At 39.7% G+C, this 144,179-nt stretch overlaps 1 protein-coding gene and 1 long non-coding RNA gene across 2 annotated transcripts; both read left to right on the top strand.

Moving 5' to 3' along the window:
• Positions 1-70,879: 70,879 nt before the first annotated feature.
• On the top strand, positions 70,880-139,921 carry LOC148035173 (uncharacterized). Its single transcript, XM_087680147.1, has 7 exons — positions 70,880-71,339; positions 72,371-72,506; positions 77,838-77,919; positions 137,327-137,502; positions 138,729-138,866; positions 138,992-139,128; positions 139,223-139,921. Exons 1-7 carry the CDS (start codon positions 71,222-71,224, stop codon positions 139,468-139,470), a joined length of 1,035 nt encoding a protein of 344 aa, XP_087536273.1. The 5' UTR covers positions 70,880-71,221; the 3' UTR covers positions 139,471-139,921.
• On the top strand, positions 134,724-137,319 carry LOC148035174 (uncharacterized). Its single transcript, XR_015691163.1, has 3 exons — positions 134,724-135,619; positions 135,915-136,001; positions 136,105-137,319. It is a non-coding gene; the product is annotated as an uncharacterized LOC148035174 (long non-coding RNA).
• Positions 139,922-144,179: the final 4,258 nt, after the last annotated feature.

Here is a 144,179-nt window from a genome sequence, read left to right as displayed (position 1 = left end):
GGGGTAATGTTAACCTCAACACAAGAAGAAAGCAGAAAAAATGGAAAAGCACAAGTTGAGACCTAAAAGAGGTGGCCTAGAAGGAAATCGGACACAACGAAAGAAGTAGGAAGGGAAATGGCCGAAAGCGCAAGGGCGGCCTCAAAAGCTAATTCCAAGGAAAAAACACATTTTTAAATGCAAGTTGCCCCTGAAACTCTTTGTAAAAGAGCTCCAGGCTCCCTCCTATACAAATTGTAAAGGCCGATGGGCGGTGGGAAGGAAGCTAGGAAGACAATGGGAAAGAGGGCCTAGGCCACGGCTGGCCATGTAAAAAGGGGATGACCACCTAAGGGGGATTTAGGGTTTTGTATATAAATTTGAAAAGTGAATGAGGAGCTCATTTTTTAGTGTGTGGCAAAGTGGACTCATCTTCTTCTCTCCTTCTTGCTTGCTTGTGTGTTCTTGAGAGAAGGAGTGTGAGAGTGTGAGGGAGTGAGTGTGTGAGGGTGAGGGATTAAGGAGAGGAAGCTCTCCATCATCTCCTCTCTTCTTCTCTTCTCTTGTCTCACGCACGGCTATTATGGAGGTTGGGAGCTTGAAGGTGGAGGCTTGAGGTTGCTTGAGCTCATATCACGAATCATGGAGCTACCAGTGTGCTTAAGGGAGGAGGCAACTCGTTTGGGCATCAAGGTAAGCTCACTACAGCCTGATAGAATCAAAGGTGCATCGGCTAGGTGAGAGATAGCCATAGGTACTCGCTTGAAACACTTGAAAGAATAAGTAATTCATGGGTCTTGGTGGTTGAGCTTGAGCACCTCTACCAATGTAATGAAGGTTGCCTCTTCAATGGAAATTTTACACAAAGACTAATAAGAAATGTTGGTAACCATAGCTTGCCATTTCTTATTTCAAGATGTCTTACAGCCAAGAATTACAAGAGATGTTGAAGCCATGGAAGCTTGAGAATCATTTGATGATAGCTACTGCAAGGTATTGGGAAAGAAAATGATGGTTGTATGTATGCCCATAGATACTGGATGTGTGCCCAAAATAGGCTTGCCCATAAGTGGCTTTGTATGGAAGATGTGAGAAAAGATGTATGCTCTAGAAGCTCTATGAGAGTTGCTCGGAATCCCATAAGCACAGTAAGGAGGAGTGGTAATGTCCAAAAAGCTATATAAGCATGTACTTGACACTCATTTCAATAAGCAATAGAACTATCAGTTTGTGTTACTATCCATGTCATCATGAATAGTGTTTTCATCTTTCATCCAACATAGCTAGCTAGCTCTAGATCTATGTTTATCAACATGGTATCAGAGCCATGGCCGAGCTAGTTGGGTAGTGTGTGTACACTTTCCCAATCTTCCTCTCTCTCATTCTCTATATCTCTCAAAGTCATCCAATGTTTTCTCTTCATTTCAAGATTAGGAGGTTCAAGTATTGAGGTTTGCCAAGTTTTTGGAAGTGCTGCAGTCTAAGAAATCGTGGAGAAGAATCAAAGCTTATTACAAAGGGTCATCATCTTTGAAGCGTAGCTCTTCAATGTGACTGTTACCATTTTCAATCTCATTTCATTGTCAAGAGAAAGTGATAAAGAAGAGAATATTTGTTTCTACATTGGAGGAGGCCTATGCCTTATACTCTGCCCTACTCAAAACCTGTGCCTCTTCTTTAAGTTTGGAACTCATCATTAACACCTTCCAGATCACCATCAAGTCCGCCACATCTTGTACTTGTTTGGTTGTTGCATACATATAGCTGATTAATCTTCACAATGGCCACTCCAAAAAAGAAGTGCAGACAAGGCAAAAGAGAGCCATAAGGAGCTTCAGTGACCTGGCAACTTAATCTGACCGAGCAATTACTGTATCTCAGTGTTGTTTGTGGCACACCACACTATCCGAGAACCTTCTAAGCTATAATAAAGTCGACCAGGCTATGGAACTCCCAAGCGAGGATAAACAAGGCCACCTACACTGATTTGACGCATTCACTGCATATGCTATCGGTTCATCTTGCTGAAGGAGGAGGAGAAGAAGATGAAAAGTATTTGCATCAATCTAGGCGACAACAGGTCAGAAGATTCAAAGGTTGGTTTTTGTTCATGACCCTACCTATCATTACTCTAGCTATCATCGAGCCTTATCCTCTTATCATTAAGGTTGAAAATCTCGTATTAAGGCTCTTTTTCACACTTGGAATTTTTTTTTGGGTGTGCATTCACACTATTGAAGCCTCCTCTTACAAACCCTTCTTCACACTGTCTCCTCCAAACCAGTTCAAATAAAAACCTAAATCCTTGTTCGCATTATCTTGTCCATTCTTACATTGTACAAAGGATAGACATTGCCCGAGTTACTTGTGGTAAGACCTCCTTGCATTAATGGTAGACCTTCCCAAAGAAGAGATGATCTATTTGCAACATGCACACATATCAAACCTTGGAAGAAAATCCAATGTTAATGTGCTGTCAAGCCACGTATTCCAAGCTTGAGAGCTATTCAAAAGGAAATGTATTCATCTTATATGCCTAAAGCATTGCAATACCCATGATGACTCAAAAGCTATGTATCCTAAGATCCATGAAAATTCAAAATCCAAGTCTGTGTATCCTAAAATCAATGCCATGTATGTCAAAGAAATCCTGACAAGACAAGGCCATGTACTCATCAACAAAAAATAGAAAGAATGTGTCAAGAACACTGGAGTAAAAAGCATGTATCACACATCAACAAAAGGGATAAGGAGCACAACAAAATCCAAGCATGACGATAAAGAAGTCCAAGAAGACAAAGAAGATCAAAGATTGGAGCAAAAGACCAAGAAGAAGTTGAAAGGTTGCTAAAGAAGCAACAAAAAGATGAAGAAAATAATCTCCACTGCTACAAACCAACAAAATGACTTCCCATCATGCATCGAGTTTTTTCCCATAGTGGATCCTTAGTTTCCATAAGTGGATCTTTTTTCCCATAGTGGATGTAAAAACCCTACCAAGATGTAAAGTTTCAAGCCTTAACTTGACTAGGCTACCAAAGAGCTAGTCTCCTAGTCCATGCTTACATGTAGGGGGGCAAAAGCTAACAAGGGTAGGAACTCATCATTGGGGGGGGGTGGGGGGGTATTGAGAAAGCAAATGATGGTTGTATGTATGCCCATAGAGGCTAGATGTGTGCCCAAAAGAGGCTTGCCCATAAGTGACTTTGTATGGAAGATGTGAGAAAAGATGTATGCTCTAGAAGCTTTATGAGAGTTGCTCAGAATCCCATAAGCATAGTAAGGAAGAGTGGTACTATCCAAAAAACTATATAAGCATGTACTTGATACTCATTTTAATAAGCAATAGAACTATTAGTTTGTGTTATTTTCCATGTCATCATGAATAGTGTTTTCATCTTTCATCCACCATAGCTAGCTAGCTCTAGATCTCTGTTTATCAACACAAGCAACTCACCCCTTACAATGGTGGGGAAGGAATTACCTTCAATCTCCAAGAAGTGGAGATGTGAAAAATCATCAACAAACATGCTTTACATTGGCATCCTCTTGCCTTTTATACTCCAATCTAAACTAGGCTAATTTCCTAACTAAGGTAGCATGAAAATTGCTTTATTACAACCAATCCCTGCCCAAAAGTTTTGTCCTCAAAACTTTGAAGATTGAAGGGAAAAGTGAATGGTAAATGTTAAGAAGTGAGAGGCCAATGCTGAATATCCTTGTTGAAGTTTTCCATTGAAGAGGATAATCTTCCATTGAAAAGAATCTCCAAAATAAGCTCAAAATAGTGGAAATTCAAAATGATGTCCTGAACAGGGTAGTGATAGTAAATGACCCATAACTTTGGATAGAAATGTCGAAATAACACATATGAGATATAGAAATTAATTATACTTCAAGGTATCCATCCATATCATCAAAATCCAATTTTGATGTCGATAGGTCAATTATTTTCATGACAGAAAATTATAACAATAAGATGTCCACTGTGCAATGAACCAGTTATCTTCTTGAAGAAGTCATGGATACTAATCTAAATATGAAGCATGTTGCCAAGATGATTCTTCCATAGGCAATCCTTTCCACTTGATAAGATATTCCATAACAATATAGTTTCTTAGAACCTTCTCTATCTTGCCAATAATCCTTTCGAGCTCATAGATGATTAAGCCATCTTCATCAAGAGGAGGTAGCTCTTCAAGAACTTGTATGTCAGGGCCAATGTATTTCTTGAGTTGAGACATATGAAAAACATTGTGAATGCATGTGTTTGAAGGAAAATCAAGTTGGTAAGCAAGATCTCCAACCTTTGTTGTGATTTGATATGGACCATAATAGCGATGAGCAAGCTTATTGAGAGAAGCATAACGAGACTTAGGTGCTTTCAAAAATACCCATTCTCCTTCTTCAAAATCAACATGCCTTCTTTTATCATCCGCATATAATTTCATTGTCTCTTGTGCCTTCCTGATGTTTTCTTTGCATTGCTTCATTAAGGCTTCCATCTTTTCCAACTCTTCTCAAGAAAGAGGATTCACTTCATCATGAAACAATGCTGAAGGTACTTGGACTTTATATCCATACAATGCCTCAAATGGTGACATACCAATACTCATGTGATGAGTATTATTGTAATAGAACTCCATGAGATGAATCCAATGATCCCATGCATTCTATGTATCATGGCAAAAGTGTCTAAGGTAGATTTCTAACCATTTATTGACCCTTTCAAATTGGCCATCTGTGGATGGTAAGCAGGACTTGGAGTTAGTTTAGTACCCATGGAAGTAAAAAGGCTTTTCCAAAAATTCCCCATGAACTTGGAATCCCTATCAGAAATAATCTTCATAGGTTATCCATGAAGTCTCAAAATCTCTTCCATGAACTGATCTGCCACCTATTTGGCTGAATATTGAACTTTGGTAGGTAAGAAGTGGAATGATTTTGTAAGACGATCAACCACAATAAAAATGCTATTCCATCACTGCTTAGTGGTAGGAAGTCTTGTAATAAAATTCATGCTGATATTAGTCCATTTACCATGTGGGATAGGCAAAGGCTAAAGTAGACCACTAGGCAATAAATTTGAACCTTTATTCTATTGACATGGTAAGCACTGCATCACATACTCCTTGACATCTTTCCAAAGTCCCTTCCAATAGAAACATTTATGGATGTTGTCAAAGGTTTTAAGCAATCCAATATGTCCTGCCAAAGGAGAAGAATGCTTCTCCTGTAAAAATTTTAGACCTAAATGATGACTGACGAGTCAAGTATACTCTCCCTTTAAACCAAAAGAGTCTATTTTGCCATTTGAAATTGGGAACTTCAAATTGGGAACCCCAGCTCCAAGAGGATAATTGTTCAACGTCCACAGTTAATTGTGGCCCAAAATATGTGCCTCCCTCTACTAACTCCGTATCTCTCGCCCAGTCTAGCACTTTTCTTTGACACTCCTGGGGCAGATTAGGAAAATAGTCCCTTAGAAAAGAGACTGCGTATTCACTCATAAATAACACTTAGGATCTAAAATACCCTCGGAAGATTTATCACTCGTTCAAGCGCACTTGTCTCCCGGCAAACGCACCAAAAATGGCTGGCCAAAGACCAAGCCACTTTTACCCAGGTTAACAAGCCAACTCCTAAGAGTTGTTGCACTAAACAAGTGATTATTTCACTAATTGTTTTAATTTGACTCAACTTAGCCTTCCCTAAAATCTACAACGTTGTTTGTAGTAGTCCAACTGCAAAGATTCTAAACTTTAATAAATTATACTGGGCACTAAATTGCTAAACCTAAGATAACTATGGTTTCTCCTCATCTCTCAGAGGCAGCTCCTCATCATGTTCTCCTGCCATGCTAGTGGCGGTTTATCCAGGAAATGTTTTTAATGTTTGACTTTGGAAAGGTTGTTTCAAGGATATAGATCTCTTGGATCTATTTGTATATCTCCATTTAAAATTCCTTTTTATGTTTCTCTCCACCTGATTAAAATTAATTCTTTTTATTTGTTTAATTTTAAACAAACATTCAAATCAAATTTTTTGACATACCATAAACCCCTAAATTTTAATCTCCCTTGGTAGACATTCCCCACTCCGTATATTAATTTCTCTTATCAAAACTAAAACACCATATCTTTATACAAGCATTTCTTAAGTAAAATATTATTAAATCATTATTTCTTTTCTTTAACCCTTACAACATAAATGCACTAACAAATCAAAGATTTTGTTTCCAATACTTCACTAAGAATCCATAGTTTATATCAATAAATAACACATTTTACATAAAGGAAAACTATGCTTTTTCCCTAAATATAACTCTTTTCTAATTTTTAAATATAACAAAACATCTTTAAAAAACTTAATAGAAATTCAGTAAATTTCCTGACTCATAAGCTTTATAGGAAAAATATCAAAACTTATAAATTTTCAATCAATAATTTTATAAAATTTTATTTAAGATAATTTTGAGTCATTTTTTAGTGTTTTCGACTATTTTTGATTTTTAATAAATAAAAACCAGTTTAGATAAATACAGACAACCATGTAGCATAAGAAAACAGGTTTAAAGACATGTTTTAAAAATATCAAACTAAAGAAATTATCATGCCATATCGTTTACTTTAGATAAATCAATTAGACACTTACTTGCAAAACCCGCAGGTCGTCGTCACGTCCTTGGAGACCGTGTCCTCTTTCTATCTAGCCACTATCCAGCCATTGTCTGTCTTCTAGCCAGTCGTTTTGATTGTGAGCTCATCAATTTTCTTTTGCTTCCCCACAGTTTCCCCAGATGCTTCTACCTGCCTGTAGTCTCATTTTGGTTGGGTACATTGAAGCTCTGATTTGATGTTGAGGAGGAAAGCATAGTGATGATCTTCAATGACAAGCATTGGCTTCAATTTTCCTCTCTCACTCTTGTTAATTTAATTTTTTTTTTATCAATTTCTTGGCTGTGTTAGTGTTTTGCAAACCTCCTCTCTCTCTTCTCCATGGCACACAGCAAGAGGACGTTTCCTCTCTTTATAATTTGTTCCACAACCTCATTTGTAGCACCTCCTACTCCGGCGAGAGAAAGCCTCTCCAACGTCTTCATTTGTAGAACCATCAAGTATGAGTCATTCCAAGGTATCTCCTCTCTAATATCACTAAACACATTGACGAATCTCTCTCTTCCTAGAGTAGCACGTGTGATTACAAATCAAGTGGTGGGATTGGCAAATCCGAAGGAGCAGCTGGCATTGGCAAATCATTGATGATCACGTTCACTTCATGACGTTGCAGCTTCACAATCTGCGTTCGTGCGTCCCGACGAAGAGAAAGAAAAGAGGCATGGCATTAGAATTTCGGTGCGGCTGCTGCTGTGATTGCTATAACGTTCAGTAGATGGAGATAGCCCACGCCCTCGGCAAGCTCAACCCGAAGATAGTGATTGTCAAAATTATAACCATCACGACCTCTGATTATTCTTGTCTTCGCGTACCCGGATGTAAGAATGTGAATATCTGTTGCGAAACTCTGAATCATCCAATTTGTGGACTACATACTTCATGTCCTCATAATTTGTATAATCCACTATACCCATTGTGCCTCCTGGCTCTCGAAATACTCTGTAATCTGCACGTTGAGAAACACCAGAGCGGCCACTGTTATGAAGGTCAACTCCTTCCTCCACCAAGGGCATGTGCGTCTCCTCTCTCTCTTCTCCCAGTGTCGTACTCCTCCGCCATTACCCATGCTTGTGCTTCTTGTAGATTGGCATAGCAGCCCCAACAGGCCGCAGTATGGAGTACTCTTTGAGGGGGTTCATGCTCTTCAATCCGTGACAAGGAACCTCCTGCATGTATCTATACTCGGTATAGATGGGGTGGCCATAACGGCCATTGCAGACCAGTACTCTCTCTCTTTCTTCGCTGATAGCCTTCTTCCCCTCCTTTTCATCAACCGGCGCATCCTTCAAGAATCCCATGCCCCCTCCTTTTACCACGACATGTCTGTAACGGTTTCCCTCTTCCATGCCAGTCGTTTTTTTCCTCTCTTTTTCACTAAAGTTACTTCTATTAAGGTTTCTTCCTATTTAAGTTCCTTCCCATTTAACTAGATATTACACTTGACCCTTATGCACTCGCTTCTTCTTAATCCATTCCACTTTGTAAAATCCTTCTGAAAGCGTCTCACCACCTCCATCTTCCCTTCTTTCCTTCAACACACACCACCCCTAAGGCAAAGTCAAGACCCCATCCATCTTCTTTTGCAAATAAACGACTCCTCCCAGTTGTGGCTTGGAATAGGAGTTTTTTAGAATCTCCTCAAGCATACTCACATTTACGATAAGACCAACATTGAAACCTTTTCAATTCAGGTCGATTGCAAAGCCGAGGGATAGTGCACACATTATTAAGTTTATAATAATAATTTCATGTTGGCATTGGATTCATTATAGCAGATTAGAACTTTCAGCTCTCTATTGCATTTTCTTATGCACTACTCCTCAATTTCATTGATGCAGTGGCACTCATCTTCAGTTGAAATAAACTGTGTTTGTAATCATTCGATGTTGGCATTGTGAGTCGTTATAACTGCCCTCCATGACCTAAACCATAACCTAAAACTACATAATCTGCCATGAATAACACGATTTCTAGTAACTCTAAGAATATGGATTGCATAAGCTCAAAGGACTTCATTTTTCCAAAGTCCTACAGTCTCTAAGTCTTGGTCTCAATAGCCTATGCCTTACAAATGAGATATAGGAGTTTCTTGTGGTTGTACACAGACCAAAAGATTGAATTTTGTACCGACATTTCTTGGCCAGACTGCAAGGACACGGTCTCCAAAGACAGCAACAACGAACACCGCATCTGCATTGAATTCATGTAAAAATTTAGTAATAAGGTGTCAATTGTATACAGTTTTGCCAAAAAATTGTTGCAATAAATGGCATGTTTTTAGGTGTTGTCATTCTCCCCCACTGAAATGCGAAGCGTCCTCGCGAGCACAGCTACATCACGAACATCCAGCATCACGAACATTGCTACCACGAGCATTGCTACGCAACTTTGAAAGAAAAATATACTCTCCTCCACTTAATTGCGAAGCATCCTCGCGAGCACAGCTACATCACCTGTATAACCACACATGGACAACTAGTAGACACTGGAAAAGTAGAAAACAATACTTATTTGTATCATATTAAAGTGCAAACAATATAAATGCTTCAATGAAAAGATGTAAAAACTTGTACAAACTAACATTCTCCCTTACTCACTCTCTACACTGAAATGCATAACAGAGCTTCATCCATTGCATAGAATATACCAACTAGGAAACTGTCTAAAGCCGCTAAACAACAATAATCCCTCTAGGCAATAAATTGCCACACTACTATCCTACTAAAAATATTGCTTCTGAAATAGCATCACTGATAAGATCGTTACTTAACAAAGAACCCAAACAAGGGAAACTAATACTACAACACTAAATAGGACTCCTAGGGTTTAGCTGCTAACCATCCATGTTCTACTAGAACAACCAGCCAATGGTTCGTAACTTCTAATTGTCCAAGGCTTTTCTTTTAAGTTTATGTTTAATGGTTTTTTTTTTTTAATGTCAAAAGAGTATATACATTGATTCTCTTTCCCAAAAGGTCCCACCCCAAAGAGATACAAGGCATCGGACACAGGGCACCCGTCAAGGAAATCCCTACAGCCTACCAGGACCTCAGAGGCGATGGTTATCTTCTTTTGGTTGTTTTTTTTCTTTTTTCTTTCAAACCCTGCAGTCTCAGGGTGTTTTTTTTTCTTCTTCTTTTCTTTTTCTTTTTCCTTTCTTTCTTTAAAAGAATAAATATATAGACTCTTCCGAACTTTTAATATGTGGATTGGATTTTAAGGATTGTTTTGTTGTTGTTTGTTTTTTTTTTTTAAGAATCAACTAAGAAGCTAAGAAGACATCACTTAATTGAACGGTCAAACATTTCAGCTCAACAACTTTGCTCGAGGAATCTAATCTAACGCATAATACTAGTCACTCTGCCTAGGCAAATGATAAGCAAAGAATACTCACCAGCTCAGCATCTTTCTTCCACGCTACTCCTAGTCAAAATTTCGTGGAGAGAACCTTGTTATTCAGCTATCCCACACATCGCTAGAAAAGCGACCAAAAGATAAGGGAAAACTCTATAGGATTCCTAATCGGACACCCATACAATGAAATTCACTATGTTATGCACACATGTCACCCCTTTCTTTCTTTTTTTTCACTCCCTAATGCTAAGTCCCATCCCTTGTGAGTGGACTTCATATAGAGAATTGTGTATATATATCATTCATATTTGTTTAAAATATTTATTTATAATTCCTCTGTAATTTACTTAAGTGTTTTTTTCTTTTTATTTTCTTCTTCTTCGACATCTCTAATTTCATTCCATCAATTTTTTTATCCATGTATTTTTCAAAATGAATATGAAATAAAAAGTTTAGGTATGAAACAACCTTGTATGTTCGTGGATATTGCAACTCCAAGAATCAACAACAAAAGCATACAACAGTGTGTAACGCAAAATCATAGTCAAATCTGCACATGAAACATACACTAGCCAGTACAATGTTAAAGGGTTAGATAAATAATAAAACTTCTTCATGTATCAAAAAATTATCAAATACTCATGTCACAACCTCGATCAACTAGACTGTCATAACGCTCCCACTGCTTGGTTGTTTAAGAAGCAGTATATTTCTCCACTTAATAACCATTCTTGCATATAGAACTGTCCATCTTACTAACTTAAATATCCCAAACTCCAGCACTGAAAGGAATATCCTGACCGTGCGTGCAACTAACTACCTAACTACGTGGAAAATAAAACTAAAGTGCATGAAAACCTACAGGATATCAATAACTCAAAGCATTGTATGTTTTTTTTTAAACGATATATATCTGTTTGTTTGGTTGTTTGTTTTTTTTTTAATGTAGAACAAAAGAAAAAACATAAAAAACTAAGAAAACAAAATATCTAGACTAAAATCTTCAAAGTCTCTGAGATCTTCTAGTAAAAACAATAATCCTAATCCGAAATCATCAACTCCATCTAAGTCAAACCTATTAACTAAACTATCATCTATAGGATGCTCAAGAATAGCCTCTAGCGTAGACATATCAGAAGTCACAGATCCGCTATCAGGTGCATCGCTAAGAACCTCCATCACATCATGGAGCGAAGCCGAAGCTGCATCATCATAGTAGGGCATAGGGGCCACTGGTAAAGCATCTAAGGAATGCCCCTCGGTCGCATCCATGTACCAACAAATATAATCCCAGCATGGGCAGGGAACACTAGTCTGTAAATCATGGTAAGATGGAGTAAGACGGTAGACAGTGGAACGATATCTCGCAAATTCTGCTTGCTCTCGGCCTACCCTAGACTGACCAGCGCCGCGCTCAGGAGAAAAAACACTATTATAATCATGACGCTGGTAGGTATAACCAATCATTTCCTGCATGGCAGTGGTACCATAGCGTCGAAAGTATGTGCGACACTGCCAACACAAGAGCTGAGCACGCACAAATAAATGCCGCTGACAGGACCTACAACCAAAAGGTGGATGATACTGTAAACAAAAAATAATCACAAAGGAAGAACCACAACAGGCCTCCCCTCTCGGTGCATATAAAAACCTGTCATGCGTCTGAAAACGCGGAATATCGTAAGGTCCAGCATGAACAGGATCAGTACTATCGGCATCAATACGAGGGTAAAGCGCATCCATCCACAAAAAGGCCATACCTGCATCCCATTAAAAAAAACCCCCAAGAAAGAAAAGACATCCAAGAGTGGATTAGACAAAATATTATTTTAACTACTAACCTAACTATACCTAGCTAGCCTAAGTCACAAAATGTTTAAGGCGCAGGCCATTAACCCTAAATATCTCATTTTCAGCATTAATATCCTGCACATCAAGAGAACCATTATCATAAACATTAATCACCTTAAAAGGTCCCAACCAACGAATTTTAAGCTTCCCAGGAAATTTATAATAACGACTGTCATAAAGTAAAACTAAATCGCCTTCTTTAAACTCCCGTACTTTAATATTCTGATCGTGCCATGCTTTACGACGTTTTTGCATTGCTTCTAGACTTTGTAGAGCTAATAATCTTTCCTCATCCAACTTTACCAATTGTAAAATCCGTTGTTTCAAAGATTCAACCTCACCTAGTCGTAATGATAGAGCTACTCGTAAAGTGGGCAACTCTTGCTCAATAGGGAATATAGCATTAGTGCCATAAACTAAATTGAAGGGTGTATTTTGCACTGTCACCTTATAAGTAGTTCTATAGGCCCATAACGCTTCATATAAACGTTCATCCCAATCTCGCCTGTGGGAAGCAACCGTTTTAGTTAAAATCCCACATATAATGCGATTGGTTACTTCAACCTGACCGTTAGCTCTGGGATAATAAGGTGTTGATTTGCGATGTTTAATTTTATAGATTTCCATTAACTCGCTGATAAAACCATTCAAGAAATGGGAACCTCGGTCACTTACTAATTCCAGTGGGCAACCAAAACGTGTAATAATATTCTCATACATAAACTTAGCCACATCAATGGCTTTATCCGTTTTAAGCGCTTTCGCTTCCACCCACTTCGTAATATAGTCAGTACAGACTAAGATATAACGATTCGATCGATATCTAGTAGGCGGATCAATTGGGCCTACAAAATCAATTCCCCATTTCTCAAAAGGTTCTAATGCTAATATAGGTGTCAAAGGCGTAGCAAAACTCTTAGAAGGACGACCAGTCCTTTGACATACATCGCACTTGCGACAATAATAATAAGTATCTTTAAATAGAGTAGGCCACCAATAACCAGCTAATAGAACTTTTCTTGCAGTCAATTCACCGGCAAAATGGCCACCACACGGCTCATCATGCAATGCCTTAAGAACCGCTGGTACTTCATCTTCCCTTACACAACGTCGATAGATACCTTCGCGTGGAAAAAATTTATAAAGGTAACCCCCTAATAATCCGTAGGAGCGTGATTGCATTAATATTTGACGTTTCCTGCGCTTATCGGCATCAGGTGGATATCGAGCAGTACTAAGAAAATTCGCAATATCAGCATACCATGGAACTTGTGTCTCCACAGTAAAAAGTGATGCATCCGCAAATCATCTTCCACACCTTCCTCCTTGTCTGATGTTAATAATCGTGATAGATGATCTGCTAGAACATGAGCTCTACCAGGATGAGTAACTATTTGAAAATCAAACTCTTGGAATAACAACATCCAACGAATCACACGTCCTGAAAGTTCTGCTTTATTAAGCAAATACTTTAACGCCTCATGATCAACATATATAGTAAACTTATTCCCTAATAAATAATGACGAAATTTCTCCACCGCAAATACCATTGATAGGCATTCTTTCTCAGTGGTGGTATAATTCCTTTCTGCATCACTTAAATTTCGACTCGCATAATAAATTGGATGATCCACCTTATTATCATCTGCTTGGCGCAAAACAGCTCCTACAGCATACATAGATGCATCAGCATGAATATGGAATTCTTTTGTCCAATCTGGGGGTGCGAGTACTGGTCCTTCAATTAACTTATGTTTAAGAAATTCAAATGCTTTCTGGCAAACACCATCCCAAATAAAAGGAGTATCCTTTCGTAGTAGATTTGTCAAAGGTGATGCCACCTTTGCAAAATCGGAAATAAATCTCCGATAATAATTTAGATGTCCTAAAAATCCACGCAATTGCTTAAGATTTGTTGGAGGTGGAAGTGCAGAAATTTTAATAATTTTAGCTGGATCCATTGCAATACCTTCTTTAGAAACAATATGCCCCAATAAGGTTCCTTTTGGTACTCCAAAAACACATTTATCAGGATTCAAAGATATACCTACTTCATCACTACGTTCAAATACTTGCGTTAGTAACTCAGGCATTTCTTTTGCCGTACCATAGACACAAAAGTCATCTAAGAAAACTTCCATCCATTGACGTAAAAAATCTTGATAAGCTGCAATCATAACTCTCTGAAATGTTGCGGGTGCATTGCACAAACCAAAAGGCATTACTCTATAAGCAAATGTACCCCATTCAGTAGTAAATGTAGTTTTAGATTGATCTTCAGGATGAATTAGTACTTGGTTGTAACCGCTAAATCCATCCATGAAAGAATACAGCTCATGACCAGCAACCTTATCAAGTACCTGATCAGTAAATGGCAAAGGAAAATGATCTTTACGTGTTTTGCTATTCAGCTTTCTATAATCGACACAAATGCGAATCTTCTTACTATTCTTCTTGGGTACTACCACAATAGGAGATACCCATTCACTGTATGCAACAGGATAAATAAATCCAGCATCTAAAAGCTTAGTAATTTCAGCTTTCACTAACTCTGCATACACAGGGTTTGTTCGTCGTTGACGTTGACATACAGGTTTTGTGCCTGGTTCTAGATCAATGAAATGCTGACATAATTCAGCTTTGATACCCTTAAGGTCCCTATATGACCAAGCAAAAGCGTCAACATGCACTCGTAAGACTTCTTCGAATCTTTCACGATGTGGCGACTCCAATTGGTCTCCTAAATTTAAATATTTTCCTTCTGCCATTTTAAGCTTAACTACTTCAACTTCAGGCTCTTCAATAAATAGAGAGTCTATTCTTCGTGGCTTAATTGTGGGCACATCTTCGGATATCTGCATCAATACATTTCCAAGCAGGTTATTCTTAGTACTTGATTCCAGTGCTTCTTCTCCCACATTCACAGAATTTACTAAGGGTAAAGCCCTATAAGGAATAATAGCCAGGTTATCTTGCGTAGCACCATCAACTTCTACTCCATAAACATTTACCAACTCAGGAAAGGATTTTTCAGTATATCTCTTCCCATATTTATCTAAATCGCCATTATTGACATTTACATTTTTACGAGATTTCATGGTAAATGAGGTTCTTACAAAGTCAATTACGCTAGGTATCTGCTCTGAAGTACATGGATATTGAGCATGTAACCTACGGCGATATCGACGTAAAATTTCGTTATTCTTTTCTAAACATTCCTGATCATCTAAACTCCAAAACCATTGATTATCTTTAAGCTTGAGAATTAATAAATGTAGATTCTCATCCTCCTCGCCCTGAATTCGACAGCCCAAATAATGTATAACTTGTTTCAGTTCCACAAAATTTCTAGGTACTGCAGGTTCAAACCATCTAAGTTGTGGCTCTTGCCCATCCCCATAAATAGTAAAATCCATTACTCTTTCTTTTGGATGAGGCAACACCACCGCTTGCATATTGTGCAATTTAACCTTAGTAGGTTCAGATTGGACTCGTTGATAACCAATTATCGGTCCCCTAGAACAGCAATGAATCTTCTGTGCAATTCCGGTCGAACGCCTAAAAGAATGACACAACCAGGGAACATTTGTAGGGTTTTTCTCTTGAGTCTCTGGTTCAAAAGTATTCTTAGATTTATGTTTTTCCAAAAACCTATCAGTGTTTTCATGCTCTTCCCAATAATTTGTGTCCATAGATAACGCTTGGTCCATCTGTAACTCACCCCTACTGAATTTAGATTTCTCTTCTTCTAAATAAAATTCTAAAAGCGAGATTTCATCTAGATATCGCCTTTCTCTAAAGTGAAACTCTGCCTTTTCCTTTTGCAACTCAGTAATCTTCTTCATTGCTTCATTTACAGCAGTCAACGCTGCCTCACGCTCTACTTCCAATGCCTCTTCCAATTCTCTAATAATCCTAGCGTAATTATCATGATGTTCACAAGAAGTCTGTGAAAACCTGTTAAAAGCCGAAGCTGAATCATCCTCATCCTCACGAGATAGTGGTCTTTGTAAGGGTTTGCACCTATGCCTACTTCTCCTTTCTCTTTCCTTCGCTTCTAGCTGGTAGTAATAAATCCTTTTAGCTCTATCTGGCAATTGTCCAAATCCAAAGGGTAAAGCATTTTCCCCATAAGGAAGAGCTTCTAAAATCCTACTCTCAAGCATACTATTATGATTATCAGTAACACCATCTTCTCCCATACCTTCTGAAGAGGTTATGGAAATGTCAGCCACATCAGATATCATTAACTCAGGCATTTCTTCCTCCTCTAATTCATCCATAGAAATCACTTCCGACCTGTTGTAAGCAAAAAATACATCTTCTTGATCATTTCCTTCTTGATTTGTAGATAATTGAAAACATGTTTCAAGCGAATCATCAGGATACTTTGCTTCCTCTGCTGAAAGCATTAAGCAGTCGAGGGTTGTATCTTCGGATGTAGATAACCATTGAGTAATATCGCTATCCGAATCATTGTCAGATGAAAACGCTACAGCATACTCACCAATACCCATCTGTTCTACCTTGTGAGGCTGATATACTATATTGACCTCTACTTTCTCTGCTCCTGTTAGGTGTGGTGTCTTAAATAACCAAGCATAAGGCCCTTCATGATCAGTCCTCTCCATTTCTGAATCATAAAACTCACTGTTGGATTTCTCATCCATTTCACTAACTGCTTCATCTCCTGAATCTTTCAAAAATCCTTTTGAAATAACTTGTATCTTAACCCTATCGTCTCTAGGACCAATCACAATTGAACCTTTATACCAGTCCTGAATGCATCTTGCTTGGTATAACCAAGGTCTTCCCAACAGAACAGAATATGATGAAATATTTGTTTGCGAACGAACGATCAAATAGTTCACATGAAATTCTAATCCGGCTACTACAGATTTCACATTCCGCAGTAACCCCAAAGGAGTTACTTTCCTTTGATCAGCCACACGTAAAACAATATGAGTAGGTTCTAGATCCTTCAACCCTAATTCTTGCATAGCTTGTTCTGTCATCAAATTAACTGCTGAGCCACCATCTAACTGCACTTCATGTAGCAAGTGGCCATTAATAGTAGTATCGATAACTGGAGCTCCTGGGTCCACAAATAAATCTACTATTTTTACATCCTTAGTTGTTTTTCCTTTGGAAGAATTTTCACGGACTTTAGAAGCGTTTATTTCAATCCTCTTCCTTCGACGCCGAACTAATTTATGGTAAAGTTGTTTCCGACAAACAGGCGCTATTTCTAGCAATTGCCGAAGGTTAATAGTCAATGATATTTCTTCTAATGCAGCCCAAAGATCATAGGTCTTATTTAGGGATTCTACATAATCTTTACTCCCTTCCTTAGGAGGAACCAATCTTTCGGGAAAAGGAGCTACTCCCACTTGAATCTTAGGATTTACTAAAGGCACAGGTAATAATGGATGGTCAGAAGAATGCTGCGGAGAATCCGATTCAGGTAGTTCTATATTAGGATCTATGTCCTTAGACTTATCCTTCACTGCTCCGTTTAATTGTGAACTCTTTTCCTCTAAACCTTGCTCCTTCTGTTGTTGCTTTTGTGCCCGAGTAATAACACCAATCATAGGATCAGCCCTAAAGGTCACCTTACGAGGTATAAATTTTGACTTAACTCCAATATCTTTCCTTATTGTTTCTACTTCAACTAAATTTGCAGCAGACGTTGAAGGTTCGTTAGAGGTTTGTTTCCCTTTGTCAGTCATTTTATTATCCTCTCGCTTAGGACAATTCTCTTCATAGTGTCCTTCACCACTGCACCTCCTGCAAAGAGGAGTATAGTCTTGATTTTTACGCGCATTTGGACAATATGTGGCTATGTGACCTTCTTGTTGGCATCGATAACAAATTACTGGTCCCCTAGGTCTTTGTTGACCACCTTGTCCCATTGAATTACGAAAATTTCCATTATTTCTTCTAAAAGGAGAATTTCTCCCTCGATTGCCATCACTGTTGTAATTGTTTCGAGGCACTGGGGGTCTACCCTGAGTGGGCAATCCTCGTGGCCTAAAAGGTTGATTGGGTGGTCCAATCTCATAGGTCCTATTATTACGATCCATGTAATTGTAATTCGTTTGCATTGAACGAGCTTGTTGTTGCTCTTAACCTAATTTATGCCAACAATTTGTATCTAAATGACCAGTCTTGTGGCAAAAAGAGCAAAACGGTGGATGATCGGGCATTAACCTTGAAGGCGTCGGACACTCCGTAGCCACATGGCCATAACCATGACACTTGCCACACCAGATATTAGATCGAGGTGGGTTTGAAGTCGAATTTCCCGACGATTGTTGAGCACTAGATCCTTGTGTCGTTATCGAATAAATTTCCTTCAAAGGTGCTTGTACTGCAGTCATAATTTCCTCCTTTAATTTTCCTAGAGATTTCGCAATAATATCTGCTACTTTTGCTTCATCCAGAGGAGATTGAGATTGCGGCATAGAAGGCATTCCTGTCTGCATCATATAGGCTGGAATTGAAGTGTACGGATTTAGAGGTACACTCGACATGTTTGAGCTTGCGGTTACCGAGGGATTTAAAGGAACGGTCACATAAGACACGTTCTTAGGTACCCCACCTGAAGTGCTTGGGTATTCTGTCCGAGATTCTTTGAATAGATCTCTCCGTCGTTGTTGACTAAGCTGCACTTCTTCCCACCATCTAGCATGTGTTTTAGCATCTGCCAACGTAGCTGGCCGTTGTAAACTAACATGCTGATGAACTTCAGGATTAAGTCCATCAATAAACTTACGTTTTTGCGTGGGATCGTCAGGAGCAGGATTCATCTTACGAATGATCGTCTCCATGCGCTCAATATAATGTTCAACACTTTCAGTTGCTCCTTGGGACAGATAATCCAATTGAAGAGCCAATCTATCTTGAAAACCTTGTCGTCTAAATTTTTCTAGAAAAGCTCTTGATAAGGCATCATAGGTCCCTTTATGTTGAGCATCTAAATTCCCATACCATTTTGCTGCTTCATCTTTTAATGTTGCAGGGAAGATATGAAGCTTTTGGTCGTCATCTATTATCTCATTGGCGACGCAAGTCACCTCAAATCTTTGCGAATGGGCATCGGGATCTTCGTCCCATAATCCCCCGAATTGCGTGAAATCAGCTAATCTGACTGGGTTGCGAGCCATTGTTTCTCTAAATAGTAGCCCTAACCCTAAATCGTTGATAGTGTCAAACCACGAAGGTTCCTGAGGTTCCTTAAATAATTGACGCAATCCAAAATTTGACTCTAAATCCCAGTCAAAGAGCAGTTCAATACTCCCGACTGTAGCATTAGCTTCACTCTCCCTAGTTTCACTATTTTGCCTACCTCTTTCCCCAGTGACACTGCTAGTACTGGAGATAACTTGATCCCATTGATATGAAGCTGCTTCACTTTCTTTCAATGGTATTCTATCAGTTGATAAGTTAGGCTGAAGAGGTTCTACCGTTGAGTTAGACACAGCGTCTACTCCCAAATTCAGCAATGCGTTGACCCTCTCTAGCCTTTCTAATAGCCAAGCCTCTTGTCGCACTGCTCGTTCTCTAACTCGCTGATCCCTAGCTTCGTTTTGCTGCTTCCGTCTCTCTTCTGAATTCATCCACGAGTACTAAACTAGCTTTTACTGTCATACTCCAAAATTACGCTCGTTCTATTTGAAGCTATAAAATTAGGTTGTCGCTTGTATGCGCACTTAGAAGTTTCAAAATAGTCGGCAGCTCTGGGTCTATCTCCCCAAAAGGTAACTTTTCTTCTTGCTCGGGGATTAAACCTAGAATTTCAGCAACCTCTCTCACGTCTTTCGTGTCGAAAGAAATTTTTAAACCTCTGGATACACGTATCCAAGGCAACACATCATCCCACACTACTCTTCTAAACGTCCGATAAGCTGTGCGGTAATACCAATCAAAGTGGTACGCTACACTGATTGTATTTATCTCTACCGCGTCTATTAACCCAAAGTGTGTCGCTAGTAGAACTATAGTTTGCGCACAGTCGTTAAAACCCCAGCTCCAAGAGGATAATTGTTCAACGTCCACAGTTAATTGTGGCCCAAAATATGTGCCTCCCTCTACTAACTCCGTATCTCTCGCCCAGTCTAGCACTTTTCTTTGACACTCCTGGGGCAGATTAGGAAAATAGTCCCTTAGAAAAGAGACTGCGTATTCACTCATAAATAACACTTAGGATCTAAAATACCCTCGGAAGATTTATCACTCGTTCAAGCGCACTTGTCTCCCGGCAAACGCACCAAAAATGGCTGGCCAAAGACCAAGCCACTTTTACCCAGGTTAACAAGCCAACTCCTAAGAGTTGTTGCACTAAACAAGTGATTATTTCACTAATTGTTTTAATTTGACTCAACTTAGCCTTCCCTAAAATCTACAACGTTGTTTGTAGTAGTCCAACTGCAAAGATTCTAAACTTTAATAAATTATACTGGGCACTAAATTGCTAAACCTAAGATAACTATGGTTTCTCCTCATCTCTCAGAGGCAGCTCCTCATCATGTTCTCCTGCCATGCTAGTGGCGGTTTATCCAGGAAATGTTTTTAATGTTTGACTTTGGAAAGGTTGTTTCAAGGATATAGATCTCTTGGATCTATTTGTATATCTCCATTTAAAATTCCTTTTTATGTTTCTCTCCACCTGATTAAAATTAATTCTTTTTATTTGTTTAATTTTAAACAAACATTCAAATCAAATTTTCTGACATACCATAAACCCCTAAATTTTAATCTCCCTTGGTAGACATTCCCCACTCCGTATATTAATTTCTCTTATCAAAACTAAAACACCATATCTTTATACAAGCATTTCTTAAGTAAAATATTATTAAATCATTATTTCTTTTCTTTAACCCTTACAACATAAATGCACTAACAAATCAAAGATTTTGTTTCCAATACTTCACTAAGAATCCATAGTTTATATCAATAAATAACACATTTTACATAAAGGAAAACTATGCTTTTTCCCTAAATATAACTCTTTTCTAATTTTTAAATATAACAAAACATCTTTAAAAATCTTAATAGAAATTTAGTAAATTTCCTGACTCATAAGCTTTATAGGAAAAATATCAAAACTTATAAATTTTCAATCAATAATTTTATAAAATTTTATTTAAGATAATTTTGAGTCATTTTTTAGTGTTTTCGACTATTTTTGATTTTTAATAAATAAAAACCAGTTTAGATAAATACAGACAACCATGTAGCATAAGAAAACAGGTTTAAAGACATGTTTTAAAAATATCAAACTAAAGAAATTATCATGCCATATCGTTTACTTTAGATAAATCAATTAGACACTTACTTGCAAAACCCGCAGGTCGTCGTCACGTCCTTGGAGACCGTGTCCTCTTTCTATCTAGCCACTATCCAGCCATTGTCTGTCTTCTAGCCAGTCGTTTTGATTGTGAGCTCATCAATTTTCTTTTGCTTCCCCACAGTTTCCCCAGATGCTTCTACCTGCCTGTAGTCTCATTTTGGTTGGGTACATTGAAGCTCTGATTTGATGTTGAGGAGGAAAGCATAGTGATGATCTTCAATGACAAGCATTGGCTTCAATTTTCCTCTCTCACTCTTGTTAATTTATTTATTTTTTTATCAATTTCTTGGCTGTGTTAGTGTTTTGCAAACCTCCTCTCTCTCTTCTCCATGGCACACAGCAAGAGGACGTTTCCTCTCTTTATAATTTGTTCCACAACCTCATTTGTAGCACCTCCTACTCCGGCGAGAGAAAGCCTCTCCAACGTCTTCATTTGTAGAACCATCAAGTATGAGTCATTCCAAGGTATCTCCTCTCTAATATCACTAAACACATTGACGAATCTCTCTCTTCCTAGAGTAGCACGTGTGATTACAAATCAAGTGGTGGGATTGGCAAATTCGAAGGAGCAGCTGGCATTGGCAAATCATTGATGATCACGTTCACTTCATGACGTTGCAGCTTCACAATCTGCGTTCGTGCGTCCCGACGAAGAGAAAGAAAAGAGGCATGGCATTAGAATTTCGGTGCGGCTGCTGCTGTGATTGCTATAACGTTCAGTAGATGGAGATAGCCCACGCCCTCGGCAAGCTCAACCCGAAGATAGTGATTGTCAAAATTATAACCATCACGACCTCTGATTATTCTTGTCTTCGCGTACCCGGATGTAAGAATGTGAATATCTGTTGCGAAACTCTGAATCATCCAATTTGTGGACTACATACTTCATGTCCTCATAATTTGTATAATCCACTATACCCATTGTGCCTCCTGGCTCTCGAAATACTCTGTAATCTGCACGTTGAGAAACACCAGAGCGGCCACTGTTATGAAGGTCAACTCCTTCCTCCACCAAGGGCATGTGCGTCTCCTCTCTCTCTTCTCCCAGTGTCGTACTCCTCCGCCATTACCCATGCTTGTGCTTCTTGTAGATTGGCATAGCAGCCCCAACAGGCCGCAGTATGGAGTACTCTTTGAGGGGGTTCATGCTCTTCAATCCGTGACAAGGAACCTCCTGCATGTATCTATACTCGGTATAGATGGGGTGGCCATAACGGCCATTGCAGACCAGTACTCTCTCTCTTTCTTCGCTGATAGCCTTCTTCCCCTCCTTTTCATCAACCGGCGCATCCTTCAAGAATCCCATGCCCCCTCCTTTTACCACGACATGTCTGTAACGGTTTCCCTCTTCCATGCCAGTCGTTTTTTTCCTCTCTTTTTCACTAAAGTTACTTCTATTAAGGTTTCTTCCTATTTAAGTTCCTTCCCATTTAACTAGATATTACACTTGACCCTTATGCACTCGCTTCTTCTTAATCCATTCCACTTTGTAAAATCCTTCTGAAAGCGTCTCACCACCTCCATCTTCCCTTCTTTCCTTCAACACACACCACCCCTAAGGCAAAGTCAAGACCCCATCCATCTTCTTTTGCAAATAAACGACTCCTCCCAGTTGTGGCTTGGAATAGGAGTTTTTTAGAATCTCCTCAAGCATACTCACATTTACGATAAGACCAACATTGAAACCTTTTCAATTCAGGTCGATTGCAAAGCCGAGGGATAGTGCACACATTATTAAGTTTATAATAATAATTTCATGTTGGCATTGGATTCATTATAGCAGATTAGAACTTTCAGCTCTCTATTGCATTTTCTTATGCACTACTCCTCAATTTCATTGATGCAGTGGCACTCATCTTCAGTTGAAATAAACTGTGTTTGTAATCATTCGATGTTGGCATTGTGAGTCGTTATAACTGCCCTCCATGACCTAAACCATAACCTAAAACTACATAATCTGCCATGAATAACACGATTTCTAGTAACTCTAAGAATATGGATTGCATAAGCTCAAAGGACTTCATTTTTCCAAAGTCCTACAGTCTCTAAGTCTTGGTCTCAATAGCCTATGCCTTACAAATGAGATATAGGAGTTTCTTGTGGTTGTACACAGACCAAAAGATTGAATTTTGTACCGACATTTCTTGGCCAGACTGCAAGGACACGGTCTCCAAAGACAGCAACAACGAACACCGCATCTGCATTGAATTCATGTAAAAATTTAGTAATAAGGTGTCAATTGTATACAGTTTTGCCAAAAAATTGTTGCAATAAATGGCATGTTTTTAGGTGTTGTCACCTTTGATAGAAGGTGTAAAAATGCCAGACATAGCATTAATTTTCTTCTTTATCTTCTTCTTACTGATTATTTCCACTTGCTTTCTCTCTATGCCATTAAGTTTTACTTGTTGCCCATTCCAAGTAAACTCCATGAACATTTAATTTAGGTCCAAATAAATTTTTCCAAGTTGTTTAAGCCAATTGCAGCCAATGATGATGTCAATAGGACCCATATCTAGGACAATTAAGTCTGTCATAATAGTGTTAGACTGTGATAATTCAATAGGAGTCTGTCAATATATCTCTTTGTCCAACTCTTGAGCACCATTAGCCACTTGTACCTTCAGTGGGGCATCTATTTCTTGAGGTAATAACTTCAACTCATACAATGATTTGGCATTGACAAAACTATGTGTGATGCTCGTATCAATGAGAATATGAGCAACCTTTGAATTTATAGTACCCTTGAGCTTAAGTGTATTTTCACCTTTACAACCCATCCATGCATCATGAGATATGGAACATAACATGGGCTGACAAGAAACCATAAAAGGATCGTCAATCTCTGATCCACCAGGATCAAATGGACCACTTGGATCATAAGGGAAACTATTAATCAGCTCTAATTCCTCTTGTGTGTCCTGATCATCATGCTCATGCATCTCATCACAAGTAGGAATTGCCTCTACTTGCAAAAGATTTCCTTCTTCTATCCCTTCTTCATCGGAATCTTTAATATTCAGCATAGTAGACTTTGCTATATATCCTTTGCACTTCTACTTGTGCTCAGGAGACCAGTTCTCCCCACATTTATAGCATAGACCCTTGGATTCGTCATTGAGAAGTACCTTATTGCTGTTGTTATTGGGATATTGCTTAATTGCACCTTGAACCCTCTTGAATTCTCCTTTTGGATCAACATTATATCTTAAATTATTGCCTTGTTTTGAAGCATATGCTCTAGGGTAAGTTGGAACCTTGTTGAAATTATTTTGAAACTTGTTTTTAGCTCTAAATCCCTCTCTTTGTTGGTTGGAACTAATGTCCAAATCTCATAGGCTGATCTGATTGATAATTCATTCATGTTTTGGGCTGAAATGAAGTCAAATCTCTTCTATATTTCTGGCTATACATTTTAGCATATCGAATGGTTGCATGGACATTTGTAGGCTTGGCTTCCCCAACTTCAACTGAAAGGACTGATCAAGACCAAAAATATATTTGTTCAATTTGGCTAAATCGAAAATGCCTTCCACATATATGGAAAGGTTTAAGAACTAGCTGGAATACTCCCTCACAGTAGAACCCCTTTGCCTAAGATCATACCACTTCTTTTCAAGCCTTTCCTTCTCCATGGGTGACACGAGCACTTGAGTCATGGCTGATTTGAAGTCCTCCCAATACTAAAAATTCTCTCCAATCTTGCTCATGTATCTCCACCATGCATGCGCATATCCCTCTAGGTGTAGGGTTGCATAACAAATCTTTGCTTGAACATTGTGCGGGTAGAGAGTGAAATACATTTCTAATTTGTTGATCCATTCCTCAAGTTCGGTCGGTGAAGGGTTATCTCCTTTGAAATTGGATATGTTGATCTTGTCCTTGTATTCCTTGTCATAATGATAGTGTTGCCCATTATGATTGGTATATCCAAAATTATGTTGCCTATTAAAATGATCACTCATTGCTTGTTGTCCATGATTAGGAGTAGATGAATGCTTCCCATTTCGATTATTTCCAAAAGATTGATGACCAAAAAATGAGTTCCCATGTGATTGTTGGTTATGAGTGAATATCCCATGTGGAAACCTATCATCGTGATCTTCAGCATGCTAGAAATTGTCTCTATTCCTTGCTTTATTATGTGCATACTGTCCTTGATCATCTATTACATTCTGAACTTGAGTATGTTGAGAACCAAACTCTTTATAGAAAGGATGGCATCCATGTACATCTTGTTGTCCCTTATCTCTTGAATTAGTGAAGTTTGGCCTATTTCTATTCCAAGAATTGGTATGAGGCTAAGTTGTTTCATTCACCTTAGAAGATCCTCCATGTTCAAAAGTGGATGGTATATGCTAGGCTACTGTGGGCCTCACATTGCCATGAATAATAGGTACATCTTCAACATGGGAAGGTGGATTACTTTGCAATTTGTTACCCAAGTTGCTGAATATTGTAATGAGCTGTTCAAATTTGGCATCCAACCTATGGTTTTGCTACTCCATGTGTGAAATCATATTGCCAAACTTGTCATCCATTGAATCAATAAGTTGGATTAAACCTTCATTCATGTTACCAACTTGTTGGAAATCACCCTTAGACAATTGGATCTCCTCATTAATTGTACTATTTTCCATAAATTATTGTCCTTGATTTGTGGCCCTTATGGTAGGGTTAGCTTCAGCATGGTAATCTTCTAAACCCTCATTAATGTGCTCCAATACCTACTCCTTCTTCTTGTTCCTTACCATCATGGAAACTATAGTAATTCACGACTACCTGTCAAAGAATGGTCAATAACCATAGCTATACTCCTCCAATCTAAGTGCTTGATAGCTTCAAATAAAGCTAATAACACATAGATATACTAAATTTACTAAGGTTAGAAGTTTGGAAGAGGTATATAGTTGCTTCATATTAAAATAGTATACTCTATCAACCTGTCCAAGTGATGTCTACAGTGACCACCTGTCACTAAAATTGCCAAAACTTTTGAAACATAGGTCCAAATGAGCTGCTCTATAGCTAGAGTAGAAGATAAATTTGTCCTCTATGCATCAAGTATAAGAACTAATTTTTCATAATGAAATATCCCATTTCTGTAATTGATTCTTTATGACTCTCCAGGATGAGACAGCAATCTATAACAACCTGTAGACTCACTGTTTGGACCCTGTTTCAACAACCCCTTTGGTCGAAGATCATTAATAATACATCTGTGGGCACTAAAGTACAACTTGTAGGCTATGTCACCAACCTGGGATTACCTTCAAAGTATATATAGACATGTATATATGTTCAAAACTGTCACCAACTATCATGCTTGGTACCATAAGTCTTCAAGTCTTCATTCACTCTTTCCCAAGTGGTCTTCCATGATCCACCACCTGTGGTCAGGGATAAAATGGTGGACGGGCACCTAAATAGGCTCTAAAACTTTGAAACCTATGCAAAGTTCTATCCCGATCAAGTTGTGCACCCCTACAAAGTCATAAATAGCAAGGGAGGGTCACCTCACTATTGTCTTGCTATCTCGTCTGACTTCGACCTTTTTCCTTAGTCTGAATATACATGGTTGTTGAGTGTTGAAATGACTTGTTTTTTGGCTGATTTTTGTTGTTTTTGAGAGCTGAATGGTTGATTTTATGAGATGATTGATTGATTTGGAAGTGGTTTGAGAGTGTTTTGGATGATATTGATTGGGTTTTGGAAGATCATGATGTTTATTGATGGTTCTGTGATGTTTTGATAGGTTCTGATTGGTTCTGTATACCTTCTGTTTTGTTCTGTTTTGCTCTATTTTGTTCTGATTGTCTTCTGTAAGGAGGGATGGAGTATTGATTGATGAAGATTGAGATCTTGTGAAAGTTTATTGAATAGTTTTTGAGAGTTTGGAATGGTTTGAGAATGAGTTATGAGGTTTTGATGACCTTCTGTAACCTTCTGTAGGTCTTCTGTAGAGCTTCTGTTTCTGTTCTCTTCTGTTCTGTACTGTAGCTGTTCTGGTACTGTTCTGTGACTGTTCTGTATGCTTCTGTATGTGTTCTGATGGATGAGAGTGTAGCTTGGGAAAGTTTTCTAGCCTTGGAAAGAGGTGAATACAAGTGCAAAAGAGCTAAAAGAAGTGAAAGAAGTAGCTGCTGAAGACTCAAGTGAAGACTAGAGTGAAGTGACAGTAGTGAGCTATGAAAGGACACTGTAGTGGCTCTGGTGACTCTTCATATCAGACATACCTCTTGGGAGGGGTATCCACGACCTAAGAAGGATTATTGAGAGTGATTTTGAGAGATTTTAGTGAGAATATGATGTATTATTGATGAAGAGAGAGAGAGAGAGTTAGAGATAGCCAATTCTACTGAAATAGAGTGATTGTATATGAGAGATCGAGAGAGAAGACTATGAAGATATTGAAGATGAATACTATGTAATGTATTTCCATTCCAAGATGGTGTATTCCTTTGCTTTCTTTGTTCTATTGATGGATTTTGTGAAGATATTGAAGAATATGGTTGATCCTATAAAATCCGTGGGAGGTCTACATGATGCTGCATGAAGATTTGTTGTGCCTGATGTTCTTTTCTTCATTGTGATCATATGAAACATGATAAACACGCTTGTTGATGTTACAAGATAGATTTTCTTGCAAGAGAATTTCCTTTTTCCTTGGTGTTCCTCTTGGGGCTCCAATGGTAGAGCTAGTGTTCTAAAAATCAAGGCATGATACACATGGCTAAATCAAGATTTTGATATTTCCATGATATACAGGAATTGGAAGGTAAAATGTATGTAAATGAGGATGAGAAAGGTTTACCTATAGTAATCAGTGACTCACTGATTTACTATACTCACCTTTTACAAAATTTCCTTAGGTAATCTCAATAGATTGAATCAGCAAAAGACCCAAAAGTTAAAGGTTAAGCAATCCATTAGCAAAATTGAACGAAAAATGTATGGTTAATGCTATGGACTGATCAATCAAACTATGCAAAGAGTAATGATACCCTCAATTTAAATGGCTAATTTCAATGGGCTGATTCATTTATCAATACATGCTTGGGATTCAAGCTTCAAATGCCTCAATACATGAGTATTATGGTTCATTCAATTAATGCTGAGATTGAAGCTCAATGCAAGAGGCAATAGGAAATGCAACAACAATTGAATGAGGAATCGGAGAGATTAAAGAAGAGTAATAGAAGTACCTCTTTCAATGATTGAAGAAGAAGATGTTGATTGAGTCAAAACTCAACCATAAAGATTGATAGACCGTCTTCTTGAATCCATCAAGAAAAGAATAGACTCCATAATCCCCACACATTAGCTCCAAATGTGATCCAAGAATGATATCTAGATCAAGTCTTCATCTCCAATGAGTAGTATAGATGAAAATCCTTGGAATTTGAAGCCTCATTGATGAAAATTTCAATGAAATTCTTCAATCCCTATCATACTTGTAGTTCAATATTGACCTTCAATCTGTGATGTTCTGATAGGTTCTGATTGGTTCTGTATACCTTCTGTTTTGTTCTGTTTTGCTCTATTTTGTTCTGATTGTCTTCTGTAAGGAGGGATGGAGTATTGATTGATGAAGATTGAGATCTTGTGAAAGTTTATTGAATAGTTTTTGAGAGTTTGGAATGGTTTGAGAATGAGTTATGAGGTTTTGATGACCTTCTGTAATCTTCTGTAGGTCTTCTGTAGAGCTTCTGTTTCTGTTCTGTTCTGTTCTGTACTGTAGCTGTTCTGGTACTGTTCTGTGACTGTTCTGTATGTGTTCTGATGGATGAGAGTGTAGCTTGGGAAAGTTTTCTAGCCTTGGAAAGAGGTGAATACAAGTGCAAAAGAGCTAAAAGAAGTGAAAGAAGTAGCTACTGAAGACTCAAGTGAAGACTAGAGTGAAGTGACAGCAGTGAGCTATGAAAGGACACTGTAGTGGCTCTGGTGACTCTTCATATCAGACATACCTCTTGGGAGGGGTATCCACGACCTAAGAAGGATTATTGAGAGTGATTTTGAGAGATTGTAGTGAGAATACGATGTATTATTGATGAAGAGAGAGAGAGAGAGAGTCAGAGATAGCCAATTCTACTGAAATAGAGTGATTGTATATGAGAGATCGAGAGAGAAGACTATGAAGATATTGAAGATGAATACTATGTGATGTATTTTCATTCCAAGATGGTGTATTCCTTTGCTTTCTTTGTTCTATTGATGGATTTTGTGAAGATATTGAAGAATATGGTTGATCCTATAAAATCCGAGGGAGGTCTACATGATGCTGCATGAAGATTTGTTGTGCCTGATGTTCTTTTCTTCATTGTGATCATACGAAACATGATAAACAAGCTTGTTGATGTTACAAGATAGATTTTCTTGCAAGAGAATTCCCTTTTTCCTTGGTGTTCCTCTTGGGGCTCCAATGGTAGAGCTAGTGTTCTAAAACTCAAGGCATGATACACATGGCTAAATCAAGATTTTGATATTTCCATGATATACAGGAATTGGAAGGTAAAATGTATGTAAATGAGGATGAGAAAGGTTTACCTATAGTAATCAGTGACTCACTGATTTACTATACTCACCTTTTACAAAATTTCCTTAGGTAATCTCAATAGATTGAATCAGCAAAAGACCCAAAAGTTAAAGGTTAAGCAATCCATTAGCAAAATTGAACGAAAAATGTATGGTTAATGCTATGGACTGATCAATCAAACTATGCAAAGAGTAATGATACCCTCAATTTAAATGGCTAATTTCAATGGGCTGATTCATTTATCAATACATGCTTGGAATTCAAGCTTCAAATGCCTCAATACATGAGTATTATGGTTCATTCAATTAATGCTGAGATTGAAGCTCAATGCAAGAGGCAATAGGAAATGCAACAACAATTGAATGAGGAATCGGAGAGATTAAAGAAGAGTAATAGAAGTACCTCTTTCAATGATTGAAGAAGAAGATGTTGATTGAGTCAAAACTCAACCATAAAGATTGATAGACCGTCTTCTTGAATCCATCAAGAAAAGAATAGACTCCATAATCCCCACACATTAGCTCCAAATGTGATCCAAGAATGATATCTAGATCAAGTCTTCATCTCCAATGAGTAGTATAGATGAAAATCCTTGGAATTTGAAGCCTCATTGATGAAAATTTCAATGAAATTCTTCAATCCCTATCATACTTGTAGTTCAATATTGACCTTCAATCTGTGATGTTCTGATAGGTTCTGATTGGTTCTGTATACCTTATGTTTTGTTCTGTTTTGCTCTATTTTGTTCGGATTGTCTTCTGTAAGGAGGGATGGAGTATTGATTGATGAAGATTGAGATCTTGTGAAAGTTTATTGAATAGTTTTTGAGAGTTTGGAATGGTTTGAGAATGAGTTATGAGGTTTTGATGACCTTCTGTAATCTTCTGTAGGTCTTCTGTAGAGCTTCTGTTTCTGTTCTGTTCTGTTCTGTACTGTAGCTGTTCTGGTACTATTCTGTGACTGTTCTGTATGTGTTCTGATGGATGAGAGTGTAGCTTGGGAAAGTTTTCTAGCCTTGGAAAGAGGTGAATACAAGTGCAAAAGAGCTAAAAGAAGTGAAAGAAGTAGCTACTGAAGACTCAAGTGAAGACTAGAGTGAAGTGACAGTAGTGAGCTATGAAAGGACACTGTAGTGGCTCTGGTGACTCTTCATATCAGACATACCTCTTGGGAGGGGTATCCACGACCTAAGAAGGATTATTGAGAGTGATTTTGAGAGATTGTAGTGAGAATACGATGTATTATTGATGAAGAGAGAGAGAGAGAGAGTCAGAGATAGCCAATTCTACTGAAATAGAGTGATTGTATATGAGAGATCGAGAGAGAAGACTATGAAGATATTGAAGATGAATACTATGTGATGTATTTTCATTCCAAGATGGTGTATTCCTTTGCTTTCTTTGTTCTATTGATGGATTTTGTGAAGATATTGAAGAATATGGTTGATCCTATAAAATCCGTGGGAGGTCTACATGATGCTGCATGAAGATTTGTTGTGCCTAATGTTCTTTTCTTCATTGTGATCATACGAAACATGATAAACAAGCTTGTTGATGTTACAAGATAGATTTTCTTGCAAGAGAATTCCCTTTTTCCTTGGTGTTCCTCTTGGGGCTCCAATGGTAGAGCTAGTGTTCTAAAACTCAAGGCATGATACACATGGCTAAATCAAGATTTTGATATTTCCATGATATACAGGAATTGGAAGGTAAAATGTATGTAAATGAGGATGAGAAAGGTTTACCTATAGTAATCAGTGACTCACTGATTTACTATACTCACCTTTTACAAAATTTCCTTAAGTAATCTCAATAGATTGAATCAGCAAAAGACCCAAAAGTTAAAGGTTAAGCAATCCATTAGCAAAATTGAACGAAAAATGTATGGTTAATGCTATGGACTGATCAATCAAACTATGCAAAGAGTAATGATACCCTCAATTTAAATGGCTAATTTCAATGGGCTGATTCATTTATCAATACATGCTTGGGATTCAAGCTTCAAATGCCTCAATACATGAGTATTATGGTTCATTCAATTAATGCTGAGATTGAAGCTCAATGCAAGAGGCAATAGGAAATGCAACAACAATTGAATGAGGAATCGGAGAGATTAAAGAAGAGTAATAGAAGTACCTCTTTCAATGATTGAAGAAGAAGATGTTGATTGAGTCAAAACTCAACCATAAAGATTGATAGACCGTCTTCTTGAATCCATCAAGAAAAGAATAGACTCCATAATCCCCACACATTAGCTCCAAATGTGATCCAAGAATGATATCTAGATCAAGTCTTCATCTCCAATGAGTAGTATAGATGAAAATCCTTGGAATTTGAAGCCTCATTGATGAAAATTTCAATGAAATTCTTCAATCCCTATCATACTTGTAGTTCAATATTGACCTTCAATCTGTGATGTTCTGATAGGTTCTGATTGGTTCTGTATACCTTATGTTTTGTTCTGTTTTGCTCTATTTTGTTCTGATTGTCTTCTGTAAGGAGGGATGGAGTATTGATTGATGAAGATTGAGATCTTGTGAAAGTTTATTGAATAGTTTTTGAGAGTTTGGAATGGTTTGAGAATGAGTTATGAGGTTTTGATGACCTTCTGTAATCTTCTGTAGGTCTTCTGTAGAGCTTCTGTTTCTGTTCTGTTCTGTTCTGTACTGTCGCTGTTCTGGTACTGTTCTGTGACTGTTCTGTATGTGTTCTGATGGATGAGACTGTAGCTTGGGAAAGTTTTCTAGCCTTGGAAAGAGGTGAATACAAGTGCAAAAGAGCTAAAAGAAGTGAAAGAAGTAGCTACTGAAGACTCAAGTGAAGACTAGAGTGAAGTGACAGTAGTGAGCTATGAAAGGACACTGTAGTGGCTCTGGTGACTCTTCATATCAGACATACCTCTTGGGAGGGGTATCCACGACCTAAGAAGGATTATTGAGAGTGATTTTGAGAGATTGTAGTGAGAATACGATGTATTATTGATGAAGAGAGAGAGAGAGAGAGTCAGAGATAGCCAATTCTACTGAAATAGAGTGATTGTATATGAGAGATCGAGAGAGAAGACTATGAAGATATTGAAGATGAATACTATGTGATGTATTTTCATTCCAAGATGGTGTATTCCTTTGCTTTCTTTGTTCTATTGATGGATTTTGTGAAGATATTGAAGAATATGGTTGATCCTATAAAATCCGTGGGAGGTCTACATGATGCTGCATGAAGATTTGTTGTGCCTAATGTTCTTTTCTTCATTGTGATCATACGAAACATGATAAACAAGCTTGTTGATGTTACAAGATAGATTTTCTTGCAAGAGAATTCCCTTTTTCCTTGGTGTTCCTCTTGGGGCTCCAATGGTAGAGCTAGTGTTCTAAAACTCAAGGCATGATACACATGGCTAAATCAAGATTTTGATATTTCCATGATATACAGGAATTGGAAGGTAAAATGTATGTAAATGAGGATGAGAAAGGTTTACCTATAGTAATCAGTGACTCACTGATTTACTATACTCACCTTTTACAAAATTTCCTTAGGTAATCTCAATAGATTGAATCAGCAAAAGACCCAAAAGTTAAAGGTTAAGCAATCCATTAGCAAAATTGAACGAAAAATGTATGGTTAATGCTATGGACTGATCAATCAAACTATGCAAAGAGTAATGATACCCTCAATTTAAATGGCTAATTTCAATGGGCTGATTCATTTATCAATACATGCTTGGGATTCAAGCTTCAAATGCCTCAATACATGAGTATTATGGTTCATTCAATTAATGCTGAGATTGAAGCTCAATGCAAGAGGCAATAGGAAATGCAACAACAATTGAATGAGGAATCGGAGAGATTAAAGAAGAGTAATAGAAGTACCTCTTTCAATGATTGAAGAAGAAGATGTTGATTGAGTCAAAACTCAACCATAAAGATTGATAGACCGTCTTCTTGAATCCATCAAGAAAAGAATAGACTCCATAATCCCCACACATTAGCTCCAAATGTGATCCAAGAATGATATCTAGATCAAGTCTTCATCTCCAATGAGTAGTATAGATGAAAATCCTTGGAATTTGAAGCCTCATTGATGAAAATTTCAATGAAATTCTTCAATCCCTATCATACTTGTAGTTCAATATTGACCTTCAATCTGTGATGTTCTGATAGGTTCTGATTGGTTCTGTATACCTTATGTTTTGTTCTGTTTTGCTCTATTTTGTTCGGATTGTCTTCTGTAAGGAGGGATGGAGTATTGATTGATGAAGATTGAGATCTTGTGAAAGTTTATTGAATAGTTTTTGAGAGTTTGGAATGGTTTGAGAATGAGTTATGAGGTTTTGATGACCTTCTGTAATCTTCTGTAGGTCTTCTGTAGAGCTTCTGTTTCTGTTCTGTTCTGTTCTGTTCTGTTCTGTACTGTCGCTGTTCTGGTACTGTTCTGTGACTGTTCTGTATGCTTCTGTATGTGTTCTGATGGATGAGAGTGTAGCTTGGGAAAGTTTTCTAGCCTTGGAAAGAGGTGAATACAAGTGCAAAAGAGCTAAAAGAAGTGAAAGAAGTAGCTACTGAAGACTCAAGTGAAGACTAGAGTGAAGTGACAGTAGTGAGCTATGAAAGGACACTGTAGTGGCTCTGGTGACTCTTCATATCAGACATACCTCTTGGGAGGGGTATCCACGACCTAAGAAGGATTATTGAGAGTGATTTTGAGAGATTGTAGTGAGAATACGATGTATTATTGATGAAGAGAGAGAGAGAGAGAGTCAGAGATAGCCAATTCTACTGAAATAGAGTGATTGTATATGAGAGATCGAGAGAGAAGACTATGAAGATATTGAAGATGAATACTATGTGATGTATTTTCATTCCAAGATGGTGTATTCCTTTGCTTTCTTTGTTCTATTGATGGATTTTGTGAAGATATTGAAGAATATGGTTGATCCTATAAAATCCGTGGGAGGTCTACATGATGCTGCATGAAGATTTGTTGTGCCTAATGTTCTTTTCTTCATTGTGATCATACGAAACATGATAAACAAGCTTGTTGATGTTACAAGATAGATTTTCTTGCAAGAGAATTCCCTTTTTCCTTGGTGTTCCTCTTGGGGCTCCAATGGTAGAGCTAGTGTTCTAAAACTCAAGGCATGATACACATGGCTAAATCAAGATTTTGATATTTCCATGATATACAGGAATTGGAAGGTAAAATGTATGTAAATGAGGATGAGAAAGGTTTACCTATAGTAATCAGTGACTCACTGATTTACTATACTCACCTTTTACAAAATTTCCTTAGGTAATCTCAATAGATTGAATCAGCAAAAGACCCAAAAGTTAAAGGTTAAGCAATCCATTAGCAAAATTGAACGAAAAATGTATGGTTAATGCTATGGACTGATCAATCAAACTATGCAAAGAGTAATGATACCCTCAATTTAAATGGCTAATTTCAATGGGCTGATTCATTTATCAATACATGCTTGGGATTCAAGATATTGAAGAATATGGTTGATCCTATAAAATCCGTGGGAGGTCTACATGATGCTGCATGAAGATTTGTTGTGCGTGATGTTCTTTTCTTCATGGTGATCATACGAAACATGATAAACAAGCTTGTTGATGTTACAAGATAGATTTTCTTGCAAGAGAATTCCCTTTTTCCTTGGTGTTCCTCTTGGGGCTCCAATGGTAGAGCTAGTGTTCTAAAACTCAAGGCATGATACACATGGCTAAATCAAGATTTTGATATTTCCATGATATACAGGAATTGGAAGGTAAAATGTATGTAAATGAGGATGAGAAAGGTTTACCTATAGTAATCAGTGACTCACTGATTTACTATACTCACCTTTTACAAAATTTCCTTAGGTAATCTCAATAGATTGAATCAGCAAAAGACCCAAAAGTTAAAGGTTAAGCAATCCATTAGCAAAATTGAACGAAAAATGTATGGTTAATGCTATGGACTGATCAATCAAACTATGCAAAGAGTAATGATACCCTCAATTTAAATGGCTAATTTCAATGGGCTGATTCATTTATCAATACATGCTTGGGATTCAAGCTTCAAATGCCTCAATACATGAGTATTATGGTTCATTCAATTAATGCTGAGATTGAAGCTCAATGCAAGAGGCAATAGGAAATGCAACAACAATTGAATGAGGAATCGGAGAGATTAAAGAAGAGTAATAGAAGTACCTCTTTCAATGATTGAAGAAGAAGATGTTGATTGAGTCAAAACTCAACCATAAAGATTGATAGACCGTCTTCTTGAATCCATCAAGAAAAGAATAGACTCCATAATCCCCACACATTAGCTCCAAATGTGATCCAAGAATGATATCTAGATCAAGTCTTCATCTCCAATGAGTAGTATAGATGAAAATCCTTGGAATTTGAAGCCTCATTGATGAAAATTTCAATGAAATTCTTCAATCCCTATCATACTTGTAGTTCAATATTGACCTTCAATCTGTGATGTTCTGATAGGTTCTGATTGGTTCTGTATACCTTCTGTTTTGTTCTGTTTTGCTCTATTTTGTTCTGATTGTCTTCTGTAAGGAGGGATGGAGTATTGATTGATGAAGATTGAGATCTTGTGAAAGTTTATTGAATAGTTTTTGAGAGTTTGGAATGGTTTGAGAATGAGTTATGAGGTTTTGATGACCTTCTGTAATCTTCTGTAGGTCTTCTGTAGCGCTTCTGTTGCTGTTCTGTTCTGTTCTGTACTGTAGCTGTTCTGGTACTGTTCTGTGACTGTTCTGTATGTGTTCTGATGGATGAGACTGTAGCTTGGGAAAGTTTTCTAGCCTTGGAAAGAGGTGAATACAAGTGCAAAAGAGCTAAAAGAAGTGAAAGAAGTAGCTACTGAAGACTCAAGTGAAGACTAGAGTGAAGTGACAGTAGTGAGCTATGAAAGGACACTGTAGTGGCTCTGGTGACTCTTCATATCAGACATACCTCTTGGGAGGGGTATCCACGACCTAAGAAGGATTATTGAGAGTGATTTTGAGAGATTGTAGTGAGAATACGATGTATTATTGATGAAGAGAGAGAGAGAGAGAGTCAGAGATAGCCAATTCTACTGAAATAGAGTGATTGTATATGAGAGATCGAGAGAGAAGACTATGAAGATATTGAAGATGAATACTATGTGATGTATTTTCATTCCAAGATGGTGTATTCCTTTGCTTTATTTGTTCTATTGATGGATTTTGTGAAGATATTGAAGAATATGGTTGATCCTATAAAATCCGTGGGAGGTCTACATGATGCTGCATGAAGATTTGTTGTGCCTGATGTTCTTTTCTTCATTGTGATCATACGAAACATGATAAACAAGCTTGTTGATGTTACAAGATAGATTTTCTTGCAAGAGAATTACCTTTTTCCTTGGTGTTTCTCTTGGGGCTCCAATGGTAGATCTAGTGTTCTAAAACTCAAGGCATGATACACATGGCTAAATCAAGATTTTGATATTTCCATGATATACAGGAATTGGAAGGTAAAATGTATGTAAATGAGGATGAGAAAGGTTTACCTATAGTAATCAGTGACTCAATGATTTACTATACTCACCTTTTACAAAATTTCCTTAGGTAATCTCAATAGATTGAATCAGCAAAAGACCCAAAAGTTAAAGGTTAAGCAATCCATTAGCAAAATTGAACGAAAAATGTATGGTTAATGCTATGGACTGATCAATCAAACTATGCAAAGAGTAATGATACCCTCAATTTAAATGGCTAATTTCAATGGGCTGATTCATTTATCAATACATGCTTGGGATTCAAGCTTCAAATGCCTCAATACATGAGTATTATGGTTCATTCAATTAATGCTGAGATTGAAGCTCAATGCAAGAGGCAATAGGAAATGCAACAACAATTGAATGAGGAATCGGAGAGATTAAAGAAGAGTAATAGAAGTACCTCTTTCAATGATTGAAGAAGAAGATGTTGATTGAGTCAAAACTCAACCATAAAGATTGATAGACCGTCTTCTTGAATCCATCAAGAAAAGAATAGACTCCATAATCCCCACACATTAGCTCCAAATGTGATCCAAGAATGATATCTAGATCAAGTCTTCATCTCCAATGAGTAGTATAGATGAAAATCCTTGGAATTTGAAGCCTCATTGATGAAAATTTCAATGAAATTCTTCAATCCCTATCATACTTGTAGTTCAATATTGACCTTCAATCTGTGATGTTCTGATAGGTTCTGATTGGTTCTGTATACCTTCTGTTTTGTTCTGTTTTGCTCTATTTTGTTCTGATTGTCTTCTGTAAGGAGGGATGGAGTATTGATTGATGAAGATTGAGATCTTGTGAAAGTTTATTGAATAGTTTTTGAGAGTTTGGAATGGTTTGAGAATGAGTTATGAGGTTTTGATGACCTTCTGTAATCTTCTGTAGGTCTTCTGTAGAGCTTCTGTTCCTGTTCTCTTCTGTTTTGTACTGTAGCTGTTCTGGTACTGTTCTGTGACTGTTCTGTATGTGTTCTGATGGATGAGACTATAGCTTGGGAAAGTTTTCTAGCCTTGGAAAGAGGTGAATACAAGTGCAAAAGAGCTAAAAGAAGTGAAAGAAGTAGCTACTGAAGACTCAAGTGAAGACTAGAGTGAAGTGACAGTAGTGAGCTATGAAAGGACACTGTAGTGGCTCTGGTGACTCTTCATATCAGACATACCTCTTGGGAGGGGTATCCACGACCTAAGAAGGATTATTGAGAGTGATTTTGAGAGATTGTAGTGAGAATACGATGTATTATTGATGAAGAGAGAGAGAGAGAGAGTCAGAGATAGCCAATTCTACTGAAATAGAGTGATTGTATATGAGAGATCGAGAGAGAAGACTATGAAGATATTGAAGATGAATACTATGTGATGTATTTTCATTCCAAGATGGTGTATTCCTTTGCTTTCTTTGTTCTATTGATGGATTTTGTGAAGATATTGAAGAATATGGTTGATCCTATAAAATCCGTGGGAGGTCTACATGATGCTGCATGAAGATTTGTTGTGCCTGATGTTCTTTTCTTCATTGTGATCATACGAAATATGATAAACAAGCTTGTTGATGTTACAAGATAGATTTTCTTGCAAGAGAATTCCCTTTTTCCTTGGTGTTCCTCTTGGGGCTCCAATGGTAGAGCTAGTGTTCTAAAACTCAAGGCATGATACACATGGCTAAATCAAGATTTTGATATTTCCATGATATACAGGAATTGGAAGGTAAAATGTATGTAAATGAGGATGAGAAAGGTTTACCTATAGTAATCAGTGACTCACTGATTTACTATACTCACCTTTTACAAAATTTCCTTAGGTAATCTCAATAGATTGAATCAACAAAAGACCCAAAAGTTAAAGGTTAAGCAATCCATTAGCAAAATTGAACGAAAAATGTATGGTTAATGCTATGGACTGATCAATCAAACTATGCAAAGAGTAATGATACCCTCAATTTAAATGGCTAATTTCAATGGGCTGATTCATTTATCAATACATGCTTGGGATTCAAGCTTCAAATGCCTCAATACATGAGTATTATGGTTCATTTAATTAATGCTGAGATTGAAGGTCAATGCAAGAGGCAATAGGAAATGCAACAACAATTGAATGAGGAATCGGAGAGATTAAAGAAGAGTAATAGAAGTACCTCTTTCAATGATTGAAGAAGAAGATGTTGATTGAGTCAAAACTCAACCATAAAGATTGATAGACCGTCTTCTTGAATCCATCAAGAAAAGAATAGACTCCATAATCCCCACACATTAGCTCCAAATGTGATCCAAGAATGATATCTAGATCAAGTCTTCATCTCCAATGAGTAGTATAGATGAAAATCCTTGGAATTTGAAGCCTCATTGATGAAAATTTCAATGAAATTCTTCAATCCCTATCATACTTGTAGTTCAATATTGACCTTCAATCTGTGATGTTCTGATAGGTTCTGATTGGTTCTGTATACCTTCTGTTTTGTTCTGTTTTGCTCTATTTTGTTCTGATTGTCTTCTGTAAGGAGGGATGGAGTATTGATTCATGAAGATTGAGATCTTGTGAAAGTTTATTGAATAGTTTTTGAGAGTTTGGAATGGTTTGAGAATGAGTTATGAGGTTTTGATGACCTTCTGTAATCTTCTGTAGGTCTTCTGTAGAGCTTCTGTTCCTATTCTCTTCTGTTCTGTACTGTAGCTGTTCTGGTACTGTTCTGTGACTGTTCTGTATGTGTTCTGATGGATGAGACTATAGCTTGGGAAAGTTTTCTAGCCTTGGAAAGAGGTGAATACAAGTGCAAAAGAGCTAAAAGAAGTGAAAGAAGTAGCTACTGAAGACTCAAGTGAAGACTAGAGTGAAGTGACAGTAGTGAGCTATGAAAGGACACTGTAGTGGCTCTGGTGACTCTTCATATCAGACATACCTCTTGGGAGGGGTATCCACGACCTAAGAATGATTATTGAGAGTGATTTTGAGAGATTGTAGTGAGAATATGATGTATTATTGATGAAGAGAGAGAGAGAGAGAGTCAGAGATAGCCAATTCTACTGAAATAGAGTGATTGTATATGAGAGATCGAGAGAGAAGACTATGAAGATATTGAAGATGAATACTATGTGATGTATTTTCATTCCAAGATGGTGTATTTCTTGCTTTCTTTGTTCTATTGATGGATTTTCTGAAGATATTGAAGAATATGGTTGATCCTATAAAATCCGTGGGAGGTCTACATGATGCTGCATGAAGATTTGTTGTGCCTGATGTTCTTTTCTTCATTGTGATCATTCGAAATATGATAAACAAGCTTGTTGATGTTACAAGATAGATTTTCTTGCAAGAGAATTCCCTTTTTCCTTGGTGTTCCTCTTGGGGCTCCAATGGTAGAGCTAGTGTTCTAAAACTCAAGGCATGATACACATGGCTAAATCAAGATTTTGATATTTCCATGATATACAGGAATTGGAAGGTAAAATGTATATAAATGAGGATGAGAAAGGTTTACCTATAGTAATCAGTGACTCACTGATTTACTATACTCACCTTTTACAAAATTTCCTTAGGTAATCTCAATAGATTGAATCAGCAAAAGACCCAAAAGTTAAAGGTTAAGCAATCCATTAGCAAAATTGAACGAAAAATGTATGGTTAATGCTATGGACTGATCAATCAAACTATGCAAAGAGTAATGATACCCTCAATTTAAATGGCTAATTTCAATGGGCTGATTCATTTATCAATACATGCTTGGGATTCAAGATATTGAAGAATATGGTTGATCCTATAAAATCCGTGGGAGGTCTACATGATGCTGCATGAAGATTTGTTGTGCGTGATGTTCTTTTCTTCATGGTGATCATACGAAACATGATAAACAAGCTTGTTGATGTTACAAGATAGATTTTCTTGCAAGAGAATTCCCTTTTTCCTTGGTGTTCCTCTTGGGGCTCCAATGGTAGAGCTAGTGTTCTAAAACTCAAGGCATGATACACATGGCTAAATCAAGATTTTGATATTTCCATGATATACAGGAATTGGAAGGTAAAATGTATGTAAATGAGGATGAGAAAGGTTTACCTATAGTAATCAGTGACTCACTGATTTACTATACTCACCTTTTACAAAATTTCCTTAGGTAATCTCAATAGATTGAATCAGCAAAAGACCCAAAAGTTAAAGGTTAAGCAATCCATTAGCAAAATTGAACGAAAAATGTATGGTTAATGCTATGGACTGATCAATCAAACTATGCAAAGAGTAATGATACCCTCAATTTAAATGGCTAATTTCAATGGGTTGATTCATTTATCAATACATGCTTGGGATTCAAGCTTCAAATGCCTCAATACATGAGTATTATGGTTCATTCAATTAATGCTGAGATTGAAGCTCAATGCAAGAGGCAATAGGAAATGCAACAACAATTGAATGAGGAATCGGAGAGATTAAAGAAGAGTAATAGAAGTACCTCTTTCAATGATTGAAGAAGAAGATGTTGATTGAGTCAAAACTCAACCATAAAGATTGATAAACCGTCTTCTTGAATCCATCAAGAAAAGAATAGACTCCATAATCCCCACACATTAGCTCCAAATGTGATCCAAGAATGATATCTAGATCAAGTCTTCATCTCCAATGAGTAGTATAGATGAAAATCCTTGGAATTTGAAGCCTCATTGATGAAAATTTCAATGAAATTCTTCAATCTCTATCATACTTGTAGTTCAATATTGACATTCAATCTGTGATGTTCTGATAGGTTCTGATTGGTTCTGTATACCTTCTGTTTTGTTCTGTTTTGCTCTATTTTGTTCTGATTGTCTTCTGTAAGGAGGGATGGAGTATTGATTGATGAAGATTGAGATCTTGTGAAAGTTTATTGAATAGTTTTTGAGAGTTTGGAATGGTTTGAGAATGAGTTATGAGGTTTTGATGACCTTCTGTAATCTTCTGTAGGTCTTCTGTAGAGCTTCTGTTTCTGTTCTCTTCTGTTCTGTTCTGTACTGTAGCTGTTCTGGTACTGTTCTGTATGTGTTCTGATGGATGAGAGTGTAGCTTGGGAAAGTTTTCTAGCCTTGGAAAGAGGTGAATACAAGTGCAAAAGAGCTAAAAGAAGTGAAAGAAGTAGCTACTGAAGACTCAAGTGAAGACTAGAGTGAAGTGACAGTAGTGAGCTATGAAAGGACACTGTAGTGGCTCTGGTGACTCTTCATATCAGACATACCTCTTGGGAGGGGTATCCACGACCTAAGAAGGATTATTGAGAGTGATTTTGAGAGATTGTAGTGAGAATACGATGTATTATTGATGAAGAGAGAGAGAGAGAGAGTCAGAGATAGCCAATTCTACTGAAATAGAGTGATTGTATATGAGAGATCGAGAGAGAAGACTATGAAGATATTGAAGATGAATACTATGTGATGTATTTTCATTCCAAGATGGTGTATTCCTTTGCTTTCTTTGTTCTATTGATGGATTTTGTGAAGATATTGAAGAATATGGTTGATCCTATAAAATCCGTGGGAGGTCTACATGATGTTGCATGAAGATTTGTTGTGCGTGATGTTCTTTTCTTCATTGTGATCATATGAAACATGATAAACAAGCTTGTTGATGTTACAATATAGATTTTCTTGCAAGAGAATTCCCTTTTTCCTTGGTGTTCCTCTTGGGGCTCCAATGGTAGAGCTAGTGTTCTAAAACTCAAGGCATGATACACATGGCTAAATCAAGATTTTGATATTTCCATGATATACAGGAATTGGAAGGTAAAATGTATGTAAATGAGGATGAGAAAGGTTTACCTATAGTAATCAGTGACTCACTGATTTACTATACTCACCTTTTACAAAATTTCCTTAGGTAATCTCAATAGATTGAATCAGCAAAAGACCCAAAAGTTAAAGGTTAAGCAATCCATTAGCAAAATTGAACGAAAAATGTATGGTTAATGCTATGGACTGATCAATCAAACTATGCAAAGAGTAATGATACCCTCAATTTAAATGGCTAATTTCAATGGGCTGATTCATTTATCAATACATGCTTGGGATTCAAGCTTCAAATGCCTCAATACATGAGTATTATGGTTCATTCAATTAATGCTGAGATTGAAGCTCAATGCAAGAGGCAATAGGAAATGCAACAACAATTGAATGAGGAATCGGAGAGATTAAAGAAGAGTAATAGAAGTACCTCTTTCAATGATTGAAGAAGAAGATGTTGATTGAGTCAAAACTCAACCATAAAGATTGATAGACCGTCTTCTTGAATCCATCAAGAAAAGAATAGACTCCATAATCCCCACACATTAGCTCCAAATGTGATCCAAGAATGATATCTAGATCAAGTCTTCATCTCCAATGAGTAGTATAGATGAAAATCCTTGGAATTTGAAGCCTCATTGATGAAAATTTCAATGAAATTCTTCAATCCCTATCATACTTGTAGTTCAATATTGACCTTCAATCTGTAATGTACTGCTTGGATTCTTCAAAATATTGAATACTTAAAGTAGAAGAGAGGGCCCTGGAGTGATTTAAAGCAAAAGCCCCATGAAATGGAAGAGAATAATCCACGAATTTGATGCCTAAATCTTGCTACCCTATTTTCATTCCATAGCCAACTATTCTTGAAGCTTCAAGTCCAAGAATGGATCAATGTCGGTCCCTTGAGTGTTGAGGAAGCTCCAGGAAGCTTGATAGAGTAAAAGCCCTTTGAGCTCTTCAAAAAATTTCAAAAAAAAATCACTGCTGTCATAAATTTGCCATAGCCAGGGGTTGGGAGATCAAGAATGATCAAGAGAGTGAGAAATGGCTATGAGTACTTGGCTGAAGCTTGAGTAATCTTTGTTGAAACTTGGTAAAGTCGTAGGCAATGGCTCAAATGGCTGAAAATTTTGGTGAATGAAGGGGGTATGTGTTTAGCACAAACAGCGCAAACACATCCTCCCTTACTCCAAAATAAAAAGCATGCAAGTCAAGCACTAAGCTACTCTATTGAGAGCTTACACATTGAAGATTTCAGTATTGTAGGTTATTTGAGCCATTGAAAGGCCTAGGAGAAGGGAGAAGCCAAGATCCACCATGAAAGCTTGAGGAAAGATTGAGAGAAAGAAGAGAGAGAAACTGGCTCAAAAAGTAATCAATGTCTAACTCCAGTAATCCTTGTTTAGACTACAGTTAGGGTCAAGAACCTTCAAAATGGGTCTACATTTGACCATACGACCTGCTATTTTGGCCGAGAACCTCCATCTTCCTCAAGATCTCCTTCAGGAAACCTCCAAAATTAATCCCGACTTTTTGCAGAGAACACTGACTAGTCACGGTTTGAACTGTACCAAACCCTGTAACCAAATCTTGGTACTCCAGTTACCTGCTACATGTCCCTGTGACTAAATTCTCCATAAAAATGACTCTTCCCATGAATCAAAGTCCATGCTCTGACACCAATGTAATGAAGGTTTCCTCTTCAATGGAAATTTTACACACAAGACTAACAAGAAATTCTAAATAACAAGAAATGCTAAAAACCATAGCTTGCCATTTCTTATTTCAAGATGTCTTACAACCAAGTTTTACAAGAGATGTTGAAGCCATGGAAGCTTGAGAATCATTTGATGATAGCTGCTACAAGGAACTCACCCCTTACAATGGTGGGGAAGGAATTACCTTCAAGCTCCAAGAAGTGGAGATGTGAAAAATGATTAACAAAGATGCTTTACATTGGCACCCTCTTGCATTTTATACTCCAATCTAAACTAGGCTAATTTCCTAACTAAGGTAGCATGAAAATTGCTTTATTACAACAGATAGCCACTTCACTTACTGTAATCATCCATTTCTTTCCACTACTCCTCTCTAGGCACACGAATGAACCTCAAAGGATACATGCAAAGTTGAAGATTCCTTAACAAATCTCTTAAGCCCCCAACTCCTCCTTCTCATGACTCTGATTGCGAAGATTAGATTTTCATCTATTCAAAAAAAAAAGAGAGAGAAAAGAAGAAAAGAAAAGAAAATAAGAGAAGGGAGAAAAAAAAAGAAAAGAATAAGAGATCACGAGAAGAAAATCACAGGTTAAAGCAAACAAATTATCTCATTATATGTAAACCACATTCACTGCACCTAGGGGTCCTCAAATTAGGTGTGTTTGGTGGCTTTGGTTTGCTGGCTCTGTCCCTAACTCCTAGCCCATTTCGATTCCCCACATCACCCTTAGGGCACATCAAGGATAGGATATACCTAGGGAGGTCACCCTCTCCTATAATTAGACTTGTCTCCCTAAGCCACACTCACCGCACCCACCTTAGGCAAGAACTGGGTCCTCAAGTGTGGGACAACACCTAGGCTTGCCTGTGGTTCTCGACCCAACTCCCACCAACTTCGGAGGACCTATCATCCACTTAATCCACTCTCAACCTCCACCACCTTAATCATGTGATTAGCTTCTCCCTAGGACCAATCCCCACGAGCCCCATCATTGTTGACTCATACGACCACCCTTCAAATCATCGAACCCTCATCACCTCAAATCTACAAGTGCCACGGGACGAGCACTAGTCTAGAAGGGGGTAATGTTATAGACATGTTCTAGACCATACATCCCAAAAAGAAGCAAAGGAAGACCAAGGAAGCCCAAGTCAAAAAGTGAATAGAGAAGCTCATTCTACTGAGGCGAGAAAAGTGGAAGAGAAGGCAAGCTCAGAAAAAACATAGGAGAGCACCAAATATTCTAGCAAGGTGCACATAATGTTCTAGCAAGGAAAGCATAGAGCGCAATGTAATTCATTTTATAAAAGAGAACCAGGCTCCCTCCTATGAAAATTGTAAACGTAGAAGTGAAAGAGTAAAAGAGCCATGAAAAGAAGGAAGACATGAGGAAAAAAGACTTTGGCTAAGAGGATCATGAAAAAAAGGGAATGGGTACCCAAGGGATTTAGGGCTTGTATATAAACTCAAAAAGTGAATGGGAAGCTCATTCTTTTAGTGTATGGCAAAAGTGGTCTCCTCTTCTTCTCTTCTTGCTTGCTTGTGAGTGCGTGAGAGAGGGAGTGTAAGTGTGTGATGGGCAAGCGATCTTGGAGAAGAAGCTCTACATCATCTCCTCTCTTCTTCTTCTCTTCTCTTCTCTTATCTTACGCACGACTATGGAGAAGGAGGCTTGAGGTTGCCTGAGCTCACATCTCGAATCATGGAGCTATCGGTTTGCTTGAGAGAGGAGGCTACTCATTCGGGCATCAAGGTAAGCTCATTATACCCCCGTAGGATCGAAGGTGCGTCGGCTAGGTGAGAGATAGCCATTTGTGCTTGCTTGAAAGCTTGAAGCAATAAGAGGTCTGTGGGTCTTGGTGGAGGAGCGTGAGCTCCCACTACAAAGGGCAAACCCAAGACCCAATCTCATGCTAGGGACTTGCGACCACCCAAGGCAACATATCTCATCTTGCTGCCCCGAATGAGAACAAGCTAACCAAGAAAAGGCCAACTTGAGATGCCCTGAGTGTGGAATCACTCACTCATATACTAAATGTCCCAAGCCAAAATCATCTACTAGCTCAGCCATTTTACCTTCTGTACCTTTGGTGCTTTTTGGACTTGATGGTGAGGCCACTCCCATCTCATTGAACGTCATGACTAAAGCACAAATGAAGCAGGCCAGTGTTTCATTGCCATGACCTAGTAATCTAGATGTAGCCTCAATAGGAAAGACTCATCGAAGGAAGAAAAATAAGGCCTATGCTAAAGTGACACAAAAAACAGACAGTGCTACCACACTAATGAGAGTGAAGCAAGTGGTAGATGCAAAGGCCGAGACTTCAGCACCCAAAACAACAAAGAAGGAGAGTGCCAAGGTAGGGGAATATCTTGATCCAAAGTGCTAATTGAAAATAGTTGACAAGGCTAACGAGTGGGTGAGAGAAGCCCAAGAGCATCTAAAGGATGCCGAGCCCATCCTAGAAGATGAGATCAACAAGTTCTCCAATGTAAGCACACATGTCTCACCGAAATAAACTCAAGAGATGCATCTGCATCTCATGCAGAACCACGAAGACAAGGCTTAAATGCCATCAGTAGACAAGCTGCCCAAGACCAGTGGCAAAAGAGTGTAGGGCAAGATGAAACGCAAGTGGCCAATGGTCTACTTACGACATTGTTATCGGCCCCTATAATGTTTCTGATGGGGGATTTTCTTAGGCAAAGCCTTTCATTATGGCAAGAATTGAAGTAGTGGGTAGAGGGATCTAACGAGCCAGGAGTAGCCAACTTGCATGACCATGATGCAGCCACGCAGAAGCCTCACATTGAACTCAATGTCTAAGTCCTTGCATGTGAATGCTTTCTAGGAAGGCATAGAGATGCATGTAATCCTACTAGTGGGGTGGTAGCACTAGGAGATGTCATGAGAGAGGGGATTGTAGACACAAGAGCGAGACTCAGTGTGCTTAGCCATGCAATTTTTTAGGCTTGGGGTAACCCGAGAGTGGAGACCGCAAGGTTTAATGCCACGATGGCTGATGACATGAAACTTAAGCCATTTAGAGTGTTGAAGAACTAGCCTTGAAGATTGCAAGTGCTCGATTCTCGGTGAACTTCATCGCTATGAAGGGAGTAAACTACGATATCTTGCTAGGCCGACCATGGATGAGGAATGCACGAGTAATCAAAGACTGGGGTAATGGCCTCATATTCCTAGGTAACAAATTAGAGGCAAAAGTAAGAGTTGAGATGGATACCTAGAAGACCACGTTGGTCGACTTAGATGCCATCTCCTCTATCTTGAAAGGAGACACCCAAGCTCGGAATTCGTGTGGACCATTGATGAAGTACAGTCCTTGCCCTAAGGCGAGCAAAATTAGATGCACCTATTAGCCACCATTGAGATGTCATTTCAGATGACGAAGAAGATTATAAGCAAGCTACAAGAACAACCAGTGAGTCCCGTAAAGCCACCGCGCCTTAGACTCCAAGGGGTAAGACCCTACCATATCGGTGCCACTTTGTATGATGGCCAAAAACCCTAGCAAGCAACAAATACCCACGTCCCTTTCCATATCTTGTTTAACTGACATGAACTCCAAGGGATTCTTGAGTATCTAACAAGGGAGCTACTTGGTCACCAAATTGCTTATCTTAAGCCGCTCCAAGATCTCATGGATGAACGGAAATGGCGGTAGACCAAAGTGTGCGACCTAAACCTTATGTACAATTGGGCACTGATCATGGATGAAAAGAGAGTCAAGAATAGAGACCTAGATGATGACAAGAAGTCAAAATTGTAGCAATTCAGACGACGTCAATTTTAATTTCATCCAAATGATGTCAAAATCGGTGAATACAAAATGGATTCCTTGGTGAGCTTTGCTATTAAGCAACTCACTAATGCTAAAATGAATCATTCGACAATTGAATGAGAAGGATTGGGAATGGTTTATATTGTGAAGAGATTTTGGCACTACTTATTTGCTACACCATTCACATTCTTTGTAGACCATCATGTATTGTTGCAGGTGGTGAGCATGCCCTACATTATAGGCCACATTGCTCAATGGCTTCTACTTCTACTAGATTTTTTATTTTTTTGTCATTTGAAAAGGCAAGAAACACTACATGGTCAATCACATGTCTTAAATCACAAGTGGCAAGAAATCAACTAGGATTAAAGACAATCTACATGATGCACATTTGTTTGTAATTTAGCAAGAGACTCAACTATTTGAAGCAAATGTGACACCCTACTAGACCAATGATATCATTCACATTCTTAAGAGTGGCTTAGCAAAACATCTAATAGAAGTGGTATGCCTCACCCCTCTTTTGATGAAGACCAAACTCTATCAAATGATCATAAGTCAAATCTACCCATCAAAGTAGGACAATCTTACTTCAATATATTTTTGTGAGCATGAGATGGCAGATGTGCTACAAGAAGCACATGGAGGGATATAAGATGGTCACTTTGATACTACTACCACAGCTAGAAAAGTATTATATTCCCAATTATGGTGGCCTATTTTATCCAAGAACATGGCTTGTTTTTAGCATTGTTTGTTAGGGCATATGCTATTACAATGGTGTGATGTCAAGATGTTGCCTATCCCAAAATAATTACCTCTAGTTAACTTGAGTAAACTGGACCACTTTTAAGGACTCTCTTTTTCTTTTTGAAACTAACACATTTTAGCTTGTCAAAGAGAGGTAGATGCCTATATGCAAATGCATGGGACAACACTAAGTAGACTTGTGTCTAGCTACTATTAGGATTGCTAAATTTATAGGTCATACTACTACAACTACTATAGCTAGTATTACTTCTCCACCAATGCAACAATTATTTTCTTTTCTTCTTTTTCTCTCTCAAGCTCTAGACAGAAATTCCTAAACATAGTCGTCATAATTCGTGAGACGACAGCAGTGCGGTGAGGGTAGTGGTTGTGGATGTTTTAATTCTCGTGGACGACGGCAATGCAGTGGGTGTAGTGGCATCGACTTTAGGTGTAGAGACATGGGTGGTTGTGGTTGTTGGGGTGGTCAACACTAGGCAGGCTGGAAGTGGGTGCAATAGGCCTTTACCCTCACCCTCTGTAAACTGGCAGTGCTGCATCTTCTAGCACTTGGGTGCTAAAACTTGGGCCTTCCTATCTGGGTGGGCTCATGTTAGTCACCTCCTCCTCCCTTGAGAGCTGCTCCACTGATAGGTAGATGGCCAAGGCTATGTCTTCTTCTTCTCTCCTCCTTAACTCCTTGGCTTCTTCCTCTACTTCTCTCCTTCTCTCCTCTTCAACCCTCTTGGATTCCTCTTTTATCATTTTTGCCTCCTCCTTTTCTTTTTTCTTTCTTTTGTCTTCGTCGTTTTTGAACTCTCTTTGAGCTCTTTGTAGGTCTATTCTGTCTTTCTTCTTGCTCTCTTGTTTGTCACTCTTCGTCCTCTCACTGGATCGTTCTTGTTCTTGGTGGGGAGGGGACCTGTCTAGTGTTTCACCAACTCCCTCGTCCTCTTGTGCTTCCCCCAAAGCCTCTCTGATGATGGTCGTCAAGACCCCTCCAAACTCAATGGTTGAGACCTTCGACGATGACTTCTTCCTTGCCTTGGAGGCCATGGATTCTCCACCTATAGGTCTTCCACCTGTGGTGGCCAGTGCTTTTGCTAAAGTTTCTATTGTCATTTGCATGAAGCCATTCAAGTTTACTTCATCTAGGGATTTGGCTACAACGCTCTCAACCATAGGTACGTTGATCCAACTCATCAGCGCATTGTACCTATGACTGGAGAACAACGCATAGACCATCTTACTTGTAGCTGGACTTCTGGATCTAGGATGTCGGTGAGACTAATGCCATCATTGGTGTGGACTAGGATCTTGTCCATTCCCAACATATCATATATATCTCTTTTGGGCCATCTCTTAACCTTCTTGGACAAGCCCAACACTCTCTACACCAACTTGGGGCTCAGCTCAACCTCCACCTAGGCGGGTTTCTTGACGTACAGTTACAATGCCGCAATTTTCCTGTTGAAAGTTTGGAAAAATTCTGTGCACTTCTCATAGTCCACGGCTTGGACAACTTTCTCCAAGTACTTCTGCATATTTCATTACTTCACAATGTGTTTTATGGCCTATTCTTCCATGGCCACATCCTTCAAGTTCTAAACTTGAGCTGGTTGAAGGCCCTCATCTCCACTAAGAGGCCATATTTAGCTGGTTCTTCTTTCGAGAATGAAATTTTGTTGCTCTTCTCCTGACCTGCCATTGTGGATCCCTATTATAACACCACAACTCACCATTATTTTTCTTAAGATAACGAGTAGAGAGTGATTGTGCACTTATAGAAAAATGAAAAGAAAGGGGAATTTTCTTCACAATTTTCACAATCCAATGAAGGTCCATGTGGATTTTAGGTTTGCCTAAAAGACCTAGGTCTAATCGGTCGTAGCTTTTCAAGTATGGCAAATGTGGTATCCAAATGCCAAAAGCAATCAACCAAGTTATCCCCGGTATTTTTAGCTAAGTTTGCGGCCAAGGTAAGAATCGATCGTTGTTCTTGTAAGAGGGTTTAAGACTTGCTGGAGGCTAGGGTTTAACTAGACTCGACAACTCAGTGTGACTGACATCTGTGGTTGCGATTGTTCTTGAGTGTGCAGTTTAGCCTCTCATGCGCTCAACGTGGTTAGAGATTCTAAGGTGTGCTGCCAGATGTTTGTGAGGCTTTAGGGGCACTATTAGTGCTAGGTTGTGTTGATTTAGAGTTAGCAAGCTGCGATTTTGGTCGATAGACTCGTTGAGGTTTTAGATGCTTAATGGTGTTAGGCTCTATGGGCTTCGCAGCTTGAGTTTTTTGCAGCTTTAGTGCCTGATCTGTCATGTGACTTTGTGTGTTTGAGTTTGAGGGTGGCGTTTGAATAGTGTCGCTCGCCCTCTTTGTTTTAGGCACCCATTTCCAAGCATTGCCCTCGTAATAGCCTTGCGCTTGCAATAAGGTTTTGGAAACCCATCTTGGCTTGACCGTTCGTCGATGTCTATAGTTTCTTCATTGCCTCCTAGGTTTCAAGTATGAGTTCCTAGGCTTGTGAGATCTGGTTGAATGCTCCTAGGCGGCAATCCTTGATGTTTAGGCACCCAATTGAATGTGGTTCAGGGGCCTTAGCTTTGATCTCAGCAGTGTGCTGGTGGTGTGGCATGGTGGGTTGTGACAAGTCTCGATCCCCCTCCTTAGACTTGGCGGTGGTTTTCTCTACTGGTGGCTGCGCAAGCTTTGATGGAGCTGCACTACCTTTGTGTTGAAAGTCGTGACTATTCGTACATTGTCGATAGCAAGGCGAATATCCTGAGACTTGTAGTCGACATTACAATGTGCTTGCTTTTTAAATGATCGTCCTGATAGTGAATCCTTACCAACATCTTTTGTATTCGGCAACACAAAGAAAATTACGGGTATGCTTTCAGACTTGATAAATACTATGACTTTACACTTTCCTGAGAGTGCATATGGTCGACCCCCAAATGGGCTAAGTTTAGCATTGGTGGGTTGTAGTTATGAGTGACCAATTTGAGTCTAATGATCATGAGTTAAGATATTAAAATCAGCTCCCTCATTGATCAATGCATCGAAGGTATGTGTCTATTGGGCAGTGACTGTTATGCATAGGTAAGTAGGTGCTAGTGCCTCTGCATCGTCCTCCCAAAATTTCGTTATTGTGGCAACTCGGACCTTTGTAGGGGACTCTAACATGTGAGGTTCGTGTAGTGGATGTGTGGGAGGGTACTACTTCTTTATGTGCCTACTATTGAAGAAGCCTATACTCTCTCCATCTAGATTTTGAGCTCTCGAGCTCTACATTGCCAGTTCGAACTCGGAAATACCCTAATCCCTTGAACTTCATCTTCTGTTTATGGCCTTTTATTGAGAACAACAACACTAAGTCACCCTATTCAAATTCTCATTGCTTGACATGCTTGTCAAACCAACTCTTGTGGCATGCCTTTTTGCAAATCATCGCATGGGTGGCTAGAAAGTTGAGTCTTTGATAAGCGTTCTAGCTTGATTAGGTGCTCCATCCATGCCTCATTTATGTCCCATCTCTCTTGGATGGCTATTATCAGGCTCAGAGGACAAGTACTCTACAGGCAGAATGGCTTCAGTGCCATATGTTAACTTGAAGGAAGTTTGTCCTACCGCTCTTTTATAGGCTGTTTGGTAGGCCCATAAGACTGCCATCAATTTGTTATCTTAGTTGCTACGCAAGGCAAAGACTACTTTGGTTGGGACGTTCACTAAGATCTTATTAGTAGACTCAACAACCTGGCCATTTTCTTGAGGGTAGCAGGGTAAGGATTTTTTATGGATGATCAGAAAGGTCAATAGGAGGTAAGCAATCGCTTTATTAATGTGAAGTGTGTCCCTTGATCACTAACTAGTTCAATGGGGCAATCGAATCCTGAGATCACCTCCTCCCAAAGGAACTTAGCAATGGTTCTAGCATCGCTTTTCCCGTGGCTTGTGCTTCTATCCACTTTGTAAGATAGTTGGTAGCAACAATGATGTACTTGGCATGTGAAATTGTGCCACATGACTAATCATCCCAATGAAGTCAATTTTCCATTTCTTGAATGGTTGTTTCGCAATGATTGGACCTAGCTCCATTTAATCCTTGCGAACGTGTACCTTGGTCCATTGGCACTCGTCAAAATTATTGCTTCAAGCATTTCAAGTGAGAACAAATGGCTATCTCTCACCTAACTGACGCACCTTTAATCCTACAGGGGTGTAGTGAGCTTACCTTGATGCTTGAACGAGTAGCCTCCTTCCTCAAGCAAACCGGTAGCTCTACAATTCAATATGCGAGCTCAAGCAACCTCAAGCCTCCTCCTCCAAGATCCATCCTCCACAATCGTGCATGAGATAGGAGAAGAAAAGAGGAGTTGATGGAGAGCTTCTTCTTCAAGATCCCTCACCCTCACACACTCACTCCCTCACACTCCCTCTCGCAAGCACTCACAAGCAAGCAAGAAGAAGAAGAGACTCCACACCAAAAGAATGAGCTTCTCATTCACTTTTTGAGTTTATATACAAGCCCTAAATCCCTTGGGCACCCATCCCCTTTTTTACATGACCGATCATCTTAGCCAAAGCCTTTTTTCCTCATGTCTTCCTTCTTTTCACAATTCTTTTATTCTTGCACTTCTACATTTACAATTTGCACAAGAGGGAGCCTGGTGCTCTTTTATAAAATGAATTACATTGCACCCTACGCTTTCCTTGCTAGAACATTCTGTGCACCTTGCTAGAATATTCGATGCTCCCCTACATTTTTTCTAAGCTTGCCTTCTCTTCCACTTTTCTTGCCTAGGTAGAATGAGCTTCTCTATTCACTTTTTGGCTTGGTCTTCCTTGGTCTTTCTCTGCTTCTTTTTGGGATGTATGGTCCGTAACATGTATGTAACACACTCCTAGACCTCTACCCCTTCCCCGACCTAACGCCATCACTGATACTAGTCTAAAGTCCATTAGGATGGGATTGCCCTCATCGTCCTATGAGATGTAAGGATTCATGTATGTCTCGTCCTCATTCGAATCCTCTACATAATATATTGGAGCGTCACTTGGTGGTTGGGGTCACAAAGGATCCAGGTGGCCTAGGTATGCCTATAGGGTTGATGTACATTTTGGGGCCAGCTAGCTTGGCATCATTAGGCATTGGGAGATCTAATGGAGCTCCCCTTCCGAATTGCGGAGGTCTATTCCCCAAGTAGTATGGCTGATTATAAAAACTGAGGATATGGTAATCTCTTCGGTAATTGGCAATGCATAGCATCATGGTCGAACCTACTGCAGTTGCACAAGGTCTGGATCTAGGATCCATACACTTGGCCGAGAGGTGGTTTCCTCCACAATGGACACATTGCACATGAGGTTGCGCATGTCTTCTAATCATTTCCTAGAGTTTGGCCAGGTTTAGCTTTACATTCGCCAATTCATGGCTCGAGTCAACACTCTTCCCTTTCTCTTGGTTACCCTGACTAGATCTCTCACTAGCGGTGGTAGCTCTCTCAGAGAGGCTCTAGAGGCTGCATTATCTCGGCTTGTGGCTCTTGAGTTTCTCTCCTTGAGCAGGTTTTCTACAAGTATGGCCTCTTCAAAGACCCTAGCTAGCACGTCCCTTTACAAGTTTGAGTTTCCTACCAAGGCCTTATAGAGCTCTTCACTCCTAATTCTGCTTATGAATATGGTGGAGACCGCTCGCTCACTAGGTCTCTTTGCTACTAGGATTCTCTTAAAGAGACTCCACACGTGGGTGATATAATCTCTAATGTCCTCCTTGGCCTTTTGACCGACGTTCATTAGTCAAACAATAAGATTATTCGAGTACCCTGCATTAGAGAATCTCTTGATGAAGAGACTATTGAGGGTATTGAAGCTATTGCGTTCAACGTTATCTAGACTAGTATACCACATCCATCCTTTATCTCCAAGACAAAGACTGAAAGCTTGCCCACATTGAGCAAGGGTTGTGTTAGGCCGTTCATCTTGCACACCTGCTTGGACTGCTTTATGAAACTATATGGGTCGTTTTGGGCTAGTACTTGTTTATGGAGTTGCTTGGCAACTATGGGTATCTTCGTTTGGCTCTTTGAATTTGGAGTGATTCCTAGTCCCACTAACAAACAAAGTTGCTATGGCTACTCTGATTTGCACTGCAGTCGTGTTGTTTATGAGTTGTTTCATGAGAAGCTCACTCAATGTGAGATTGACTTCTAGTGCTCTCCTATCTTGATTGGAAACCACGCTAAAACTCACTAGATCTCTCGCATTTCTATTTCTTGCCTCAGCCTTCAAGCTCATCGTTCTTGGTTGTAAGCAACTATGCCCTTCAACACCTTCTTGGCCAACCTCCACTCTTCCTCAAGGTCAACTATGATATCCTCAACTGCCCTAGCATGATGCTCCATCTTGGTTTGTCAATCATATCAATTGATCATCTACTGGATATCGAATGGAAAATCTCCTAAGTCGAGATGGTCATTTTCATGATTGGAGCTTGGTCCTAACATCTTGTCAACCCTTGGTGCCCTGGGTTGTCAATCAAACTAATCAACTCAGGTAAGATTGAGTTCCTAATCGTGTCAGTCTTCTTGCTCTCCAAGAGGCTTCCTTTTGATACTTTGTATTTTTTGGCAACACCTTTGAGATTTGAGGGTCTTCTCCTATTAATGGGTTTGTTCAGGTCGCTTATCTTGTATGTGAGTTCCTTGTTAGTTCAATTAGTCCTCAAAATTAAGTGCACTCCAGTGTTTGTGGGGTGCTTATTTTGTGTGCAGTGCGAAATCAAGCTTTCTGCTTTCTCAATGCACTTCAACTGATTATTCATGCAATGTGTAACTATGATAAAGACAATCTAATGCAACACACTTTTCTAGTCTACTTTCTCTGGTGGTGGTCAGTCTAACAAGTTTGTTTGGGTCCTTTAAGATGTCTCAGATGGGTGGCCTGAGAGGCTTTGGTCTAGGTTGCTCCTAGGCTACCGAATCATGATCTTTAAAGTCTAGAGGATCTATGAGCCGTTCGATGTATCTAGATGCCTATCAAGGTGTTCTCTTGCTTTCGAGTTGAGCTCTACCTAGCTTGGGATGTGTTGGACTGATTAGTTTCCAAGTTCTGGTGAATGTGTCCAATTATCAGATGTCTGATTCCCAAAATCAGACTATCCAATTCTAGGTCTGTCCGAGTGAGCAAATTAGTCGAGTCCAAGTCTCGTGTCCGAGTTGATTGTCCAAATTGGACGGTCTGATTCTAATCATTCAAGTTTGGTTGTCCAATTTTGAGTATGTCCGACTCAGACTAGCTAGCAATGTCCAGACATGGAATTGTAGGTGTCCGAGTGGGCCAAATCAAATTGTTTGAGTTTGAGTGGTCTAATTTGGGAATCGGACCCTGTAATGTGCATCCAATTCTGATGGCGCAAACAATTTGCAAGATAATATTTTGATTCATTCAATCTTCGTAGTTGATGTTAAGTACTGAGGACTTCTAGAATTAATGATTAAGTGCTAATGAAGTCAAAAACCTCTGAATCCGTGTGCTTGATCTTGTCTTTGCCTTGGAGCTCTCTCTCTCTCTCTCTCTCTCTCTCTCTCTCTCTCTCTCTCTCTCTCTCTCTCTCTCTCTCTCTCTCTCTCTCTCTCTCTCTCTCTCTCTCTCTCTCTCTCTCTCTCTCTCTCTCTCTAAGCCCTAAAATTGAAAATGAGCTCTCTTTCCCCTTTCTCAGGGTTTTAGACCCCCTCTCCAACACTCCTTGGATGCATTTTTCTCTTCTTTCTCAGATTACAACCCCGTTTTCCTTCGATTTAGGCTTGCTATTACACAAAACCCTACTATGGTTTTCTTTCTCTTCCTCTATTTTTTCCTACCTAAACACCTATGAATCACAAGCAAATGCTAATACTAATCAAACCAACTTATCCAAACTTTAGAAATCAATACAATTACTTACAATGAAGATCAATCGCCCTTTCGTCCTACCTATCTACCTCAAGCATTGGTTTGGGGAAAACCCTCCAATGCTCGATTTGGAGCGCACAAGCACTCAAGGCTCGAATCCATTGGACCTGGCAAAACAAAACCAAAATGTGGGAGCTGTCACTCGACCGCCAAGACCCACGGACCGCTTATTGCTCAAGTGTTTCAAGCGGAATACTAATGGCTACCTCTCACATAGTTATACACACACTCAAGCCTATGAGTGTAGTGAGCTTACCTCAATGTGCCTGATCAAGTGCCCTTCTCTCTCAAGCACACCAATAGCTCCACAATCCGAGGTGTGAGCTCAAGCAACCTCAATCTTCCACCTTCAAGCTCCATGCTCCATAGCTGCGCACGTGAGTCAAGAGAAGAGAAGAGAAGAGAAGAAGAGAGGAGAAAAGGGAGAGCTTCTCCACCACAATCCCTCACCCTCACACACACTCTCTCACACTCCCTCTCTCAAGCATGAGCATGAGTAAGCAAGATGAAGAGAAGAAGACGGAAAGAGCCACTTTTGCCACATACCAAGAATGAGCTTCTCTATTCACTTTTTGGTTTTTATACATGCCCTTATCCCTTTGGGCACCCATCCCCTTTTTTGCATGACCGGATATCTTGCCAAGGTCCTCTTTTTCTATTCGCTTCTATTTACATTATACCTTCAAATATGCCTGTCTAATCTTTACAACTTGCACAAGAGGCAGCCTAACGCTCTTTTACAAAAATTTGGGGATGCCTTTACATTTTAAAATGTGCCTTTACCTTTGCCTCGACTTTTAAGGTTGCCATTGCACTTTTGGCCTTTTCTCCTCTTATCCTTCTATTGGGCCATCTTTTTCCGCTTTGCTTCACATTTTTAAATTTTCTTAAATTTTATATTTCTTCCTTTTTCTCTAACTTGTACTGGGGTTAACTCTTGCCTTCCCTTATTCTATTATCATAGAAAAAATAAATAATAAAGTGATAGTGATGGGTGGCCATCACTTATAGTGTATAGGTGCATAAGTACTAAATATAGAGTAAATGTGGACGACTAGTCAATAGGTTGCCTTTAATCCCCAAAAACCTCCTAGTTAAAGAGGAATGTGCCTAAATGAGGAGAAAATAAGCAAAAAATGACAAAGTACAATATGTACAAATAAGTATAATTGGATGAGAAATAGATGTCATCTCATGCAATGCCCATCATCTTCCTAAGGAAGGCATAACATTCCATTGGGAGACTTTTAGTGAGCAAATCAATAGGATTCTCATATGTAGAGATCTTGACAAGCTCTATTTTCTTGTCCTCCTCGACCACGTCTCTAAGAAAGTGATAATAGATCTCAATATGCTTGGTCTTTGCATGAAAGAACGAATTACATGTCAACTAGATGGCACTCATAGCAGTCCAAATGCAATGTAGGAGAGTCATATTTGTGATACCAAGGTCTACAACCAAGCAGCCTAACCATAGGGCCTTCTTGCAAGTCTCAATGGGGATGTAATATACTCAACCTCAACAATAGACAAGCCAAAGCATTTTTGTATCCTAGATATCCAAGAAATAGCACTTCTAGTAAAGCTGAAGACATAGCTAGACTTGGGCTTCTTACTATCTGCATATTCTACATAATCATAGTCTATGTAACCCATGAGTTTAATATCTTGGCCACCATAGCAAAGGCACAAGTTTGCAGTGCTCTTAAGGTGTCTCGTGATACTCTTCATGGCATCCTAGTGTCAGCTATACCAGGTGACACCCAATAACGAGCCATAACTCCTACTACAAATGCTATGTCAGATTTAGTGGCTATCGTGGCATATATCAAGCTGCCCACTACAAATGCATACAAGATCTTGACCATCTCATCCCTCTTATAATCTAACTAGGGAAATTTGGCCTAACTCATCTTCACATAAGAAAGTAAGGGGTGCCAATCAACTTACCACTTTGCATATGGAACCACTTAAAAGCTTTTTGAATGTACTTCTTTTGTAATAAGTAGAGGAGTCCTTTAGAGCAGTTGTACGCATATGTACTGTGCATACCAAGTATGTGAGAAGCATACCCTATGTCCATTGTCTCAAAGCTCTTCTTGTGCCTAGTCTTCAAATCATCCAGCCCATCATAAGCACTCCTAATTAGCATGCCATCAACATATGGTACGAAAATAATAAGGCTACCATCATGGGCCTTCTTCTGTAAAGACAAAGATTCGTATCACTACACAAATAACCTTGTGAATGCATAAAGACATCAAACTTGTGATCCTACTTCCTAGGTGCCTGCTTAAGTTCATAAGGCTCTTCCTCAATTTGCACAATAGGTATTCCCTGCCCTTTTTCACAAAGCTCTTAGGCTAATGCATATAGATATCCTCGTGCAAATCCCCATGTAAAAAAAGCCATTTTCATATCCATTTGGTACAAGTCAAGATCCATATGCACAACCAATGCCAAAACCAAGTAAAGGGGAGTCATCTTGACCACATGGGAGAATATCTTATCAAAATCAACTCCCTTTTTATATTTAAAGCCCTTACCATCCAAATGTACCTTGTATGTTAGCTTAGGGTAACCAAGGGTGCTCTTCAACTTGTACATCTGTTTACATGGCAATGCATGTTTTCCATGGGGAATGGAACCAAATCCCATGTATGATTCTTTTGCGGTGAATCAAACTCAATCTACATGGCCCTTTCCCAAGAGTAGCCATCACCTTTGTGTATAACCTCCTCATAAGTAAGGGGCTCACCATAATCTATCACCATGACATAATGCATAGAGCACTCATAATGATTCCTAGCCTCTTAGTCCAACATCATGGTCCTGTACAATAGGTGGATCCTGAGCCACTATTGTTGGGGATTAAAGGCTGCTCGTGCCTAGCCACCTACATTTACTTGTACTTACCACCCATACACTTGTATATGTAGCTGGTAGGTGCCTATCACTGTCACTTTATTCTTTATTCTTAATACGACAATAAAATAAGGAAAGGTAGTTCACACATTGTGATAGTTAGAGTTCCCACACACTAGTCGCTCTCTTCTTTGCTTGAACCTCTAGAGCTCTTGCTTCCCTCTCGCTTTTGTTTGTGCCTCTACTTATGCTCCACCTTTCAATTGGTATTAGAGGGGGTATTTGAGGAGCTTCATCAACATTGTATTAAGCTTTGGAAGAGAGCTTAACTTGTAGCTTTTATGGCAGCCCCATTTCAGTCCATTTGAGGTATGCATTGGCTTCTTACCTTGTTCTAGGCTGGTTGGTTGAGGAAATTTCCACCAGGGATTAGTTGAGACTTGTTGAGTGTGTAATGAGTTGAGAATCATCCATTCCATCCATTTTGAGTGGATGGATCTATCATGTGCGGATGGATCTATCATGTGCGGATTCAATCCTCATTGTTTGTCCATTCAATTGGATACCTCAAGATTTTGGCAGGAATGAAAAAATGTTGATAGGAAAAAGAAAGAAAGAAATGAATAGAGTTTCCCCCAACTTGCAATGGGTCAAGATTCAAATAAAAATGGAAGTTTTGGATCCAAAAATGTCTATAAATTACTACATGCAGGCAACATTCACTCCATTCATATAAAAGACAATTCGAATATAAGATGAAAGACACATCTACAAACTCATGTTACATTGGAGTGTTGTAAAGTGAATAGAAAGAGAACCAGGGAATCGGATTTGATTTATTGAAATCTATTTGTAAGCATACTAGTTGATTGAATCATGAATGATGGAAATAAATCATTGGCTTATCAGACTCTTTATCAAGCTATGAGGCAAATTAGGCAAGAGATAAATAGAAATCCATTGTCTGTTCTACAACAAGCTATACATGAGGCGACTCTTAATATTGTAATAGATCCAAACGTGTGGGTGGATCAACTTATCAAATTCCTGTTGAAGTCATACCTATAGAAGGAAAAGTAGAGCATGTTGTAGAAGGCATTGACAACTATGGCAACTTGACATCACTTTGTATTTTGGCCATAACTTTTACATATGATATTGATTTAGGTGTTCTATAGCTAGAAACGAAGAGCACCATGAGAACTACAAATTTGAGAACTTGTAGAGTTGATTTTGTGAGTTTTCAATTCTCTATTTTACACAAAACATAACATTTTTGGTTTGGACAATAAGCTTATATGTTACAAAGCTTTATGTAATACATGCTTACATGTTATTCGGGTCTTCCATATGTTTACCTTGATTCTTATCATTGATATTTGTGCCAGATATGTTTATGGTGAGCTTGGTTCTTTGAGTAGGTGGGAGACTTTTTATGCTCTTTTGGTTTATGCTATATTGTTCATTATAGAGATTCGTGAGTATGGGTTGATTTGCTTTTGAACTTGAATATCTCGTATGTATAATTATTATTGGGTTGTCAATGGTGGATAGGTTCTTGATACACATTGATGTATACATTTATTATCTAAACCTTGCATATTTTGATAATTCTTAGTACTTGGTTGCTACGCCCTTAGTTGCATGTTATATATCTTAGTTGCTACTCAACTATTCCTAGCAATCGAAGCTTGCTTTCTTGGTCACTTGCCTATAAATGTATGGTCATTCATTACAATTAGCAATGCTAAAAATTGTTTATGATTCGTTTCTTTGAGAGCAAACGCTTTGTTTGAGCACTCTAATACCTACTTTTTGTGGGCAGCTATATACTCATTAGTTTCCCACTTCTTGCCCTCACTTTTGGCTTAGTTTTAAGGGTATTTTGCTATGATTATAGTAGCCCATAATCTTGTACTTTGCAATCATTTATAGTCATAACAACAGGTACTTCAAATACATCCAATGACAATGCTATTTTCAACATTGAGAAGTTAGATGATGGTAACAACTTCCAATATTGGAAGATGCAAATATGGTAGGTATTAATGCAAAAGAAGCAAGTTAGGACATTGAAAGCTAAGGGCATAAAGCTAGAAAATTGGAGTAAAGATGATTGAGATAATCTTAATCACTCAAGTCTACTATCATATTATCTTTGTTTAAGTAGCTGTACTTCAATATTATTTCTACAGATGGTGGTGTATATGATTTATGGTAGAAGATATGTGATCTTTAATGACAAGTTGAGTCCTACATCTTAGTTGTATTGGTTGAAGAAGCTTTTGGACCTTTGCTTGAAGGAGAGCACCCCTATGTCTATGCATGTGATTGAGTTCCACTCTATTTTCAGCCAACTTATCTTACAAGGCATTCAGTTTGAGGATAATACAAAGTCTTTGTTCTTGCTTGTCACACTATCAGAGTCATGGAATACATTTCGTACTGCTATGAGTGCTAATTCTCCCAAAAGATGGATTTAAATGCAGTGATGTAGAGAGTGCTTTACTTACAAAAGAAGTAAACAAGAAGAACGTTGATGCAGCCTGCACTTCTCATGCACTTGTAGTGAGAAGCATAAATAATGGAAATGGAAATAATAACCATAGTATAGACTCATAGCCCAATTGGGCCAAGTTTGTGTCTCATGGACAATCATGTAATAAGTGTCATGGTCACAAGTCCTCCTTGACATGCCATTTTTGTGGGCATCAAGGTCACATTAGGCTATAATGCCATTAAATATACAATGATAAGTGCAATGAGAAAGGCAAGGAAAAAGCATTGGATAATGTTAAATCTTCCGATATGCCCAAGTTCAGTGTGTGAAGATAGAGGAGATAAATGCCTCGGAGTACAATTTCGATGATTACATAGTTATTACTTCATCGCTTTATGCTACTTAGTTGACCGATGCTCCATATTCTTACTTTCAGTGTTGGCTTACTGATTCGAGAGCTTTATTCCATGTTATCTGGCATCATCATTGGTTTCATGACTACTTTATTGTTACGTGTTCTGTACTAGGAGATGGCATTGCATTGGATATCATTAGCATAGGTGATGTTAGATTGCAATTTGGTATTAGTGCTCCTTTTGTGCTTCATGATATACCTCATGTCCCAATTTTGACAAAAGGCCTTATCTCAATTTGATAGTTGGATGATGATAGGTACCATGTATATCTTGGCAATTCTGTATGGAAGATCACTCATGGTAGCCTTATTTTTGCTAAAGGTGCCAAGATTGGTAACCTATACCCTTTGCTTATATCTAGATCTGTTGATCATATCTTGGCCATGATCGATCTTTCTCATGTATCTCTATGGCATCATATTGGGTATATATCCCCAAAAGGAATGAAAGTGCTTACTCATTTGCAATATGAGATCATTGTCTTTATGGCAAGTAGACATGTAACTCTCATAAAAAATCCAGTTCTATGCATGTGGGTGAGCCATTGTTGCTTATGCATTTAGATGTTTGTGGTCCCATGCCCTATCAGCCATTGGGTGGTGTGAAGTTCTTTGTTACATTCACATATGATTATTCACATAAGGTTTGGGTATGTTTCCCTATGTTTTAGTGCTTTCTTGCTAATGGTTGAGAACCAATTTGGACATATGCTAAAATGCCTATGATTTGACAATAAGGGTGAATATGTCTCTAAGGCATTTGAGAAATTTTGTGATGAGAGGGGTATTAAGCATTAGTTGACCGCCTCATATACCCCACCTCAAAAATGTGTTGTAGAGTGCATGAATATGATTATTCAAGAAAGAGTCCACAATATGATTAGTCAGGTAGGCTTACCATAATACTTTTGGGATAAGGCAGTTACTAGTGCTATTCGTTTGATTAATAAATCCTCGCGCACTACTCTTGGTGGTAGAGTTGCAAAGGAGGTATTGTTTGATAAACCTCCCTCATATGCACACTTGTGTATCTTTGAATATGAGGCTTTCTACCATATTGCCAAAGACAAACACAATAAGTTGGATCCAAACTATGTTAAATGCATCTTTATTGGATATGCTGATGCAAGTGCAATGGGGTCTACATGCTTGGAAGGTTATTTGCAATCATGATGTCATATTCCATGAGAAAAAGATGTATATGAGACTAGAGAGCGTGTAGTTGAGATACACATGGTGATCTTTCAAAAGGAGCCTTCTATTACAATACAACTACTAGCCTCTATTAGATAGCTTGTTGTAGTTGTTGATGATGTAGTAGCCTAGGATTTGCCCTTGTGCATAATCATGATGTTGAAAAAATAGGACAAGCCATATATGCCCCACAACTAGTCTTGAGATTGTCCATTAGAGCCTCACGTCCTCTTGATTGTTTTGGGCTCTCTATGCATTATGTCATGGTGACAGATGATGGTGAGCCTCTCACTTATAATGATGCTATGCACATAGGTGATAGTTAATATTGGGAGAGAGCCATGTAGTGGGGATTTGCATGAGGACATTTATATGCAATAATCTAAAGGCTTTGAGGAAAAGTGTAAGGAACACCTAGTGTGTAAGTTGAGGAAGAGTCTTTATAGACTTAAGCAAACACCTAGGGAATGGTATCATTAGTAGATGCCTTTATGTATTCACATGGTTATTCCCATAGTGATATGGATACATGTCTTTATACGAAGAAGGCCCGTGATGGTAACCTTATCATTTTGGTGATATACATTGATGATATGCTGGGAGTGCTCATGATGAGCTAAATGCTTTGAAGACTCATCTCAATAAGAGATTTGAGATGAAGGTTATGGGGCATGTCTCTCATATACTTGGTATGCTCATTATATGTAATTGCTCTAAGGGACTCCTCTACTTGTCACATAAGGAGTACATTCATAAAGCCCTTGAGTGGTTTCATATGTAGGGTGGTAAGCCTACTAGCTACCCATTACCTTCTCATGTGAAGGTTAGTCAAGTAGATTGTTCCTAGTTAGATGATGAGAAGGCTGAGATGATTCCACATGCACATGCAATGGGCACCTTGATGTATGCCATAATAGCCACTAGACCTAACATAGCGTTTGCAATGTAAGTCGTGGCTCAGTATATATGGTGACAATTGGCTAATGATTTTGAGATGCCATGAAGGGTATCATGAGATACTTTAAGAGCACTACAGATATGTGCATTTGCTATAGTGGCCAAGATATTAGAGTTGTGGATTACAAAAACTCTGAGTACGCATGATATGCAGATAGTAGGAAGTCCATCTCTCGCTATGTCTTTGCTTTGGTTAGAGGTGCTATTTCTACGTATGGCCTTGTCTATTATCAAGGTTGAGAATATGACAACCATTACAACTTATAAGGAGGCCCTGTGATGAGACCATATGGTGGTAGACCTTGGACTCTTAGATTGCATTCAGATTCTATGAGTACCGTTTTGTTGGCATGAAATTTTGTATTGCATATGAAGACCAAGCACATTGAGGTCCATTATCACTTCATTGGAGATGTAATTGAGGATAAGTAGATAGAGCTTTTGTCCACGATCTCGACTAATGAGAATCTTGAAGATCTACTCATTAAATGTCTCCCAATGAAATGTTAAGCCTTCCTTAGGAAGATGATGGGCATAGGATAAGATGGCGTCTATTCCTCATCTTGTTGTAAATCTATGTATACTTTGTTACTTGTTTTTTGTTTTCTCTACATGTGGGCATGTTTGCCTTTAAGTGGGAGGTTGTTGGGGATTAAAGGCAGCTCGTGTTTAGTTGCCTACATTCACTTGTACTTATTGCGTCCATACACTCGTATGCTATAGGTGGTGGCGATTGCCTATCACTGTCACTTTATTCTTTATTCTTACTATGACAATAGAATAAGGGAAGGCAAGTCACACATTGTCACAGTTGGAGTTCCCACACACTGATCTCTCTCTTTTTTATTGGAGCCCCCATAGCTATTGCTTCTACTTGTGCCTCCACTTATGTTCCATCTTTCAACTATATTATTTGTAACTTTTGCAAGTTGTCTAACTAGGGCTAGTTGTATGGAAATAGGAGGCTCCTCATGAAAGGTCACATTGTGCACCTCAATCAATGGCTTTGATTACTTACGTGCCTTGCCCTAATGAAAGACAACATTATGGCTACGAATAACCTTCAGAGTGTGTGAATCCCAAAGGTGATAGCCCATCTCACCTACATTACCATAACCGAGAAAGATGCATTTGATGGAATTTAGACTTGGTTTCTTGCATTTTCTTTCAAAATGTAGTAGAATGCCTCACATCCAAAGACTCGCAAATGGGCATACGAGGGAAGTTTACCAAACCATACATTCTCTGCAAGTCTACCACCAAGAGCAATGCACGATAATCTATTGATCAAGTGAATGATAGTAGTAACTATCTTGGCCCAAAATATATATGGTAAGCCTGTATAACTAAGCTTGCTATGGACTATTTCTTGAATAGTCCTATTCATACACTTTGCAACACCATTCTTGGGTGGGTTGTAAGGGGTAGTCAACTGACGCTTAATATCCCTTTCATTACAAAACTGCTCAAAAGCCTTAGAGACATATTCACCCCTATTATTAGACCTCAGGTATTTCAGCCTATGCCCAAACTAGTTCTCAACCATAGCAATAAAATGTTGAAAAGTAGGCAAAACTTCTAACTTTTGCTTTATGGGATAGGCCCAGGTTATATGCGAATAATCATCAATGAATACAATAAAATAGTTAGCACCATCCAAGGATTGACAAGGCATGGGACCACAAACATCCGAACGAATAAGAACCAAAGGTTCACTCCTGCGCATAATGCCTAACTTTTAATGCTTGTTACAAGTCTGTTGGCATAAAAACAATGATCACATGAATCAAAATAGGAAAAGTCCCAGGGTAGATTATACTGCAAAAGGTTTAAGACTTTCAATCCTTTTAGGGACATACGCCCAAAGACAACGATGGCACAGAGGTACATGTGGAAGATAAGTCATGACAAAAACATGATCAATAGTGCCAAATATAAGTAAGGGATAAAGACTACCAGTCTTGGCACCTCTAGCCAAAATGAGGTTGTCACGAGTAATTTTTCATGCAAAATCACCAAAAGAGACATAATATCTAGCATCATCCAACTTTATTGCAGAGATAAGGCTTTTAATCAAAGCTAGCATACGGAGTATATCATACAAACAAAAAAGAAGTGCTAGTAGCAAATTGCAAATGAACATCATTGATGCTAACAATATCACAAACGTGGTCATCTCCTAGTCTCACAGAGCCTATCATAGGACAACAAGTATAGAACCAAGTATGATGCAAGGTCACATGAAAGGAAGCCCCCAAATCAAGCAACCAACAATGGGAGAAAGAGGACTAAGTATCAGTGAACTAAGCATTGGGTGAAGAAGTAGATGAAATATACTCATCGAAATTATACTCCTATGAATTTATATCCTCAATGTTGACAGTTGACTTTGTGATGTTATGATCGTCCAAAGTCCTAGCATTATCTTGCACTTTTCCCTTGCTTTTATCTCACCTGTCTTGGCACTTTTTATTGCATTGTAGTTGAATATGACCCAACTGCCCGTAATAATGACATGTAAGAGATTATTTGGGGCCATGGGATCTAGAGTTTGATCAGCCCTTCTGTGCATCTATGACATGGCAATCATTTCCATATCTGTTGTCCTTATGACCTCTAACAATGAATGCATGAGAGGTGTGGGCTGCCTCAATATTATTTCTATTTACTTCCTTAGTAAGCAATCAATCCTCTATATCTTTCAGCTTAAAACCATATGCAAGAGCATTGGTACTTATGGTAGTATGGAAAGTATCCTAGGACTCTAGGAGAGTGACAAGCAAGAACATAGCCTTGACATTTTCCTCAAAGGTAATCCCTTGTGAAGTAAGTTGGTTGGAAATGGAATGAAACATATGTTCTTCCATAACTCCCAAGCAAGACCCTCAATCTCAATGACATTAAAGTAAACCTACTTTGACAAAGACATAGTGGACTTGCACAACTTATCAAGATCAACCTAAGCCTTTACATCAAACTCTTCAAGCTTTATTCCTTTAGTCTTCAATGGTCTAATTTGTTTGTTTTGAACCAAAACTTGGCATATCTAGGCCTTCCAATAATCAAAGTTGTTGCCATCCAACTTGTCAGTGTTGAAAATGGCACTATCTCCAAAAGCACTTGAAGTAGATGCCATTATGACTGCAAAGCAAAGAGTGAATGGGCTACTATAATAATAATAAATCAACACCAAAATTAGGCCAAAATTGAATATAAGACATGGCGTGCAATACAATATATGGCTGTCCACAAAAAAAAAACACTAAGTGTCCAAGCCAAGTGTTTGCTGTTAATAAAAATTTGACTCAAAACTGAATTTCAACATTGCTGTCCATAAAACTGTAGTAAAAGAAATTATAGGCAAATGACCAAAATACAAAGCTTCCACTGCTAGGGAAGTTTGAGCATCAACACAGCTTTTTAAAAAAATGTAAATATACAAGAATGAGCATAAACCTCCAAGGTACCAAACATATTTAGAGACCCAATGATGTCAGGTACATAGATGCATTCCCAAGCAAAAGAGTAGCATGTACATAAGCTAATTGTGTATAAGAGAACTCCAAAAGCAACAGAATTCTACCAATCTACAACTAACTCATTGCATATGAACACTGAAGCTCGAGTATGTAACCAAGTATGCATCCAAAGCTGACAAACCTATCCGATAGGAGGAAGTACCAAGTGTACAAATCAAATATAGATCGACCAACAACGATCAAAGTTTGCAAGGACATTATATGCATAAACCAATTGACCAAATATATACATAAACAAGAGACTCCCACTATCTCTAATAAGCCAAGCTCTGCAATGAAGAAGTCAAAGTACTTCCATTATTACAAAATCTAGAATTTGAAGAGTGATGCAAGCTCAAGACATAAGTGTCATACCATTCAGAAACCCAAAAAGCATCAAATGTACATATAAGAGTATAGGCATAACATAAGTGACCGAGCTCGTAATTGATAAAACTCCAAAGCAAGTAGCCACTTCAAGTATGTAAATATCCAAGCTCAAGGTTCAACATAAGCATATCCCTGCATATATATTAGTGGCAACCATTAAGACAACCGTGTTGCATACCTCAAAAGCTTGCAAGTATCAAATACATAAGCATTCATAATGTATGCTTGCTGCCCATAGGGTATTGAGCTAAACAAGCTTCTAATCAATCCAAGAAGTTTTCTTGGGCATCAATACATCAATTGGGCATCACAAACTTGCCCCATAAGCATCAACGAAGCATTAAATAATCAGATGCATGCTGCCCTAAACAGTGAACAATAGTGAATCAATGGCTGACTTCAAACTTCTCAAATGATGCTTAAGATCAAGCCAAACTACTCGAGAGCAAGTGCCAAGGTGTGCCAATGCCTAAATAAGAGTTGGAGATAAAGGTTGAGCTAGACAAATTAGAGAAGATTAGCTTGGATAAAAGGTGCAAAGAGCATGAGCTATCCAAGGAGGGGTTGTTGGCTACTTCGAAGCTCAAGGACCACTTGGGTAAGTTTAGAAGATCTTGAGGAAGGTCTAAATCAAGCTTGGAAGGTGTGGAAGTGATTGGGGAGGGATAGGACTGATGCATACCTTAAAGAGTGGCTATTATGAAAGTTGTGAATGAAGCTCTCTTCCCAAGTTGAAGTCAAGGTCAATGAAGCTCCTCAAATGGCCACTCTAATACTAGTTGAAAGGTAGAGTAGGAGTGAGAAAGAGAGAGAAGACGACAAGCAGAAGCAAGAGCTATGGAGATTGGAGCAAGAGAGAGTAAGATAGTATGTGGGAACTCCAATAGCCAATGTGTGACCTACCTTTCCATACTTTATTGCCATAGAAAGAATAAAGAATAAAGTGACAATGATGGGCAGCCGCCACTTATAGTGTACATGTGTGCGAGCACTAAGTATAGAGTAAATGTGAATGGTTAGACATAGGTGGCATTTAACCCTCAACACTTTAAAACCATACCCAATGTCACAAATTCATTATTAAACAATGTTTTATTTTTGTTACTCCATATGTGCCTTAAGTAATAGCTTCTCAGCTAGTTCCATACTATAGGAGATAGTCTGTAAAATTCAACCATTAAGATTTCTTTCTAGTTGAAAGCTGAGGGATGATAAGGAGGGATAAGCACTTAAAACATGTTAAAAACTCTTGGCGATCCCAAATAAGACATTAGATCTCTTGGCAAACATATTAAATCTCTTGACTTTGGGCCGAGATGAGAAAATGGGTGGAGATAGCTGGTTTCCATGGCGGTATCTTGATGAAGGTAACCAAATAAATGAAGGCTCCACTCAACTTTGGGATGTTATTCATGTTATGGTAATTATGGATATATGGAGACATAGGAACAACAAATGTTTTGGTAAAGTTCAGTTTTGGTCCTCTTTGGAAGGAAAACAATGTTGTAAGCAAGAGGTTCCAGTAGCTTTTGAAGGGCTCTATAAGTATGACTCTACATATGTAGCGGCATATGATGCCCTTAAGGAAGTCAACTAAGTGTAGCTAAGTTGCAATTGTACTTAGGGTGGTTGAGAAATACTTTTATTAATACATTTATGCATTAAGTTTTAGGGGGGGGGGGGGTAAATTTGTTTCTACAACATCTCGGACATAAACCACTACATGATACTCGTAAATTGGTTTATTTATTTTTGTGGAAAAAATAGGAACAATAAATTCTGCACATATAAAACGGGACCCTGTTCTCCAAGACTTCTCGCCCACCTTCTCTGGGACATATTTGGAAGCCTAGATACTCTCTGCCCCGCCTCTGTACAAAGGATCCTTCTTCTTCTTCTGGTAGTAGCATTTTACCACTGATCTGCCTCTCTTTCCTCCCCCCATTCCTCTGTATCTGCATCTTGTTTCATATTGCTCCTTTCTCTCACTTGCCATTGATTCTTAATTTCCCTCCTATTTTAAAATACGTCTTTCCGCCTTCTCCTTCTCGTACCAGCTCGTTGTCAGAACCCTAGACTTACATCTTCGCTGCATCGGCTCTGGTCTGCCTTTTGGATTATCGGCTGTTCGCTTTTGATCCGCCATGGACAAGAAGAAGGTGCAGGTCCCCCTGGTCTGCCATGGACATTCGAGGCCAATCGTTGATTTGTTTTACAGTCCAATTACTCCCGATGGCTTTTTTCTCATCAGTGCTAGCAAAGGTTATAATTCATTCTCTTTGATGAGTACTTCATTTCGATGCATGGTTCCTTCACCATGCCAGTATCTTGGTTCCGGGCTAGTTGTCTTCTTGGTAGAAAATGAATAATGCAGGATGATTCAATTCTGTTTGTGCGAAAGTCTTGGCCCTGTTCTCGTTCTTTGAGTTGCGTGTGGAAGTATGTGTGTGGATATGTATGAGGTTGATTGTGCAGGTGGGACAATATTGACTCGAATTTATACAATATGGGAAATGTTGATGGTAGTGACTATAGAAGTCAGTGCATGCTTATGATCACTGTGCCTTGTTGAGAAGACAAGGGAACTTTGCTGATAGTAATGGTATTCAGTGTAATGATTTTGATAATGAATAATGATGGTGCGATATTCAATTACATCTCTGCTGGTGTGTTTGGCAGATAGGTACCTGAGTTACAGCCTAAATGGTGGTGCTGTAAAATTTAAACAATTCGTTGTATGTTCCAAGAACCATTTGGGTTCAGTGAGCAATGCCTGGTTGAGAAGACAAGGCTAATGTGCTGATAGTTATGGTCCTCAGTGTCAGATGTTGATGTTGATGATGATTATGTGATTTTTGATTACATCTCTGTTGGTGGGTCTGGTAGATAGATACATGACTTACTACCCAAATGGTGGGTGCTGTAAAGATTTAAACAAGTGGTTGTATGTCTCAAGAACCGTCTGTGTTTCAAGTGAGTAATGACAGGACTCAGAGCAATTATTCCATATTTGCAAGTTTTAGCTTTTGGGATGAAGTGCTCACTTGGTTAGGCTAAGATAATGAACCTGTCCTAGCTAGGGGCAGTAAAATAGATCAAAATGTTAGAGCTGTTTGGCTGCTCACAGAGCAAAGCTGCAAGTAAAATTCATATTATCCTTTTGTTTTCCTTCAAAAATAAATGGTAACTCAGGATCATTGGATATCTGTACTGTGATACTTTCATGATAAGTAATTGAATTCAACCAACTGTTATTTGCTTGTTTTTATTTTTTGCTTCCCTCCTGATTGCAGATGGGAAGCCTATGCTGAGGAATGGAGAGACAGGAGATTGGATTGGCACATTTGAAGGTCATAAAGGTGCTGTTTGGGGTGCCTGCTTAGATACTCCAGCACTGCGTGCAGCCACAGCATCTGCAGATTTTAGCTCGTAATGTTTCTACTGTACAACTTTTTATGTGTTACTTTTCCTCCTTTCAGCCACATTTATTTGGAATGAAAAGGAAAAATTATATTCTTTATAACAACTTTTATGTGTTTGACATGTATAATGTTTAGTATTCCATATGTTGGCCTATGCAATTTCCCACTCAGATGTAGTCTCAGAAATGCTTCATGCATTTTTTACTTCTGGAAGTCTGATACTTGGGAGCTTATATTTAGGTGTATTGGCCTAAGCTGTTGATGGTACTTTGGGAGCTTAAAGGAATCAATTGCTTTTAGCGGGAAGAGGGTCAAGTTCTTGGTAAAGGAGGGTTTGGCATTTTCCTGTAGGGGCTTACAATGCGAATTATTTTTCCCATTAGTAAGGCCCATCACCATGAAGGTGTAATGGGTATATATGTTTTGAACCCTTGGTTTTTAGGGGTATGACACAATTGCATACAAGAATTCACAATGGGACTAAATGGGGCATAACTACTGGTTAGAATGGGGGAAGCATCGGTTGGATGCTGCATTCACCTTAGTAGCTTCTTAAACTTGATTATTGGGAATATGAACTATTTAAGGTAGTGCTAGTAGAGTTTTCTTTCAGAAGGTATTTATCAAGAGAGTAATCTTGGAATGGAAGGTAATTGTCACTTTAGATCACATTTACTCGAGCCATGTCAAGTCAGAAATGCATAGGCTCAGATGAAATTGAGATAGAACTGAGACTCAGGTCTTTTTAGCTGGAATTGAGCAAGAATAAGATCATAAGGCATGAGGTTAAATGAGCCAGATCAGATTCTGGGGATTGATGAGGCCTTTATGTTAGAAACATGAATACCACTTTATAGAAAGCTATTTTTCATCCTATATTGGTTGCTGGTGTTGTAATTCTTGTGAGATGTAAAGAAATGCTCAGGCAAACGCAGAGAAACGCAATGTATGACAACATGATGAATATATCTATAGAATGCTTAATGGAAGATGAGTATGAGAATGTGTTTAATACAAATAAGGGGCCTCAACCTCCTTGTCACAAGGACCAGAGCAAAGGTGAGTGAAGAATAATGTGAAGAGTGTGTTGTACTCATGGCAGATCCCAAAACATAGCAGCAGCAGCAATGGTCCACTGGTGGTGAGGATGTCTTGGGCAGCAAAGGAGGGAGTGAAGTGCAGCCCTTTGGGCAGCAAGTGGTGAAGGAATGATGACCACACCAGGCAGACCTCTTCAATGATGAAATGTAGGCTGGAAATTGCAAACAGAGCAGCAATGTGGATGATGATGGGGGACACTTGATGATGACTGGGCTAGGTGATAGTAGAGGGAGTTGGCCCATTGGACGGCAGCAAAATGCAGTCTCCAGGCAGGGTGATGGACTTCAGCAGCATTGGCAGACCTTCGAGCAGCTGGATGATGTCCTCCAAGGCAGGGTGGCCACTCGAAGATGATGGCAACAGCTGAAAACAGCAATGGACAGCCCTTGATGGGTTGTGGGCAATGACAACTGAAGATAGCTGATGGCTGAATGAATCAAGATGAAGGGGGATGCCCACAACATACTCTAATATAGCGAATTTTTGGGCATTTGTCCTGTTTGTTAAAAGAACAAAGCCTTTTATTTTTGCTAATGTCACTTGCTTGCCTTTTTGGGCTATTAAGGAGTCAAAATTGGGCATCAATGCATGCAAATTTGAGATTAATGCATGCCTTACTTTTAGTGATTCAGCACCCTCTCAGGCCCAAAAAGGGTCCTGAGATGGAGAGAGTCATTACTCCATCCTCTTTTTGTGAAGATATGCGAGGGTTTGAACATAGAATGTATGAACACGAGTAAAGCACAATGAACTTAGACAAGAAACACAAAATGCAAAAAGGAGAGAAGATGTATTTGATGAATGAAAGAGTGCTGAAAATAAATGAGTGAAGAAGGTGATATAGATGTGGATGCTCAAGGAGCTGAGATCTTCAACAACCATTGAATCTCGAGAGCGGGCTGAGGGAGTGTGTTTTGCATGTATGGATTACAAGTGCAGCAATACCACCAACACTGATGTAGATGGACTGGAGCTGAAGGTGATGTCACACAGCGTCTGAGGGGCCAATTGTGGATAAAGATGACTGAAAATCTGATAGATCCGATTAATATGCAGCAAGCTGAATGGCTGTAGAGCAGTTGCAACAGGTTGCTTGCTTGCTGAAGGAAAAAATGCAGCTGAAGGCAGGTTATGGACAGCAAGTGACGGCTGGAAGACCTCCAAAACAGTAGCAGCAAATGTTGATGATGAGCCGGCACCTGACATGCAGTTGTGGATGCTATGTGGAGGCTAGCAATAGCAGGAGGAAGGCCATGAATAGGTTGGCTAAAACCAGCCTTCTTTGTGGAAAGTGGTAGTGAAAACTTGATTTTTCAAATGATTACATGAAGCAATTGTCACATGAAGCAAATAACTAAATGAAATTCAACACTTTACCAACTTTGGGTTAAATGGTCCTCATGAAAATTGTTTTCGTGTCCCAAAAAGTGTCCAACAACAGCCGCTTGCCTTAGAGGAGTATCCAGCTGAAACCAGCCTTTCTCCTTGGAGAGGGTGGTAATGACTTGATTAATCAACAATTACAGCAAGTATAAAATTCACATGATTTGAAAATGCACACTTCACCATTTTAATCTTGGAAAATGGACAGCTTGTTGGCCCCAAAACTGGTGCCCCTTGCAATATTTCTTTAGCTTTTATTGCAAATAGATGGAGTACAATTGAGATTCTTTGATCTCCTCCGCTAATCCAAGTGCTTCTTGTTATCAAAACTGACGAGTAAGCCTTGAAACCAATTTGCCCCTTAGTTTGCTTGGGAATTTGCCTTTACCCTATTCCTTGAAAGATAGATTAAGCCCTAAATCTAATACAGGTTGGTTGGCCTCGAGTTTTCTCGAAATTCTTTAATTTCAGTTTCTGAAATTCAAGTCCTAGGCTCTCAATTTGGAGCACGCATTCCGAGTTGATTGTCAAATTTAATTTTTGTTGTAAATTAGGGTTTATAGAGCAGAGATTCGTCAAAATCTCCATCTTTGATGACTCAAATGATTGGATTTTGTCGAGGTAACTTGAGAGATGGTTGCAGGATGGGAGAGAATGATGTAGAGAGAGAAATTATAGAGTTTCATTGTAAGAAAGACAGAAAAACTATTGCTACCTTGCTCAAACAACCGTGGAAGCTGTCATCACGTATAACTTAGGACCACTAGAAAGGTCCTCTCCTGTACCCTATCACATGCACTAGAAGGACCTTGGGCTGCTATCATTTGCACTTGGGAGGGCTCCAAATTGTTGTCACTTGTTGTAGGACTGGTCCCTGGTGGTTGCAAATCATATCAACAACATCTCCTTACTCTCTAATAGTCTCTTCCTCTCTCACAATGGTTGGAATAGACTTCTACTAGCCCCCAAAAATATTTTTGCCACTTGCATAGGCAAGTTTTACCAAGTGTTAGCTTTCTAGAATTATCCAGCTTATTAATTTAATTCTACCGACCAAGTGTCAGCTTTCTAGAATTATCCAGCTTTCTAGGATTATCGAGCTTATTAAATTAATTCTACTGGCCAATAATTAAATTGGCTAAGCCAATTTGTCTTCCAAGTATCCCTGATAAGAATTTTTGGCACCAGCCTTAGATTGGTACTCAGTTGCCCCCATCAATTGACAAGAATTTCACTTAGGTTGTCTCCAACCCCTTTCTAGCCGTGTGGCCCTAATCATGGTTGACTACATTTTTTGGCAAACTTGCCCACTTGCCCATGCAAGCTTTAGCCTACACAATTGCATTTATAGCATTTTTAATTCAATAAATTTCAAAAAAACTTGGCCTTGCTCAAATATTGACTAATGCCTACCCTCAATTTGAAATTTCTAATCTCTATGAACTTGAAAGTGGTTGAAACTTTCCATTAACCTTAGTGTAAAACATTAAATTATTTAATTCTTTAACCCCTTTTGTTAGCACTTGTGTGTCTTGCATAGTCATTCTTGCTTGTGAGCCTTAGTCTAAGTCAAACGGAGACATTAGGAGCTTTGATACTTAGTCTATCAAGTGTTTTGATGGAGAAGGCAGCTCTTTAGACCATGCATTTCTTTTTTAGTTGGAATTAGGAGTGCTCACATTGGCTGGTTATTTTCCAGCTCAGTGCATTTCTTTTTCAGTGGGATTGGATTGTGTTCACATTGACCAGGAATCAGGATGGGGTGATCAGCGTTTATGATGGCAACCAGGTTTTCTTGATTATTTTATTGATGATGTGCAGTGTGGTCGTATTCATGGCTCCTCTTGGATCAGGTTGGCCAGTTTTGGCATTTTTAGTTATTCATAGCCCTCAGCTGGCTGGTCATTATCTTTTGTAGGTTTGAGCACACTCCAACATTTGGGGATTCTTCACCATCTTCCGGTGTTGCCTTTCGTCATTAGCCTAATCCTCTTTGTTTTTCTAGATACAACAAAAAATGGCATCATCTTGTAATCCTCTTCCCTTTGCTCTAATATGCCTTCACTCATCATGGCTCCACATTGAGATGAACATGAGGCTTCTCTTGTTCTGTACCAGCTCGCAGTAAGCCACTCTTATTACTGAGTCGAGAGAGAGAAACCACTTTCATCTTAATCGCAACGATGAGCTACATACTGAAGCATTTTGTTTGTCCCTCACATCAAAATGTTTCCAGTCTCTATATGTTACTAAATGCAATAATATGTCCGGTTTGCAATGCAATAAAAATTGCAAGCTTCATGTATCTGAACAGAATATGTTTTTTGTGTGAAATCCTGAGGCTTTTCAAAGCTAGGTGATGAATGCACTTCTAGCCTCTTGTGACTTTTTGTGGGGTTGCAAACGATTTGCCTAATGTAGTAATACGGACAGTTGTGGGAATGAGATTTAGAGTGCAATCCACAGGCTGGATATGTATGCACTAGATTGGAGATATGTACTTCTAACAGCTTCAATAGGCAAGGTAAATTTGATTATGAAGTTGTACAGGTACTGCTTGTAATGGTGGCATGAAAGGATCATTGTTCTTTGGGTGGGGGGGGGGGGGGATACTATGGTCTGGTTTCAATGGTGGTCAATCTTGGTCTTGTTTATGACATTTATCTGTGCTTTCTGCATGGATGTGCACACACACGCATTTATATATGGATGTGGAACCATGAACTTTGTAATGATTCATGTATAAAGATTCTGAGTATTAGGACTTCTAGATTGTACCTGTTTCAAGATAAATATGTTTAAGAGATACATCTGTGAGGGGTGCATCAATGCTTACTGAGCTGTGAAATTTCAGGAGAGTTTGGGATGCTTTGAGTGGGGATGAGCTGCACTCTTTCGAGCACAAGCATATTGTTCGGACTTGCGCTTTTTCTGAGGTGTGCTCTTTTATATGGCCTTTTGCCACTTGTTTCTGTGTAGTGACACTTGGACATTTGGACAAGTAATATGGATATTACTATGTATTATGGTAAATGCAAGAAGATAGTCTGGGTAAGTTCATTAGAAGTTAGGAGCTTTTATCGTAAGAATAAAAGAAGCACTTGTTGAAAACACATCTAGCAACTGCATTCAAAATATCGAACCTTTCATCATTTATTTGCATTTTTGATGAGACAACCAGGTGTCACCCAGTTGTAATGATTAGGTATGTCTAGTGTAGGCTAGGGTCCAGAACTACACATTTTGTGTCCAGAGTAAGCTTTCGAACTACACATTTTTTTTTTCAAATTCGGTCATATGATGTGCGATATTAAGATTCATTATGATAAGGGATGGCTATAAGATGCATTGCTATTGGGAAATAGTGTGCATTTGCGAGTAAACAGCCTTTCATATAACATTGGTATATCTTGGTGAAGTTGTGTGGAAAGTCACTTGTAGTAAATATCTATTCATTATGTGTGGTCAGTTTGTAGCATGTAAGGGTTATTTATCCTGTGTAGTTACAATTTAAAGGATAGTTTGAGGAAGTTTATTAGCTTTAAGAAAGCTACAAGCTTTTATCACAATGATAAATAATAACCATTTTGTTCAAACCAACCCTTGTTGTTGCAGTGTGGTCTGTTGTCTTTGCTTCTTTCTGTTGCTTTGGAGCAGGTTGGATGCACACATGCAATGGTTAGGTGTGTGCAGGGTAGACTAGTGCTTAGAACTGCACAGTTTGTGTTTGCATTGGTACTTGCAAATAGTAGCTTGCCGTAGAACCAATTTATGCACACTAATGTTGGTTTACTGTAGTGCAATCTGCAGCAACAAAGAAACTGAAATAGGGGTAATTAGGACTTAATGCTCTCGAAATTAATGAAGTGTAGGTACTATCCTCTGGTGAGATGGGTGAAACAAAAAAGTGAAATTCTTTCCCTGCTGTACATATACATCAGTTACCTTTTAAGCATTGCCTTTTCTTGTAGTCTCGTTGTATCCGGAGGTTGATTTATAGGATTCACTGCCTAGCAGTAAGCTCCAAATTACATGTGGGGGGAGATATGGGACTGTTATAGATTCATCGCCTGACCAGGTGCAGTCGGACAGTTACTGTCCATGTGCAGTCGGACTGCACAGTCGGACTGCCACGTGGCAGTCCGACCTGTCCTGACAGTCGGCTGCATTTAATGCAGCCGAGAGGTTCTTTCTGGCGCCCTGTTTTTCTGGCTATAAATAGCCGAGGTTTTTAGCAGTCTCCTACACTTCTCAGCTCGCAGATTATAGACCGGTGGCACGCGCAGATTCCGTCTCTGTTTGCAGATTTCAGACAGGAGACAGTGCAGACTGCAGCGGACTTCGAGGTGAACAGCAGGTTGCATCGTCGAGGTGGAGACACGCAGTCCAGCGCACTGCGCCCGTGTATATTTCTGCATATCTTTGTATTCAGCACACTTTATACAGCAGATCTTCATCTTCCATTGTCTCTTTCTCTCTCTTCTCTCTCTGCGTTCTCTCTCTCAGTCCTACGCTTCCGCACCGCTGCACTCTGACATGGTATCAGAGCAGTGTTAAAGGGCTGACTGAGCGCAGAACCAACCTGAAGAGGAGTTTCTATCGTGACACAAATTTGTGTTTTCAGCGTTTGAGGGCAGGTAGGAGGGCTGCGCCTCAGAACAAGGCTGAAGCGAGCATGGGCGCGCAGGAAAGGAGTCCAGGTGGTCGATTTGCTGCTGTTTACTGCTGTTTGATGCGGAGGAAGTTTGAGTTTTCAGCTTTCAAGTGCAGATTTTGCTTTTTCATCGCCTTCGGCGTGTGAAGAAGTTTCAGGACGTAGAAGAGCCTTAGCAGGCTGAGTTTTCACAGTCAGAGGGGGCTGCTTTTGCGTTTGTGAAGGCATTGCAGTTGAAGATGTCTACAGGGATTGACTTGGAGTTCCAGACGATTATGGACTGGAAGGTGCCTGTCTTACCGGCTCTTTCCACAGATCAGAAGCTCGATGGCGACAACTACCGCATCTGGCGCGTCATGATTTTGGCCACCCTTGAGTCCTATGATTTGGCGGAGCTTGTACAGGAGGAGATCGACCGGTCCTTGGTAAGAGATGAGTCCAAACTCTCTTCCGAGGCTCGTGCGGAGTTGGCCAAGGCTCAGTCTCACTGGGACAAACTGAATGCCAGGATTTGTTCCTTTCTTTTTCTATCTTGTACTACAGCCGTGATAGCTCACATCGAGCACTGGATGGTGGCTTGGGAGATATGGCTGGAGCTTGATCAGATGTATAACCGGGTGACCCTTATGAAGCGGGTTTCTTTGGAGGTTCAGATGCAGACCTTGTCCGTAAGCAAGTCTTCTTCACTGCGGGAGCACATCAACAAGCTAAGACAGCTTCAGATGTAGGTTCAGAATGCGGGGAAGTCGATTTCCTCCGAAGACATGGCGATCACACTCTTGTCCCAATTGCCGCCACGATTTGGTATATTCTACTCCGCCCTTATTGCTTCGGGGAGGCAGTCTACTCTTCGGTGGGAAGAGTTGGTTCCTATGGTTTGGGACCAAGAGGAACAATTAAAGGGACAGAATGCTTCCAAGTCGGAGGCGCTGACAGGTCAAGCCTCTCAGAAGAAGGGAAAGGACCAAAAGAAGAAGGGGGATAACAAGTCAAAGAAGGACAAGGACAAGGACAAAGAATCCACATGTCATATTTGTGGAAAGACTGGCCATTGGAAGAAGGATTGCCCTGACAAAGACAAGAAGGACACCAACAAGAAGGACACAAAGGATTCTGGAGCGGTGGTTGCATCCTCATCAGCTGCATTTCTTCATCTAGCTGTCATTGAGGACTCTACACCGAATGCTTCTGATGCTGCGATGACAGCTTCCCAGGCTTGAGAGTGGATCGTTGATAGTGGTGCCTCCCGGCACATGACTCCTTCATCAGATGGTGTTGCCCAATTGCGACCCTCGCGTGGGCAGATTCTCATTGGAGATAGCTCTTCCGTGTCTATTGCAAGACGGGGTAAGATGCAGCTTATTTCAGATGGACGTGGTGGTACCCATACCTTAGAGGTCTTGCATGTACCAGGATTAGGGTATCATCTCCTGTCAGTTCATAAGATTTGCTCCCTTGGACTTTTGGTGGAGTTTGACAGTAACTCGGTGCGAGTCCTTGATCGTGAGTCAAGGAAGGTTCTATCATCCGGATATGAGGAGAACGGCATCTATAAATTGAAGTCTTCCACTACCCTCTCTACTCTTCTTCTTACCTCTCAGACACAGTCAGAGTTATGGCATGCTCGGTTTGGTCACCTCAACTATGATTATCTTCGGAGGGCGTCACGTGGACAGCTTGTTCGAGGATTGCCGGATATAGTGGTGAGCCAGCAGCCATGTGTCTCCTGCATTCGTGGGAAGCAGCATAGGGATGCCATTCCCCACACAGCTTCGCGGCGGTCTACTTCACCGATGGAGCTTGTATCTACGAATCTATGTGGCCCTATGAGGAACGAGTCCTTGTGTGGGAGCTCGTACTTCATGTTGATCGTCGATGACTACAACAGGATGACATGGGCCTATTTCTTAGCATTAAAGTTAGAAGCTTTCTCCCACTTCAAGGATTGGCTTCTCTTTGAGAAGAACCGATCGGGCCGGAAGTTGAAGACCTTGCGATCCGACAAGGGTGGTGAATTTGTTTCTAATGAGTTTGCTCGGTTTTGTGCAGATAAAGGTATTCACCAGGAGTTTGCTAATACCAACACTCCTCAAGAAAATGGCATTCTTGAATGGAAAAACCGTAGTGTGATCGAGATGGCGCGCACCATGATGGAGCACCGCCAGACCCCTCAAGTTCTATGGGCCGAGGCTGTGGCTACTGCAGTCCACATCCTTAATCAATCCCCCACTTCGGCCGTTGATGGGATGACCCCTTTTGAGGCTTACTTTGGGACTAAGTCCGATGTTTCTTACTTTAGGGTCTTTGGGTGTGATGCCTATGTTCACATTCCCAAGGCTCATCGTGATAAATTTGAAGCAGCTTCCCGAAGACAGGTATTTGTTGGCTACAGCTCCCAGTCCCAAGGCTATCGATTGTATGATCCCGTCAAGCGGGATGTGTACACTAGCCGCGATGTGCGGTTTGTGGAGGTTTCAACCATATCAACGGGTGTGGAGCATCCCATTCTTGGAGATCCAGGGGAGAGTTGGGCTCCTGCTACAGTTCCATTGGAGCCCGTGCCTTTTGATTATGATTCTGTTTTTGACACAGAGTCTATTGTTCCACCGGTCACCCCTGAGGAGTTACCACCGGTGGATATTCCAGAGTCTTCAGCTGATGGAGAGAGACGAGGGGAGGTTCGGCCTCCTCCTCGATGGGCCCGTGACACACTCCGTGATTCAGGGATCGAGGGGGTTCCTGAGGAGTGGAGACCGCAGGATGGTTCGTGGTGGTCACGGAGGCACCGTGCACATTCTACGGAGCTTGTTTGCTCTAACTATTGTTTGATGATCTGTGTTATTCAGGATCAAGAGCCCACCTCCGTGAAGGAGGCTTTACAGTCCGCACCATGGAAGAAAGCTATGGAAGCCGAGTTGGAGGCTATTGAGAGGAATGACACTTGGTCACTCGTGCCCCGCCCCCCGAATAAGCAGGTGATTGGCGTCAAATGGGTCTTCAAGACCAAATACCTTAGCGATGGTTCTTTGGATAAGCACAAGGCTCGCCTTGTTGCTAAAGGTTTTGCACAGCGCCCAAGGATTGATTGTCATGATACTTTTGCCCCCACTGCTCGTATGGCGACCATTAGAGCTGTTCTTGCCTTGGCTAGCCATAGGAGATGGCCTGTTTACCAGTTGGATGTGAAGTCGGCCTTCCTCAATGGTGATTTGAAGGAGGAGATTTATGTTGAGCAGCCTCCTGGCTTTGGATCTTCCGATGGGAAAGTCTACAGGTTGAAGAAGGTCTTGTATGGCCTCAAGCAGGCTCTGCGTGCATGGAACGAGAAGATTGATTCGTTCCTTCAATCTCAGTTGGGATATTGGCGTTCTAAGGCCGATCCGCAGCTTTATGTTCACACTTCTTAGGATGGTTGTGTGCTTTTTGTGTTGTATGTTGATGATTTGATTGTCACAGGTGATCATGCACAGCAGGTCCAAGAGACAAAGTCAGCTTTACATCGGACATTCGAGATGACGGACTTGGGTCTACTCCATTTCTTTTTGGGCCATGAGATTTATCAATCTCAGAGGGGGATCTTCATTTCTCAGCAGAGATATGTACAGGAGCTCTTGGTGTCTTTTGCGATGGAGGATTGTCGGACCCTTTCTACTCCTATGGATCCGAATTGGAAGGCCACTTCCCATTCACAGCTTCTCCCCTGGCGGATGCTTCCCGCTATCGTCAGTTGATTGGATCCTTGATTTGGCTTCTCGACACTCGTGTTGATCTTTGTTTTGCTATTGGGCTCTTGGCAGGGTTCATGAGTGAACCTAAGACGGTGCATTGGCAGGCTGCTCAGATGATACTTCGGTATTTGAGGGGGATGTCTGATTTAGGGATTCATTATCCCGCAGGGACAGATGGCTCAAATCTTGTACTTGCAGGTTGGAGCGACTCGGATTGGGCCGGTGATGTGGACCACAGGCGGTCTACTACAAGTTACTGTTTTACCTTGGGTGCAAGTGTTATCTCATGGAGTAGCAAGAAGCAGCCCACGGTAGCCCTTTCGTCTACTGAGGCGGAGTATCGGGCCGCGTCTTCCATCACATGTGAGACTGTGTGGCTTCGGAGATTGTTGGAGGAGCTTGGCTGCCCCCAGACTTGTCCTACTTTGCTGCAATGCGACAATGAGAGCTGCATTGCCTTGGCACGGAACCCTGTTTTTCATGCTCGGACGAAGCACATGGAGATCCAGTACCACTTTATCAGAGAAAAGCTTTTGGATGAGACCATCACTGTGGAGTACTGCAAGACAGAGGACAATCTTGCAGATTTGTTTACGAAGGCACTTCCCCAGGCTCTACTTCGGAGACATTCCAGATCCCTCAGGCTTCTGCCCCGCCCAGGCTCTGAGAGGGGGTGTTAGAGATTCATCGCTTGATCAGGTGCAGTCGGATTGCCACGTGGCAGTCCGACCTGTCCTAACAGTCGGCTTCATTTAATGCAGCCGACAGGTTCTTTTTGGCGTCTTGTTTTTCTGGCTATAAATAGCCAAGGTTTTCAGCAGTCTCCTACACTTCTCTGCTCGCAGATTACAGACCGGTGGCACGCGCAGATTCCGTCTCTGTTCACAGATTTCAGACAGGAGATAGTGCAGACTGCAGCGGACTTTGAGGTGAACAGCAGGTTGCATCGTCGAGGTGGAGACACGCAGTCCAGCGCACTGCGCCCGTGTATATTTCTGCATATCTTTGTATTCAGCACACTTTATACAGCAGATCTTCATCTTCCACTGTCTCTTTCTCTCTCTTCTCTCTCTGCGTTCTCTCTCTCTCTCAGTCCTACGCTTCCACACCGCTGCACTCTGACGGGGACCCCATTATTAAAAAATCAACACATATGGTATGAAGTTTTCTGCAAAACATCATGGAGCTAGGTTTGATTCCCTTTTGCTTTCTTGTCCATCTTCGGTTCCTCGAGCAATTATTTCATGACATGACAAAAATACATCTGCTTCCGTCTCTAATTTGAGGATGTCTGCATACAATCACAACACCACTTGCTGACAGGACAATTTAGTGCCCCGTTTTGTGCAGGAGACAAGTCACTGAGACTGCGGTCAGCTCCATGTTGCCTGCTTCATGCATTTTTCCAGCTTGACATTAAGTCTAAGTGCGGAGACTTTTTCAATTCAGTTTAGTGTATGCTTTTGTGCAAGCTCTTGCCAGAGCCTTTGTCCAGCCTTGCTTGCTTCATTCTTGTGATTGCATGATTAGGTCGCCACTTCAGCACAATCCCAGGTACAGCATGCCTTGAGCTCAAGACTGAGCGTTTGGGCTGTTTTCTCTGCCCTCCAGTCAACCAATTGCTTCAGTCATTGTACCTAATTTTGGAAAGTAAAGAAGTAATCTTTGGGGATTTGGGGTGTGTCATGCGTATTGGGACCCCATGCAACACTTGATAGCTCTCATGACCCAATGTGTTTTGATTTCAGTTTTGCTCTAAGGTGTGCTTGGAAGCAAACTAAGCAGGTTCACTTCAGAGACTTGGGTTCTTGTCAAGCTTTGCGTGGATTTTTTTCACTAGAGTTTCAACATTTGAAAGATGCCATTGCACGAAACTTGGTGAACTAAGACGACAACATGAAGACACAAAAAAAAAGCTCAAATTTTGGCATTGATGGGTGATGCAATTTGCATTTAGGCATGGATATAGGTTTAGGTTACCCCATCTGCAAAGTTAGCAATAGCCAGATCCCTCGAGGTTGAATTGGAGTAGATCTTGTGGGAGAAGATAATGATGTGAGTCGATAGTCCTATAGAACAACAAAATGCACCTTGCTAGGTGGAAAATACATGTAGTAGCAAGTTGGGTAAATAGTGGTGTGGCTAGACAGTAAGGCGGCAGCTGGAGCAGGCTGGTGATGACTGCTCTAGCATCTAGCAATGCCATCTAGGAACGGGTGGCAACATCCAATAGTTGGGTGGTAGGCTCGATAGCAAAGTGGCACCTCAAGGCAATAGGGAAGCATCTTCTTTGGCTGAATGACAGCTCCTCCAAGGGGTATGGGTACGGTTGAAGAGGAGGAGGGAGAGGGAACACTTGTGGAGGAGAAGTGATAGTTAAAATGACAAGGTGAAAAGAAAGATGTGGATGGGATTTCCACCACGTGTCACGAGGACATATTTTAATGCTTACCTTTGGCATTATTAAATCGTGCACATATGAAGTGCAAGTCAATTTAAGCCATGTTGATGGTTTAAGTACCCCAAGTGAGCAATGGGGTGACATTGGCAAAAGTTGTATAAAGATATGTTCGATAGGTACTAGTTGTGCTTGATGCCAGTTTGGGTCTAGGCTATTAATTGGGCCATTAAAATGTCTAATGGTGACATTGGGGGACTAGGCATTAATTAATAAGTTAATTCTAGTCCAAGGCTAGTTGATGTTGGAGCAATTAAATGTCCCATGGGTTTAGCACATTAAATGTGGATGGGCACTAGTTAGTTGTTGGGCAAGGATAAAGAAATAACTAATTAAAATTTAGAAAATATATTTTTTTGAAATTAATTAAGTAGTGCTGAAAAACACAATAAGAAGGCTGCCAAGTGGCAAATCTTTCCATGGAAGATTGGGAGAGGGATGTTGGGGTTGGTTGAGGGTCATTCTAGCCATTCAGAGATTGATAGAGGTTGAGAGAGAAGAGAGTGTTGCTATAATAAGCGGCAACAAGTGTAGGCCATTTTCTAGTGAGGAAATGGCAGTCGAGAGGCAAGCGACATCATCTGGGAGGTACACAAATATTGGTAACCATAATTGTCAGGTATGAAACGGTGCGGTACAATAAAATACGGTACTAAATGGTACCTTATGATTTTATAAGGTATAGTACGATATTAGTACAAAAAAAAACTTGATTTAAAAAACTATAAATCATTAAATTATAAAATACATGCTAATCCAAGTGTCTCTTGTTGTCAAAATTGACCAACAAGCCTTCAAACCAATTTGCCCCTTGTTTTGTTTTGGGATTGGCTTTCACTCTACTCTTTGAAAGACAAATTAAGTCCCAAATCTAATATGGGTTGGCTGGCCTTTTGAATCTCCTTGAAATTCTCTTTTCATTTGTTGGAATTCAAGTCTTAGGTCCTCAGTTTTGAGCACGCCTCTCGAGATGGTAGTCAACAAATCTTGAATTTTTGCTGTAAATTAGGGCTTACAATAGAGATTTTTCAATATTTGCACCTTTGATAACTCAAATGGTTGGATTTTGTTGAGATAACTTGAGAGATGGTTGTAAGATGAGAGAGAATGTTGTAGAGAGAGAAATTTTAGAGTTTTGTCATGAGAAAGGTTGAAAAATTGTTGTTGCTTGCTTAAACAGCCATGGAAGTTGCCACCTACAGCTTAGGACCATAAAAAAGGCTACTATTGCCTTTTGTATGTTGTCATTTGTACTAGAAGGACCTTGGTCCGTTGTTACCTACCTGCACTTGGAGGGCTTCAAATTGTTGTTGTCTATTGTAGGACTGATCAGTGGTGGTTGGAAATCACATTAGCAGCATTTCCTCGCTCTCTAATAGCCTTTTTCTCTCTCATAATGGTTGGAATAATTTTCCACTTGTATGGGTAATAGTTGCCAAGTGGCAGCCTTCTAATCCCATTATCCAACATTATTAACCTTATTAAATTAATTTTTAAAATATTAGTCAAAAAATTAATTTTATCAACCAATAATAAAACTAGCTAGGTCAAGTAGTTTCCTAAGTGTGCCAAAGTAGTTATTGACTCTTAGATTGACATTAATTTATTAATTAATGCTTAGTCTCTAATGCCACCACCGACATTAGTGGCCGATAAATTGCTCTAGGCCAAAATCTAATACTGGGTACTACCTAATACTTGTCAAGCATAACTTGTTTCAACTTTTGTCTTTGGTACCAATTGATATCTCGCAATCTTTAGTTTCACACAATGAAATAATTAACTTGCACCTCACATGTGTTGGTCACTTTAGTACACTTGATTAACTTTTAATCAAATGCTAAGCAAAGTAATAAAATTTCACGTTTTTGTGACAGACCACCTCCTTCAAATTCTTGCAATTGTCCTTGATTGCATTGCAATGTACCAAAGCAAAATACATGCTAGAACCATATACACCATAAGAGATGCATTCACATGTCAAAACCCAACATTGTTCAGACCACCAAGGCATTGTAATATATGAGTCGAGTATAAATAATACCTCATAGCAATGATGTACCACATAATAGTCATGTAAATGATATATCAGCTGGAAACCATATGTAACTTGTGTAATTATATTTCTTTTGTATCACTTGTAAATGTACATTGCGTACTATCCATGTATTCCATACATGCCTTGCAAATGTACATCACATCAAAATGTACATTCCATGTATTTTGTACATGTCAATAACTTTGCAAATGTATAGTTTTAGAGCTTAGGTGCAAACCATATCATATGCATACCAACTCACAATGACTAGTATATTGAATAGTGATTCCAAATGATAGAAAAATTGTCAGCATGCAATACCTTGGATGTAAACCAATTACATTCGAGATCTACTACATAATTGAGATGCCCATCATTGAGAGAGTGGAGATGCAACCTTTCCATTGAGCATCGAGCAATACATTGGACCTCTATGCTTTGTTGAGCTAGAAAGAGCGCGATCCAAAAACACATCAAGGTAAAGTGCATCGGTGAGGATAATTTGTCAAGTCACCCTTCTCCATCTAGTTGCATTCTTTCATAGGTAAAACAATGCTAAAGATTCTCTAGTAGGTTCTAGGTCTTTTTCCCTCTTAAGCATTGTGATACTTTATACTTTCACATGGTTACAATTTCAACTTAACTAATATGCAACATTATATTCAATTGACTAGCCTCTTATGTGTACTTGATATGCTAGGAGTATTAGATACAATAGGAAACATTCTTGTTTGCATACTTTTAACCATTGCAATGTGATTGCGTATGGAAATTTGCATACTACTAGGCATACCAAGATATATTTTCCCATACATTGCATGCATTACTAGCTGCATTTTTCTCATGACATACAGAGCATTTGTATAACAGGGACGTGAAATTTTTGGATGCTTTGCTTATGGTAGATACATTTGATTAATTTAATAATCAAACATGCAATGTTGTGATGCACATGTGATACATAGTGATGTGCAAGTAGATATTTTATGGCCATAGGCCAAGGACCTTGAGGAAACAATGGGTGTCAAAGGCAACAGTTGTAACAAGTTATGCTAGCTGGGTTTTGGGTGACAGTTGGTGTTAGTTTGGCCCTAGGACAATCAATTGTTATTTAAGTGTCAATGGTGACACTTTGGACTAGGCATTAATTAATTAATTAATGCATGTCCAAGGGTCAATTAAGGTTGGGGGCCACTTGGGGTTGCGAATAGCCTAGCCAATTCAATTGCGGATGGGTACATCTAATTTTGGATAGGGTCAAAAGGGACGAAATTAGTTTTTAGAATTAATTAATTTTGCAAATTAATTAAATGGATGAAAAGTGTTGGAAAATGGGATTAGTAGGTTGCCACTTATCAAAAAATTCCATGCAACGGGAGAGAATGCTATTTGGGGATTGGAGAGATTGATTCAAGGCATTCATGCCGAGAGAGAGAGAGAGAGAGAGAGAGAGAGAGAGAGAGAGAGAGAGAGAGTTTTGCTGTTGTGGAGACCATTTCTAGACTGTCAACAACAAGAGACGCCTTCCAAGGAGCAGGCAACATCAGTTATGGTGCCTACAAGGGTTGGCAACAGCATTTAATGTAGGCAATAGTAGTTTGTGGCTTATGGGTAGTGGGCGATAGCATTAGGGGCAGCTTTTGATGGGATAATAGTCATTTTCAAGGGTCTCATGCTAAGAAAATCAAAGATTTTATAGGAAATCTTTGGGCATTTGCCCTATTGAATAAAAGAAATGCCTTTTTGCATATAAATATTTTGGGGCTGTTTTAATGGAGTAAAATTAGGCATTGATGCATGATAATTATGTGTTAATGCATGCATTATTTTTGGCGGCTCAACAAGTCTCCCAAATCTTGGTACTTTAATCAGCTCAAGTTAAGAGTGAAACACAAGGCTAAAGAGGGTAAGTAGGTGGTTATATCACCAAAGAGAGAGATAGTAATAAGGGTAATTCTAAGAAAGCTCCATCGAGTTTTTGATTTCCTTCTAAGTATTTGAATATAATAGATTGTGTTGCTAGGAAATAACCATTCGACAACAATTTTGTTGTTCTATTTAGAAAATGTTTGCAAGACCTCAAATCTCGGTTCTCTAATTAGCTTGAGCTATTGCCTAACATAAGGCTAAAGAGAGCCAATTGGAGACTATCTCACTTATTTGAAAGCAAGCTAGTATAGGAAGGACAATAGACATTCTTGCTGCCACAAAGCCCCTATGCCCTAAGCAATTGACCAAAAAAAGTGGGTACTATTTGGAAGCACATGGCCTTTGGATCCATGTTCTATGCTTAGTTTACGGTCATTTAAATGGTTTAAGACTTGGCTTTATTGGAGCAAGGATATAATATTTGTAAAAGCCACTAACATGTCTTAGTAGATGTCTTTGTTTATGCTCTGCAGGGCTACAATAAATCCACCCCTCACAAGGATGTGATTCAATTCTTAGCATTTGGTTGTCTTTGTATATCGATCATGTACACATTTAGTCTTAGTTTACTTCGATTGTCACTAAAGTGTACCAAAGCGAGTGATCCTCAAGGGATAGAAAGGTGTCTGCTATTTACATTTGCTTTTGGCTTTACAAGCCAAGAAATAGGTGAGAGAGGGTGTTGTCAGAGTGCAGCGATGCGGAAGCATGGGACCAAGATTGAGAGAGAGAGTGAACACAGAGAGAGAGAGAGAGAGAGAGAGAGAGAGAGAGAGAGAGAGAGAGAGAGAGAGCAGAACAAGATCTGTTGTAAGAAGTACACTGAATACAAAGGAATGCAGATCTGTACACGGGAGTAGTGCGTATGTCTGCGTATCTCCTCCTCTATGATGTCATCACACGCGCACACCTCGAGGACGAGGGCCTGATCACGATTTGATCTCCATGAACTGCTGAGAGTGCCTGTGAATGAATGAGAGTGTGCCAAAAAACTGGCTACAAATAGTCTAGGAAAAAACAATGGCCAGCATCAGGTCAACTGTATTAAATGCAGCCAACTGCATAAAAAAGTGCCCAGAACTGTCTGATTGCTCAGCCTCTGTCCGACTGTACAGTCCTCTGCCATGTGGCATCTGCAACAGCATCTCCCACCACGTGTGATTGCTGACCTGACAGAAATGATGATGTGGCACCCCATTGCTGATGTGGCATTCAAACTGAACCTGAATTTCTCCGCACATTGCTTGAAAGAGAAAAATGCCTATGTCCAGGGGATGATCTCTAACACCCCTTCTTAGATCCTGGACGAGGCATAAGACTGAGGGATCTAGCATGTCTCCGAAGAAGAGCCCGGGGATGCGCCTTTGTAAACAAATCTGCAAGATTATCCTCCGTCTTGCAGCACTCCACATCAGTGGTCGTATTGAGAAGCTTCTCCTTGATGAAGTGGTACTGGATCTCTATGTGCTTCGTCCGGGCATGGAATACAAGATTCCGTACCAAGGCAATGCAACTCTCGTTGTCGCACCGCAGAAGAGTAGGACGAGTCGGGGGGCAGCCAAGCTCCTCCAACAATCTCCGAAGCCACACAACCTCACATGTGGTGGAAGATGTGGTTTGATACTCTGCCTCAGTAGAAGAAAGGGCTACCGTGGGCTGCTTCTTGCTACTCCATGAGATAACACCTACACCCAAAGTAAAACAATAGCCTGTAGTAGACCGTCGGTGGTCCACATCGCCAACCCCAATCCGAGTGGCTCCAACCTACAAGAACAAGATTTGAAGCACGTGTACCTGTTGGATAAGAAATCTCTATTTCAGAGGTCTCTCCAAATACCGAAGAATCCTCAGGGCAGCATGCCAATGCACCTGTTTTGGTTCACTCATGAACCCGGCCAAGAGACCTACAGCAAAACAAAGATCAACACGAGTGTGGAGGAGCCAAACCAATGATCCAATCAACTGACGGTAGCGAGAAGTATCCGTCAAGGGAGAATTTGAGTGTCAAGTGGCCTTCCAGTTCGGATCCATAGGAGTAGAAATGGTCCAACAAGTCTCCATCTCAAAAGTCACCAAGAGCTCTTGAATGTATCTTTGCTGAGAGATGAAAACCCCCCTAGAGACTGATAAATCTCGTGACCCAAGAAGAAATGAAGAAGCCCCAAGTTCGTCATCTCGAATGTTTGATGTAAAGCTCTCTTTGTCTCTTTGACCTTTTGTGCATGGTCATTTGTAAATCAAATCATCAACATACAACACAAACAACACATGACTAGTCTTGGAAGTGTGTACATAAAGCTGTGGATCGGCCTTGGAGCGCCGATAGCCCAACTTTGACTGAAGGAATGAGTTAATCTTCTTGTTCCATGCACGCAGAGCCTACTTTAGGCCATACAAGGCCTTCTTCAACCTGTATACTTTCCCAACCGAGGATCCAAAGCCAAGAGGATGTTCCACATAGATCTCTATCGTCAAGTCACCATTGAGGAAGGCCAACTTCACATCCAGTTGGTAGACATGTCATCTCCTATGGCGAGCCAAGGCAAGAACAACTCGAATAGTTGCCATACGAGTAGTGGAGAATTCACCACCCTTGTCAGATTGCAAGATCTTCAGTCTCCAACCTGATCGGTTCTCCTCAAAGAGAAGCCAATTCTTGAAGTGGGAGAAAGCCTTTAACTTCAATGTCAAGAAGTAGGCCCAAGTCATCCTGCTATAGTCATCTACGATCAACATGAAGTACAAGCTTCCCTTCAGGGACTCGGTCCTCATCAGGCCACAAAGATTCGTAGATACAAGCTCCATAGGTGAAGTAGACCGCCTCGAAGCTTTGTTGAGAATTGCATCCTAATGCTGTTTCCCACGAATGCAGAAGACACATGGTTGCTAGCTCACCATTATGTTACAAGCGATCCTCGCAATGCCTTTCGGAGGTACTCATAGTTCAGGTGGCCAAATTGAGCATACCACAGCTAGAACTGTGTCTGAGAGGTAAGAAGAAGATAAGTAAGATCTGCAGAAGACTTCAATTTGTAAATGCCATTCTCCTCATACTTGGAAGAGAGAACCTTCCTTGATCCACGATCAAGGACGTGAACAATATCACTGTCAAACTCCACCAAAAGGCCAAGAGAACAAATGTTATGTACCAAAAGTAAATGATATCCTAAACCTGACACATGCAACACCTCGGATGTGTGGGTAACACCACGTCCATCTGGAATCGGGTGCATCTCACCCCGTGCATCAATGGACACTAAAGAGCTATCACCTATGAGAATCTGCCCACGCGAAGGTCGCAAATGGGAAACACCAACGGGAGGAGTCATGTGCCGTGAGACACACTGTCAACAATCCACTCTCGAGTCTGGGGGGCTGTCATTGCAGCATTAGAAGTCTTTGATGTAGGGTCCTGAATGACTACTAAGTGTAGAAAAGCAGCCGATGAGGGTGCAACCACGTCTCCAGAATCCTTCGTGTTCTTCTTCTTGGTGTCCTTCTTGTCCTTTCGGGACAATCCTTCTTCCAATGACCGGTCTTACCACAAATATGACATGTCGATTTCTTCTCCTTGTCCTTCTTTGGTTTGTTGTCCTCCTCCTTCTTTTGGTCCTTTCTCTTCTTTTGAGAGGCTTGACTTGTCAATGCCTCCGATTTGGAAGCATTGTGTCCCTTCAACCGTAGAAACTAACTCTTCCCAACGAAGAGTCGGCTCTCGCCCTGAAGCAATAAGAGTGGAGTAAAAGGTACCAAATTGTAGTGGCAACTAGGACAATAAAGTGATCGCCATGTCTTCGGAGGAAATGGGATTTCCCGCATTTTGAATCTGCATCTGAATCTATCTTAGCTTTCTGATGTGCTCTCGCAGCGAAGAAGACTTGTTCACGGACAGTGTCTGCATCTGCACCTCCAAAGAAACCCTCTTCATTAGGGTCATCTTATTGTACATCTGGTCGAGCTCCAGCCATATCTCTCGAGCCACCGTCAAGTGCTTGATGTGAGCTATCACGGCTGTAGTACAAGACAAAAAGAAAAGAACGAATCTTGGCGTTCAGTTTGTCCTAGTGAGACTAGGCCTTGGTCAACTCCGCATGAGCATTTGAAGAGAGTTTGGACTCATCTCTCACTGAGGGCTATTCGATTTGCTTCGTCATGAGCTCCGCCAAATCGTAAGACTCTAGGATGGCCAACATCATCACATACCAGATGCAATAATTGTCGCCATTGAGCTTTTGATTTGATGGAAGAGCCGGTAACATAGGCACCTTCCGGTCCATGATCGCCTGGAACTCCAAGTCGGTCTTGGTAGACATTTTCACCTGTAATGCTTGTACAAACACAAAAGCAGCCCCCTCTGACGGCAAAAACACAGCCTGCTAGGGCTCTTTCCTCTGCTTCCCAAACCTTCTTCAGCCGTTGGAGGCAATGAAAATGTAAAATCTGCAATTGAAGGCTGAAAATGCAGCCTTCCTCCTCTTCAAACAGTAACAAACAACAACGAATTCACCAACTGGATTCCTTTCCTGCACGCCCACGCTCGCTTCAGCCTTCTTCTGATACATAGACCTCCCGCTCGCCCTTGAATGCTGGAAACGCAGCCTTGTGTCGCGCTGAAATCTCCTCTTCAAGTAGGTTCTTCACTCAGTTAGTCCGCCTTCACCGCTCTAATACCATGTCAGAGTACAGCGATGTGGAAGCGTGGGACCAAGACTGAGAGAGGGAGTGAACACAGAGAGAAGAGAGAGAGAGAGAGAGAAAGAGATAGTAGAACAAGAAGATCTGCTGTAGGAAGTATACTGAATACAAAGGAATGTGGATCTGTACACGGGAGCAGTGCGTATGTGTGCATATCTCCTCCTCTATGATGTCACCACACGCGCACACCTTGAGGACAGTAGTGCTTGATCACGATCTGATCTCCACGAACTGTTGAGAGTGCCTTTGAATGAATGAGAGTGTGCCAAAAGACTGGCTATATCCTAGCCAATAAGGATTTTAGAAAATAGGTTTAGACCGAGAAAGATTTCACTCTTTACATGGTTACTAGCATAAGTGAGCCTAGCATCCAATCGCTTGTGTTAGATGTTGCGAGCTAGAGGAGACTTAGAGGAGGCACTCTACATGAAATTGCCATAGGGCTCAAGAGGGTTTTGCAAGAGATAAGAAAAAAACAATGTCCAGCATCAGGTCGGCTGCATTAAATGCAGCCGATTGCATAAAAAAATACACAGAACTGTCTGACTGCTCAGCCTTTGTCCTACTGCACAGTTCTCTGCCATGTGGCATCTGCGACAGCATCTCCCACCACACGTGTGACTGCTAACCTGGCAAAAATGATGATGTGGTGGTACCCTACTGCTGACGTGGCACTCAAACTGACCCTGAACTGCTCCGCACACTACTTGAAAGAGAAAAATGCGCGTGTCCAGGAGATGATCTCTAACAGCCGCTTGTGTACTTGCGTAAACTTTGGACGTATGGTCTATTATCAATTTTCAAGAGATATGTCATATCCTCGTCTGCTAGCTTGAAGGGTGGTTTAAAAAGGAGAATATCCAACATAAACTCTACCCTTAAGCCCAAGGATCATAAGTTGGACATAGAGGTGAACATACGAATAAGTTACCTTATGTTTGTTTAGCACTATTGAAGCAGAGTTGGATCTACATTTAGATATATAGATGAGGATCTTGAGGGCAAAGGAGATTCTGCAATCAACTAGTGTGGAATCAACCTCCACAGCAAGCAAAGGTTTAGGAAAGAGTTTGTCACTATTGCAAAGTCCAAGGACATTTTGTGGAAAATGTGTTGGGACAAAAAATAGGCCTAAATGCGGTACTCCCACTTAAGCACTCTATCAAGCCTCTTAAGAGATTCAATTTAGTGTGATATACCACAATGACAATCGAAATTTGAGGCTTACGTGACAATGCATCAGCCACCACATTATTTTTTTATTCTATATGTATAATCTGAAAGTGAAACATAGATAAGAAGTTGTCCCATCTCATGTGTTTCTCAGACAACTTAGTTGGAGTCAAAAAATAGGACAATGTCGAATGGTCCATCTACATTGTGAAATCAGCCACGAAGAAATAGATTTATCATTTCCATGTGTTCACATCAAAGGCATGACCAACCTTTTTTTCATGATCAAGTCTTCTTTGTTGTCACTTAGTTGTTATAGGTCAACCCCTACTATAGAATTGCAAGGGTATCTACAAGGCTCGCGCAGAGAGCAAGCAACATCAACAAGCAACTCTTTCTCATAAACTTACAAATTCCTCTTTGCACCATGGAGAATATGACTTTGATATGCGACAACTTGGCCATCTTGCATTAAAACATCCCCTATGTTGTTTCCACATACTTCTCAATTAACAACAAATGACTTTCTTTGATTGGGAAACACAAGCACATGATATGAAATCATATTTTCTTTCAACTTCTGAAATATTGAAATTTTCACGTCCATTCCCTCGAAACGCATACTCTTTTTCCGCAAAGCATGCAATGGAGATGCAATTTCAGCAAAGTTGCACACATACTGTCTATTATAAGAACATAGATCCAAGAAATTGTGGATCTTGTGCGTATTCTTCAAAGGTGGTCATGAACATATTGCCTCAACCTTTACAAGCGAATACCACCAATTGACACAATGTGCTCCAAAAAGTGGATCTCATACAAAAAAGACTTGCTCTTTTTGTCATTTATAACTAGCTTGTGCTTATGTAGCTCATTGAATACAATGTCCAAATTTTGCCTATACTTGGTCTCATTCTTTGAGTAGGCAATCATATCATCGAAGAAAGTGTTCACACATGCCTTATGTGGCTTGAAGATGCGGTCCATCATCGAATTAAATGTAGCAAGAGCATTCATAAGTCCAAAAGGCATGACAAGAAACTTATACAACTTAAAAGATGTCTTGAAAGCTATCTTTTGAACATCCATTGGTCTAATGCAAATTTGATGATACCCTCTTTTTTAAATGAATATGGCTGAATATGGTTGTCCCTTGCAATCTATCCATAACTTTATAATTGTGAGGGATCAAAAATTGATTTTTTAATTGTAATTTTATTCAAAGCATGATAGTCAATGCATATATGCCATGATCCATTCCTTTTTTGAACTTGAAGCATTGGAGAACAAAAGGGAAATTTAATTGGGTTGAATCATATTGGACATGGAGAACGGAGAGAGTGATTGTGTGAACACAAGACGGTAAGCAAGAGTGGGCAACAATTTCACACTCAAAAGATGGAAGTACTTGAATGGTAGAATGAAAGTACAATAGGTCTTATGTAAGTTAGACCTATCCTAACTCAACTAGAGTTAAATCTAACTAGAGTCTAGTGTCACTACTTTTAAAGTGCTTTGACATTTTAATAAGTGTCCACATCACATAAATTACATTGGGCACTGCCCAAAATTGGCAAATTCTAACACCTCCCTCTAGTGCCAATGTGATGAAGTATAAGGATTATCAATCCCCAAAGGGTGATAAGTTCAAGGACTTGTAGAAAGCCTCAAACTTCTCATGTGGTAAAGCCTTGGGGAAAATGCTTGCAACATTTTCTTGTGTGGGAATATACATCAAGGTGCTCTCTCTTGCATAAGATCTCTCTCTAACATAGTGGCAGTGAATCTCAATGTGTTTTGTGTGAGCATGAAACACATGATTTCGTGCTATTGGAATAGCACTTTGACTGTCTGAGAGAATAGGTGTAGAACCCTCCAAGAAAACTTGTAGATCCGCTAGCAATTTGCACAGTCATACACATTCAACTGTTGCTGCACTTTGACTGTCTAAGAGAATAGGTGTAGAACCCTCCAACAAAACCTGTAGATTTGCTAGCAATCTGCACAGCCATACACATTCAATTGTTGCTGATGATACCAGGCTGATTTTGGGTAAATTGAATTCTCAAATAATAGTGTAAGCAGCCCATATTTGACATAGCAAAAGCATGTTTCAAATCAGCCTTAAGATCTGCAATTTTGTCCTCTTTAGGTTCGGTGAGCAGCATGCCATCTACGTAGAGAATGATAACCAACAAACCTTCCCTTTCATCCTTAATGTAGAGAGTGGAAGCAATTGGACTATTTTTGAACCCAATGCTGGCCAAATAAGCATCAATTTTTGAGTATCATGCATGAGGAGCCTGTTTTAAATTATAAAGAGCGCTATGCAACTTGCAAACCAAGTGCTCTTTTCCTTTCATCACAAACCATGGAGGCTATTAAACATAGACATCCTCATGAAGGTCACCATTCAAGAATGTTGTCTTTATGTCTAACTAATGCACTTTCCAACCATAATGTGCAGCCATAGCAATAACACCCCTCATTGTACTGATGTAGGATGTAGGAGCAAATTTCTCTTGATAATCTATGCCTTTCTTCTTTGCATAGCCTTTTGTGACCAAACATGTCTTATACGTGTCAATGGTGCCATTATCTTTGGGCTTGAGTTTAAAAACCCATTTGGTGCCAATAGTTTTCTTGCAAGGAGGCAACTCAACATGAACCCAAGTATGGTTAATGGCAATAGAGTACAACTCTTCTCCCATGGCTTGCAACCAATGTGCATCTTGTTGTGCTTCATCAAAAGAAGTAGGCCCATCATCATCCAACATTGAGCTTATAAACACATTGCACTGCCACATGAAAGAGGGAATGGGAAATGGTAACAGAAATGGGCAATGCAATTGGAACGAGGAAGTCCCATATCGAGAACAAGGGGAATGGGAAATTAAAAAATAGATAAAATTTAGCATTTTAAAAATAATTATGCATTAAACAACTTCACAAGTATTCAAGGATGCCCTAAAGCACACTTTACATATCATATTGCATGAATGGTGCAATATATATAAGGACAAATCGATCTTGCAAATAAGACTTGAGTACATTGCACAGTAATATATCAAAGCATCATGAAAGAGCAAATACCAAGTGGCAAGGCCAATAGTACATACAAAAATAAAATTGAGAGTCAAGACTCAAGACTTATGAGTCATAACTCGAGCTGACATACAAAAATGAAATTGAGAGTCAAGACTCAAGACTTATGAGTTATAACTCGAGCTGAAATTTGAGTACAGAGTCTAGACTAATATATGGAGTAGTTACCAATGAGACTCAATAAACTATTGAAAAGATACATCATACATCGTACTTCATCCACAAAAACCCCCTACCCCTCAAAAGGAAAAAAACCAAAACAAAGCCCCTCTCCCCTCAAATCCACTCAAAATCCAAAAAAAAAGTTGGAACGCATCCTCAACATGGAAGAGGAGAGTTGGAACGTTGTGGAATGGTTGACATGGAACATTTCGACTAGCTGGAACACGTTTCTTATTTCTGACCATTAGGGAATGACATTTTGGTGTTCTAGCTTCCAAGGCCCTGTTCCGCCCATTTCATGACACATGCTCATCAAAAGGAGCCTCTACTTCCAAATGTGCCCCTTGTGCATCATGTGCTACTTGTCTAGGCGTTGATAAGGAAGCATCAATTTTATTCTCTTGGAGAGTTTGTAACAACCATCTTGAGATTGTCTTTGGTGCATTTACAACAGCCCTTTCTTGCTCAATTGCATGTTCCACTTTGGGGTGCATACCATGATCAATTAATAGCTGTTTGGGGGCGTGGCAGCAGCAGCTTGCTTTAATACATTTGTTCGGACATTTACAGCAGGCTCAGATCCCTAAGCAAGTGATTAAGGATCTTCAAAAACATTACCCGAATCATATGTGGTTGGCATTTCAAACTAGTCATGTGAAAAGGTTGCATTTTCAGCAAAGATAACATCCCTATTGACAAAAATTTTGGAGTTCGTGGATCATTTCAAACAGGTCATGTGAAAAGGTTGCATTTTTAGCAAAGATAACATCCCTACTGACAAAAACTTTGCAAGTTTGTGGATCATATAATCCTTGCTTTTCGAACTGTAGCCAACAACGATACATTTTAATGGCTTATCATTGAGCTTTCCATGAAGTTCTTTTGGCACATGACCATTGGCTATGCATCCAAACACACAAAAGTAGTCAACCTTCGGTTTCCTCTTATGCCAAGCTTCAAAAAGAGTGATAATTTTAAGTTCCTTTGAAGGTGCACAATTCAGCACATGATTGGCACATTGAAGGCCTTCAAGCCAAAATTTGTGTGACAGCCCTTTAGATTTCAGCCCTCAAGCCAAAACCTATGTGATTGTTCCTTACATTTCAGCATGCATCTAGTCATTTCCATGAGTGTTCAATATTTTCTTTTAGCCACGCCATTCTATGGAGGGGCCATTCTCTTAGTGGCTTAATGTATGATACCATTGTCAAGCAAAAATGTCTCAAATGCGTGAGCATGTATTCCCTTCTCTATTTGTGTGAAATGTTTGCACTCTTAGACCTGTTTCAATCTCTAGCTTTGTAACCAAGTGTTTGAAGTGCATAAATATATAAAATTTTTCCCGAAGACCATGCTCCCATGTATATCAAGAGCAGTTATCTGTGAAGGTAACAAAATATAAATGACCCCCCAAAGCTCATATCACATACATCAAAATGTATAAGTTGCAATTTATAGATAGCACATATTGCACCATCCTTTTTGAAGGAAAAATGATGCTTCTTTTCCAAAATACATATTTGACATGCATGGCGAGGTGGGGTCTCAATAGGAGGTAATGCATAAACCATTTGACAATGTTGAAGTGTCATTAGACTACCAAAACTCATGTGACCATAACAGGCATGGCATAGCTTTGCATTCTGCATAGCAGGTGTGAGTGTGCTAATTGTCAAAGCATCATTAGATCTCCTCTCAAATGTATCCAACAAAAAAAGGCCTTTATAGAAAGTGCTTGATAAGTGAAGGGCATAATCAAGCTATTTGTCTCTCACAATGCACTTGTCATCCTCAAAGATGACTTGAAAACCTTGTTTATTGAATGCTGTGTGAAGAAAACTGCTAGGGTTTGCAATGAGGACACCCAGAGTGTACGACTACGACAAAAACACAAAGAGACAGACACAGACACAAAGGGCAAAACTCAAACCCTAAACGCAAAACTCAAAACTCAAACACAGAAACTCAAATACAAACAGAAGAAGGGAGAGAGAACACAACTCTGAAGTGAATGAATACTGTAAATGAATGTAAGAGTGTACAGTATGCTCAAGGGCAGAGCAATGTTGAAGTGTGATGTCCACCGGAGACAGATTCCAAGTGCTGTGACCACTAGTTGAAGTAATGAAGTGAGAGAAACACCAAATACTGATCACCAGAGTGTGAGGAGATTGAGGTGACTGTAGAGGATGATGCCCGATGATGTGGGCGAAGCAACAAAACGTAGCAGTAGCATGCCGCAGCAAAATTTCACAGTAAAACATAGCAGTAGAACGCCGCAGTAAAACATGTCCGATGATGTGGGCTAAGCAACAAAACATAGCAGTAGAATGCCGCAGTAAAATGTCGCAGTAAAACACAGCAGTAGAACGTGACAGTAGAACGCCGCAGTAGAAAGCGGCAGTAGAATGTAACAGTAGAACGCCGCAGTAGAATGCGGTGATGACAGTAGTCGCGAAGGCTGGACCGCCACGTGGTGGAAGACTGATGGCTGAGATCTGTACACAAGGGTGAGAAACTTGCACGGGAGGGATAAGGTTGAATGGGGGCAGCCTGTGTATTTATAGATGTGGAAGGGTGCCCCAAAAATTCGGGTCTTTGGGAGGCCACTGGAACTCTCTTGGACCGCTCCCCTTTTTGGGGTTTTTCATTAATTAAGTGTGTTTTGGGGCTGTTTAAGAATGCTAATCAGCTGAAAAGCGTGTTTTAGCTCAACATGCTAACACTTGTTAGAGAAAACTAGCTCACTATTGGTGTAGCGACAATGTGTTGATACTAGATTTGAATCCTAGGCCAGATAGAGGAAGATTTCCATAATTGGATAGATCGGAGGTCATCCATCACCTTAAGGGTTTGGAGGTTGGATGGCTAGTTCAATTATGAAATTTTTTTGGTTAAGCGTGCACTGGCATGAACAATACTAGGATGGGTGACCTCTTGTGGCTGTTCTCCTTACTAAAAAGCTTATTGGTACAGACTTTGGCTCTTTTTGGTATATTTTGGTGTTTCTTGTACTCTTTGGCACAGTTTAAGCTCTCTGGTACTTGGAGCATTTGGTAGAACTTGGTACACTCTCAAAGTATTTGGTCGATTTGGTCTTGTTTGATACATTTGGTTCTCTTTGGTGCATTAAGTTTAGGGGTTGCATTTGGTAGACTTGAAAATGTAGGGTGCATTTGGTGGTTTTTGGTGCTCTGGGATTATAAGATGTTTTTTGAGCCAAGGATCCCCACCTAGTTTCTAACTTGGTACCCACACATCGTGTATTCTCACTCTCTATTGCTACTTTCTCACTCACTGACTCACTCAGTCACTCTCTCTCTCTCTCTCTCTCTTCACCATTGCCATTGCCATTGCCATTGTTGAACATCAAACCTTCGCTATGTGTAGGCCATTGTAGTAATCCCAAGCACAAACAATATATCCAAAAGCATAGTCAGATCCATCTGCAACAACAATAATAAGTATTGAACCCATGCCATAGACATCATAGCTAGAGTTATTTGCACATGTAACTCGCTTTCCCATAGGGTCTGAATGGATAGATGTAAATAGATACTTCTGTGAAGTGATGTGCTTGGATGATCTATTGTCAAAGTACCATGTATGCTGCGTTTTAGAAGCATTAAATGCAGAATCAGCCATAAAATTGTTATAACCGAATGTCACAAATGCATAATCCTTCTTAATGAAGTTGGTAATATCCCCATTCCAAGGTTGAGTGGCGGATGTCACTTGGACAACCAAACTAGAGCCTTTCTTCTTCTCCTTGGCCAATCTTTTCTTGCATTCTTCAATGTAATGATCGGGCTTCTTACAATAGTGACATTTTCTTTTCTTCTAGACTTTATTTGCATCATGGGCAGCCTTGCTTGATGGCTGTCCCACATCAGGCCTTGGCTGATTTTTCATTGGCTGCTTTGCTTTTCCTTTGTCTTTGTATTTGGAAAGGATGGCTACATCACTTGAACACATGGCAACATTCTTTCTAGTGCTGATCCTCTTGCAACAAGAGGCTTGTCAACTCTATGAATGTGAGGGGCTCATGTGTCCCCCTCAAAGATAAATTCAGTGAAGTGTGAAATCCAAGGTGAGACTCTAGAAGAGGGTTCAAGGTGATCATCTCATCATTTGTCAACACCTCATCGATATTCAAGAGATGTTGTTACGGGGACGTGAAATTTTGAGATGCCTTAATCTTGTTGATAACATTTAATTAAATTATTAACCAAATGTGCAAGGTTGTTTAGCACATGTGATGTACATGGCAGTTATTTCATGGCAGCAGGCCAAGGATCTCGAGCAGGCCAAGGATCTCGAGGGTGTTGTGGGTGCCAAAGGAAAAAGTTGTAATAAGTTATGTCTGATACATACTAGGTGGTACTTGCTGTTAGATTTGAACCTAGAACAATTTATTGACTACTAATGTCAGTGGTGACATTAGAGACTAGGTATTGATTAATTAATTAATGTTGGTCTAAGGTGCAATAATTAAAATTAAATTTTTAAGTACTAGAACAATTATTAAATTAAATTTCAGAATTAGTATTTTAAAAATGAATTTAATAAGCTGGATAATATTGGAAAATGGGATTAGAAGGGTGCCACTTGGCAAAACTTGCCCATGCAAGAGGAGAAAACGTTTTTAGGGGCTGTTGATGTGATTTGTAGCCACTTGAGATCAGTTCTACAGCATGTGATAGCAATGTGGAGTCCCCAAGGAGTAGGTGATAGCAACCCAAGGTTCTTTTGGTATAGATGATAGCATATAGGATGGGGCAACAGTTTGTTTGGTGGTCCTAAGTTGTAGATGACAGCTTTTATGATTGTTTGAGTAGGGCAACAACAGTTTTTTAGCATTTCTTGCAATGAAACATTGAATTTTTTCTCTACAACATTCTCTCTCATTCCCTAATCATTTCTCAAGTTATCTTAGTATTTTCTAGCAGTTTGAGTCAGTAGAAAAAGAGATTTGATCAATCTTTATTGTAAACCCTAATTTATGGTAGATATTAGGGTTTTGATAGCCACCTCGAGATGTGTACTCAGAATTGATGGCTTAGGAATTGAATTCTAGTGGTTGAAATTGAGGAATTTTAAGGAGATTCAAGAGGCTAGTCTACCAATATCAGATGTGGGGCTGAATTTGTCTTTCAAGGAGCAGGAAGAAGGTCAATCCCTAAGCAAACCAAGGGGCAAATTGGTTTGGAGGCTTGATGGTTAGTGTTGATAGCAAGAGACAATTGGATTAGGGAGGAGACCAAAAGATCTTAGTTGTACTCCATCCATTTGCAATAAAAGTTAAATAAATACCGCAAGGGGTGCTAGTTTTGGGGCCAGTAGGCTGTCCAATGTCCAAGATTGTTAAGGTAATGTGTGCACTCCAGTTTATGCTCAATTATTAATTTCTGTAATTAATTGCTCGATCAGGTTTTAACACCCTATTTGAGAAGAAGGCTGGTTATAGATGCTCTCTCAAATCCTAAATGTAGGTGAGGTAATCTGTCATAGCATCATCCTCATCCATAAGTGCATCAGCCAAGTCTCTTCTCAAGTAAGAGTTTTAGGCTTCGTTGAGTGTTGCAAACATCTGTTCAAGGATTTTCCAAGCTGCTGATGGATAATTGCCCTCTTCATTGAAAGAGCAATCAAAGATAGAGCTTGTGCATCCTCAAAATCCCATTTCTTCTGTTCTTTTGTAGGAGGAACACGGGCAGCAGCAAGGTCGGTTTCCTATCCTTTAGCCCCTCTTTGAGGTGTTTGAGGACCCTCTTGGTTTGGTTGAGTTGCCAGCCACAAAATCCCAAAGATCCTTTGCAACAAGAAGATTGTGCATGTAAAACTCCATAAGGAGTAGTTAGTGCCATCCAAATTATCATCTTGAGTGAGAACACCCAAAATGTTGGTGAGGTTGTTGTGACCTTGGTGAGCCATTGCTGTAGTAAATGCACAAACTGCAACCAAACACTTTCAAGCTGAAGTGCAAAGTGTGCTCTCACAAGTACCAAGATTCCAACAACACGGGATATAAATACAAGGACCAAAATTGTCCAAAACTGTCAAGTGCCTTGAAATGCGTGTCAAGACTGCATATAAAAGCACCAAGCCTGCAATACATAGCAATTTACTGCTTTATCACTGTACTTGCCTTGGAATGTGTGCCAAATACAAATTTCAGCCATTTAATGCTGAAAATCACAGAACTTCCAAAACTGTCTTTGCCAAATCAGATCCAAACAGCAATGAATGCTGTTGTTGTAAGCATGTACTTGGTGCCTCAAGATGTGCACCAAGCAAAATCCCCAAAAATTCTTGACAAAATTTTGAGAAATAGAACAGATTTTATACATACAACCTTAGAATTCGGTGTAATATTGTCTCAAGATGCGTGCAAACAACAACTAGCAACTAGACTTCACCTTTGGATACGTGTTGGATCCAAAAATCAGAAAAGCTCCAAATTTCTTGCACAGATGTTGAAGAAATTATGCAATGTTGGCAATTTTTGTGGAGATTCATGCACAATAGCTCAAATCGTAGAAAAGTCTCAAATTTCCTCGAAGAAATTTTAAGAAATTTTTGAAATTCGATAAGCGAGTTGAAAATCCCTGAGTTTCTTAGCATTGAGTGTGAGAAATTAAAAATTTCTTTGAAATTGGAGATGAGAAATTTCACAAAATTTCTAAAACCTCCAAATTTAGAAATTAGGGTTTTAGCGTTCTTTTTTTCAGATCTATAGAAAATGACGACTAGGGCTAAGAGAGGTTGCATGTGTAGGGCTATGTGCAAGGCTATGTATGAGATTCCGTGTAGGCTAAAATAATAGCAATTCCTTCAAAATATCAACTTCTCTTTTGAAACAATAGGTTCTCACTTCAAAATAGCAACTCTTTTTTCTTTTGTCGGCTGAGTGGAGTTTGCATGGGTGGCACTAGTTGAGTGCTGGCAAGATGGAATACACGTGTCTAGCTTTTATACTGATTGTTAGAAATGGGAGGCGAGAAGAGAGAGAGAGAGACTGTGTGTGTGTGTGTGTGTGTGAAACTAGCCTTGCTCGTCGGGTAGGGTGGTAAATAACCTAATTAAGCACTATTTACATCAATTAACAAATTCACAAAACTGAAATGCACGCTTTACCATATAATCTTGCACATTGGACATACTGTTGGTCCCAAAACTGACGTTCCTTTCGGTATTTATTTAACTTAATTAAATATAAAGTTGATGTACAATGGGATTCTCCCAATGGCTTTCGGTATTTCAACTTTTCTTACTGTCCAAAATGACCAACAAGTCTTCAATCTAATTTGCCCTTTGATTCGGGGAATCAATTAGCCTTCACTTGCTTTGATGGAGATGGAAAATGTCCCAAATTCATTGATTTGTTGGTCCCTTCATCTGAATTTGAATGAAAATAGCTTCAACCCTATTAAATCCAAGTCTTGGAGCTTTCAATTTTTGGCACGTTTCTCGAGGCTATTGCCAAACCCTAATTTTTGTTGCAGATTAGGATTTATATAAGAGAAATCTGAAATTTCTCAGTCTTCGGTGATCTCAATGTTGTAATCTTTAGAGCAAGGTTGTAGAAAGATTGGGACTGTAGAAAGATTGGGAGAGAAAATTCAGACTTTTTTCGAGAAGAATTGAAGAAAATCTATCATTTATTAGTGTTGACCTGTCTCAACAGCTTGCAGATGCAAAGAATTGAAGAAAATCAATCATTTATTGTTGCTGCCTTGTTTCAATAGCTTGTAGATGCTGTCACCTGTTGTTGATTGGTCTTCTCCCACCAAAAAATGTCTCTCTTCAGTCTCTAAAGACGTTTTTTAGTCTTGTATGGGAAATGTTGACAAGTGATAACCTTCCCAAATGGTTTTTTAAGCATTATCCATAATTAAATATTAATATTCAGTCTTTAAATATTAAAAATTAATTTAATAATTATTTCGATGCCCTAAAAAATAATTTGATTGGCCAATAATTAAATTGGCTAGGCAACTTTCATTCCCAAGTGTCTTTATGTGATCTTTGACCATCATATTGGCGTTAGGTATCACTAAATGCCATTTTTCTAGTGTCACCAACCGACACTTATACCCAAATAAATGACCTAGGCCAATAACTAGCACTAGATACCACCAAGTATATGTGTGGCATAACTTATAGTAACTTTTGCCTTTGACATCTCGTGATTTTCTCGGGTCTCGGACTCGTAAATTTACTCTAATTCCAATTATACCTCACATGTGCACCATTTGAATGGGAATTTTTGATAAGTAGTAGCCTTTTCAAATGGTTTTTTCAGCATCAAAGATTAATTTTCAATCTTTAAATACTAAACATTAATTTAATAATTATTTCAGTGCTTTAGAAAATAATTTGATTGGCCAATAATTAAATTGGTTAGACAACTTCCATTCTCGAGTGTTTTTATGCGAACTTTGACCATCAGATTGGTGTTAGGTACCATTAAATGCCACTTTTCCAGTGTCACCAACCGACACTTATGGCTAAATGAATGACCCAAGCCAACAATTGGCACCAGATACCACCAAGTATATGTGCGGCATAACTTATAGCAACTTTTGCCTTTGACATCTCGTGATTTCCTCGAGTCTTGAGCTCATAAATTTACTCTAACTCCAATGACACCTCACATGTGCAACATTTACTTAACCATGTGATTAAAAATTAATCCACATGTTAAGTGAGGTTTTAAAAATACATGTTCTCCTGACAGTGTGTGGGGGCGCACGCACATGTATGAACACAAGACAGTGAGCAAGAGTGAGTAGTAATCCTACACTCAAAAGATGTAAGTACTTGAATGATAGAATAAAAGTACAATAGGTATTACATAAGTTAGATATGTCTCTAACTCAACTTGAATCAATTTAACTTTAAAGTCTAGTGTTACTACTTTTAAAGTCTTAGACACACTATATTTTGACACTTTAATAAGTATCCACACTACATAAGTTACATTGGGCATTGCTCAAAATTAGTAAATTCTAATAAATCAGCCCTTTTTCTAATAGCTAATTCACCCGACTCATTATCTTCTTTTGTTGAGTTTCTCTTACCCTATAGGGTGGCTTATTAGGAGGGTTACTTCTAGGGATGAGATCTATGCCGTGATCTTTTTGGACTTTCAAGCGATAGTGGAAGTGACAGAGGAAAGCAATTTGCATACATTTTTAGAAATGATATATGATCCTTTTTTAACTTGGACATGCTCCCAACATTTTCATTATTAACCTTATGCTTAGTGAAAAGCGTGTATGTTGGAAGGTGATTTTTCATTACTTTAGAAATTGCAACAGTCGATACAATAGGGATAGATTTCCATTTCAATTTGACATCCAAAGTATGGGCCTTGCCCTTATGTTGAATAGGTGATCACTTTAGCATGTGAAACATTCACTACATGCACATGATGACACCAAGGCATATCAAGTAAGATATCACAACCCTCAAGCGATGCAATGAAAAACTCTTCACTGTCCATGTATCCTTGAATGCGCAAGCGAAGCTTCCTAATGAGTGGTGTGATAGGCTTTGCATGGCCCTTACATGCCATACCAATTTCTACCATGGGTTCCATCTCATCCTCTCTCATGTCTAGATGGGTTGCCATGTTCGTGGAGATAAAGTTAACTCGTGCCCCATTGTCAAAGAAGATTAATGCATGTTAAATGATTTTATCCTATGCCTTGCATAACTCAGTAGCATCATCATTGGCTTGATTAGTAACAACATCAAGTACCAAATCAATGGACGGTTTGGGCTTCTTTTCCTTTGGAATCTCTCAAATTTTCAGATTTTTCAATTTGTTGCCTATTAGGGTAATCCTTAGCCATGTGACTGTTTTGATCACAAACAAAGCAATTATTTTCAACCCTTAATTCCTTATGTTGTGCGACTATTTTCTAGCCCTTTCCTTGTTTTGGCCTTTTTTGACCTCGATTTTCAAATATGCCTCTCTCTCAGCCCTTGAAAACTTCTTATTCAGTTTTCCATTTATGTATTGGAAACTTGAATCCTTCCCATATAGTAATGCATCAGTTGTAGTAGTGGTTTCTATGAGTTGAGACATGCTAGATATGGTGGATTTAATGCAAAAATCCTTGATTCTTTTTGGCAAGCCACGCACTCAACTTTCTCATGAAGAGAAACTAGAGGATAAGAAGTTATTGGCAATAAGGCATTCTAGAACTTCTTATTGTATTGTTCTAGATTTTAGCATTGCATTGCATTAAGAGTATTCCATGCTGTCATAATGTCCACCTCCAATGTACTAGTCACCAATATGAAGCAAACATTCACTTGAATTGTATCCATGTTGACGGTGCTCTTCCTCACATTAAGAGTGTGGACCACCATTGCAATGCATTTCCCTTCAAGAAAGTGGCTACTTTTCGAATCTTAGAGGATTCCTTGAAGTTGCCTCGTGATTAGGCTGTATCAAACTGCCGAATAAAAGTTGAAGCTTTCAGCCTATCTTATGCTTCACTTAAGGCATCAAACTTCACATCTTTTCTACCCTCATCATAGTCCTTTGTTGCCTCTTTGGAAGTCAAGTTATCATACACTAGCATTGAGCCTTGCATACCATAAAGAGTTGTGCCATACATTTTCATATGTGGTTCCTCACCCACCATACCATGAAAAGTGGTGCCATCACCAAAGTATCTTGGCTGCCCAATACTTGCATGTATGTGCGGCTGTCCGAAGCCCATTGGATTGGCACTACCAAGATGGCCTTGCATTTGTGATCTAGCCCCACTAGTACGAATTGCTTTTGCTCATCATTAGTCATTGGTGTATCTTTAGGCTGCATGGGTTGCCCTTTGGGAGCTTCTTGCTACCCCAATGCCTATGAAGATGACTTCTTCTTGTTGCCCTTGCTATCCTTTTTAGAAGAGTTCAAAAATCTCTCAAATTATGGATCTTTAGCCACTTGAGCAAAGATGCCTTCGACCGAGCCTTACACTAGTCATCATATTCTTCACTTCCTTTTTGGTCACCCACATCATGTGGCCTAGAAGGATCTGCTTCTTGGTCAACAACCATATTTTCTCCTTGTTGTTTGTGCTATAAATGTGTTCCAAGATTAGGCATTGCATTTTTCCTTTATTATGTGCATTTTCAGAATAAGATGCATCATCACTAGTTGATTTCATCTCATTGGAAGAAGACATTCTTGTTGTAAATGCTCAGCTAAATACGATTCCAGCACTAGAGTAAGGCTTATAATCTTTCATTAGGTGCCTTGGGCTTGTCGAGTCAAGGGAATTGATGGTATCTTGGCAATGGGACCTTGAAACTAGCTAGCCTTCTTGGATAGTGTCACGGTGACATCAAATGTTTGAGGTTGTTTGCTTTTGCTAGTAACATTTGATTAATTTAATAATCAAATGTGCAATGTTGTAAAGCACATGTGATGCACATGGGCTAGTTATTTCATGGCAATAGGCTAAGATTCATGAGAAAGCAATGGATATTAAAGGCAAAAGTTGTGACAAGTTATGCGAGCTAGGTTTTGGATGTCAAAGGGCCCTAGGATAGTTAATTGGCCATTAAGTGTTAGGGGTGACACTAGGGACTAGGCATTAATTAATTAATTAATGCTAGTCTAAGGGTCAAGTAAGGCTAGGGGACACTTGGGATTCTAGATGGCCTAACCAATCAACTTGTGGATGGGCACATTTAAATTTGGATTGACGTCGTAAGGGTTGATATTAATTTTTAGAATTAATTAAATCTAAAAAATTAATTAATTGATTGAAAATTGTTGGAATATACGATTAGAAGGTTGCTACTTGGCAAAAATGCACATGTAATGGGAGAGAAGGTTGTTTGGGGTTGGGAGAGACTCATTCAAGCATCCAACTTGTAGAAGAGAGAGTGTAACCAGCCTTCCTTCCGTGGATGGGTGGTAAATCCTTGATTACAACTTAATTATAGCAGCAGACAGTTTATGCAAATCTAAAAATACAAATTTACCTACTGATCTTGGACAATGCACACCCGATTGGCCCCAAAATTGGTGTCCCTTTCGGTATTTCTTTAGCCTTATTGAAAAAGAAGTTGATTACAATGGGATTCTCTCAATCCCTTTCGGTATTCCAACTTTCCTTGTTCAAAATCACTAGCAAGTCTCTAATTTGATTTGCCCCTTGATTTGGGCAATCAATTGGCCTACACCTGCTTTGATGGAGATGGAAAATGCCCCAAATTCAATTATTTGTTGGTCCCTCCACTTGAATAGGCTAAGAATAGCTTCAGCCTTGTTGAATCCAAGTCTTGGAGCTTCCAATTTTTAGCACGCTTCCCAAGGCTGTTGCTAAACCCTGATTTTTGCTATAGATTAGGGTTTCCTACAGAGAAATTTGAAATTTGTCAGTCTCCAAGGGTCCAAAAGCTGAGATCTTTGGAGCAAAGCTATGAAATGACTGGGAGATGAAAGGGAAAGCTGTAGAGAGAGAAAATTCAGAGCTTTATCGCGAAGAATGATTGCAAATTAGTCAAATGCAGTTGCTGCCTTGCCACAACTGCTTGTAGATGCAAAGAACTGAAGAAATCAGTCATTTACTACTACTGCCTTGTTTCAATAGCCTGTAGATGCTGTTTCCTGTTGTTCATTGGTTTTCACCTGCCCTTGGTAGCCTCAGAAGATTCTCCAATGGCTGCAAATTAGACTAGCAACCTTCCCTCCCTCTCTCTTGCAGGCTGAATTTATAAAAATGTCTCTTCAGCCTCTAAAGACGTTTTTCAGTCTTGCATGGGCATTTTTGATAAGTGGCAGCCTTTCCAAATGGGTTTTCTAGCATTTTTTAAAATTGAATATTAATTTTCAGCCTTTAAATACTGAAAATTAATCTAATAATTATTTCAATGTCCTGAAAAATAATCTGATTGACCAATAATTAAATTGGCAAGGCAACTTTCATTTCCGAGTGTCTCTGCACCATCTTTGATCATCAGATTAGCGTTAAGTATCATTAAATGCCACTTCTCTAGTGTCACCAACTGACACTTATAGCCAAATGGATGACCTAGGCCAACAACTAGCACTAGATACCACCAAGGACTTGTGCGGCATAACTTATAGCAACTTTTGCCTTTGACATGATTTCTTCGGGTTTTGGGCTCGTAAATTTACTTTAACCCTAGTTGCACCTCACATGTGCAACATTTACCTAATCGTGTGATTAAAAATTAATCCATATGTTAAGTGAGATTTCAAAAATACATGTCCTCATGACATTCCTCCCCCTTGAAATCCTTGCAATCGTCCTCGATTGCACTGCCAAATGCATCAAAAGCAAAGTACTACACTGGAATTTTCATAGGGTATCATAGTCAACACAACATTGCTCACTGCTGTTCAACCATTGCTATGCCCAACATATGCTGAAAATTACCAGCCAACATAACATAGCATAAGATTCACAAAGAATCTCAAAAACATTGCCAGATTATCATGTGACATGTCCATTTCTCATGAGCTCAACTCATTTGGCAAAACCAAACCATAGTATAGTGAAAACCAAGCATAAATCATGGCTAGAACATCAATGGCATCATAACATATGCTATTGTCCATGGAACTAGATGTAAACCATTGAAAGCTGAGCATAATCTGATCACTTGCTCATGCTGAGAACTGATCACAAACTGCTATAAATGTGACCCCAAACTGATCACAAACTCATTGCAAAAGCTGACCAGCAATTAGTGCAAAAACTGATGCACAACTGATCCCAAAAGTGACCATAAACGCTTCTCAAGCTGATAAAAAACCGAGCTGAAATTGATCAGAATTTTTGTCTCAAAATTGAGGCAAAATTCATGCCAAATTGATTATAAGCTGATGCAAAAGTATAGTTCCAATGCCTGGATGAAACTCATACTCATCTGTATACATCTCACAGTGACTAGTACGCTAAGTAATGATCTCATGGCAAATATACTGTCAGCGCAGTACCTTGGATGCATGTTGAATACATCCGAGATCCACTACATACGAGAGCTGTCCATAATTGGAGGAGGGTAAGTGCTACCTCTCCCTTGAGCATTAGGCTATACTTCGGACCCTTGCTCTACTGAATCCGACGGAGTCCGAACTAAAGTCGGCTCTAACTGAAAGGCATCTAGGTAAAGCTGCAACAACTGAGGATGGTGTGCCAAGACATCCTCTTCCATCCATTTGGCATCCATTGGTGAATAATTTTGAAATTCACCAAGTATCTCCTAGAAACTTTACCTTTGACCTTTCTTTCCTTATGTGCCAAAATCTCATCTAGCTCTTCAACCTTCGGCTGAATTTCAGCAGAGACATCCTCTAGCACATCTCCATGAAATGCTCTAAGCAAGCTCACATGAAAGGCATTGTGTATCCGCCAGTGTGGAGGCAATTTCAGCGTATAGCATGCATCACTGGTCCTCTTCAACACTTGAATTGGCCCATAGTATCTCATAGACAGCTTTGGATACAATCGCTCTTTGCCCTTTATCTTTTTCAGTTGTACATTTTCAAATCGCAGCAATACATAATCACCCTTTGCAAATTGCAAAACACGTCTGTGGTGATTAGCTGTCCTCTTTTGCTTTTCTTGCGATCTTTGAAGTGCATATTTTATCTTTGCATAGGCTACATCCAAGTTTTCCACATAACGATCAGCCTCAAAGATCTTATCCTTTGTTTGTAGAATAGATGGTACCTTCTTGCCACCCTCAACCATCTCAAATGGAGCTTTGCCTGTAGAACTATGCACTATGTTGTTGTAAGAAAACTCAACAAAGGGCAAATATTGCTCCCACTGTGTCTTGTGGTTTGAAACATAGCACCTCAAAAGATCTAAAACTGTGGAATTTGCTTCCTTAGACTGACCATCTGTCTGCGAATGGAAGGATGATGAGAATTTCAGTGTGGTACCCATATTCTCAAACAAGCCCTTCCAAAATAAATTGGTCATCCGGGGGCCTGGATCACTAATAATCGACTTTGGCATACCATGATACTTAAAGATGCACTGCAAAAACAATCGTGCCATATGATCAGGCTTTATTTTCTTCCTCACCGGAATGAAATGGGCTTGTTTGCTAAACCTACAAATGATAGTCCATATCCCATCATTCCGTGTAGGTGTCCTAGGAAGCTCAAGAAATAAAGTCCATCGCAATGCTCTGCCAAGGCCAATCTGAAATAGGCAAGGGCTGCAATAGACCCGACATATTTTGCCTATCATGTTTTACCTTCTGGCATATGATGCATGTCTTAAAAAACTGTTCTACATCCCTCAATGCTGGCCAATAAAAAAGATGCTCCATTGCCTTGACCGTGGCATTCATACCTCTGTGTTCTGCATACGGAGGAACATGACTTTCAGAGATAACTCTAGGCCTTAAGTGCTTTGTGATACATAGTCATTCATGTATCAACAGAAATCCATCTCTCAGCATAAAGTGTTCATGCCTTTGGCCATTGCAAAGCTGATCGTAAACATTAGCAAAGTCTGAATCAGCAACATATTGCTCTTTCATGGCATCGAACTCAGTGTGATAAACCATGTTGACAGCTGAAATTTGTGGCTTACGTGACAATGGATCAGCCACAACATTCTTTTTATCATCAATATGTACAATTTGAAAATGAAACATAGAGAGAAAATTTGCCCATCTCATATGCTTCTCTGACAACTTTGTTTGTATCAGAAAGTACCTCAAAGTTTGATGGTCTGCCTGCACTGTAAAATTAGTCCCCAACAAATAATGTTTCCACGTAGACAGTGCATGAATTACAGCCAAGAGCTCTTTCTCATAGACGTGCAAATTCTTTTCTACACCGTGGAGAATTTGGCTCTCATAAGCCACAACTCGGCTGTCTTGCATAAGAATTGCCCAAATGCTGTTACCACATGCATCACATTGAACTATGAATGACTTCCTTAGATCGGGCAATACAAGCATAAGATCTGAAGTCATCTTTTCCTTCAACTTTTCAAATGCTGAAATTTCCTCTACTGTCCATCTAAATGGCACATCCTTCTCCTGCAGGGCATGCAATGGAGATGCAATTTTGTAGTAAGAATATAAACCCAAGAAGTTGTGGATGTCATGCACATTCCTCAAAGGTGGCCATGATCGTATTGCCTCAACCTTTGTAGGGTCCATGCGAATACCATCAACCGATACAATATGTCCCAAAAAGTGGATTTCATGTAAGAAGAATTCACTTTTCTTGTCATTGATAACTAGCCTATAGTCATGCAGTTCATTAAACACAATATCCAAGTGTTTTCTATGCTCCATCTCGTTCTTTGAGTAGACAATCATGTCATCAAAGAAAGTGCCCATAAATTCTCTATGTGTAATCTATAATAAAAAAAGTGGCAGGAGCATTCGTAAGTCCAAAAGGCATAACAAGAAACTCATACAATCCAAAAGATGTCTTAAAAAGCTATCTTAGGTATATCTATTGGTCTAATGCGTATCTGATGATACCCACTTTTCAAATCTATATGGCTAAATATGGCTGCCCCTTGCAATCTATCCATAACATCATCAATCCGAGGAATCAGAAAGCGATTCATTATTGTGATCTTGTTCGGAGCACGATAATCAATGCACATACCCCATGAACCATCCTTTTTCTGCACCAAAAGCATTGGAGAATAAAAGGGAGATGAGCTGGGCTGAATCAACCCTTTTTCTAATAGCTCATTTACTTGACTCATAATCTCCTCCTGTTGGGCTGCATTGACTTTGTAGGGTGGCTTATTAGGTGGGCTACTTCTAGGGATAAGATCTATGCCATGATCTTCTGGCCTTTCTGGCAGTAGTTGCTTTGAAAGTGATTGAGAGAAGCAATCAGCATACATTTTAGAAATGACATGCAATCCTTCTCTAACTTAGACATGTTCCCAACATTCTCACCATCATATTTATCCTTAGTAAAAACCAAGTACGTTGAAAGATGATTTTTCTTTACTTTAGAAATGGCAGTTGCAGATACAACAGGGACAGATTCACCTTTCAACTTTACATTGGGTATGAGTACCTTTTCCTTATGTTGAATAGTGATCTTTTTTGCACGAGAATCAATTACTTTATGAATACGATGATACCACGGCATACCAAGCAATACATCACAATCCTCAAGTGGAGCAATGAAGAATTCTTCGCTATCCACATATCCTTGTATATGCAATCGAAGCTTTTCAATGAGCGGTTTGACGGGCTTTGCATGGCCTTTACATGCCATTCCAACTTTTTCCATGGGTTCCATCTCATCCTCTCTGATACCTAGACAGACGGCCATGTCAACCGAGATGAAGTTGGCTCGCGCACCATTATTAAAGAAAATCAATGTATCCTGATCCCTAATTTTGCTCCATGCTCTGCACAACTCAGTAGCATCATCATTGGGTTGATCACTAACAACATCGGACACCAATTTCACTGATATTTTGGGCTTCTTTTCTTTAGAATCTCCGCGATTTCCTTTAGAAACTTGCTGCCTACTGGGACAGTCCATGGCAATGTGACCCTCCTGTTCACAAATAAAACATTTATTTGCAGCTATCAATTTCTTACGTTGTGTCAATGTTTTCGAGCCCTTTCTTTGTTGTTTTGGCCTCTTTTCAAGATGATATCCAGATCTACCTCTTTTCTCAGGCTTAAACAACTTTTTATTCGGCTTCTCCCTGTTGAGAAACCCTTCACCCTTCACCCTTCACCTGCAGTTTGCGTTTTTTTGCGTTTCTGCATTTAGGGTTTGCAACCCCAAAAAGGGGCGGCGCCATCCTAGACTGACTATGCCTATTTATAGGCCACTCTCTCACTCATTCTCTACGACTGATTCATTCAGTCTGTCACCTTTTCTTTCCAGTCTCTCCACTATCCTCACACCCCTTTAGGAGGACATTGCGGTTCATGGTTCGTGGCTGTCTTCATCATCTTTGTTGTGCTACGGCACCCTTGTTTCCTTGTATTACATTCACTCCATGATTTAGATCTTCATCATTCCATTCATCAGAGTTTCTTCTCTCTTTTCTTCTCTTCTCCATGTTTACCGAGTTCACTCCGTGTTTCTCCCTGCAAACCCTACTGTCTTGTTGGTACGCCATCTTTTGACACCAAGCGCCCTAGTACAAAGATGATGAAAACATGCAATGCATAGGAGGAATGTCGGACTTTGTGTCGTGCCGAGAACCATAAGGATATGCTCGTACTCGATCTCGGGAGATGGTTCCATGCTAACCAAGGGACGAAGAAGATCACCTCGTAATCTGAGAATACCACTTGAAAGGAGACCGTTGAAGATAGTCAAGAGATAGGATGAGCTGTAGAACCCGAAACTCAACCTCGGGAGAGAAGCCACTAGCTCCGTGTATCCATGCTAGAAGGAATACGAAGGCCTTGTGACATTAATGTGACATTAAAAGTGATATTTAATATCACATTAAGGTCATAAGTGTGGAATGTGACATTAAAAGGGATATTTAATGCCACATTAAGGTAAATTTAGGGGAACATGCACGAGAATGACCGTCCGGGCTCTTGGGCGCCCGAACGGGGTTAAGCGGAGCCTAGAGAGTAAGGGAGTCCAGGAATAGTAGGACTCCAGGAAGTTGACGGCTGGCAAAGAGATTAGCTTTGAGGGCCAGCACTTATCTAGGCGTGGCTGGGAGGATAAACACACTCGTGCTCTCCATCATCTATCATTGGTATCAGAGTCTATGTTTCTGATCATTAATCGAATAGAAATCCGTCAGGTTGTCAGTCGCTAGTCAGGCCGTCAGTTTTTGTAATGCCGCGTGAGCATCAGGTGACGGGCCGAGAAGAAAAAAACGGACGGAAGAAGTGCTACGTCATATCGCGTGAGCATCTGGAATCAGGCGCCGTAAAGACGCGACGGACCGTCAAAGAAAATTAAAAAGAATTCCAGCGCCACGTCACATTAATGTGACCTTCAACGTTACGGCAGAAACGTTACGGGCAGAAACGTTACGTTACGGGCAGAAAAATAATTAAAAAAAGCGAGGACCAGGGTCGCGAGAGGGTCGTGAGGACCAACCAGATCAAATGTGGAGCTGCCAGCATCCGCGAGAACCAGATAAGAAGTGGAGCCGCCAGCATCAGACATGGGTCATATATATATAAAAAAAATGTGATTTTGTCATGATTACTGCTGACGGGTAAATTCGACTGCTTCTGAGACGGATAGGACTGCGACTGCTGTGAGACAGACAGAAAAATATTATACACGACTGAAGCCACAGCCTGCCATTAAAAATCAGGGAAGTATTTTATCTTGTATGCAAAATTCTTATTTTTGCTTTCCAATTCCAGTGTATTAATGGCAGAAAAAGGGAAAGAAAGGGTAATGGAAAGTTCTAGTTCCGGGGATCAACCTATGGTAGATCCCCATGAACCAGACATACAAGAAGAACAATGGGAAGAATTTTTTGCCACGCGAGAGCAATTTGATGATCTTTCTGCTCGTGTGCAAACTCAGGGGGTTCAAATGGAATTTTTAACTCAAACACTTACTGAAATAAAATCTCAGTTAACTTTATTGTTGGAAAAAGATAAAAATAAGATAGAAATCTCAGATGTTCCATCTTCATTGAAAGATTTAGATGTGACTATGCAAGATCCTAAAGAACCCCAAACTTATCATAAATTGAGGGATAATCCGGTTTTAAAGGATATGAAACCACCTCAATTTTACGGGGAGGAAAAAGATAGGAATAAAGATACAATCTTTAATTTCCTCCAAAAATGGGAAGATTTACATAAATTGAAAAATACCCCACCACATCTCCAAGCATTGGAGGCCAGTTTAACTTTGGGGCCCAAAGCATATAAGTGGTGGCGAACTTTAAAGGAGGCGAATAAAATACCTGAAACTTGGGCTCAATTTGAATCCGTCTTTTTAAAAGAATTTCTTCCTGAAAATGAAATGGAAAGAAATTGAGAAGATTGGGATTATGTCAGACAAAAGGGACGGCCCCTACTGACATATCTGGAGGAATATCGCGAGATAATCCTCAAACTGGAAGGAATTGATGAATTCCAAAAAACAAGAGGATTCATTAGGGGACTGGATAAAGCCTATAAAAAGGAAGTAAAACGGAGTTTACCTAAGACGCTTGAAGAGACAATTAAATTTGCATTAATTTATGAAGATAGTACGCGTCCAGGTACACTCACCAGTCTCACTGATATGGACCCCCAGTCTAAGGAATTAGAAACCTCAAAATTTGTGGGCAAATTTAAAAGAAAAATGCCATTTTTCAAGGGTAGAAAACAATCTTTTGAAAAGAAACCATATATGAGGCCAAAGTTAAGTCCTGATGACTTTGATAAGGCCAAAAAAGAAAAATTGTGTTTTAATTGCCTATCCCCTAACCACGCTGCTTGGAATTGCCCTCAAAAGAAAAAGGGGGAAGATAAAGACAAAGGAAAGGACAAGGGCAAGGGAAAAGAAAAACAAATCCATGTAGTGCAGACCTTAGAATTAAAGGGCCATGAAAAGTATAAATCTTTAGAGGTCTTGCACATGGATGTACAACATAAGTGTTGTATGTCAACTTCTATGTGGCAGCCTACTTTTGGGCCACATGATTTACTTAGAGTACATGGATTGATAGCTGGGAAACGGGTTAGAGTCATGATTGATGACTCTCCACACATAATTTTATAAATTATGCACTTGTCAAAAAATTGAAACTTCCCCAACAAAACAGTGAGCATCAATATGTTATTCGTATGATGCAAGGCCAAGACAATAAAATATGGGATACAATGGTATCCAATTTGGAAATCGAGATTCAAGGATATAAAGATAAGCTTGATTTCCAAATAATGAATATGGAAAGAGTTGATATTGCTCTAGGGAGGGAGTGGCTATGGGGATTGGAACCATCCTTAAAACGTAGCTATCACCATAATACACTGGAATTTGAAAGGGATGGTAAGATTTTTGTCATTCAAGGTGAACATGAAGTATCTGATAATCCTTTGCTGTGTTCTACTGAAGTTTAGAAGCTGATAAAGAATGAAGTTTGTGAGGTATATATGCTATGGTCTCTTCCTGTACAGAATACTTTTACTTTTTGTAATATAAAGCAACAATTTTCTTATGTTTGTGAGTTGAATGTTAATAATGAATTGAACAGTTTGTTAGATGATTTTAAAGATGTGTTTCCTTTTGATTTACCAAGTGGCCTTCCACCAGATAGGGGTGATATAAATCACCCAATTGATATAAATAAGGATACACACCCAATTTCAAAACCACCGTATAGGTTAAGTGAAACACAGCATCAAGAAGTTGAAAGACAAATTAAGGATTACCTGGATAAAGGGTTTATTTAACCCAGTAATTCACCTTGGGCTTTACCAATTTTATTGGTAAAGAAAAAAGATGGTTCTATGCGACTTTGTGTTGACTATAGAGCACTTAATAAAATAACGGTGAAGAATAAATTTCCTATGCCCAGAATGGAAGATCTTTTTGATCAATTGCAAGGGGCAAAATTCTTCACAAAGATAGACTTAAGATCAGGTTATCACCAAATAAGAATTAAGGCACAAGATGTTTCCAAGATGGCATTTCGTATTAGATACGAGTATTATGATTTTTTGGTGATGCCTTTTGGCCTCACTAATGCACCAGCTACCTTTATGAAGCTGATGAATAGTGTTTTATGGCCCTATCTAGGACAATTTGTAGTAGTCTTCTTGGATGATATCTTGATCTTTAGTAAATCAAGAGAAGAACATTTGGAACACTTACAATTAGTATTCCAACTGTTAAGAACACATTCCCTTTATGCAAAGAAAACTAAATGTGAATTCTTTGCACAAGAGGTCAAATATTTAGGGCATATAATCTCGAAAGAGGGAATCAACATGGATCCAGAAAAAGTAAGGGCAATTATTGAATGGCCACCTCCACGGAACTTGGAAGAGTTGCAGATCTTCCTAGGTTTATCTGGATTTTACCGTAGATTCATTCGAGATTATGCCAAAATAGCTGTTCCAATGACAGACCAACTTAAAGGGAAAGGGAAAAGTTTTAATTGGGGAACAGACCAAAATGAAAGTTTTCAAAAACTTAAGGTAGCTATTGCTACAGCTCCAGTATTATTAATAGTGGATCTCAATAAACCATTTGTGGTTGAAGCTGATGCCAGTGATAAGGCAATAGGCGCGGTCTTATTACAAGAAGGTCGACCAGTTGCTTTTGAAAGCAAGAAATTAGATCGTGCAAAACAGAATTACTCTGTTTATGAGAGGGAGCTGTATGCAATAGTACATGCAATGAAGAAATGGAGGCACTATTTGTATGGTGCTAAACTTTTGATTTTATCGGATCATGAAAGCATTAAGTGGCTTAATGATCAACCAGATTTACACGGGCGTAAAGCCAGATGGGCCGAACTCCTCCAAGAGTTCGACTATGAGATAAGATATAGAAAAGGAAAGTATAATATAGTAGCTGATGCACTCAGCAGAATGCCCATCATTAATGAATTGAGTTTTACTCAGTTCACTTCCAACTTGCTTGAATCTTTAAAAGGGAAATGCCAGGTTAATCCGGCATATTCCAACATATGGGAAGCAATAAAAAATGGGGATCCAAATGAAAGTGCTTCTACTGAGGAAGGAATATCTGAGGATGTTCAACTAGGAAATGGAGCATCAGGGGTTGCTCAAACTGGATTCAAGTGGAAGAATTTTACCATTGATAATGGTTATTTACTCTACAAGGGTAGGGTATGTGTCCCGAAAGATATAGAAATAAGGCGCCAGATACTCTTTGAGTGTCACGATACCCCTAGTGCGGGACATCCAGGAGTTAATAAGACTTATAGTCTTATTAAAAGGCAGTTCTATTGGCCTGGAATGAATAAGGACGTCCTTGACTATGTGGTCAAATGTAATAAATGCCAGGTTAATAAAGCTGAAAAATTAAAAATGGGAGGACTTCTCCATCCATTAGAAATTCCTTCGGGAAAATGGGAGAGTATCTCCATGGACTTTATTGTTGCTTTACCTAGAACACAGAGGGGGCACGACTCTGTGTGGGTGATTGTGGATAGGTTAACCAAAATGGCTAGGTTTATTCCAACTTCAACTGATGTTAAAACACCAGAATTGGCTAGATTGTTCGTAGAGAACATATACCGATTGTATGGCCTTCCGGCAAATATAGTTTCTGATCGGGATAGAAAATTTGATAGCCATTTTTAGTGTGCGGTATTTAGGAAATTGGATACTAAACTTAGCATGAGTACGGCGGATCACCCGCAAACAGATGGGCAAACTGAAAGGGTTAACCAAATTCTTGAAGATATGCTTAGAGCATATGTAAGTAAAAGGCAAACTAATTGGGAAGAGTATTCTACCGATAGCAGAGTTTGCATATAACAGTGCCAAACACTCTTCCACTGGATATAGTCCATTTATGTTGATATATGGGTTTCAGCCCAGAGCTCCTTTTGCAGTAGGACTGCATAAGGAAAAGGTTCAAGCAGCTAAAGACTTTTTGGAGGATATGAATAGTATGTTAAAATTTGCTCAAGAAAATATTAAAAAAGCTCAAAATCGAGCTAGAGCATATGCAGATCCTCACCGAAGAGACATCTCCTTTGAAGAAGGAGAATTGGTCTATCTTAAGGTGCCTGAACAAACTAAAACTATGAAAAAGGGACATTGTCCAAAGCTTTCACCAAGGTATTGTGGTCCTTTCATAATACTTAAAAGGGTGGGAGAATTGGCTTACAAGCTCCAACTACCTATTGGTAGTAAAATACATCTAGTTTTTCATGTAAGCAAACTAAGGAAGAAGCTGGGTGATTTGGACAATCTAATCTTAAATGATGATATTGAGGAGTTATTCTATGAGCAATCTAATCCACATGAACCAGAAAAAATATTAAATGTTCGTAATAGACGAACGAGGAATACTATTTATCAAGAATGTTTGGTTAAGTGGAAAGATTGTTCAGAAGAAAGCTCAACATGGGAGCGAGTAAGTACTTTAAAGAAAAGGTTTTCCGATTTACAGTTAGACCTTCCAAATATCGTTTTCGAGGATGAAACCGATTCTTAAGAGGAAGGAAATGTGACATTAATGTGACATTAAAAGTGATATTTAATTTCACATTAAGGTCATAAGTGTGGAATGTGACATTAAAAGGGATATTTAATGTCACATTAAGGTAAATTTAGGGGAACATGTACGAGAATGACCGTCCGGGCTCTTGGGCGCCCGAACGGGGTTAAGGGGAGCCTAGAGAGTAAGGGAGTCCAGGAATAGTAGGACTCCAGGAAGTTGACGGCTGGCAAAGAGATTAGCTTTGAGGGCCAGCACTTATCTAGGCGTGGCTGGGAGGATAAACACACTCGTGCTCTCCATCATCTATCACGCCTAGTCACCAAGTTGTATTGAAGATCCAAGGGCCCCGATCTAGGTAGATCCTCTAGATCTTGGGTATTAGTAGAAGAGATGACTGGTCGAAGACAACCACCCCAAGAAAGTAGAGGATGGGTGAAGAACTTCATGTAGAGTAGGTTCCCCCTCTAAGGTGGGAGGTGGAGGGACTCCTATTGAAGTCGAAGAAGTAGATGCTTCCTCTGAGGGCAAAGAAATAACATCCTTCTCTGAATCAGATAGGGAATCCAAAAACTCATGGATCACGGACTCCGAAATGTCTAATGACGAAGGAAGTGCCGTCGGTCGTGCTGAAGAAGGTATTCGGGGTGCTGAAGAGCTCCCAGAGGTGGTCTCTCGACCCTGAGTAGGCGAGGGTGAAAGATGGTGCTCAGACTGAGCAATGAGTGGGCAAAAGTCACTGCTTCTCAATGGAGCCCACCGGGAAGCCGAAGAAGAGGAAGGAGTCGAGCAGCCATTGTTTCTCGAAGGAGCGGATTGACGAGGAGATGGTATCAAACAATCGCAGTCTCTCGATGGAGTGGACTGTAGAACCGCGGACGGTGGTAGCCACTGTACCCGAAAATAGGTGGGAGAACATTGCCACCGGCATTGCGACGATCTCCAAGAGGTTGTAGTGCCAATCAATCCTCCATGTGCTCAAAAGGACTTAGTGCGCATTGGATGTGTCTTATTGCCTTGAGCATAGTACTGTGATAGTTGATGTAGAACGATCTCTGTGGCTCAAAAAGGAGAGGTGGAACAAGGAGTGCCTGGTGGAAGACGCATATACTCCGGGGGGGTGGGGAGCAAAGGTCGAAGTCCACAAGCATCGATGGTGTGTCCGGTGATGCCATAGTAGGAGCACCCAATAGTCTGGTCATCTGTTGGTAAAGAAGCCATGAATACTAGTGTGCCTTGTTGAAGAAGGAAGAGGTCAACCACCATGAACCACAAACTGCAATGTCCGCCTCAAGGGGTGTGAGGGCAGTGTGAAGCATGAACCGCAATGTTCGCCTCAAGGGATGGGAGGTAGTGGAAGGGCTGGAAATGAGGTGCGAGTGGGAGGAGGATGTGACCAGCAGTAAGAGATTGCAACCAGTAGAAAAACATAGGTGAGGAGAGAAAAAGACTAAAAACGCAGGTAGCACAGCCTGTAGGAGAGAGAAAGACTAAAACGCAGGCAGCAGGAGAGAGAAATACTAAAAACGCATGCAGCAGGACTGTGATGATGTGGCAGGCCGTACGGCAGCAGGTCTGCATAGAAACAACAGTCGCCTGGCTGAAATCAGCTTCAAACTGCGTGAAGAGGGCTGGAAATCAGGTGCCAATTGATAGAGACAGTAATGGACAGCTTCAGCTAAGATGTCCTCCGCGAATGGGGTGTAGACAGCAAGTTGAAACACCTGAAATCTGCAAAAACGAGATTGTTTTTTGAATGGAGAGTGATCAACAACAGTCGCTTTGCTGTAAACAGCTGCAAACCGCGGGTGGAAGGTTGGAAACAGGCGCCAGACGGTAGATGGCAGCAAGGGACAGCTAAGACTGCGATGTCCTTCGCGAAAGGGGTGTGGGCAGCAAGCTGAAAACACCTAAAATCTGCAAAAACGAGATGTTGATGCAACGGAAGAAGAGAAGTGGATACCGAACCTGCCACTGGTCTTTGCCTTTATTGGAATGGAGGATCTTCGTTGCTAGATGAGCAGATCCAGCTCTGATACAATGTCAAAAGAGAACGTACCAGCGAGACAGTAGGGTTTGCGGGGAGGAACACGTAGTGAACTCAGCAAACATGGAGAAGAGAAGAGAAGAGAGAAGAAACTTTGATGAATGGAATGATGAAGATCTGAATCATGGAGTGAATGTGATACAAGGAAACAAAGGTGCCGTAGCACAAGGAAGATGATGAAGACAGCTACGAACCATGAACCACAATGTCCTCTTGAAGGGGTGTGAGGGTAGTGGAGAGGTTGGAGAGAAGAGGTGACAGAGTGAATGAATCAGCCGTAAAGAATGAGTGAGAGAGTGGTCTATAAATAGGCATAGTCAGTCTAGGATGGCGCCCCTTTTTTGGGACTGCAAACTCTAAACGCAAACCTTAAACGTAGAATGCAGAAACTCAAAAAACGCAAACTGCGGGGGAAGGGTTTCTCAACACTCCCCACTCTCTAGGAAGCCTGAATCCTTTCCACACAGCAAAGCATTGGCTGTAGAAGTAGTCTCTATAAGCTGAGACATGCTAGACACTTTGGATTTAATGCAAAAATCCGTGATTCCTTTGGGCAATCCACAAACATATTTTTCCACTTGCTAATGAAGAGGTACGGAGCGATAAGAAGTAATATGCAGCAATGCATCCCAAAACTTCTTATTATATTGCTCCAAATTCTTACATTCCTTAGCATCCAGCTTATTCCAAGCTGTCATGATGTCTACCTCAAAGGTACTTGTCAACCAATTCGATACAAACATTTGCTTGAATTGTACCCACGTTGACGGTGCTCTACCTTGCATCAAAAGAGTGGACCACCACTGTAATGCATTCCCTTTCAAGAAAGTGGCTACCTTTCGAATCTTTAAGGACTTCGTGAAGTTCCCCCTTGAATAGGTTGCATCAAATTGCTGAATGAACATCAAAAGCTTTCAGCCTATTTGGTATACCGTTGAAGGGCTCAAACTTCACTCCTTTTCCACCCTCATCATAGTCTTTTGCTACCTCTTTGGGTGTCAAGTTGTTATACACTGGCTGTTGCAAAAAGGGTGTATTGGCTGAATTTACATCAAAACCAACGCCAAACGGAGCATTTGCATGACCAACATTCATTCCTTGAGCCCCATAAGCATTCGGGGGTGTAGATGCAGTACCAAACATGCTACTTTGTGCCCCAGGCATGAAGCCAATGCTACCATACATAGGGTTTTGCATATTTTCAGCCATACCTGAATACATTGGGCCTTGCACTCCATGCATTGGTTGCTGCATACGATAGGGATTTGTGCCATACATTTCCATATGTGGTCTTTGTCTAATCATAGCATGAAAAATCGTGCTTCCACCAAAATATCTTGGTTGCCCCATCATAGCATGTACGCTTGGCTGTCCAAAATCCATTGGATTGGCACTTCCATGATGGCCTTGCATTTGCATTTCTTACCCCGTAGGAACCAACTGTTTTATTTCATTAGCATCTTTGGAAGCTTTAAATGAAGGGTTTGGCATTATCTTCGGTGCATCTTGCTGTCCCGAAGGTGTAGAAGGCGTCTTCTTCTTCTTGTCTTTACTGTCCTTCTTTAGAGCATTCAAAAATCGGGTAAATTGAGGATCCTTTGCCAATTCAGCAAAGAGATTTGTTGTTGTCCTCATTCGATTCTTGAACTGGTCATCAAATTCCTCTTCACTATGCTGGTCATCAGCCTCCGTATGCCTTAAAGACCGTTCATCTTGTCCAACAACATTTTCAGCTTGTTGTCCTTAATCTGAGCCTTGTCCAATGTCAGGCATTGCATTTTCTTCATTCCAATGTGAACGTTCATATTGAGAGCCATCATCATTGCTTGAGTCCATCTCACTGTATGAAGACATATTGCTTTAATTTTTGAGCTGAGAGTAAAAGTCAGCACTTGCACAAAGCTTTGGCTTGCAATCAGGTGTCTTGGCCCAACCAAATCAAGGGATTGAGTGGTATCCCGGCAATGGAACCATATAACAAACCTTCCTTCTGTGGATGGATGGTAAATTCTTGATTACAACTTAATTATAGTAGAAAACAGTTAATGCAAATTTAAAAATACAAATTTACCTACTGATCTTGGACAATGCACATCCGATTGGCCCGAAAGTTGGTGTCCCTTTCAATATTTCTTTAGCTTTATTGAAAAAGAAGTTGATTTACAATGGGATTTTCCCAATCCCTTTTGGTATTTCAACTCCCCTTGCTGTTCAAAATCACTAGCAAGTATTTAATTTGATTTGCCCCTTGATTCGGGCAATCAATTGGCCTTCACCCGCTTTGGTAGAGATGGAAAATGCCCCAAATTGAATTATTTGCTGGTTCCTCCACTTGAATAGGCTAAGAATAGCTTCTGCCTTTTTGAATCCAAGTCTTGGAGCTTTCAATTTTTGGCACATTTCTCAAGGTTGCTACTAAACCCTAATTTCTGCTAGAGATTAGGGTTTCTTGTAGAGAAATTTGAAATTTCTTAGCCTCCAAGGGTCCAAATGTTGAGATCTTCGAAGCAAAGTTGTAAAATGGGTGGGAGATGAGAGGGACGGCTGTAGAGAGAGAAAATTCAGAGTTTTGTCGCGAAGAATGATTGAAAATTAGTCAAATGCAGCTACTGCTCTACCACAACAGCTTGTAGATGCAAAGAATTGAAGAAAATCAGTCATTTACTGCTGTTGCCCTATCTCGACAGCTTGTAGATGTTGTCGCCTGTTGTTGATTGGTCTTCTTCTGTCCTTGGCAGCCTCAGAAAGTCCTCCAATGGTTGCAAATTAGACCAACAACCTCCCCTCCCTCTCTCTTGCAGGCTAAATTTATAAAAATGCATTTCTCCAGCCTCTAAAGACGTTTTTCAGTTTTGCATGGGCATTTTTGACAAGTGGAAGCCTTTCCAAATGGTTTTTTCAACATATTTCATAATTAAATATTAATTTTCAGCCTTTAAATATTGAAAATTAATCGACTAATTACTTCGTTGTTTTGAAAAAGAATCTGACTGACCAATAATTAAATTGGCTAGGCAATTTCCATTCTTGAGTGTCTTTGTGCCATCTTTGACTATCAGATTGACGTTAGGTACCATTAAATGCCACTTCTCTAGTGTCACCGATTGACACTTATGGCCAAATGGATGACCTAGGCCAACAACTAGCACCAGATACTACCAAGTACTTGTGCGGCATAACTTATAGTAACTTTTGCCTTTGACATCTTGTGATTTTTTCGGATCACGGGCTCGTAAATTTACTTTAATCCCAGTTGTACCTCACATGTGCAACATTTATCTAATAATGTGATTAAAAATTAATCCACATGTTAAGTGAGACTTCAAAAGTACATGTTTTCATGACAGAGAGAGAGATGGTGTTGCTGATCTGATTTTTGATAATAATTCAATCATTGGCTACATCCAACTTGTGGGAGAGAGAGAGAGAAGGTGTTGCTCACTAGTTTTTGATAAGAATTCAATCATTGGCTATGTGCGATAGCAGCTAGGGGCCATTGAAGATCATGCGGCAGCAGTTTGGTGACTCCCAGGGTCTGAGTTGAGATCTAGCGACAAATTTTTGGTGCCTCTAGGCAACACGTGATTGCATTTATTGTTGGTTGGAGTAGGCAGCAGGCAACTTGTGCCAAAAGTGGATGCAGTGATGGAAGCGTGGAAAATTGTTGTAATAGGTTGTTGTACATAAGAGATAAAAAAAAGCGAAAGAGAAACATTGCAAAAGGAAATAACTCTACTTAAGGAACTCAAAAGCAAAGAGATACTCGAGAAATGGAATCTTTATACCAAGGTATGAGATAGTACAGAACCAATGTGAGTCACTGGTTGTGAAGGCACTGGCACCTACTCCTCTTCCTCCACTTGAACTAGTCAGGTGATGAACGATCAATGAATGTGGAGAAGCCTGAATAAGTAGGTAAAAATAATGCCATAAATAATGTCAGGTCGGTCAGCCTAAAATACTAAAATGACCATCATAAAATGGAGAAAAAATGCCTAAATAATTAGGATATATCTTGGTGCCCTAGTCCATTGACATTCAGAGACTCAACCACAAATTGACATATTTGCTAACAGATCATGCACAGACTCAACCATGAATCGACATCTCTCAGATCATGGGTGATCTGATACAATACAATATACAATGATATGGTCCGCAGTACATACAACAAGGACCACCTGAGTAGAACCATGGATACCCAAGCAATGGGTACGTAAGCCACCACCAAGGTGCCTTGGAGAGAACCTGATGTCGATGTCGATCGTATCAGCTCTCGAAAATAGAGAAGAATCATTGCAGCTCTCAATATTTGTCAAAAATGTTTCACAGTAGCATACAAGTCCATCTTGTCAAAAATGCCTCTGAACATATGTGACCATGGATTCCCCGCCTTTGGCCAAACTGCCAAAGTGTCCACTCATGTGAGCTCAGACATATGTAACCATGGATTCCCGACGTTTGGCGACCGCCAAGGTGTCCCCTCATGTGAGCTCAGATTAGGAGCCAGTCTCGTTCTCTGTCAAACAACCAACTTATCATAAACCTTGATGTCAATCCCGGCTTTAGGATTTGAACTTGCCAGACTTTTGTCAGTGCATCATGGAAATCACTCTTTGGAACTTGTGCACCTATATATTTGTATAGATGAGGTTCACCTACCCCATCTCACCACCCTTTCACACTCCCTCGCTGGCACTAGAGAGTTGAGGGATGACCCCATCACCTATACTAGCAGCTTGGAAGGGAGGTCCCTGCAGCCAATGTTGGGGCCACATAGATGGAGCCTAAACCTGGACTTGGAGAAGAGGAAGACTCATTGAGAGAGTCGTCACTCGCCATCACCACCTGCTCCTGTTGTAAAGCTGCTAATGTTTTGTAGTCCTTCCGGAGGTGTCCCTTCTTGCCACAATAATAGCACTAAGACTTCTTCTGTTGCCGTATGGCACCCCTATCTGAATCCGGAATCTTTGAAGTACCAAGAGATGGCATCCTCACAAAAACCTGAAGTTGAACATGACAAGTCTCCAACATAACACTGGTAGATGAGTAAAGAATATTTGCATGCTGATCATTAGAAGGAGATGCGAGAGGAGCTATGATGAGGGAGATATAGGGAAGATGAAGAAAAACAAGGGATTTGTAGGGAGAAAAGTATGCCAAAATTACAGACTCACAAGATTTGCAGGAGTTCCAAGCAGTAAAGAAAGCACATAGAGAAAAGATCAATAGTAACCAGAGTGTAGTGATGAGAACATGACAAATGGATGCACATGAATCCTCTCTAAAGCTGAGCAGTGTACCACACACTGAGAAGACGGACCAAAAATAACCAGAACCAGCCTGAAAATACTACTGCCCAGCCCTGCACAAGAGCAAACAGCCAAAATGCAGGTGGTGATCAGGAAAATGTAGGCAGCAGACACGAAAACCCAGATTTAGAAGGGTTAGGAACATGTCCTGAGCCCTGAAACAGACCCAAAAAGCTGAAAAGGAAAATGGCAGTCTACAAAACACTGAGGAGACCGGTTGAAAATGATCAGAAGGTGGTCTCCCAGGCTGTAAATCAGTTGCTGCAGTCAAAAACAGGTCCAATTAGCAGCAGAAAAGCCAAAACTCAGACATGAAACAATGTAAAACAGCAGCATGAATAGTAATCCTGAAATCTGATACCATGTTAGAAGTGGATGAAGTGATGGAAGTGTGGAAAATTGCTGTAATAGGCTCTTGTACACAAGAGCAAAGAAAAGAGTAAGAGAAACACTACAAAAGGAAAGAACAGTGCACAAGGAACTTAGAAGCAAAGTGATACTCAGGAAATGGAATCCATATACCAAGATATGAGACAGTATAGAACCAATGTGAGTCATTGGCTGTGAAGGCATTGATACCTATTCCTCTTCCTTCACCAGAACCAGTTAGGCGATGAATGATCAATGAACGTGGAGGAGAAACTTGAATAAATAGGCAAAAATAATGCCATAATTAATGCCAAGTCGGCCACCAGCATAAAAGGCTAAAATGACTATCATAAAATGCGAAGAAAATTGCCTAAATAATCAAGACAATATTCTAGTGCCCTAGCCCACTGATATGCACAAACTCAACTATGAACTGACATATTTGCTAATAGTTTGAAGGGTTTTTCCGTGAGAAAACTCTGATTTCTCTTTCTTCTGACCATTCTCTTACCTTCTCTAGCCTATCCTTTGAGTATCTTAGCATTTCTCGGCCAATTGAAGATGTTCGTGCTTAGATTTGGTGGGTAGCAATGAGATTTGTGCTGTAAACTCTAATTCTCAATAGAAATTAGGGTTTAGTAGCCACCTTGGGACTTGTACCAGCAAAGAGGCATCGTACATTTGAAATCAACGGCAGAATTCAAGGAATTGCTAGGGATTTCAGATGCCAACCCATCTCATTTGATTTGGGGCTTTTGGTTTAGCAGGGAAGATTGTGAAATCTTAGTTGTACTCCACATCTGCTAAGTTGTTTTATGTAGGGACATAAACCAAGTCAAACTCCCTTGCATGGAGTCTCTCTCTGATAGTGGTATCAGAGTTGTGTATAAAGCGTGTCAACTGAGAAACATCAAACCGAATATCCGACCGTGTGCTACATAGATACAATATATAGCCAACAATATGCTGATAGTGGTATCAAAATTGTGCATAAACTGTGTCAATTGAGAAACATCAAACTGAATATCCGATGTGTTATACAAATACAATATATAGTCAACAGCATGCTAATAAAGAGAAGCATCAAATGGATCTCGAATATCCTCAAGTGTAAACTTGTGGCCTTTCTCAATTGGAGTAGAGAAAGGCTTCATCTGGAAATGCTCAAGAAGATGCCCAATGTATTTAGATTGTTGCAAAATAATGCCCCCTTCAAATACAGTAAACTGTATGTTGAGATAGTAGTGCAAGTGGCAAGAATATATCACATCAAAAGCATGTTGCAATTTAGTCTTCAAGGCTGAAATCTGTGTTTTATGAGGTCTAGTCAACAGCATATCATCCACATAAAGAATCAGAATCAAGAGGTTATCCCGATCTTTTCGGACATAAAGCACGCTTTTAGTGTGTGGATTACTAAAGCCAAGAGCAATCAAATATGTATATCTTTTCATACCATGTCCTAGGTCCTTGTTTTAAAACATAGAGTATCTTATGTAACTGACACACGTTGCTCTCTGAGCCCTTTTGAACAAAGCTAGGTTGTGTGACTAAAACCTCCTCGTGAAGATCATCATTATGAAAAGCCGTTTTCGCACCCAATAGATGCACATGCCAATCAAAATGGGCAGCCAAAGCAATGACACTGTGAATGGTGGTCATATGTGAACTGGATGTAAACGTTTCATGATAGTCAATCCCATACTGTTGGGTACACCCTTTGGCAATAAGACGTGCTTTGTAGTGATCAATGCTATCATTAGATGAAACTAGCCTTTCTTCTTAGATAGGGTGGTAAATAACATAATTAAGTATTTAATTACAATAATTAACAAATTCACAAAATTGAAATGCACACTTCACCATATGATCTTGGGCATTGGATAGTTTGTTGGCTCCAAAACTGGCACCCCTTACGGTATTTCTTTAACTTTTATTGCAAATGGATGGAGTACAACTGAGATCTTGTGGCCTTCTCCGCTAATCCAAGTGCCTCTTGTTGTCAAAACTGACCAACACGCCTCCAAACTGATTTTTCCTTTTGCTTGCTTGGGGATTGGCCTTCACTCTCCTTGAATGACAAGTTCAGCTCCAAATCTGATATTGGATGGTTAGCCTCTTGGATCTCCTTGAAATTTCTCAATTTAGTTGTTGGAATTCAAGTCCTAGTTTCTCAATTTTGAGCATACATCTCAAGGCAGTTGTCAAAATCTAAATTTTTGTTGTAAATTAGGGTATACAGCAGAGTTTGATCAAAATCTCTTCCTCTAATGGCTTAAATTGTTGAAAAATGCTAACTTGCGAAATGATTGGGGAATGAGAGAGAATGTCGTTGAGAGAGAAATTTCAGAATTTCATCGTGAGAAATGTTGAAAAACTATTGCTGCCCTACTCAAACAGCCATGGAAGTTGTCACCTACAGTTTAGGACCACGAGACAGACAGCTGCCCTATCCTTTATGCTATCATTTGCACCAGGAGGACCTTGGGCTGATGTCACTTGCTCCTGGAGGGCTCCAGCTTAGGACCACCAGACAGGCTGTTGCCCTATCTTATATGGTATTATGTTTGGGTGACATTAGATTTGCATTTTAAATTTGTAAATGCACATTGTGCCTATAGCACACTTGCCAACAAGCAAATCACTCAACTCCCACATGCCATTTCTATGAATAGACTTCATTTTTGACTGCATAGCTACCATTCAATGCACGTCTTGTAAAGCATCATGTAAAGAGTGAGGTTCGGCATTGCATGCAGTAGCTATGAGTGCCTGCACAACCAAGTTACCTTGTACATGGTGAGTGGCTGCTGTAGTTCTATTGAAAAGTGGAACGGACTGTTTGCTGTCCCACGATGTATCTAATTGCTATCTAGTAATTGCTTTAGCTTCTCGAATAGCAGCCCTCTTTTCGGCCATTTCATCATTTAGCAATGCCTTGATCAATGGGCTGAAAATCAGGTTGCTGTTTAGCATGTGTTTGCTATTGTAAACCCTTCATGGGTTGTTGAAATTGACCAAAATCAGGTGCATTTTGCTGAAACAATGGCAACAAATTGTCAAACATGTCCATAGGTCCCACATTGGGCTGATTTTTGCAGTCCATGAAGGGTTGTTACCACATCTTTACTAACAAAAATCTTGTTTGTGGAGGGTTGGTACAAGCGGTACTCTTTACTTTGTGCACTGTAACCAATAAAAAAGCATTTGACAACCTTGTCCTATAATTTATGTTTGGTACTCTTTACTCTTTGCACTAACCCATAAAATTGCATTTGACAGCCTTGTCTTGCAATTTATGTCTTTGTGGTTATGGCACCAAAGCATATGCCAACAACCAAAGCACGGATATGTGACATCACTTGTTCTTGGCCATTCCAAGCCTCATAAGGCGTACATTCAACTAATGCTTTAGTGGGGCTACGATTCAGCACATACATTGCACACATAATAGCATCTAGCCAAAACTTTGAGGACAACTTATTGTGTGAAAGCACACAACATGCCATTTCTATCAAAGTACGATTCTTTCTTTCAATCACACCGTTTTTTTGAGGTGTGTAAGTCATAGTATATTGATATGTAATTTTCCTTTTGGCCAAAAAAGAGATGAACTCTTGTGACACGTATTCCATCCCTTTTGTATATTTGCATATGATACATACAAGTCACAAAAGGATGCTATGTGCTTGGAAGCTCTGCTGTCAAAATACCATGTGTTGCTATATTCAACCAGTGATAAACCATGTACATGTGAAGAAGGATCATACAAACAATGCACAATGAAAGGATACGGTTGACCAATGTCTAAACTTGCTAAATGTGCTCTTGCATCCTTCACACTCCTTGAATTTTCAGCAACACTTTTGCTCGATTATTTTCTCTTTTCACTTGCCATCCTTTTTCTACATTTTTCAATAAGATGCCCCTTTTTTTTGCAATAATTGCATCTCTTTTTCTTAGCACCCTCATCCTTGGTGCTTGAGGAGTCCATGGAAGAAGCTGTTTTGCCTTTATCCTTTGAATTTGAAGGCTGCTATGGTAAAAAATTTGCCTTAGTGTCAATGGATTTGGACAAATTTCACTAAAGACCTAAATTTAGTTGTTGAAATTTGAGTTTGAAGTTGAAAAGCCCCAAAAATTTTGGCGTGAAATCATGAAATTTGTGCACTGAACAGAAGTCCCCAAGATTTGAGTGAAATTTGGCGTTTTTAGGCAAAAGCCTCAATGAAACTGATGAAATTGAGTGGAAATTGGAGTTGGCTGCAAAACTTCCCAAATTTTGTGCTTGTGGAGAGGCTACGTGTGAGCATGGGTTTGTGGGACTTTATTTGATTAAGGTTTAGCTTTTAATAATATTTTTCAGGTTTTAGAATGTCAGGCTGAAACAAATCAATGATTGTTGATGTGGCGGAGACTTGTCAGGGCTATATCAAGCTGGCCTGACATGGCAGAGATTGTCAGCACTTGCTAGGCATGGGCATGCGTGAGTTGTCGAGAGTGAACAGGACTGGTTGTGACATCTCAGGCTGGAGGCGATGTATGTGACTAGTGCGCTGCCTGTCACGGTTCAAACACAGCTGTCATGCGTAGGCAGGTTAGGCAAAAGCACAATCCGGGGAGGACAGGTGGCAGGGAGGGCAGGCTGTGTGACGGCAGACTAGACAGGTGGCAGGTAGTGTGGTGACAGTCCAGACAGGGTCCGTGACAAGGCGATTGACGAATGCTGTTTAATGCCAGCACAAGGACGGGAATTGTCAAGCAGCAGTGTGCAGGGCTGCCGGTGAGGGGCTCACGAGTGGCTCAAGTGGTGATGGTGATGGTTGGAAGGTATGGCTATGATATTGCTGTTAGGTTAGGATTCCGTAACATGCGCACGCATGCACACGCACGCACACGTAGTGAACAAGTGAATAACAAGAGAGAAGAGTGAATAACAAGAGAGAAAGTACAATCCCTAGGGTACCAAGTACCACACCCATGGATGGGTGTTCTTATGGGGAAAAACCTATCTCTAGCTAGAAGGTAAAAAGTGCTGGTGGATAAGGGAGAGTTCACACCAGAACTTAGGAGGAACTGATAAGTGTAACATCTTCTTGACTCATTCTTGTTGTGTGCACTGCAGTTTCAAGCTTGGAACAAGCACAGCAGACAGGGCAGGTAGACCGTAGGAGCCAAGTCAGCTGGAGTTTTTGCTAGTAGACTAAGGCAGGTAGGTGCCAACAGTTGGACCATGTGGACATAATGTTGTGCAGTTTTAATGAACAGCGTAGAGCTACCCACAGGACTTTCCCATTCTGGTTCACATTGTGCAGATTCAAGTCTAGAATCAGCATTGTTGGAGCTTTTCCTTGGGATGCACAGATCATGAACAGGTGGGAGCTGCCAGTAGGGCATTCTTCAGTGATGATTCTTGACTCATTCTTGTTCTGCATGCTGCAGTTTCAAGCTTGGAACAAGTACAGTTGGAACTTTTTTTGGGCATCATTTCAGGATTGTCATGATGTTTTGTCACTTGTGAAGCTGCTTGATTCAGTTTCAGGCGTACATGACCTACATCGTATACATGGTGGTTGTGTGCTTACATTCTTTCCCCCATTCTCTTACTCTATCACTATGATATTAGCGACATTAAGCTAAAAGTTGTCCTCGAATTGTGTCTTTGCCTTATGCCTTTTGCATTTTTAAGCAGGCTGTGTATATGAATGTTGGCCAGTTTCTCTCTTCCAAGAAGAGGTTGCTAGTTTGTTACAAGGCTTATCTTGTTCACATCCTACTCGCTGCCCAGACACAAGTTGTGGGTATATAGTATAGGCACTAATAAAGACACCATTGTTTCCATCATTATGTAATGAAGAGACTAAAGAGGATGGTCTTTTGAACACACTTTTAGGGTGTAGAACAATTTGAATATTTTGTGGGAACATGGACCTTGTCATTGATAGCTCAAGAACACATGGGTGTGTGAAGAATGCACATAATGCAAGCTACATTGTTGCACAGATCAATTGAGTGCTTGTACCTACATGGAGGACAGGCAATGAAAAAAAAAGACTTATGGACTAGATTTGGGCAGGAAGAGAACTGATTTTTGACAGAGTGAGGTTTTTGCCATTTGGACATTCCACATGTAATTTAACAGTGGGGGTTAAAATTGGCAAGCCATCCAGTGCAGTTGCTATTTGTGCAATGTTCCATGGATGGCTGTCTGATGCTGATGACTGGGCTGGTACGGTGTTTTTTAAAGGAGCTCTCCAATCCTGCCTCCCATCCCCTATCTCTAACAATGATGTCAGCAATGTATGCTCTGCATGCAAAAGAATGACTACAGCAGGCTGGGAATAATTTGCCAATTTGCAATGCTAACATGCAAATGGGTAACTGGCATTCTGGAATGGTTTTGAAAGCACAATTCAATTTGGAGTTTTGGTGATAAACTTTGATGTTTCGTTCTGATTGCAACTACAATTAAGGATATCTTATTTTTAACTCAACAACATAATGTAGGATTTAACACTTAAATGTCATATTTGGCAGAGCACCCAATTTTTACTTACTGGAGGCTCTGAAAAAGTGTTGCGCATCTTTGATCTTAATCGCCCGGATGTTGCTGCGAATGAAATAGAGGGTTCACCTGGATCTATAAGAACTGCAGTATGGCTTCACAGTGATCAATCATTATTAAGCTCTTGCAGTGATGCAGGTGGAGTCAGGTAAATGCTGCTTGTCACTAAAAACATGCAAAAAGTTTCATTATTGGCTGCACTATCAGTTCTGATTTGATCTTCCTGGTTGTCCTGCAATATTTCGTCTTATTTAAGGTTAAGAGTGTTTACAACTCACCATCTTTGCTTGCATAGTGGTCTGCTGGCATTGCAAGGTGCATGGGAATAGGTGCTGGGATCCTGTTAGACATAGGAGAGATACATTCTTGGCAGATCCTCTGTATACCATAACTTTTTTCATACGCATATGCTTGAGCAAGCAAACTTTGGCAAACGTCTGAAAAAATTGGAGTACGTTATTCATAACATAGTTGTCCTATCAGTCCAAGTATGTTTTGGATAACATTCTTTGCAAATGTATGAAAAGTATGAAAGTATGTTATTCATAACATACTTGTCCTGTCAAGTTTTTTAAAAAAGGTCCCAAGTGCCGAGAATCGAACTGTTTTAGGTTAATTTTTTCCTGTGTCTTTTGAATCTGATGTCTACAAATGTATTTGAGATTCAGTATTGTTTTGTCAAGCTTTCAAATTGTAACGTGTGCTTTAAAATGTGTATGTGTCATGGGAAAAGGTGGTTAATCACATGCATACTAGTAGAAACGTGTGTTAAATGTTCAGGTCACGCATGGTTCAAATTTTGTGAAGTTTTCACATTGTAATGTGTGTCTCAAAATGTGTAATTGGAAAATGTGGTTAATTAAATGTATGCTATAGAAAAGTATGTTAAATTTTCAGGTCACGTATGGTTCAAATAGTATAGGTGAAACATACTTTTTTCATACTTTCGTACCTGTGCATATGCGTATGAAAAACGTATGAAAAAACTATGCTGTACACAATCTTTGCTAAAATCTTTACTGTTACTGGCTCTTATGTAGCAGAAGTATAATAATCGTATGGGCATCGAAGGGCATCTCTGATCTGGGCACTCCAAAAGTTGTATTGGTGGTGGGAAGTCTAGAATCATGTCTTGGGTTTGAAGGCAATGGCAATGTGTTTGACAGGGTGTGGGGTGTTTGAAAAATTGCTGCAATTTCTTCATTAGTATATGTAGCAATCACACAATTCGTTGAAAGACATCTCCGATCCACTACTTCAAATATGCATTACAGTCCAAATATATATTATAGTCGAAAGTCATCTGCGAATCTCCTAATTGAAAACGTGAGATAAAACTGTTGTCTTTGAATGCAATGGCAATGTATTTCACAGGGTATGGGATGTTCGAAAGAATGCTGTTGTTCGAACACTTGAGACAAAATCTCCATGCACTAGTGTGGAAGTGAGCCAAGATGGACGTTACATCACAACTGCTGACGGCAATAGTGTTAAATTTTGGGATGCTAATCAGTATGTTATTTCCTTTCCAGTCTAAACATTTGATTATTCTGGAGCTTTTTTCAAAATTTGACTTTTGCTCTGATTTTGAAGGCTCGAGTGTACTGACATGCTTTTTGTGGCTGATATGTGCTCAGTTTTGGTTTAGTAAAATCTTATCAAATGTCACGGCCAGTGGAGTCAGCCTCACTTGAACCATTTAGAGGCAAATTTGTAGCGGGTGGGGATGACATGTGGGTTCGCCTTTTCGACTTCCACACAGGAGAAGAAATAGGTACGTACATGCATCAGAGAAGGGCTGTTTTCTTTGTCATTTATGTCAGAATGTTATTTTTAAAAATCCCACTTGGTTTTGATGTTTATGCCAGAATGCAACAAAGGCCACCATGGTCCTGTGCACTGTGTTCGCTTTTCACCTGGTGGTGAATCATATGCTTCTGGTTCTGAGGATGGGACAATCAGAATATGGAGAACAATTGAGAGTGGTGACGATTATGACAGTAGTGTAAATGGGCTTACTACTGCTACCAGGGTTTCAGCTGATGAAGTTGTGAGAAAGGTGGAGGGTTTTCATATTAGGGCACAATCTGAACAAGAAGAGAAGGCCAGTGACTGATATCATCAGATAAACTATAGCTGCCCCTGTGGATAGCAAAATAACTTTTGCAAGTAGTTCATTCTCCAACTTTCATCTTTAGAGAATACATGTTCAAGCTTGAGTTCAAAGGTGTTCTGTCTGACTCTCTCTTGCTAGTGTTTAATTCAAAAGGATAAATAGAATACTATGAAAATAAAAGGTGGGGTCTGCCATCTGGTGTATCTGGAAGTCAAGCAAATTCAATGATTTGAAGGTACACCCGAAACAAATGACTAGTTGCATTCTCAAAAATTTAGCTCCATGAAGTATCCTGCATCCCTATTTGCAATCACTAAACAAACTATCTGTGTATGCTACAACCGAATTTGTTGTAATGTATAAAGAGCAAACAAACCATCATACATCATCACATTCTAATGAGACTCTTTTGGTTCTGATTTTATGAGGCAACCCAAGCAAAGTGTACATTTGAGTGCATACTTTACGTGAAAAGGGCCATATAGTGTGCCACCGATGTGCTGTTTGCTGCTTTTGCTAGCCGCGTGATTCTGTTTTTGCCATTGTGTATGCTTCCAGCAAACAGAATTCCACAGAACCTCATCCAAAGATGAGAGATTTACTCAAGACGCTGGTATAGTCCCTTTTCGGTTGATATACATATTTCTCTTCGATTGTTAATACAAAATAGTGTTTCCTGTCCTGTTGCTTAATTTGTGCGCTAAGTAGGGTTCATTTTGTCCAGCACACCACACTAAAGCTCATGGAAGGGAAGGTAATTGGTTGATATGCAGCACATTATGTGCTAGAGATGAATCATGGATTTTATGGAAACTACATCAGTTTAGTACGGCTACATGTAAGCCTAAGTGTATTTGTACACCCTTTGGATGATAACAGATGCTCTAGAGTGGATTTATTGGGATGGTTTCATGTTTTATTATTTCATTATTTCCCTCGGAAGGTTTTACGCTTCCACACAAACATATAGGAAGGTGCCAGCAATGCACGTTAGGATGAAACAATGTAACAATTGGCAAAGTGATGTTCATAGATAATAGAAGTATGCAAATGTAAGTGTAAGGGGTGGTTCTAGATCAGTTCTGACGATAATAATATTTGATGAAACAAGGTATGAAACAAGATGCATTAGCACTACAAGAAAAAACTCTATTGGCAAAGTGATGTTCACATATTATCGAAGTATGCAAATGTAAGTGTGAGGGGTGGTTCTAGATGAGTTCTAGGTTGATAATATTCAAGTTGTGTGGTTGGCTCTGGCCCTGTTAAGGCTTTGGAGCTGATGCTCATTCACATAAATTCATTGTGTCCTTATTCAAATGAATGCATGTGGGCTGAGGTTGGCTCTCACAGGTTTCGCGTGTGGATGCAACTTGTTAGATGAGTGTGGTACAAAGACAAAAGAGGGCTACAAAAGGATCCCTTCCTACATTTAAAGGAGTCGAGTGAGTATCCTAGCTAACATTGAGTCATTATGTGATATGTGAGATCTATTTAGGACCATGGTTATTAGTGAAGGGGCATTGAGAAAGGAGGGTTCAAGAATAGAAAAAAGGAGGGAAAGATCTTGCATACGTTATTACTACACGATGGCCTAATTTTGGTGCATGGAAAAGAGGGCAACCTTCTATTATCACACACTTGGCACTTGATTTTCTATTCAGCCTACTTCTAAACTTTGCTTATGCCCTTACCCTTATATACCTCTATCATGGCTAAGCCCTTCCATGAAGAGGTTCTCTCTATGTGTGTGCGTGTGTGTCGTGAAAGGAAACACATCCATACCAGTCTAATTGTTGTGGCACATAATGGATGAAGCCAAGATAGGGTGCTTTGAATGAGAGTTTCAAAAAATGACTAGGTAGCACCATTGGCTTTTGTATCTATTTATCACTTATAGTTGTTGTCGGTAGCAAGAGTGCTTGAATTCATGCAACTTTGTTTTTGTTAACTATTTAATGTCATGTTTATGAATCAAAATGTTATTCCAAGATGATGAAAGAAATTGTGTTGTAATGTTAGACTGTAGAAAAAGGTGGGAGTGGCTAAGAGAGTAACTTTTATGGAGTTAGCTGAATGTGTATTGGAGACATAATTACATGTTATGTGGCCTAGCATGGTAGGAATTCATTAGTAATTACATGTTTGCATGTTTTAGGATGCTTAAAGTTATACCCTTGTTTTTGTAAGATAGTGTGGAGTATTGGATGATGAGACTACACTGCATGTTTGTAGATTACAACATTCAAAGTAGACTATAATTTTTCTATGAAGGAAGTGATTACAAGTGAATGTATGGTCTTCGTCGAGGATGTAGTTTAGCCCTTTCTATCACACAGAAGGCAACAAAGATGTTGACAACTTCATTGAAAGTACTTGTATCTTGCAATAATTGCTCTTTGCCACCCCCACAAAGTCTTAGGTGCAACCTTATATGTTTCTCATTGAGTAGTTAGCACAAGGTATTTGATTGAGATTGTACTTGAAGAGAGAGCAAGATGAGTCAAATGAATGCGGAAATGGACTTTGTGAACCATAAAGGGTAGTGAATTGGTTACTCTTTTGTTTAACATAACAAGTGCTAGAACTTCTTTTCATGCTTGGTTTTATGCTCTTATTGCTTCTATTTGTAACTAAAGGCAACAAATCTCATTGGTAAAGAGGATTTAGATTGTGGTTGCCATTCTTGTACTTGCACATCTCTGTTTCCAAGTTTGAGATCTCACAATTGGGATGCTACAACTTTGAGTGTCCAATTTATGTAGCAAAAGGGTGGTATTGGCACGTTAGATGAAACACATCCAAATAAAATGACTATCTTGATAAGTCGTAGCTACTTCTATAGAACTTTGCTCACATATTAGTTTTGAAGATTCATTGATCTATTACATGCATTGTTGTATCAAGAAGTTGTTGGGTGTCTTCTTTATGTTTGCCACACCACATTAGAAAGGTGGTTTACATTCTCATATGTGACCAGCTGAGGTTCAGAGCATTGGCAAGGTTGATTTGCAATGACATGCCTTTTGTGATTTTCATTGAGTAGGTTATTATGACATAAGTGTCCATTAATGGGTTTTGAAATTATCCAAATATTTCATGTTCTTGGTTGAGAAAAATATAGCCTACTAGGAATCTTTGCACCCTTTGAAGAAGATTAACAATTTCTTATCGTTATGTATGATGATTGTTAAAGTGCTTTGGGAATTGCAAACAATCTAGTCTCTCATGCTTGCATAAATCATATTAATGTAGATTATCACCATCTATAGGAGTGAATCTTAGTTGTGAGATCAATTTGGTTCATGTGCCTACACAAGACAACATGGGAGATTCATGAAGGCCCTCTCTTGTGAAAGGTTTGAAAAATTTTCAAAGCTTTGAGCATATTTTCATTCTGAAATTGATCCATGATATCTACGTACTTGTTCACATAATCACTCCTAAATGAGTTTTGTGGCATATACTAGGGTAATGGTGTAATGTCTCTCAAACATTCTTGGCTTTATTCTTCCTTCTTAAGAGGTTTTTTCTCTCATACTTGTATACACTATACATTTGTTCATTTTAAGGTCATTTACTTACAATTTATTTTGCTTCTTTTCATTATCTTTGATAGTAGAGTTGTGAGCCTTATCCCTCTCTTCCATCATTGCTTGTGTTCTTGCTTTGTCCTTTCGCCATTGCTCCATAAAATCAAGCCTTGGGGGAGAAAGAGCCAAAATACTCAATGGTTGAATTTGTTCTCTCAAGTGCAAAAAATTCTTAGAAAAAATATGGGATTGAAATTGAACCCACAATCTAGACATGATTTGATTATGACGAAGGTTATTGATTGTTGAATAATGATATAAAAAATTAAATTTTCTAAATACAAGAGTATGCATGTACACACCTTGACCCCCCAAAACACCCACCCACCATTCTCCTTATCTAGATGGAATTATTCAAAGAACCTTTTTGAGAGAACAAATTTCTTTGGGAGGCGCAACTTTTCTTAGTTCTACTAATGTTAGCCCTTCAAACAAATGCTTACAAATTAAATGATTGTCTAATTGGGATTTTTCCTTACTGCTTAAGGTGCTAAGCTTTTGTGTCTTTCTAAGGGAAACTTTTGGAGTGTCCACCCTATCATTGGGCCATCCATCTCCTTTAATCATGAAAAAAAAACTTGTGTTTCTATTTTTAAGGGATGAGCTCACTTCTCTTCCCTTCTCCACATGACTCAATGTTCACACAAAACATCTTTAGTAGCAATATATAAACCTTTCTTCGAAGAATTTTTTTGAATCAAATTAAGCATATTTTCCAATTTAGAGAACCATCATTTTTCTATACATGCAGCTCCTATGATCTTCAATGTGTCACTTGCCTTATGCCATGAGGACTATATTCTACTATTTTGTTGTCCCACCTTGAATGGATACACTATATCGATCATGCCATATGTGGCTTGAAGCAACACCATTATGGGTAATGTGCCACATATTAGCAACTAATGTGGCTAACAAACTTGTTTGATTGATGACATAAATGGCTTGTTGAATTTTGAAGGACACACAAATATGTTCCCCAATCACAAATAATATACAACATATTGCCATTGGAAAGGTCATGTTGTTTATACTTGGTAATTTATTTTTCTTTAATCTATTGAAAAAGTAGTCAGTTAAGCATGATGTTTTAAACCAATTTTTTTTAATTTGCAA

Source organism: Lygodium microphyllum, chromosome 6 (genome assembly GCF_053477565.2).
Source record: "Lygodium microphyllum isolate KBCC chromosome 6, Lygodium_microphyllum_v1.1.10, whole genome shotgun sequence".
Lineage (NCBI taxonomy): Eukaryota > Viridiplantae > Streptophyta > Polypodiopsida > Schizaeales > Lygodiaceae > Lygodium > Lygodium microphyllum.
Note: the sequence above shows the minus strand (reverse complement) of the source record. Positions and strands in the feature narration are given on the sequence as shown.

Coding starts and splice junctions, on each gene's coding strand:
- LOC148035173 (XM_087680147.1), top strand. CDS start 71,222: ATGGACAAGAAGAAGGTGCAGGTCCCCCTGGTCTGCCATGGACATTCG. Junction 77,920..137,326: donor GGACTTGCGCTTTTTCTGAG/GTGTGCTCTTTT, acceptor CATATTTGGCAG/AGCACCCAATTTTTACTTAC. Junction 137,503..138,728: donor AGTGATGCAGGTGGAGTCAG/GTAAATGCTGCT, acceptor TGTATTTCACAG/GGTATGGGATGTTCGAAAGA.